This window comes from Toxotes jaculatrix, chromosome 6 (assembly GCF_017976425.1).
Source record: "Toxotes jaculatrix isolate fToxJac2 chromosome 6, fToxJac2.pri, whole genome shotgun sequence".
Classification (NCBI taxonomy): domain Eukaryota; kingdom Metazoa; phylum Chordata; class Actinopteri; family Toxotidae; genus Toxotes; species Toxotes jaculatrix.
This window is the reverse complement of record NC_054399.1, coordinates 6,236,303-6,369,940: the sequence shown is the minus strand read 5'-3', so window position 1 is coordinate 6,369,940 and position 133,638 is coordinate 6,236,303. Positions and strand designations below refer to the sequence as shown.

The following is a 133,638-nucleotide window of genomic DNA, read 5'->3' as shown; positions in this document are numbered from 1 at the left end:
TCATAGTATAGTAAGGCGTCAAAATCGGACAAAAAAAGTCAAAAATTTTTTTCACCTCCAAAAGTCATAAAAAACGTCATAGTATAGTAAGGCGTCAAAATCGTCGAAAAAAAGTCAAAATTTTTTTTGACCTCCAAAAGTCATAAAAAACGTCATAGTATAGTAAGGCGTCAAAATCTGACAAAAAAAGTCGAAATTTTTTTTCACCTCAAAATGTCATAAAAAACGTCATAGTATAGTAAGGCGTCAAAATCGTCGAAAAAAAGTCAACAATTTTTTTGACCTCAAAATGTCATAAAAAACGTCATAGTATAGTAAGGCGTCAAAATCTGACAAAAAAAGTCGAATTATTTTTTGACCTCAAAATGTCATAAAAAACGTCATAGTATAGTAAGGCGTCAAAATCGGACAAAAAAAGTCAAATTTTTTTTTCACCTCAAAATGTCGTAAAAAACGTCGTAGTATAGTAAGGAGTCAAAATCGGACAAAAAAAGTCAAAAAAATTTTTCACCTCAAAATGTCATAACAAACGTCATAGTATAGTAAGGCGTCAAAATCGGACAAAAAAAGTCAAAAAAAAATTTCACCTCCAAAAGTCATAAAAAACGTCATAGTATAGTAAGGCGTCAAAATCGGACAAATAAAGTCCAAAAATTTTTTGACCTCCAAAAGTCATAAAAAACGTCATAGTATAGTAAGGCGTCAAAATCGTCGAAAAAAAGTCCAAAAATTTTTTGACCTCAAAATGTCATAAAAAACGTCATAGTATAGTAAGGCGTCAAAATCGGACCAAAAAAGTCAAAATTTTTTTGGACCTCCAAAAGTCATAAAAAACGTCATAGTATAGTAAGGCGTCAAAATCGTCGAAAAAAGTCAAAAAAATTTTTCACCTCCAAAAGTCATAAAAAACGTCATAGTATAGTAAGGCGTCAAAATCGGACAAAAAAAGTCAAAATTTGTTTTGACCTCCAAAAGTCATAAAAAACGTCATAGTATAGTAAGGCGTCAAAATCGTCGAAAAAACGTCAAAATTTTTTTTCACCTCCAAAAGTCATAAAAAACGTCATAGTATAGTAAGGCGTCAAAATCGGACAAAAAAAGTCAAAAAAAATTTTCACCTCAAAATGTCATAAAAAACGTCATAGTATAGTAAGCCGTCAAAATCGGACAAAAAAAGTCAAAATTTTTTTTCACCTCAAAATGTCATAAAAAACATCATAGTATAGTAAGGCGTCAAAATCGGACAAAAAAAGTCGTTTCACCTCAAAATGTCATAAAAAACGTCATAGTATAGTAAGGCGTCAAAATCGGACAAAAAAAGTCAAAATTTTTTTTCATGTCAAAATGTCATAAAAAACGTCATAGTATAGTAAGGCGTCAAAATCGGACAAAAAAAGTCAAAAAAAATTTTCACCTCAAAATGTCATAAAAAACGTCATAGTATAGTAAGGCGTCAAAATCGGAAAAAAAAAGTCAAAAAAAATTTTCACCTCCAAAAGTCATAAAAAAACGTCATAGTATAGTAAGGCGTCAAAATCGGACAAAAAAAGTCAAAAAAATTTTTCACCTCAAAATGTCATAAAAAACGTCATAGTATAGTAAGGCGTCAAAATCGGACAAAAAAAGTCAAAAAAAATTTTCACCTCCAGAAGTCATAAAAAACGTCATAGTATAGTAAGGCGTCAAAATCGTCGAAAAAAAGTCAAAAAATTTTTTCACCTCAAAATGTCATAAAAAACGTCATAGTATAGTAAGGCGTCAAAATCGGACAAAAAAAGTCAAAAATTTTTTTCACCTCAAAATGTCATAAAAAACGTCATAGTATAGTAAGGCGTCAAAATCGGACAAAAAAAGTCGAAATTTTTTTTCACCTCAAAATGTCATAAAAAACGTCATAGTATAGTAAGGCGTCAAAATCGGACAGAAAAAGTCGAAATTTTTTTTGACCTCAAAATGTCATAAAAAACGTCATAGTATAGTAAGGCGTCAAAATCGTCGAAAAAAAATCAAAAAATTTTTTCATCTCAAAATGTCATAACAAACGTCATAGTATAGTAAGGCGTCAAAATCGGACAAAAAAAGTCAAAAAAAAATTTCACCTCCAAAAGTCATAAAAAACGTCATAGTATAGTAAGGCGTCAAAATCGGACAAATAAAGTCGAAATATTTTTTGATCTCAAAATGTCATAAAAAATTTCATAGTATAGTAAGGCGTCAAAATCGTCGAAAAAAGTCAAAAAAAATTTTCACCTCAATATGTCATAAAAAACATCATAGTATAGTAAGGCGTCAAAATCGGACAAAAAAAGTCAAAAAAATTTTTCACCTCAAAATGTCATAAAAAACGTCATAGTATAGTAAGGCGTCAAAATCGGACAAAAAAAGTCGAAATTTTTTTTCACCTCAAAATGTCATAAAAAACGTCATAGTATAGTAAGGCGTCAAAATCGGACAAAAAAAGTCGAAATTTTTTTTCACCTCAAAATGTCATAAAAAACGTCATAGTATAGTAAGGCGTCAAAATCGGACAAAAAAAGTCGAAATTTTTTTTGACCTCAAAATGTCATAAAAAACGTCATAGTATAGTAAGGCGTCAAAATCGGACAAAAAAAGTCGAAATTTTTTTTCACCTCAAAATGTCATCAAAAACGTCATAGTATAGTAAGGCGTCAAAATCGGACAAAAAAAGTCACAATTTTTTTTCACCTCCAAAAGTCATAAAAAACGTCATAGTATAGTAAGGCGTCAAAATCGGACAAAAAAAGTCAAAATTTTTTTTGACCTCAAAATGTCATAAAAAACGTCATAGTATAGTAAGGCGTCAAAATCGTCGAAAAAAAGTCAACAATTTTTTTGAACTCAAAATGTCATAAAAAATGTCATAGTATAGTAAGGCGTCAAAATCGGACAAAAAAAGTCAAAATTTGTTTTGACCTCCAAAAGTCATAAAAAACGTCATAGTATAGTAAGGCGTCAAAATCGTCGAAAAAACGTCAAAATTTTTTTTCACCTCCAAAAGTCATAAAAAACGTCATAGTATAGTAAGGCGTCAAAATCGGACAAAAAAAGTCAAAAAAAAATTTTCACCTCAAAATGTCATAAAAAACGTCATAGTATAGTAAGCCGTCAAAATCGGACAAAAAAAGTCAAAATTTTTTTTCACCTCAAAATGTCATAAAAAACATCATAGTATAGTAAGGCGTCAAAATCGGACAAAAAAAGTCGTTTCACCTCAAAATGTCATAAAAAACGTCATAGTATAGTAAGGCGTCAAAATCGGACAAAAAAAGTCGAAATTTTTTTTCATGTCAAAATGTCATAAAAAACGTCATAGTATAGTAAGGCGTCAAAATCGGACAAAAAAAGTCAAAAAAATTTTTCACCTCAAAATGTCATAAAAAACGTCATAGTATAGTAAGGCGTCAAAATCGGAAAAAAAAAGTCAAAAAAAATTTTCACCTCCAAAAGTCATAAAAAACGTCATAGTATAGTAAGGCGTCAAAATCGGACAAAAAAAGTCAAAAAAATTTTTCACCTCAAAATGTCATAAAAAACGTCATAGTATAGTAAGGCGTCAAAATCGGACAAAAAAAGTCAAAAAAAATTTTCACCTCCAGAAGTCATAAAAAACGTCATAGTATAGTAAGGCGTCAAAATCGTCGAAAAAAAGTCAAAAAATTTTTTCACCTCAAAATGTCATAAAAAACGTCATAGTATAGTAAGGCGTCAAAATCGGACAAAAAAAGTCAAAAATTTTTTTCACCTCAAAATGTCATAAAAAACGTCATAGTATAGTAAGGCGTCAAAATCGGACAAAAAAAGTCGAAATATTTTTTCACCTCAAAATGTCATCAAAAACGTCATAGTATAGTAAGGCGTCAAAATCGGACAAAAAAAGTCACAATTTTTTTTCACCTCCAAAAGTCATAAAAAACGTCATAGTATAGTAAGGCGTCAAAATCGGACAAAAAAAGTCAAAATTTTTTTTGACCTCAAAATGTCATAAAAAACGTCATAGTATAGTAAGGCGTCAAAATCGTCGAAAAAAAGTCAACAATTTTTTTGAACTCAAAATGTCATAAAAAATGTCATAGTATAGTAAGGCGTCAAAATCGTTGAAAAAAGTCAAAAAAATTTTTCACCTCAAAATGTCATAAAATACGTCATAGTATAGTAAGGCGTCAAAATCGTCGAAAAAAAGTCAAAAAAATTTTTCACCTCAAAATGTCATAAAAAATGTCATAGTATAGTAAGGCGTCAAAATCGGACAAAAAAAGTCGAATTTTTTTTTCACCTCAAAATGTCATAAAAAACGTCATAGTATAGTAAGGCGTCAAAATCGGACAAAAAAAGCCGAAATATTTTTTGACCTCAAAATGTCATAAAAAACGTCATAGTATAGTAAGGCGTCAAAATCGGACAAAAAAAGTCGAAATATTTTTTCACCTCAAAATGTCATCAAAAACGTCATAGTATAGTAAGGCGTCAAAATCGGACAAAAAAAGTCGAATTATTTTTTGACCTCAGAATGTCATAAAAAACGTCATAGTATAGTAAGGCGTCAAAATCGGACAAAAAAAGTCAAAAAAAAATTTCACCTCCAAAAGTCATAAAAAACGTCATAGTATAGTAAGGCGTCAAAATCGGACAAAAAAAGTCGAAATTTTTTTTCACCTCAAAATGTCATAAAAAACGTCATAGTATAGTAAGGCGTCAAAATCTGACAAAAAAAGTCGAAATTTTTTTTCACCTCAAAATGTCAAAAAACGTCATAGTATAGTAAGGCGTCAAAATCGGACAAAAAAAGTCAAAAAAAATTTTCACCTCCAAAAGTCATTAAAAACGTCATAGTATAGTAAGGCGTCAAAATCGGACAAAAAAAGTCAAAAATTTTTTTCACCTCCAAAAGTCATTAAAAACGTCATAGTATAGTAAGGCGTCAAAATCGGACAAAAAAAGTCAAAAATTTTTTTCACCTCCAAAAGTCATAAAAAACGTCATAGTATAGTAAGGCGTCAAAATCGTCGAAAAAAAGTCAAAATTTTTTTTGACCTCCAAAAGTCATAAAAAACGTCATAGTATAGTAAGGCGTCAAAATCGGACAAAAAAAAGTCACAAATTTTTTTCACCTCAAAATGTCATAAAAAACGTCATAGTATAGTAAGGCGTCAAAATCGGACAAAAAAAGTCGAAATTTTTTTTCACCTCAAAATGTCATAAAAAACGTCATAGTATAGTAAGGCGTCAAAATCGGACAAAAAAAGTCAAAAAATTTTTTGACCTCAAAATGTCATAAAAAACGTCATAGTATAGTAAGGCGTCAAAATCGGACAAAAAAAGTCAAAAAAAATTTTCACCTCCAAAAGTCATAAAAAACGTCATAGTATAGTAAGGCGTCAAAATCGGACAAAAAAAGTCAAAAAAATTTTTCACCTCAAAATGTCATAAAAAACGTCATAGTATAGTAAGGCGTCAAAATCGGACAAAAAAAGTCGAAATTTTTTTTCACCTCAAAATGTCATAAAAAACGTCATAGTATAGTAAGGCGTCAAAATCGGACAAAAAAAGTCGAATTATTTTTTGACCTCAGAATGTCATAAAAAAACGTCATAGTATAGTAAGGCGTCAAAATCGGACAAAAAAAGTCAAAAAATTTTTTGACCTCCAAAAGTCATAAAAAACGTCATAGTATAGTAAGGCGTCAAAATCGGACAAAAAAAAGTCACAAATTTTTTTCACCTCAAAATGTCATAAAAAACGTCATAGTATAGTAAGGCGTCAAAATCGGACAAAAAAAGTCAAAAAATTTTTTGACCTCAAAATGTCATAAAAAACGTCATAGTATAGTAAGGCGTCAAAATCGGACAAAAAAAGTCAAAAAAAATTTTCACCTCCAAAAGTCATAAAAAACGTCATAGTATAGTAAGGCGTCAAAATCGGACAAAAAAAGTCAAAAAAATTTTTCACCTCAAAATGTCATAAAAAAACGTCATAGTATAGTAAGGCGTCAAAATCGGACAAAAAAAGCCGAAATATTTTTTGACCTCAAAATGTCATAAAAAACGTCATAGTATAGTAAGGCGTCAAAATCAGACAAAAAAAGTCGAAATATTTTTTCACCTCAAAATGTCATCAAAAACGTCATAGTATAGTAAGGCGTCAAAATCGGACAAAAAAAGTCACAATTTTTTTTCACCTCCAAAAGTCATAAAAAACGTCATAGTATAGTAAGGCGTCAAAATCGGACAAAAAAAGTCAAAATTTTTTTTGACCTCAAAATGTCATAAAAAACGTCATAGTATAGTAAGGCGTCAAAATCGTCGAAAAAAAGTCAAAAAAATTTTTCACCTCAAAATGTCATAAAAAACGTCATAGTATAGTAAGGCGTCAAAATCGGACAAAAAAAGTCGAAATTTTTTTTCACCTCAAAATTTCATAAAATACGTCATAGTATAGTAAGGCGTCAAAATCGTCGAAAAAAAGTCAAAAAAATTTTTCACCTCAAAATGTCATAAAAAACGTCATAGTATAGTAAGGCGTCAAAATCGGACAAAAAAAGTCGAAATTTTTTTTCATCTCAAAATGTCATAAAAAACGTCATAGTATAGTAAGGCGTCAAAATCGGACAAAAAAAGTCGAATTTTTTTTTCACCTCAAAATGTCATAAAAAACGTCATAGTATAGTAAGGCGTCAAAATCGGACAAAAAAAGTCAAAAAAAAATTTCACCTCCAAAAGTCATAAAAAACGTCATAGTATAGTAAGGCGTCAAAATCGGACAAAAAAAGTCGAAATTTTTTTTCACCTCAAAATGTCATAAAAAACGTCATAGTATAGTAAGGCGTCAAAATCTGACAAAAAAAGTCGAAATTTTTTTTCACCTCAAAATGTCAAAAAACGTCATAGTATAGTAAGGCGTCAAAATCGGACAAAAAAAGTCAAAAAAAATTTTCACCTCCAAAAGTCATTAAAAACGTCATAGTATAGTAAGGCGTCAAAATCGGACAAAAAAAGTCAAAAATTTTTTTCATCTCCAAAAGTCATTAAAAACGTCATAGTATAGTAAGGCGTCAAAATCGGACAAAAAAAGTCAAAAATTTTTTTCACCTCCAAAAGTCATAAAAAACGTCATAGTATAGTAAGGCGTCAAAATCGTCGAAAAAAAGTCAAAATTTTTTTTGACCTCCAAAAGTCATAAAAAACGTCATAGTATAGTAAGGCGTCAAAATCGGACAAAAAAAAGTCACAAATTTTTTTCACCTCAAAATGTCATAAAAAACGTCATAGTATAGTAAGGCGTCAAAATCGGACAAAAAAAGTCGAAATTTTTTTTCACCTCAAAATGTCATAAAAAACGTCATAGTATAGTAAGGCGTCAAAATCGGACAAAAAAAGTCAAAAAAATTTTTGACCTCAAAATGTCATAAAAAACGTCATAGTATAGTAAGGCGTCAAAATCGGACAAAAAAAGTCAAAAAAAATTTTCACCTCCAAAAGTCATAAAAAACGTCATAGTATAGTAAGGCGTCAAAATCGGACAAAAAAAGTCAAAAAAATTTTTCACCTCAAAATGTCATAAAAAACGTCATAGTATAGTAAGGCGTCAAAATCGGACAAAAAAAGTCGAAATTTTTTTTCACCTCAAAATGTCATAAAAAACGTCATAGTATAGTAAGGCGTCAAAATCGGACAAAAAAAGTCGAATTATTTTTTGACCTCAGAATGTCATAAAAAACGTCATAGTATAGTAAGGCGTCAAAATCGGACAAAAAAAGTCAAAAAATTTTTTGACCTCCAAAAGTCATAAAAAACGTCATAGTATAGTAAGGCGTCAAAATCGGACAAAAAAAAGTCACAAATTTTTTTCACCTCAAAATGTCATAAAAAACGTCATAGTATAGTAAGGCGTCAAAATCGGACAAAAAAAGTCAAAAAATTTTTTGACCTCAAAATGTCATAAAAAACGTCATAGTATAGTAAGGCGTCAAAATCGGACAAAAAAAGTCAAAAAAAATTTTCACCTCCAAAAGTCATAAAAAACGTCATAGTATAGTAAGGCGTCAAAATCGGACAAAAAAAGTCAAAAAAATTTTTCACCTCAAAATGTCATAAAAAAACGTCATAGTATAGTAAGGCGTCAAAATCGGACAAAAAAAGCCGAAATATTTTTTGACCTCAAAATGTCATAAAAAACGTCATAGTATAGTAAGGCGTCAAAATCAGACAAAAAAAGTCGAAATATTTTTTCACCTCAAAATGTCATCAAAAACGTCATAGTATAGTAAGGCGTCAAAATCGGACAAAAAAAGTCACAATTTTTTTTCACCTCCAAAAGTCATAAAAAACGTCATAGTATAGTAAGGCGTCAAAATCGGACAAAAAAAGTCAAAATTTTTTTTGACCTCAAAATGTCATAAAAAACGTCATAGTATAGTAAGGCGTCAAAATCGTCGAAAAAAAGTCAAAAAAATTTTTCACCTCAAAATGTCATAAAAAACGTCATAGTATAGTAAGGCGTCAAAATCGGACAAAAAAAGTCGAAATTTTTTTTCACCTCAAAATTTCATAAAATACGTCATAGTATAGTAAGGCGTCAAAATCGTCGAAAAAAAGTCAAAAAAATTTTTCACCTCAAAATGTCATAAAAAACGTCATAGTATAGTAAGGCGTCAAAATCGGACAAAAAAAGTCGAAATTTTTTTTCATCTCAAAATGTCATAAAAAACGTCATAGTATAGTAAGGCGTCAAAATCGGACAAAAAAAGTCGAATTTTTTTTTCACCTCAAAATGTCATAAAAAACGTCATAGTATAGTAAGGCGTCAAAATCGGACAAAAAAAGCCGAAATATTTTTTCACCTCAAAATGTCATAAAAAACGTCATAGTATAGTAAGGCGTCAAAATCGGACAAAAAAAGTCGAAATATTTTTTCACCTCAAAATGTCATCAAAAACGTCATAGTATAGTAAGGCGTCAAAATCGGACAAAAAAAGTCGAATTATTTTTTGACCTCAGAATGTCATAAAAAACGTCATAGTATAGTAAGGCGTCAAAATCGGACAAAAAAAGTCAAAAATTTTTTTGACCTCCAAAAGTCATAAAAAACGTCATAGTATAGTAAGGCGTCAAAATCGGACAAAAAAAGTCAAAAAAATTTTTCACCTCAAAATGTCATAAAAAAACGTCATAGTATAGTAAGGCGTCAAAATCGGACAAAAAAAGTCGAAATTTTTTTTCACCTCAAAATGTCATAAAAAACGTCATAGTATAGTAAGGCGTCAAAATCGGACAAAAAAAGCCGAAATATTTTTTGACCTCAAAATGTCATAAAAAACGTCATAGTATAGTAAGGCGTCAAAATCGGACAAAAAAAGTCGAAATATTTTTTCACCTCAAAATGTCATCAAAAACGTCATAGTATAGTAAGGCGTCAAAATCGGACAAAAAAAGTCACAATTTTTTTTCACCTCCAAAAGTCATAAAAAACGTCATAGTATAGTAAGGCGTCAAAATCGGACAAAAAAAGTCAAAATTTTTTTTGACCTCAAAATGTCATAAAAAACGTCATAGTATAGTAAGGCGTCAAAATCGTCGAAAAAAAGTCAAAAAAATTTTTCACCTCAAAATGTCATAAAAAACGTCATAGTATAGTAAGGCGTCAAAATCGGACAAAAAAAGTCGAAATTTTTTTTCACCTCAAAATGTCATAAAATACGTCATAGTATAGTAAGGCGTCAAAATCGTCGAAAAAAAGTCAAAAAAATTTTTCACCTCAAAATGTCATAAAAAACGTCATAGTATAGTAAGGCGTCAAAATCGGACAAAAAAAGTCGAAATTTTTTTTCATCTCAAAATGTCATAAAAAACGTCATAGTATAGTAAGGCGTCAAAATCGGACAAAAAAAGTCGAATTTTTTTTTCACCTCAAAATGTCATAAAAAACGTCATAGTATAGTAAGGCGTCAAAATCGGACAAAAAAAGCCGAAATATTTTTTCACCTCAAAATGTCATAAAAAACGTCATAGTATAGTAAGGCGTCAAAATCGGACAAAAAAAGTCAAAATTTTTTTTGACCTCCAAAAGTCATAAAAAACGTCATAGTATAGTAAGGCGTCAAAATCGGACAAAAAAAGTCGAAATTTTTTTTCACCTCAAAATGTCATAAAAAACGTCATAGTATAGTAAGGCGTCAAAATCGGACAAAAAAAGTCAAAATTTTTTTTGACCTCAAAATGTCATAAAAAACGTCATAGTATAGTAAGGCGTCAAAATCGTCAAAAAAAAGTCAAAAAAATTTTTCACCTCAAAATGTCATAAAAAACGTCATAGTATAGTAAGGCGTCAAAATCGGACAAAAAAAGTCGAAATTTTTTTTCATCTCAAAATGTCATAAAAAACGTCATAGTATAGTAAGGCGTCAAAATCGGACAAAAAAAGTCGAATTTTTTTTTCACCTCAAAATGTCATAAAAAACGTCATAGTATAGTAAGGCGTCAAAATCGGACAAAAAAAGCCGAAATATTTTTTGACCTCAAAATGTCATAAAAAACGTCATAGTATAGTAAGGCGTCAAAATCGGACAAAAAAAGTCGAAATATTTTTTCACCTCAAAATGTCATCAAAAACGTCATAGTATAGTAAGGCGTCAAAATCGGACAAAAAAAGTCGAATTATTTTTTGACCTCAAAATGTCATAAAAAACGTCATAGTATAGTAAGGCGTCAAAATCGGACAAAAAAAGTCAAAAAAAAATTTCACCTCCAAAAGTCATAAAAAACGTCATAGTATAGTAAGGCGTCAAAATCGGACAAAAAAAGTCGAAATTTTTTTTCACCTCAAAATGTCATAAAAAACGTCATAGTATAGTAAGGCGTCAAAATCTGACAAAAAAAGTCGAAATTTTTTTTCACCTCAAAATGTCATAAAAAACGTCATAGTATAGTAAGGCGTCAAAATCGGACAAAAAAAGTCAAAAAAAATTTTCACCTCCAAAAGTCATTAAAAACGTCATAGTATAGTAAGGCGTCAAAATCGGACAAAAAAAGTCAAAAAATTTTTTCACCTCCAAAAGTCATTAAAAACGTCATAGTATAGTAAGGCGTCAAAATCGGACAAAAAAAGTCAAAAATTTTTTTGACCTCCAAAAGTCATAAAAAACGTCATAGTATAGTAAGGCGTCAAAATCGGACAAAAAAAAGTCACAAATTTTTTTCACCTCAAAATGTCATAAAAAACGTCATAGTATAGTAAGGCGTCAAAATCGGACAAAAAAAGTCGAAATTTTTTTTCACCTCAAAATTTCATAAAATACGTCATAGTATAGTAAGGCGTCAAAATCGGACAAAAAAAGTCAAAAAATTTTTTGACCTCAAAATGTCATAAAAAACGTCATAGTATAGTAAGGCGTCAAAATCGGACAAAAAAAGTCAAAAAAAATTTTCACCTCCAAAAGTCATAAAAAACGTCATAGTATAGTAAGGCGTCAAAATCGGACAAAAAAAGTCAAAAAAATTTTTCACCTCAAAATGTCATAAAAAACGTCATAGTATAGTAAGGCGTCAAAATCGGACAAAAAAAGTCAACATTTTTTTTGACCTCCAAAAGTCATAAAAAACGTCATAGTATAGTAAGGCGTCAAAATCGGACAAAAAAAGTCAAAATTTTTTTTCACCTCAAAATGTCATAAAAAACGTCATAGTATAGTAAGGCGTCAAAATCGGACAAAAAAAGTCGAAATTTTTTTTCACCTCAAAATGTCATAAAAAACGTCATAGTATAGTAAGGCGTCAAAATCGGACAAAAAAAGTCAAAAAAAATTTTCACCTCCAAAAGTCATTAAAAACGTCATAGTATAGTAAGGCGTCAAAATCGGACAAAAAAAGTCAAAAAATTTTTTCACCTCCAAAAGTCATAAAAAACGTCATAGTATAGTAAGGCGTCAAAATCGGACAAAAAAAGTCAAAAAAATTTTTCACCTCAAAATGTCATAAAAAACGTCATAGTATAGTAAGGCGTCAAAATCGGACAAAAAAAGTCGAAATTTTTTTTCACCTCAAAATGTCATAAAAAACGTCATAGTATAGTAAGGCGTCAAAATCGGACAAAAAAAGTCAAAATTTTTTTTGACCTCCAAAAGTCATAAAAAACGTCATAGTATAGTAAGGCGTCAAAATCGGACAAAAAAAGTCGAAATTTTTTTTCACCTCAAAATGTCATAAAAAACGTCATAGTATAGTAAGGCTTCAAAATCGGACAAAAAAAAGTCACAATTTTTTTTTCACCTCCAAAAGTCATAAAAAACGTCATAGTATAGTAAGGCGTCAAAATCGGACAAAAAAAGTCAAAATTTTTTTTGACCTCAAAATGTCATAAAAAACGTCATAGTATAGTAAGGCGTCAAAATCGTCAAAAAAAAGTCAACAATTTTTTTGACCTCAAAATGTCATAAAAAATGTCATAGTATAGTAAGGCGTCAAAATCGGACAAAAAAAGTCAAAAAAAATTTTCACCTCAAAATGTCATAAAAAACGTCATAGTATAGTAAGGCGTCAAAATCGGACAAAAAAAGTCAAAATTTTTTTTGACCTCCAAAAGTCATAAAAAACGTCATAGTATAGTAAGGCGTCAAAATCGGACAAAAAAAGTCGAAATTTTTTTTCACCTCAAAATGTCATAAAAAACGTCATAGTATAGTAAGGCATCAAAATCGGACAAAAAAAAGTCACAATTTTTTTTCACCTCCAAAAGTCATAAAAAACGTCATAGTATAGTAAGGCGTCAAAATCGGACAAAAAAAGTCGAAATTTTTTTTCACCTCAAAATGTCATAAAAACGTCATAGTATAGTAAGGCGTCAAAATCTGACAAAAAAAAGTCGAAATTTTTTTTCACCTCAAAATGTCATAAAAAACGTCATAGTATAGTAAGAGCGTCAAAATCGGACAAAAAAAGTCAAAAAAAATTTTCACCTCCAAAAGTCATTAAAAACGTCATAGTATAGTAAGGCGTCAAAATCGGACAAAAAAAGTCAAAAATTTTTTTCTCCTCCAAAAGTCATAAAAAACGTCATAGTATAGTAAGGCGTCAAAATCGGACAAAAAAAGTCAAAAAAAATTTTTCACCTCAAAATGTCATAAAAAAACGTCATAGTATAGTAAGGCGTCAAAATCGGACAAAAAAAGTCGAAATTTTTTTTCACCTCAAAATGTCATAAAAAACGTCATAGTATAGTAAGGCGTCAAAATCGGACAAAAAAAAGTCAAAATTTTTTTTGACCTCCAAAAGTCATAAAAAACGTCATAGTATAGTAAGGCGTCAAATTCGGACAAAAAAAGTCGAAATTTTTTTTCACCTCAAAATGTCATAAAAAACGTCATAGTATAGTAAGGCGTCAAAATCGTCGAAAAAAAGTCAACAATTTTTTTGACCTCAAAATGTCATAAAAAATGTCATAGTATAGTAAGGCGTCAAAATCGTTGAAAAAAGTCAAAAAATTTTTCACCTCAAAATGTCATAAAATACGTCATAGTATAGTAAGGCGTCAAAATCGTCGAAAAAAAGTCAAAAAAATTTTTCACCTCAAAATGTCATAAAAAACGTCATAGTATAGTAAGGCGTCAAAATCGGACAAAAAAAGTCGAAATTTTTTTTCACCTCAAAATGTCATAAAAAACGTCATAGTATAGTAAGGCGTCAAAATCGGACAAAAAAAGTCGAAATTTTTTTTCACCTCAAAATGTCATAAAAAACGTCATAGTATAGTAAGGCATCAAAATCGGACAAAAAAAGTCACAATTTTTTTTCACCTCCAAAAGTCATAAAAACGTCATAGTATAGTAAGGCGTCAAAATCGGACAAAAAAAGTCGAAATTTTTTTTCACCTCAAAATGTCATAAAAAACGTCATAGTATAGTAAGGCGTCAAAATCTGACAAAAAAAGTCGAAATTTTTTTTCACCTCAAAATGTCATAAAAAACGTCATAGTATAGTAAGGCGTCAAATCGGACAAAAAAAGTCAAAAAAAATTTTCACCTCCAAAAGTCATTAAAAACGTCATAGTATAGTAAGGCGTCAAAATCGACAAAAAAAGTCAAAAAAATTTTTCACCTCCAAAAGTCATAAAAAACGTCATAGTATAGTAAGGCGTCAAAATCGGACAAAAAAAAGTCAAAAAAATTTTTCACCTCAAAATGTCATAAAAAACGTCATAGTATAGTAAGGCGTCAAAATCGGACAAAAAAAGTCGAAATTTTTTTTCACCTCAAAATGTCATAAAAAACGTCATAGTATAGTAAGGCGTCAAAATCGGACAAAAAAAGTCGAAATTTTTTTTCACCTCAAAATGTCATAAAAAACGTCATAGTATAGTAAGGCGTCAAAATCGGACAAAAAAAGTCACAATTTTTTTTCACCTCCAAAAGTCATAAAAAACGTCATAGTATAGTAAGGCGTCAAAATCGGACAAAAAAAGTCGAAATTTTTTTTCACCTCAAAATGTCATAAAAAACGTCATAGTATAGTAAGGCGTCAAAATCTGACAAAAAAAGTCGAAATTTTTTTTCACCTCAAAATGTCATAAAAAACGTCATAGTATAGTAAGGCGTCAAAATCGGACAAAAAAAGTCGAAATTTTTTTTCACCTCAAAATGTCATAAAAAACGTCATAGTATAGTAAGGCGTCAAAATCGGACAAAAAAAGTCAAAATTTTTTTTGACCTCCAAAAGTCATAAAAAACGTCATAGTATAGTAAGGCGTCAAAATCGGACAAAAAAAGTCGAAATTTTTTTTCACCTCAAAATGTCATAAAAAACGTCATAGTATAGTAAGGCGTCAAAATCGGACAAAAAAAAGTCACAATTTTTTTTCACCTCCAAAAGTCATAAAAAACGTCATAGTATAGTAAGGCGTCAAAATCGGACAAAAAAAGTCGAAATTTTTTTTTTCACCTCAAAATGTCATAAAAAACGTCATAGTATAGTAAGGCGTCAAAATCGGACAAAAAAAGTCAAAATTTTTTTTGACCTCCAAAAGTCATAAAAAACGTCATAGTATAGTAAGGCGTCAAAATCGGACAAAAAAAGTCGAAATTTTTTTTCACCTCAAAATGTCATAAAAAACGTCATAGTATAGTAAGGCGTCAAAATCGGACAAAAAAAGTCACAATTTTTTTTCACCTCCAAAAGTCATAAAAAACGTCATAGTATAGTAAGGCGTCAAAATCGGACAAAAAAAGTCGAAATTTTTTTTCACCTCAAAATGTCATAAAAAACGTCATAGTATAGTAAGGCGTCAAAATCTGACAAAAAAAGTCGAAATTTTTTTTCACCTCAAAATGTCATAAAAAACGTCATAGTATAGTAAGGCGTCAAAATCGGACAAAAAAAGTCAAAAAAAATTTTCACCTCCAAAAGTCATTAAAAACGTCATAGTATAGTAAGGCGTCAAAATCGGACAAAAAAAGTCGAAAAATTTTTTCACCTCCAAAAGTCATTAAAAACGTCATAGTATAGTAAGGCGTCAAAATCGGACAAAAAAAGTCAAAAATTTTTTTGACCTCCAAAAGTCATAAAAAACGTCATAGTATAGTAAGGCGTCAAAATCGGACAAAAAAAAGTCACAAATTTTTTTCACCTCAAAATGTCATAAAAAACGTCATAGTATAGTAAGGCGTCAAAATCGGACAAAAAAAGTCGAAATTTGTTTTCACCTCAAAATTTCATAAAATACGTCATAGTATAGTAAGGCGTCAAAATCGGACAAAAAAAGTCAAAAAATTTTTTGACCTCAAAATGTCATAAAAAACGTCATAGTATAGTAAGGCGTCAAAATCGGACAAAAAAAGTAAAAAAAAATTTTCACCTCCAAAAGTCATAAAAAACGTCATAGTATAGTAAGGCGTCAAAATCGGACAAAAAAAGTCAAAAAAATTTTTCACCTCAAAATGTCATAAAAAACGTCATAGTATAGTAAGGCGTCAAAATCGGACAAAAAAAGTCGAAATTTTTTTTCACCTCAAAATGTCATAAAAAACGTCATAGTATAGTAAGGCGTCAAAATCGGACAAAAAAAGTCAACATTTTTTTTCACCTCCAAAAGTCATAAAAAACGTCATAGTATAGTAAGGCGTCAAAATCGGACAAAAAAAGTCGAAATTTTTTTTCACCTCAAAATGTCATAAAAAACGTCATAGTATAGTAAGGCGTCAAAATCGGACAAAAAAAGTCGAAATTTTTTTTCACCTCAAAATGTCATAAAAAACGTCATAGTATAGTAAGGCGTCAAAATCGGACAAAAAAAGTCAAAAAAAATTTTCACCTCCAAAAGTCATTAAAAACGTCATAGTATAGTAAGGCGTCAAAATCGGACAAAAAAAGTCAAAAATTTTTTTCACCTCCAAAAGTCATAAAAAACGTCATAGTATAGTAAGGCGTCAAAATCGGACAAAAAAAAGTCAAAAAAATTTTTCACCTCAAAATGTCATAAAAAACGTCATAGTATAGTAAGGCGTCAAAATCGGACAAAAAAAGTCGAAATTTTTTTTCACCTCAAAATGTCATAAAAAACGTCATAGTATAGTAAGGCGTCAAAATCGGACAAAAAAAGTCAAAATTTTTTTTGACCTCCAAAAGTCATAAAAAACGTCATAGTATAGTAAGGCGTCAAAATCGGACAAAAAAAGTCGAAATTTTTTTTCACCTCAAAATGTCATAAAAAACGTCATAGTATAGTAAGGCTTCAAAATCGGACAAAAAAAAGTCACAATTTTTTTTCACCTCCAAAAGTCATAAAAAACGTCATAGTATAGTAAGGCGTCAAAATCGGACAAAAAAAGTCAAAAAATTTTTTCACCTCCAAAAGTCATAAAAAACGTCATAGTATAGTAAGGCGTCAAAATCGGACAAAAAAAGTCAAAAAAATTTTTCACCTCAAAATGTCATAAAAAACGTCATAGTATAGTAAGGCGTCAAAATCGGACAAAAAAAGTCACAATTTTTTTTCACCTCCAAAAGTCATAAAAAACGTCATAGTATAGTAAGGCGTCAAAATCGGACAAAAAAAGTCAAAATTTTTTTTGACCTCAAAATGTCATAAAAAACGTCATAGTATAGTAAGGCGTCAAAATCGTCGAAAAAAAGTCAAAAAAATTTTTCACCTCAAAATGTCATAAAAAACGTCATAGTATAGTAAGGCGTCAAAATCGGACAAAAAAAGTCGAAATTTTTTTTCACCTCAAAATTTCATAAAATACGTCATAGTATAGTAAGGCGTCAAAATCGTCGAAAAAAAGTCAAAAAAATTTTTCACCTCAAAATGTCATAAAAAACGTCATAGTATAGTAAGGCGTCAAAATCGGACAAAAAAAGTCGAAATTTTTTTTCATCTCAAAATGTCATAAAAAACGTCATAGTATAGTAAGGCGTCAAAATCGGACAAAAAAAGTCGAATTTTTTTTTCACCTCAAAATGTCATAAAAAACGTCATAGTATAGTAAGGCGTCAAAATCGGACAAAAAAAGCCGAAATATTTTTTCACCTCAAAATGTCATAAAAAACGTCATAGTATAGTAAGGCGTCAAAATCGGACAAAAAAAGTCGAAATTTTTTTTCACCTCAAAATGTCATAAAAAACGTCATAGTATAGTAAGGCGTCAAAATCGGACAAAAAAAGTCGAATTATTTTTTGACCTCAGAATGTCATAAAAAACGTCATAGTATAGTAAGGCGTCAAAATCGGACAAAAAAAGTCAAAAATTTTTTTGACCTCCAAAAGTCATAAAAAACGTCATAGTATAGTAAGGCGTCAAAATCGGACAAAAAAAGTCGAAATTTTTTTTCACCTCAAAATTTCATAAAATACGTCATAGTATAGTAAGGCGTCAAAATCGTCGAAAAAAAGTCAAAAAAATTTTTCACCTCAAAATGTCATAAAAAACGTCATAGTATAGTAAGGCGTCAAAATCGGACAAAAAAAGTCGAAATTTTTTTTCATCTCAAAATGTCATAAAAAACGTCATAGTATAGTAAGGCGTCAAAATCGGACAAAAAAAGTCGAATTTTTTTTTCACCTCAAAATGTCATAAAAAACGTCATAGTATAGTAAGGCGTCAAAATCGGACAAAAAAAGCCGAAATATTTTTTCACCTCAAAATGTCATAAAAAACGTCATAGTATAGTAAGGCGTCAAAATCGGACAAAAAAAGTCGAAATTTTTTTTCACCTCAAAATGTCATAAAAAACGTCATAGTATAGTAAGGCGTCAAAATCGGACAAAAAAAGTCGAATTATTTTTTGACCTCAGAATGTCATAAAAAACGTCATAGTATAGTAAGGCGTCAAAATCTGACAAAAAAAAGTCGAAATTTTTTTTCACCTCAAAATGTCATAAAAAACGTCATAGTATAGTAAGGCGTCAAAATCGGACAAAAAAAGTCAAAAAAAAATTTCACCTCCAAAAGTCATTAAAAACGTCATAGTATAGTAAGGCGTCAAAATCGGACAAAAAAAGTCAAAAATTTTTTTCACCTCCAAAAGTCATAAAAAACGTCATAGTATAGTAAGGCGTCAAAATCGGACAAAAAAAGTCAAAAAAATTTTTCACCTCAAAATGTCATAAAAAACGTCATAGTATAGTAAGGCGTCAAAATCGGACAAAAAAAGTCACAATTTTTTTTCACCTCCAAAAGTCATAAAAAACGTCATAGTATAGTAAGGCGTCAAAATCGGACAAAAAAAGTCAAAATTTTTTTTGACCTCAAAATGTCATAAAAAACGTCATAGTATAGTAAGGCGTCAAAATCGGACAAAAAAAGTCAAAAAAATTTTTCACCTCAAAATGTCATAAAAAACGTCATAGTATAGTAAGGCGTCAAAATCGGACAAAAAAAGTCGAAATTTTTTTTCACCTCAAAATTTCATAAAATACGTCATAGTATAGTAAGGCGTCAAAATCGTCGAAAAAAAGTCAAAAAAATTTTTCACCTCAAAATGTCATAAAAAACGTCATAGTATAGTAAGGCGTCAAAATCGGACAAAAAAAGTCGAAATTTTTTTTCATCTCAAAATGTCATAAAAAACGTCATAGTATAGTAAGGCGTCAAAATCGGACAAAAAAAGTCGAATTTTTTTTTCACCTCAAAATGTCATAAAAAACGTCATAGTATAGTAAGGCGTCAAAATCGGACAAAAAAAGCCGAAATATTTTTTCACCTCAAAATGTCATAAAAAACGTCATAGTATAGTAAGGCGTCAAAATCGGACAAAAAAAGTCGAAATTTTTTTTCACCTCAAAATGTCATAAAAAACGTCATAGTATAGTAAGGCGTCAAAATCGGACAAAAAAAGTCGAATTATTTTTTGACCTCAGAATGTCATAAAAAACGTCATAGTATAGTAAGGCGTCAAAATCGGACAAAAAAAGTCAAAAATTTTTTTGACCTCCAAAAGTCATAAAAAACGTCATAGTATAGTAAGGCGTCAAAATCGGACAAAAAAAGTCACAATTTTTTTTCACCTCAAAATGTCATAAAAAACGTCATAGTATAGTAAGGCGTCAAAATCGGACAAAAAAAGCCGAAATATTTTTTGACCTCAAAATGTCATAAAAAACGTCATAGTATAGTAAGGCGTCAAAATCGGACAAAAAAAGTCGAAATATTTTTTCACCTCAAAATGTCATCAAAAACGTCATAGTATAGTAAGGCGTCAAAATCGGACAAAAAAAGTCACAATTTTTTTTCACCTCCAAAAGTCATAAAAAACGTCATAGTATAGTAAGGCGTCAAAATCGGACAAAAAAAGTCAAAATTTTTTTTGACCTCAAAATGTCATAAAAAACGTCATAGTATAGTAAGGCGTCAAAATCGTCGAAAAAAAGTCAAAAAAAATTTTCACCTCAAAATGTCATAAAAAACGTCATAGTATAGTAAGGCGTCAAAATCGGACAAAAAAAGTCGAAATTTTTTTTCACCTCAAAATTTCATAAAATACGTCATAGTATAGTAAGGCGTCAAAATCGTCGAAAAAAAGTCAAAAAAATTTTTCACCTCAAAATGTCATAAAAAACGTCATAGTATAGTAAGGCGTCAAAATCGGACAAAAAAAGTCAAAAAAATTTTTCACCTCCAAAAGTCATTAAAAACGTCATAGTATAGTAAGGCGTCAAAATCGGACAAAAAAAGTCAAAAATTTTTTTCACCTCCAAAAGTCATAAAAAACGTCATAGTATAGTAAGGCGTCAAAATCGGACAAAAAAAGTCAAAAAAATTTTTCACCTCAAAATGTCATAAAAAACGTCATAGTATAGTAAGGCGTCAAAATCGGACAAAAAAAGTCGAAATTTTTTTTCACCTCAAAATGTCATAAAAAACGTCATAGTATAGTAAGGCGTCAAAATCGGACAAAAAAAGTCAACATTTTTTTTGACCTCCAAAAGTCATAAAAAACGTCATAGTATAGTAAGGCGTCAAAATCGGACAAAAAAAGTCAAATTTTTTTTTCACCTCAAAATGTCGTAAAAAACGTCATAGTATAGTAAGGCGTCAAAATCGGACAAAAAAAGTCAAAAAAATTTTTCACCTCAAAATGTCATAAAAAACGTCATAGTATAGTAAGGCGTCAAAATCGTCGAAAAAAAGTCAACAATTTTTTTCACCTCAAAATGTCATAAAAAATGTCATAGTATAGTAAGGCGTCAAAATCGTTGAAAAAAGTCAAAAAAATTTTTCACCTCAAAATGTCATAAAATACGTCATAGTATAGTAAGGCGTCAAAATCGTCGAAAAAAAGTCAAAAAAATTTTTCACCTCAAAATGTCATAAAAAACGTCATAGTATAGTAAGGCGTCAAAATCGGACAAAAAAAGTCGAAATTTTTTTTCACCTCAAAATGTCATAAAAAACGTCATAGTATAGTAAGGCATCAAAATCGGACAAAAAAAGTCACAATTTTTTTTCACCTCCAAAAGTCATAAAAAACGTCATAGTATAGTAAGGCGTCAAAATCGGACAAAAAAAGTCGAAATTTTTTTTCACCTCAAAATGTCATAAAAAACGTCATAGTATAGTAAGGCGTCAAAATCTGACAAAAAAAGTCGAAATTTTTTTTCACCTCAAAATGTCATAAAAAACGTCATAGTATAGTAAGGCGTCAAAATCGGACAAAAAAAGTCAAAAAAAATTTTCACCTCCAAAAGTCATTAAAAACGTCATAGTATAGTAAGGCGTCAAAATCGGACAAAAAAAGTCAAAAATTTTTTTCACCTCCAAAAGTCATAAAAAACGTCATAGTATAGTAAGGCGTCAAAATCGGACAAAAAAAGTCAAAAAAATTTTTCACCTCAAAATGTCATAAAAAACGTCATAGTATAGTAAGGCGTCAAAATCGGACAAAAAAAGTCGAAATTTTTTTTCACCTCAAAATGTCATAAAAAACGTCATAGTATAGTAAGGCGTCAAAATCGGACAAAAAAAGTCAAAATTTTTTTTGACCTCCAAAAGTCATAAAAAACGTCATAGTATAGTAAGGCGTCAAAATCGGACAAAAAAAGTCGAAATTTTTTTTCACCTCAAAATGTCATAAAAAACGTCATAGTATAGTAAGGCATCAAAATCGGACAAAAAAAAGTCACAATTTTTTTTCACCTCCAAAAGTCATAAAAAACGTCATAGTATAGTAAGGCGTCAAAATCGGACAAAAAAAGTCGAAATTTTTTTTCACCTCAAAATGTCATAAAAAACGTCATAGTATAGTAAGGCGTCAAAATCTGACAAAAAAAAGTCGAAATTTTTTTTCACCTCAAAATGTCATAAAAAACGTCATAGTATAGTAAGGCGTCAAAATCGGACAAAAAAAGTCAAAAAAAATTTTCACCTCCAAAAGTCATTAAAAACGTCATAGTATAGTAAGGCGTCAAAATCGGACAAAAAAAGTCAAAAATTTTTTTCACCTCCAAAAGTCATAAAAAACGTCATACTATAGTAAGGCGTCAAAATCGGACAAAAAAAGTCAAAAAAATTTTTCACCTCAAAATGTCATAAAAAACGTCATAGTATAGTAAGGCGTCAAAATCGGACAAAAAAAGTCGAAATTTTTTTTCACCTCAAAATGTCATAAAAAACGTCATAGTATAGTAAGGCGTCAAAATCGGACAAAAAAAGTCAAATTTTTTTTTGACCTCCAAAAGTCATAAAAAACGTCATAGTATAGTAAGGCGTCAAAATCGGACAAAAAAAGTCGAAATTTTTTTTCACCTCAAAATTTCATAAAATACGTCATAGTATAGTAAGGCGTCAAAATCGGACAAAAAAAGTCGAAATTTTTTTTCACCTCAAAATGTCATAAAAAACGTCATAGTATAGTAAGGCGTCAAAATCGGACAAAAAAAGTCAAGATTTTTTTTCACCTCCAAAAGTCATAAAAAACGTCATAGTATAGTAAGGCGTCAAAATCGGACAAATAAAGTCAAAAATTTTTTTCACCTCCAAAAGTCATAAAAAACGTCATAGTATAGTAAGGCGTCAAAATCGGACAAATAAAGTCAAAAATTTTTTTGACCTCAAAATGTCATAAAAAACGTCATAGTATAGTAAGGCGTCAAAATCGGACAAAAAAAGTCAAATTTTTTTTTCACCTCAAAATGTCGTAAAAAACGTCATAGTATAGTAAGGCGTCAAAATCGGACAAAAAAAGTCAAAAAAATTTTTCACCTCAAAATGTCATAAAAAACGTCATAGTATAGTAAGGCGTCAAAATCTGACAAAAAAAGTCAAAAATTTTTTTCACCTCAAAATGTCATGAAAAACGTCATAGTATAGTATGTCGTCAAAATCGGACAAAAAAAGTCAAAAAAATTTTTCACCTCAAAATGTCATAAAAAACGTCATAGTATAGTAAGGCGTCAAAATCGTCGAAAAAAAGTCAAAAATTTTTTTCACCTCAAAATTTCATGAAAAACGTCATAGTATAGTAAGGCGTCAAAATTGGACAAAAAAAGTCAAAAAAATTTTTGACCTCAAAATGTCATAAAAAACGTCATAGTATAGTAAGGCGTCAAAATCGGACAAAAAAAGTCAAAAAAAAATTTCACCTCCAAAAGTCATAAAAAACGTCATAGTATAGTAAGGCGTCAAAATCGGACAAATAAAGTCAAAATTTTTTTTGACCTCCAAAAGTCATAAAAAACGTCATAGTATAGTAAGGCGTCAAAATCTGACAAAAAAAGTCAAAATTTTTTTTGACCTCAAAATGTCATAAAAAACGTCATAGTATAGTAAGGCGTCAAAATCGGACAAAAAAAGTCAAAAATTTTTTTGACCTCAAAATTTCATAAAAAATGTCATAGTATAGTAAGGCATCAAAATCGTCGAATAAAAGTCAAAAAAATTTTTCACCTCAAAATGTCATAAAAAACGTCGTAGTATAGTAAGGCGTCAAAATCGGACAAAAAAAGTCAAAAAATTTTTTCACCTCAAAATGTCATAAAAAACGTCATAGTATAGTAAGGTGTCAAAATCGGACAAAAAAAGTCAAAAAATTTTTTCACCTCAAAATGTCATAAAAAACGTCATAGTATAGTAAGGCGTCAAAATCGGACAAAAAAAGTCAAAAAAAATTTTCACCTCAAAATGTCATAAAAAAACGTCATAGTATAGTAAGGCGTCAAAATCTGACAAAAAAGTCAAATTTTTTTTTGACCTCAAAATGTCATAAAAAACGTCATAGTATAGTAAGGCGTCAAAATCGTCGAAAAAAAGTCAAAAAAAATTTTCACCTCAAAATGTCATAAAAAACGTCATAGTATAGTAAGCCGTCAAAATCTTCGAAAAAAAGTCAAAAAATTTTTTCACCTCAAAATGTCATGAAAAACGTCATAGTATAGTAAGGCGTCAAAATCGGACAAAAAAAGTCAAAAAAATTTTTCACCTCAAAATGTCATAAAAAACGTCATAGTATAGTAAGGCGTCAAAATCGGACAAAAAAAGTCAAAAAAAAATTTCACCTCCAAAAGTCATAAAAAACGTCATAGTATAGTAAGGCGTCAAAATCGGACAAAAAAAGTCAAAAAAAATTTTCACCTCAAAATGTCATAAAAAAACGTCATAGTATAGTAAGGCGTCAAAATCTGACAAAAAAGTCAAATTTTTTTTTGACCTCAAAATGTCATAAAAAACGTCATAGTATAGTAAGGCGTCAAAATCGTCGAAAAAAAGTCAAAAAAAATTTTCACCTCAAAATGTCATAAAAAACGTCATAGTATAGTAAGCCGTCAAAATCTTCGAAAAAAAGTCAAAAAATTTTTTCACCTCAAAATGTCATGAAAAACGTCATAGTATAGTAAGGCGTCAAAATCGGACAAAAAAAGTCAAAAAAATTTTTCACCTCAAAATGTCATAAAAAACGTCATAGTATAGTAAGGCGTCAAAATCGGACAAAAAAAGTCAAAAAAAAATTTCACCTCCAAAAGTCATAAAAAACGTCATAGTATAGTAAAGCGTCATAAATTACTGTATAAAGATAACCAGTTGCATTCTAATTTATTAACAACAGAACATAATAATCTATTGCTGTATTTGAAAAGGTATTATCTAGTTTTGAGAAACAGACAGATAATCAATACCGAACAGTAAACAGCAAAGCGGTCATTGTAACTTTGACACATGTACAACATCATGATTAACAGAAGGCAGAGGCATTCACCATCACATGCCTGTATTGCATTAAGAAGTTTGGCTTCTACGAAGAATAAGCACACTCATTAAATGGTAAAATTTGTGCTTTTCCAACACGCTAAGCAATAATGAATGACCTAAACATGAAGCAGTGGAATCATCACTGTATCCAAACACAGTTTATTGGTTTTCTGTTTTTTTTGTGTTTTTTTTTTTACATGTATTTCAGTGGGATATAACTGACAGTGATGTTTGCATTGTGAAGAGCTTGCATTTTATTTTTACAGCCACACACACATAGAATATAGTACATGTATGTGGAGACTACAATATATGCTAGGCACTAGGTATGCACAGTACATGATAATGGGATGTGACAACTGTAGAGTGGCTCAATAAAAGAAAATCAGGTCCCTGACACAGAAACGCTCGCACTGCACTGTAAGTGTCTGATTTGACAGGGAGTGACCGCCTGAGATCGTGTATTTGCTTCAAAGGAACTCGTGGTTATTGGTGAACAGTACATGTACAGTGTGCCTTAGCTGACCTACATTTGTCTCTAGTGTTAAGGTACTGATTGGTTTTGGTACTGGCTTCGTCCTCAGTCTGTATTACTGAATGATATTACTTGCACTAACAAGTCGGGGATCTAAAAAGAACAGAAGGAATTGGTCAACAAAAAGCAGGGGTGTGGAGGAAATAAATGCTGTCTGATTGCTGTTTGATATTGAAACATAATGTATCCTGAAAATACAGAAACAGCTAGTATAAAAAGTGCATTATATATTGTTTTAGTGTTGGTGTAGTCATTGTTGGCCAATAAGAGAGAAAAAAATCATTAGCAGAAATATACATTTGTGACAAAGTTAGAGACAAAATCACATCCTCGCTCAATTCAAATGAACAGCCCTTGTAAGTAAAAATTTGAAACACTCTGAATCTCCATGCTTTACTGTCACTGAATCCAAAGATACATTTGAATAAAACTTGGAATGGGAAATAGTGTTGACTCTGGAGGAGCTGTAGCATTGAAGACAGGAAAAAAAAATGAAGAAGATAGTCTTGTGAAAACAGCATTTTAAAAGCACATAACTTGGCAAATATATACGCTTGTGTTGATGCTGCTGCTGCTGTCACTGCTGTGTGTGTGTGGCACAGATGCCATTCCTATCAAAGTCTGGAGGGTGTACTGAAAAAGTTGAACATCTGTAACATTTACATAACACTGAACATGTTTGTAAAGTTGCAAAAATGAGGGAAAAGTGCATTTACAGAGTTCTGGGGCAACATGCTATTTAGGTAGCATAGCTAATAGCATAGAAAGAAAAATTAAATCAGAAAGCAGCATTTTTCAAAGGTACAGGATTTGCAAATGGGCTGGGATGTGAGATTATAAAAAAAATAATTAAACAAAGCATACACAAGAGAAGAAACCATGCAGGCCTCACAGCAGCTGGCACAGGATTATATACAAACTGTGGGTGGTACTGTGAGCGACTGCAGAAAAAGAAGTGATACATCTTCTGTAATGCAAATAGTTTTGTTCTGCTTTAATTATCATATTCAAGTAATATCTGCTCATACCGGATAGTAATATGCATTTTGTCAAAGATTAAAAAGATGTTCCTTTTTCAAACTTTTTTTTTTGTATGTCTACACTTACAGTTATCTAGGCTAAATAAATTAGTAGTCTGGTTTACATGATGCACATTATGTTTATACACAGAAATAACAACCATGTCAATCAAGTCACTGTCACTGAAGAGTATGTTTTAAAACTGTGTTCTTCCAAAAACAGACTTTAAACAAATTCTCATTAAAGTTTGGGAAATCAGTCTAAGACATGAAGTATTGCGTCATCCATTAACACCTCAAGGATACAACAGAACATCATTTGCATATAGTGACCAAACACTCTTTCAAACAGTTATTGCTTTGTATGCTAAACTTCCCTTTCAGAAAAGTCAAGACTGAATGAGTTTCATGTGTTATTCTCCGATTTTTCTCAGAATGAATGATTCAGTCTGTTCTTATCTTAACCATTTGCATACCAAAAAAAATCCCATGCCTTGAAACTTTGGTTTCTTTCTGTTCATTATTCAGCTTTTATTACAATTTTGGGGTTGACTTTGTGTAATCAATCTTGAGTTACTATTATGTGATTGTGATTTGAGCTCAACCTTTGACTTGTTTCTTCTTTCACTTTCTCCCTGTCTTCCTCTCCTGTGCTTTCAAAAAAAAAAAGTCTATAAACTCATTTTGTCACTAAATGCATTTCCTGCCCTGAGACAGTGTCTCCAGGACACAATGTGAAGTTCAGTAGAACACTATTCTCATAACAAGCCCCTATGTTAATTATTTTTTAGCATCCAAATAGGTTCCACAGGGCATAATATGGGCAGAGAACAAAAAGCACAGCAGACCTCAAAGACCTTCAACTCTGTCCCATCCGGAACTCTCCAGGTGGAGGATAACAACGCAGGAACTCAACAAAATGAAAATGCAAAATGATTATAGGAGAGGAACTCATCATTGGTACTATATAATGAAATCCAGTCGAAGGAGAATAGTAACAGTCCCAAACAGACCCGAGGGATTCCAATTTCCACTCTCATTACCCAGTAATGGTTCAGGCATTAGTGAAATGAGGTGAAAAGAATGTCAGGTCCGGGAGAAAAGGTTCCCTTCTTAATGCTTTTGGACACAAATCAGCGGCATCCGATGAACTCTTATTGAGGCATTAATGACAGAGGCACACTGCAATATACATCCTGCAAAGTATCTGCACTGTCCTTGGCTGTTGATCAAAACTGTAGCGTTTACAGTAGGGTTGAGCTTCGCAGGAGTTTCATTATCTCTATGAATTGACTTTGGCATAGTGACACATTGGCCAAACTGCTGCTGCAAGAAATGGGAGATTCAGGGTTAGAAAAGGATGGATTTACATTTTGATTGCGTGAGTTCGAACGATTTTACATTTTGACTGGTATAAAATTCCTTGTAATTAACTGGCAGTGAATTATAATTTCTAAGATACAATAGAACCCTTTAATAAGTGTGGGATATTACTACTCACATGACGACAGACTATAAACCTTCAGAAAAATTACTTCAGAAATCAAATCTGCCGTTAAGCGGAAGTATCGTTTACTCGGGTGTATTTTTTTTTTATTAGATCATGTTTACTCATGAATTTTAAAGCTGCATTAATCTAATTTTGCCCACTTGAAGGCATAACAAGCAAACAGACACAAAGCTCTAACAAATATCACCTTGAAAGTCATCTTCAAAAACTCCACACCCAACAGACATGAGCAACATTATCATCCCACCACAGTAAGCTTTCTCTTGTTGCTATCTTTGTCTTTCTGCTGTGCTAATGAGCGCTGAACGGTACCATCTTTTGTGTACCACAACGGTGGGGCTAAAAATGGAGTGATCATTCTCTGTGAGTTTATTGTTCCCTTCACATGGCCCTTTGTCATTTGACTCACTGTTACTAAAAAAATATTGATTAATGCAGCTTTTAAATTAAACAAACATGCAGACATTTCCCGTAGAAATCGATGGCTTGGCTGGAACAAGACAATTTGTCCCACGGCTGTAATTTCAGTTTGAAGGATATTCAACGTCTGTGATCTACAGATCCCGGGACCCATCACATATTTATCTGTGGGGACTATCAGAAGACTTACAAAAGAGGCCAGCTATATTCTGACAATGCCAGTTTGATTTATAAATATACTTTATACTTTATATCCATTCATCTCAATAGTCTGGGGAAAATATGGCTTAAAACACTGGAGTAAAGGTAGTCAAAGGAGAGTGCTTCTTTATGTTGTCAAATGTTGTGCTTACAAATTTGATCTAATGATCTATTTTAAAGGTTATTTGGAAAACACAGGGAAAACATCCCAATTTTAATGTTCAAACCTTTTATGACTTTTTACAAAACCACAATTATTATATCTTGGTGAGGAGTTTTTTACAGCCAGCCAAATGACAAAATGTGGTAGGTACAGTAGTTAAACCCCAATAAAGTGCCAACTTCTGATATCTGAAGCAGGTCCCTGATTTTTTTTAAAGTCCCATCTGAGCCCAAGTTTGCATTAAATGAGTTGAACGAAAGGGGAAGTGAAGCAGATATGCTTGTATGATGTTGACTATGTTGTGAAATACAATAAATAATGGAGGGGGAGATGGGCAGGTGTTTCTTTACCACGACTGTTCAGTGCATCTACTGGGTCTGTGAGTAGAAACATCTTGATGCTGCAGATTCACCATACAGACTTAGTTATTTTAGAACAGTGTCCTCTCAGATTCTCCTTGCTGCCATTCACTCAACATTCATACATTCGTATAGTCAAACTGGAGTGGGTAGAGAGAAGAGTAACTGCAGGAGGGTGAACAGAAATCCTCCCACGTTCATGCAGTCACGCCCCTCGTTGAGTCCCTCCCCTCAAGAGTTTAATTAAGATCACAAGTTTGAGGACAGCCTGGATCTGACTTTGATGTGGTCTGTTTCAGGAAGGCTCACTATAGAGTCCTTCTTGGGTAGTCCCGAGTCGCCCAGACCTGCTGCCACACCCCCTACTGCCATTCCTGGACTAGCCCCAAAACCCTGCAAAGAACTGGGCAGGGATGCTACAGGGAAGGCCCCCACAGACATTTGGTGGGGCAGTACCACCCTGTGTGGTATAGCGCTCCGAATGCCTGTGTGACCTGATGGGGTCTGAGGGGGTCCAATGGAGGTGGAGGAGACTCGTGTAGACTGGGGTGGACTAGGGGCACCTGGTTGTGCCCCCTCATGAGGCAGTGAGGGCTGAGAGGCTGACAGTGCCCTGCCGTCTTGGCTCAGACTGCCCATTTGCAAGGAATGGGTGCTCTTGTGTGTGCTGAGTCGGTGCGCAGGGCTGGCTATGTGCTGCTGGACTAGAGAAAGCTGGGAGCCTGAGGTGAGACCAGCCAGGGCACTGGACCCATACTGGAATGATCGTCCTCCCACTGCCAGCGGGCTCTGGACAGGGGGGCTGGACAGGACCGGAGCAAAGGCACCAGAAGCAAGGAGCTGAGACTGCAGGGGGGAGGCTGAGACGGGGCTGGATACACTTTGCATCACCTGGAATCTCCTCACCATCCTGGGGGACTGCAGGTTCCCCGCTCCCACTGAGTTCCCTTGCATGGGGGGACAAAAGTTCATGGCTACGGCCTGCTGCAGAGTGGCAATTGCTGAATTCTGAGGCTGAGTGGAGGAACATTGAGGAGTAAAGATCCCACCGTGTAGAGGAGGTGTCATGGACATGGCTCGCGGTCGTGGTACATCCACCTGTTGAACCATCTCCCGGTCGTATTTCACTATCTCCTGAATCATCTCATTCTCCCGGTTGTTGAAAACGCCTGAGTTCAGATCATGCTGAACTTTGTGCATCAGGATGGAGTTCTTCTTGCCTACAATGACACAGAGACAGACAGGAGCATTGTTGCTTAAGTAAATGCTAATGGCGCCAAGAAACGGTTTTAGCTGTACAAGTAAAATTTGGTTCCCTTTTCCTGCCTTATTTTTAATCCTTTTTGACTTAACATATAAATAACGACCTTATCATTTGCCCTTATTCTTTTTTTATTCTGTTCGCTGCCATCTGGGATAGTGCCCTAATCATAAACATACATTTTTGTGCACATACAATATCCATCACTAGCAAACACATGCACACTTAGAGACAGATGCAGAGAGCATCTTATCTCTTGCACTGAATCCCTGTCGTGGGGATGGGCAGCTAGTGTTTTTGCAGAGTCACCTTAGTTTTGACAGTGTGACAGAGAGCATGTCTGTCATCAAAGCATTTGCATCTAACAGGCCTCACTTTTGCTTAACCCCCAACTTCAGAAGCATTTGGGCAGCTGACATGAGGCAGAACAGAGACATCACCATCTCCACCTTGACCGTGGTTAACCACACGCTTGATCTGTTGCTGTATTTGGAGTTGATGTTCAAACCCAGGCTTGTGATGTACCAGATTACTGGCATCATGTGGGCCTCCATTTCCTGTTGTGAAGGCGCAAGGATCAGCCAGTTTTCCATCAGTGTCCTCATGTGAAATATGACCAAAGAAGAGAGGGGGCATACTCAAAAATAAGAAGAGAAATGCAATAATATGCACCCTGATGCAACAAGAAAAGGTCAAACCTGCAACATCCATCAAGGAAATTCAAGAACCCCTGAGCAGGCACAACACTCAAATAAATTTTTTTTTTAAAACTCTACCGGTCTGGACTCAGCACTCTGTGCCATCCTGGTATCCTCTCCCAAGCATTTGCACACCAGTTCACACTTTATTCAGGTGACTCTGATGACTCACGTCATAGCCACGTCACCTTAACAACTCACACATGAGCTCAACAAACTCACATGTTGAATCAAGCTGTGAATGACTCAGAGATTTAAATTACTGTGACTTCTCACCAGTAAATAAAATTGATGAAGCCTATTAGAAGGACATACTTGAGGCTAAAATAGCAAATCCCAGTTTCCCTCTGACTTTCTGCTAGACTGGAGAAGGAGGTTTGTAGAATGCCCCTGAATGCAGATGACTGGTGATTGAATTGCAGCATGCTGCTTAGCCAAGTGGAAAGAAGGGTGCACGGCCATAGCCAGGCAGATTGAGGCTCTGAAAGCAGGTGCACAGAGCAAAGAGTTTGGGGCCACCCACAGTTTCACTACTGCTACAGAGAGCAAACAGAAGGAAAACTCCCAAGAAAGGGCATAACCACAAGCAGTAAAACACACTGCTTCGCTTCTTGAAAACATTGACCACTTAGGCATGCTGGGGACATCGTAGCAAGCGAGAGCTTGAGAGAGTCGTCACATCTGTCCTCACATGATTTATTGCTGACCAAGGCTGTGCCAGCAGGAGAAAGTGGTGTGTGCCTCACAGAGTGCTGAGATTCAAACTCACCGGGCTCCCACTGCTGTCAGGGAAGTAAGATGAGTTTGTTAGAGACTGTTGTGTCTGAAACCTGCTGAGAGGTGAATTTACAAGTTCCAGCTCACTGACATAATGAGCAAGAACAGTGATGGAGGAGGTAAATTTCTCTTCTTGATGAAGAGAGATAGGGCAAGCCTATTTGGGAACCAGTTTGGTCTAACCAGTGAATTACTTGCTTTGATATGTGAAAAAAGGTAACTCATGGCAAAGGTAGAGAAAGCCTCATCATGCAGCTGTTTTTTTATTAAGTTAAAGAGAAAAGTAGAACATCCAAACCAGATGGGGTGGCTCTTGGTGTTAGACACATGCAAAAATCCTGCTACTTAATCAGGCTGAGGTTGAGCTGATGAAGCAGGAGAATATGTTGGAATATGTGGAGCAGTCAGCTGTTGATGATGATGATGATGATGATGCTAAAGGCCAGTCACAGGACCACTTTCTGCTCAACAAATGCTGCCAGAGAAGATGTTTGGGACCAAAGACGAGATTTCCACAGCATCCAGATGACGCAACATCTGTTGTACCTTGGGGACAAGGTAGGACTCACAGGAGATGGACATGAAGGGAAGTGCGCATGTGCCTGTGGACAGTTGAAGTAGTGCATATAGCTCTTCTGCACTACTGTCACTGGCAGTTAGCTTGGTTCTCCATTGTGCCATCTAGAGAGCTGGCAAGAAAGCTAGGTTATTAGTCAGCACAACAGCCTGAGTGATACCACACAACAAAGCGGTCAAAAAGTCTGGTTCTAAACTTGTTCCCCTCTAACACATTCAGCCTCCTCGCCAGAAGGAGAGGGGTGGGAGGAGGCAGATGCTGAATGTGGTGACTCTTGTGCCCTCCGAACATGTTACATGGATTCCATCTGTAGACCAAAAACACAGAGACAATTTGGCAGTCTAGGCCTGGTGACGAAATCCTCTCTCAGGGTTTGGAGGGAGGAGACAGAAGAATTCCCATTTGAAGTGTTAAAGCGTAGAAAAGCCCGGGTGTAACATTGAGAGTGTTTTTCCTTGAGGAGCGCCACTAGGTGTATATTTCCTGGAGAATCATCAAGGGAAAAGCAACAACCAGATAGGGAGACAGGAACACAGGTTGTCTCAGGTGCCAATGTGGAGCTTCACTGGGGGTTACGAAGCCCTTTAAAGGTCAGAGCACATGAGAAATTGAAGCAGTTGATAAGCTGAAGCTGCCTCTGTCGCAAAACCAACACAAGCACCCACAGATATTACACATCCGCTATGATTACCAAATAACATCTCCTTCCTTAAATCACAGCTATACCAATTCCCCTGCTGATCTTAGGTGACGCTGTGTTTACAAGCACATTTGTCCTCATTCCTCTTCTTTTCAACAGGTGACGTATTAAGGGTATGAGGACAGTGGGTGAGGGATTAGCCGCTGTCTGTGAAGGAATGGCTCACTGGTCGGTGAAGACTGTTTTTAAGAAAATGTATGGATGTCTGACGTAGCAGGCCTGGTTCCATCAATAATGTGAGTGTTTATGGTCTGTCAGTCTGAACAGATCCAAAATAAGCTCTCCTGGTCAAAGATCTTCAACAAAAAAATCCTTTCAAATCTGACATGGGATGTGACATTCTCTAGATTTTGTCTTTTGTTTAGATTTTTTAAGCATTGGATTGCACTGAATGTTTAAATGAGAATCTCATCAAAATGCATCGAAGTTGCACATTTCATATTTTTAACACAGCTTCCCATAGCCCTCTGTGTGTTTGATCCAGATGATTTTTTTTTCTGATAAAGCCAAACAAAAGAACAGATTATTAGTGATTAATATTTATCAAGTGCACATGGAGTCCAGTGGGAATATCTGGTTGGTGGTTAAGTCTTGAAGCAGACAGGTCAGTCTTCCTCCAAATACATGAGCTGACTGACTGAAGGCTGCTCATGTGTGGAATCTGGCTGCTATGGCAACAGCTGGCAGATGGCGGATGCAGGGCCTTTGTAAACATGTGAAGTGTGGTCATGTGACGGGGGATGTGACATCAGCAGTACTGGTGACCTTGGGGGCATGATGGCAGGCGAAAGTTGTTTGCATTGTGAAGGAAAATAACACACTTCTGTATATTCGCTAACAATGAGCCCCCAAGGCTCCGGTAAGATAAAGCAGTCTCCATGCATGTTTGTTGTATGCGTGTGTGTGTCTGGGTTTCTGCATTCAAACCAAGGATGTTCAGACAGGGTCACTGCCAAGCAATCATTTGAACAAACCAGTAATTTAATCTAGGGAGAGAACAGAGGTACAAAAACCCAAGTGACCTTGCTCAGCAGATTATATTTATATTTCAAGTGTCACGTGCAGTATGTTAAATAACTGTTTTCCACAATGGCAGATATCCACAGGGAGCATCCAATGCCTGTTACACAAATGTACTCAAGAAAGGACTTAATCAATGATTCACAGCCGTGAATGCATTTTCACCCTCGATTCCTTTTCCCCCACCCCACACATCATCCCTTTAGCACCATTCACACGCAACATCACAGCTGTCACATAGCGTAGTGTTTTGACAGAGATATCACGTTGATGAATGAATACATTTTCCTCTTCGTCTTGTGAATGACTCATATGCGTAAGACAACATACCTGTGGCTTGTATATGGGAGGTGTAAAGCTAATTATCCAAGACACATTTCATAAATATTCCTCTAAGCACACAATAAGGGACTTAAAAATAAAAGCCTCATGGACTCACGTGAGTGCATTGACTGAACAAAGATTTGATGACTTGCCATGCTGTGAAACTGTAACTAAACCTCTATGGTTTTATATGTATATAAATGTATTTGACATTATGTTGGATGGCCAAAAATAAAAATAAAATCAAGCAATGCTCATAATTGCTTGACATGACCGAGATCTGAGAATAATAATGTTGCTTAGTGGATACCCGAGTCTGAAAGATGTTCACCTCCGCCAAAATAAAAACAAAAACAAAAACAAAAACAAAAACAAAAACAAAAACAAAAAACAAGACCAAAGTAAATATCTGGGACAATTGATGTTGTTGAAGAGTTTAAAAATGTTCTTGGGGTTCTTACCTATCCTGTCCAATCTGTCAATGGCGACTGTCTCAAAGGCCCTCCTCATCATGGGGTACTCCTCCAGCACCTCGTTGAAATTGTCCACAGAGAGAGAGTACAAGCGACAGTAGGTGTCCGCTCGCACGCTGGCTGTCCGTCTGCCTCGGGTCAGCAGACAGATCTCTGGTGGTGTGAAAGAGAACCCAGACAAGAGGTTGGACAGATAAAAAAATGGCAAACTGACTGACTTCAAGTTGTGAGACTGAGACAGAGAAACGAACAAAGCTTCTATAAATAAGGAGAGATTTGTTGAGCTGTCTGAAATTGATACCCAGCCACAACACGGCCACAAAATAAAACTTAGACGTTAAAATTTGTCTGGGTTTTGCAGAACTCTAGGCCTTGAGCAAATGTGTGATCAGAACAAAAGTGGTTTATGCATGCAGTTGCCGTGTGTTGTCGGTATGACCCACTGAGTATTTCCCCCAGCACTGGCACAGCACTGACAGCTATGTGAAGGAAATATGCTATATATTTGGAGATGTGCAGCTAAGCTTCATTTCATTCAGTTGTTCCCTTTCCTTTCCTCTAGTATCTGCTTTTCTCTAGCTTTCTTCTTCTATGGGCTGGGGCTGACTGTTGTCTTGACAACTATATGCCCTCCTTTCCCCCCCAACACCTAAAAGGTCGACCTCCTCTGACTCTCTGCGGGAAAGGGAGAAAAATAACAGAACGCGTAGAGACTCCATTAAGAACATGCACAGGAGCACGACACTGGAATCGACTGCAAATGTCTGTTCATGACTGTGGTGTCTCTGGCACCAGATGGGGCTTCAGAGTAAAACTGCAAACACACAAGCCTAAAAGTCATTAAAAAGCACAAACATTACAAGCATTAGAGGAATAGTTGGACATTTTGGAAAATATGCTTATTCGCTTTTTTTGCCAAGAGTTAGAAGTGGAGATTGACGCCACTCCAGCGACTGTCTGTTCAATATGGAGCTACTGCCACAAGACTGTTAGCTTAGCTCAAAGACTGGAAACAGAAGGAAATAGCTGGTCAAGCTCGAAAAAGGCCTGAGTCCACAAAAAAGTGAATGAGTGTCTTTTTCAAAATGTCAAACTGTTCTTTTTATTAAAAAAAATAAATAAATAATAGTACGATTAGACAAACTGATAGGATCCAGTCCATGGCTGCCAGACATGTTCCTTTGCATTTAAACACATACACTGTCACACAATAGATGAATACTGTGCATACATTCTAAATACATTCACCCACTATGAGTCAGGACACAGTAGCTTTTTATTTAGAGGTTATTGTACAACCACGAGTCTGACCATGTTTTCTGTCTGTCTGATAAACGATTCATATTTCCTCAGTAGATTAATGATTAATAGCCTACACAGATAGACACCACTCTGCTTACTGTACGGTAGTGGTCAGGCTCCTCATGGTCAACTGCTGTAGTGGAAGTAAAAGCTATAGGACATACTGTCCAAAGTCCTTCAGACAGAACTATGCCATTCAAGCATGGTTTCACTTTGTCTGTTGATGAACGATTTGGTAATTCACTGCATGTAATCTGGTCAAAACAGCTTAATTGTCAGTGATAAGATGTCTTTACTGAAAACAACTTTATGAAGTTAAATTCTGTCCAGTCATGAGTCATTGAAAAAATGAAGGTTAACATTTCAGATGCTCCAGTTGTGAGAGGGAAAAAAAAAAAAAAACACTCTCCACAAAATGCCACAGACATCCTTTCATAAGTGTCTCTTGGGATCTTTCTGGTTATACATAACACAAGCATTTACATATTTCTAGCATCATTAGTGTGCAGTGGTAAGTGCTGGGAGAGGATAATAATTTTAATGACATCACCGGGGCTGAATTAAAAAGCTGTTCAGTACCACTGGGTAACCATTTGTAGTTTGTGGATAGGGCAATTGTCATCATTAAATAGAATGATGACAATTGCCCTATCCACAAACTACAAATGGATAGGGCAATTGTCATCATTCTATTTAATGAGGGCAATTGTCATCATTAAATAGAATGAAAAATACAGAGAAATCCTAGATGGGTAAAGTGAATTATTTATGTTATTTGAATATTCCTAGCACTACTTGGGTTCATGACTGCTTTAACCTTTTCTTTGCACCATTTCCTGTTCCCATTAGTTCAATATAAAATGTTAAATAATCTTCTTTTACAGGTTTATTGCCTGATTTGTTCCCAGAGAAGCTCCTTCTGTTTTCACTCCCCATGTAGACACTTTCCTTTATCCTCTTCTTGAAGATTCTGAAGACTTTTGCCAATCCACTGATGATGAGTTAAAAGAGGAACTCCACCATTTGCATACATGGGAAGGAGTTTTCTCATCCTGGGGAGTAAAACTCAGATTGTTGGAGTGCCCCTTTAACTTCCTAAGGCCTTCCATCTGTATTTCCATCCACCATAAACTGTTTCACTAACAAGAACCAAAAGTGGCTCTCGGGCAACGTATTGTGAAGCTTTGACAGTTCAGCAAAGTTACAAGGGCTTCATCACAAACCTATTCAGACAGAATATGCAACTCTACAAAATTTTGCAATATTTTCAACACATCCAATTTAGGATTAGACAATTATTCAATGAGAAATGCTAAGTAATGTGATGGCAGTGGCAGGACAAGTGGTGCATTGTTCTGCCAAACAGAGTTTGAAAAAAATGGGCAAAGGCTAAGCTGCAGACTCAGCTGCATCCACAGCCATATAAAAAAAATGCTCTGTCCTTCTCTAAATGTATTAATATAATAATAGAGCCAATATCCAGGTTTGCCAGGGAGAAATGTGCACAAAAATGTGCAATGACATGACAATAATTTGGGCCAGGAAATGTAAACGATGGGAGAAAATGTCTGCTGAACAGTAATTAATGTAACTCCAACTAACGGGAAATACTGATGTTAGTGTGTAGCATGTGTCAAACCTGTGATCCTGTGTCTCCAACCACTAACCTAAAAACACCTAAATCCCACAAAAAGATAAGTCAAGTCAAGTGTTTGGTTTGACTTCACTACCCACTTGCTGCTACTAACTAATTCAGAGATTTTACCACAGATACACACTCCAGTAGTTACACTATGTTGTCCCTCTAATCCAAGTCTACTGCTAGTTTTATGTATGAGGAGAGACCTATGATTTCCTCCCTGGTGGCACGAATGGCTTCGAACAGTCCATTCTTGACCTTACAAATGGCTCCGTCACCACCGTTGCGCTGTGCTAATTAGCTGTTATTAATTGGATGTGTGTATGTGTGGTGTGATGTGTGTGCCGTGCATCGGTGCCACTCCAACAGTGCCCTGGGCTGCTGGCACATCAAAATTACTGCCAGTGAACTCTGGTCTGCTGCAGAGGGCACCGGATGTTAAAAACGCAGGCCAAACCATCAACCCACGAGACTTAAAAAAAAAAAAAAAGAAAACGTGTGCATTGGCGTGTGTGTTTGTGCACGCCTGTGTGGGTTTATGGGTGGTGATGGTGGCAGACACACCACATGTTTCTAAACAGCCACAGAGGCACAACAGCCTGGGAAAGTGGGACAGAAGTAGCTGTAAGGCAAGACTGCACAAGAAGTCCAAGTAAAATGTCAGGGTGCTGTTTTTTTTTTTCATTGTGAGCTTGTTGCTGTGATTCTTATTTGAATAGTAAACACAATCTGTGATATTTCTGTGGTGGCTTCTATTGGTTTTTGTAGGGTAAATAACACTTGCCTGGAAGTATAGAATAGAAGAGGAAAGACTAGTGGGATTAAAATAAACAAAACAGAATAGAACAGAAAAGTAACTGTCGATGTGGCAGTGACGGAGACAGTGACAAACCTCCAAAGTAGGAGCCGTCCATCAGCTTCATGCCGATGTTTCCTTTGGTCAGGACGCTGACCACCCCGTGCTGGATGAAGTACATCTTCTTGCCGATGGTGCCTTCTCTGATGATGTAGTCTCCGGGCTGGAATACTTCAAATCTCAGTTTGGTCAGCATGGCGGTCACAAAGTTGGGATCAGCATTGGCAAACAGCGGCATGGACGCCACCAGCTTACGACAGTTGAAGTTGACGATTTCCTAAACGGTGACAACAGATGGGATTTGACTTGGTTTGGGGATTTTCACATTGGCATTTGACGAAGCATAGCTAATGATACAACTATTGATAATGTGGGAGTTTATTACTGTTATTATTTAAAATAAAGTTATTTACCAGTTTATTTTTAATATTTTAGAAAAGTTGAAAATACAGTGATAAAAGCACATTTTCAGAGCAAGCACTTTGCAGGTGAGATTTTTATTTATTTATTTACCTTAAGAGACCCTAGCACAGCTTATTTGAAGATTCTCCCAAGCTTTGTTTTTACATTCTTGACTTTCTATGCTTTCTGTGCATCCTTGAAGCAAGAAGACACTGTTTACTGTAAACAGTGGGCAGCAGGAAAAACTTTTTGGGTGTGTGGGTGCATAAAGCCCATGTGTAAATTACTTTAAAACCATAGGCTGCTTTCTTTTAAAATGTAGTTATTTTTCAATGAAGACTGGTACAAACTTGATTTTACTGATGGCCTTGGAAGTAAGTAAATTAAGAACAGTTAATATGTACATTTTAACTACTTTCTTTTATTCATAAGAAAAGTCCTTAGCTAAGCTTTATGATGGATTTATTCTAGTCCACTTACTAAGCAGAGAGCTGACAGATGTGAGTGACTGAATTCATCATAGTGGACACTTCATACCTCACGCAAAGGTTCATTAAGCTCCTCCAGGATGCTCTCTTCATCAAACATCTTGCCCTGGTACCTGTGCTCGTAGTAGTCGTGGATTTTCTGTCGGAAGTCGGCCGGTAGTTTGTGGAAGGACATGTACTGCTCCACTTGTTTGTACTAAAATATGGAGAAAGCCGCAAGAGAAAATGGTGAGGAAGAACAGAAGCTCCAGGAAAACAGGATTCAGGGGCTGTTTTGTTAATTGTGACAGGAAGAGGTTTTAGTGGCAACAATTTCACAGCATCATGGTTTCACTTGACGACCCGAGATAAACACTTTAACCACGTGATTACTAAAGCATCAAGGTGAATTTACTAAGGTACTGCGGCTCTGGAGACTCCACGCACTTCTCATTTCTACTCAAGCTGACTTTTCCTCAGGCTGTCTTTTCACTGACTCTTAACCAGCTACAGTTAAAGTTCACATATGCAGTTGGTGAGTTGTACACTGATGTGCAAACATGAAGATCCTGTGACCCATTTATACCTTGTAGCTATGGGAGCAAAACTGTGATGAAGCTGTTAAGGAAACACGGGAGCTCTGTAAAGCCCAGGAGGATTCATCATGCTCTACTGTGTTTAGAGAAGAAAGAGGCTGCTATTGTACTCATAACCACAACCAGTCTCTCTTTATATATACAGAAAAAAAATAATCAGGCTTTTCACAGGGAAACACATCTGTCTTATCATTTTTCATGAGAGAAATATATGAAACAACTCTTCCATGATCTGTGAAGACACAGGTAAATAATTAAATGGAACCAGTGGGCATTTGTGTACTCGAGTTACTATTCTGAGAAAGGAAGACGTTTGTTATTTATGTTGGAATTGATAAATATGTAACTACATGGCTAGATAAAAAAAAGAGCTGAGAGTAGAGGTTGGCTGCAGCACGTTTGTTCACTGGAGGACACATCACATATTCACCACTGTTACGTTTATCTACATCAAATGCAGCCTGAATGTCCACTTTGCTCTACTCATTATGACGCTCCATAACACATTTCATGCCTGGATTCCCTGTGAAAATAGAAGCGGCTGGATCTACTGTGTAGCGTCTCCTGTAAGATGGAATATCACGGCACGCTGTCAATTGCCGAATAAATCTTGCTATTATTTCCTTTTCACTGTACACAAATGGCTTTTGGGTTTGCTTTATTTATGCTAGGAAGATGGGGCATTCTGTGTGGTTTCACACATCACCACCTTCCTGTAAACAAAAAAAAAAAAAAAAAAAGGAAACAGTCAATAACACTGCACACAATAACACCCTGAGGGTGAGAAAGTACAACAAGCCAACAAGGTGACCCCCTAAACTAGTTAGGAAGAGCTGTTCACTTCTTGTTACACTGGCAACCAACAAGTGAACACTCCAAAGATGTGTAAAGAAGCAACATCACTAGAAGTCAAAATCCCTTGTAGTATTAAGATCGGCCTCATTAGATTAAACAAAACTCATAAGAGCAGGAATAATATGAATGAATCGGCTTCTCACGCACACAGACACAGAAAAACTGTTTCAAAACAATGACCTAAACTGTGCAGGAAGTGTAAGGAATCCACGTTGGAGTTACTTTAAAATGTTACATAAGGCCTCGCTCTCTACCAAGAGTGTGTGTTTGTGTGTGTAAGCAGTGTGAGTCATCCCTCGGTGGAATAAACTGTCAATTGCATGAGTAGTAGAATTTCAAGCTGAAGGTCAAAGGGAACCTCCCCTGTCCAACACCACACTTGAAAAATACAACTGAATGTATTTCAAATCTTCGACACAGAGTTAAAATATGACGGTGAGTGTCCAACAGCCGTGAGTAATAAACAGTTTAAATGTTGGTGTGTGTACCAGTGACTGGCAGTGAAATAATTGATTGCACCTTGTGAAGCAAAGCTGTCATTGTTTACAGCCTTACCTGTGGGGTTTTGCAATGTCTGTATTAATCAGCAGAGTTGTAATTCTCTTGACTTTGATCTGTGGAGAAGTTAGAGCTGTCGTGGCTGTCAGTTTTCATTGTTTTGACTTCAACTCCGGAAATCACATGGTGGAAAGAAATGAATAGGAAAAAATGTGAACTTTACTCCTTATGACACTTAAGCTGATTAAACCCTTTCAAATTCAATCTTCATGGATAAACTCACAAATAATGGTCAAGGTAACAACAAAGGTATAGTTCTCATCCCTTGAAACACACTCAGTTGGCATTTCAGTATCATCTTGATATATCTGATGTGTAGCTGGGGGGCAAATTAAAGAAAGAACCTGAATAAATTAGTGTAGAAGCATTGGAAAATGCTGACGATTTCTTACAAAGCACTACAGCTCACTGAATGGTTGGATGAGTATCAAAATGATGCTAAGGCTAGGACTGGCCAATATTAATTACTCAGCCTATATTGTGACAGGAGTCTCTTTTTGACTAATTCAGCAACAAAATACTTAAAAGAAAAATCAAGGCTAAAACACTCAAGGATGAGTATTAAAGCAACATTATGCAACTATTTTACCTACAATTTTACCATGGTGCCTCATTTCTCTTTCTTTCATACTGTGCATATGTAATCAAACCATAACCGACCCAAGTACCCAGGTATGCTGCCTCCACTACCTTAACCGTTCGGACTCGGAACCCAACAGAATTTAATGCGCCAGCATCCTGTAATTACCACTTGTGGCTGCAGAGAGCGATGTTGCCGTTGCTCAGCAAAAGTTACATAGTGTTGCGTCAAGTGTATGACAAAATCTATGATGCCTGGCAAATTGATTTTGCCTTACGATATATATCATGATATCACCTATCCCTAACTTTGGCATTAAAAGCCACTAGATCACAACCCATTTGAACAAATATGGGAGACTTTACAGGACATGCCAGAAAGCACTCTCCACAACAAACATCAAACCACCATACCAGAAGATAATCGGAAATTGTAGCCGTTCTGGAGGCTTGTGGTGGCCTGACACCTACTAAGGCATTTTATATAGTTTTCAAATTTGTTACCTGTCTTAATCTTATTAACAGACTGGATAGCCAATAGAAAGACTGGAAAGTTATCAGTTATGGGGTGGAAACACTGAAGTGATATTCAGCTGCTTGCGTGTGTGAATAAATCCGGGGAATACAATGCTTTAATGCATCCAGAGTACCGATATCTTCCTGCTTACGAGTCCATGTCTTGACCAGACAAACCTGATTTATAAGGACACGGCATGTATGGAGGAACAGCGAGGGCGCTGACAATGACCTTGCTTGTAACAGCTGATGACACACACCCGGGATAGGATGGCACGATGTCCGGGAAATTACATTTTGTCACACTGTAAGGTGACATATGGGTTAGAGAAGAAAATGGAGGCTTGACTCTAACAGCTTGGGTGACACGGCAAATCAAAATATCCCTAATACAGCACATATGGGCTGTCATGGTAGGACGTCATTAATTTTGTTTCTCTACAGGAGGATTTTCTCTCCATATATAAATCAGTGAGCATTTCTGACGAAAGGGAAAAACTTGGGTTTATGTAAGACTTGCAACGTTGATGGAAGAGAGTGACATTAGTCCCAATTTTCAGGAACACAATAAAACTTTACAGGCTTTCAGTTGACGTTAATTTAGTAATTTCCGTTTTGACTACTATTAATCCAATCCTTCTCCTTCTCCTATAATCTCTTTCTGGTTTTTATACCAAAAATTTCCTCACATACTTTCTTTCCCTTCTAGTCAATTCTGCCCAATTACTGTCTAGTCGCAGACTGTTCTCCAGTCCTGCTGAAATGAATCCTACATACACAGACACACTGCACAGCATGACCTTATGCATGACAAAATGATAATCAGACCGGATCACTTACTTTAATGAACCACATAATGAAATTGCATCTGCAAAAACAATTTACTGCATCCTTTTCTTTCTTACGTAAACCAATTTTAATCCCAGTCTCATTCAGTCTTAATTAATTGCCTTGGGTCATGGTTCATTTAGCATGAAAATCCATGGTAGCACTGAACGAAAATCTCCCAGGATGTCTTCCTCAGCCATCTTTTCAGATTTCTAACTGTTTCAAATTATAAAGATATATTTGTTGAGGACATATGAGGGTGTTCCCCAAAATTGTAGCACCTAACAAACCCAATAAAACAAGGAAAAAAGGATTGAAACGCTCTCAAACACTCTTAAACATTTGCTGTGTCAGTGACAATAAAGATGCAGTCGACTTCCAGAGTATCCGGCTCATTCAATCAAGCATGGGGATAAACTGGGAGCCTCCTATTAAGTGTTTCCTGCCTCAGGATTCAGTGTGTGACAGTCTCAATTAAACTGAAATGACAACTCCCTCTCACTCTCTCTCCCTCGTTCTCCCGCTTCTTTTAAAAGTGGTTGTTGAAGGGGCTGAGTTTTATTGACTTTCTGATTTTCTGGGCATTAGACTTAGATTATGGCCATGTCACTCAAAAGTCAGTGGAATGGGACTGACACTCAACATTGCCTTGCGCTTCCAAAGCAAAATAATCTGCTCACTTCTTAACAACTAAATTTGAAGTGAGACACAGTTGTCACGTCTAAGATTATGTTTTGGAAATCCATAGTGCACTCTGTGTTACCAAATGGTTGATGTTTGAGAAGAAAACTAAAGATGTGAGAGATGCTCTGACTCACACAGGATAACACACACACAAACACACTTAAAGAACCGTATATATAAAGAAATTCTTGTGTATAGCCAGATACTGTATATTTAAGATGCAAATTTTCAATCTAAGATGGTGGGTTTTCAGAAACTTTCAGAAAATTCAAAATATTCTCCAGATTTCATTTATTTTGTTTTACAGTACCAACAGAAGCAAATCTGTTCATGTCTGGTACAGACATCCTCCTAACTTATATTAATAATGGAGTGTCCACCTCATAAAATCAAACTTTATGGCCAGAGATAAGGCTGGACTTAGATCCTCCTGCTGTACTTGTTTAAAACTAACAAATACATTACATTTCTGAAATCCAATCTCTTCTTCTCAGCCAGTGGACTTAATGGGGGCACCAAAACAGCACAGAGGGGTTTTTTTTATGGGACATAAAGCCCCTAGTTGGTGGCTTGTACACATGATGCATGGCTGTCACTGTAAGCTGCCACGGAGGGAAGGCAGAAATTGAATTGGCCCTCCTATTAATGGGCCATGTCAGGATGTGACAAGTCTTATGCTGTATCTGTGTGTGTGTGTGTGTGTGTGTGTGTTCATGTGGAATGTATAAACCCGAGTTAACTTCAGCAGTATCTTTTAGTTCACTGACTGAAGAGCAGAGACGGAAGTAAGAAACACACACAAACAAATATGCAATGACACAGTCACGGCATGCTGCCTGACACGTGCATTAAAAAAGGCATGGAGGAACAGGAGATAAAGTCGGAATGGTTCACACCAGCAAACACAGTATTTTATGTCCTATATTAAATAATGTAGTACTACAACAGCAGAGACAAGGAAGGTTCACATTGTGATTGTTGTAAAACGCATGATGTAAATCAGCCTTTTTAACTTCCTGATCCTGATGTCTTTATGATTCAACAACATCAACATATAGTTCTAATCTTAGAAACCCTTCGACCCTTGCACGTGCATGTGACATGAATCCAGGTAAAAGCCATTGTCACACACTGATTTCTCAATTGCATCTGAACCTAAAATAAAGGAGAAAATGTGGTCCGGGACAGAAGTGTCTGTGTATAGTTAACGTTAACATTTCATAATCTCACAATGTTTCTTCTAGACTTGTAGGTAGACAGCTGTTACTGCTAACGTTGGCTATGTAGTGAAGGTGCAAATACATATTGCTCCTTCATACCTTCATACTGGGGTGCAGATGGACATGGGAAGAGTGTTGTGGAGAAACACGGTATGAGGGCACCAGTCACCTCAACATGAGGGGTGGGTGACAAAGGCATGGTGAGCAAAATCAATGGAAAAACGTGAAATAGTTCAAATCAATGGCTAAACAGTTGAAACAAGGTTAACGTACTAATGGATAAATGGGTGAAATAGTTAGAAAAAAGTAAAGGAGGAAAAATAATTTTCTAAAAATAATGGCTAACCAGATGAAATGAAAAGTAGATAAATCGCTGAAACAGTAAAAAGTAATGGATAAATGACTGAAATAGTAAGCAAGCAAGTAAGTAACAAATGAAGGAATATCAGATAATATAAGCAAAAGTATCAGGTAATTTGTTGAGTTAACTAAAAGTAATAGATAAACAGGTGAAATATTAGCTAAAAATAATCAATGGATGGTTCAAATGTCTAGCAAACCCAACCTAAACAATGAGAAAGAAAGAAAAAATATAACAATCTCCACTTTTTTTTAACTCTTACTTAACATCCACAAATGGGTTGAAATGAACACATCTGGAAAATGATGGGTGATGTCGATGAACTTGAGTTAATCCGACAGGGATACATGAGAGGTAGGGAACCACCGCTCTACAGTGTTTCTCATTAACATGCAGCATCCCCCTCTAATCTCACATTTACTGTGTGTGTGTGTGTGTGTGTCTATTTATATTCTTGTCCCTAGACCTGCTAAACACACAGCTAACCAAACAACGTGCCAATTCTGATAAAGCCGAAAAAATACCAGCATGCTTTGTCTAACTCTTGAACCCACGGTAAACAGTTTGAATCCATATTTCTCTTTGGGCAGTGGGGACTTTGCGTGGCCTCCCTGGAGAAGATGCTTAGTGGCAGAGCTATTATGACATATCTGTCTCAACACTGAGCGCAATGCTAACTGTTTACTCTGTGTTATGTCAATATAAGTTCATGCTGTCGCAGGCATTTGGACTATCTTATACAAAGAATCTGTTTTGTTAGTGAGGCAAGTTCCAGGCCATAGCTCTGTCTCCAGTCTGTTATCAAATGGACTTATTGCAGACTGAAGTGCTGCATGGTCCAATTCATTGGTTAATGATGAACAAACCGTCATGGGGTACTGGAGAGGGATGGGATGTTGGATGTGTCGTTTTAGTCAAGCCTAGCAGGGCGTTGCCACTCTGTTCATTATTTCACTGCTGTGCATCATGGAAGCAAAGGAGAATGAGAGCAACGGCAGGAACTGATTGCTCCAGACGTCACATCACTGACAAAGTACAGCTACATGTAACTGACACAAAACAGAGACTCCAGCAGAGTCCGCGGTTCATTTTCCCTTTGTCTCGGTTTTTCACTTTAGTCTCCCTTTGAAGCAGAGCTATGAGCTGTGCTTGTTGCAAGACAATGGCTTTTAGACTTATGGCATTAATGCTGCATACCAAATTTACTGAAGACTGGATGACATTTGTAAGAGGAGTGGTTGAAGAAAGCCAAAAGGGTGGAAAATTGGTTAGGCAGAAATGGACGTGGTCTTGACTGATCAATTTGGCTTGAACCAAAAAATGCTAGAAACAATAAGTATTCTTCTGTGCCTTATGGTTTTGAGTTAAGAGGCAAAATATATGTGCTTTATAAATGGCGGATTGCTATTGGATCCAAACCCATCACATATTCTTGGACCTAGATCTCACTTTCTACCAAATACTATTTTCATCTACTGATATATTTTTGTGATATATCTGCTGACTAACAGACCAATAACCACAAGTAGGACTCATAACCTTTTCCCAGGTAATAAGACAATAACAATGAGAAATACTGAAAGTAGCACGTAATCAAACACAGTTCTCTACAGGCAAGCTTAAGAACAAGGATAAAAAATAATAAAAGACAAATTAATAAAGAATAAAAGCCAACGAAGACATAAAAATAGAAAGCATGATCAAAAGAAAAGTAACTGTACAATTAAATTAAATTTTAAAAAATGCATGAGGAAACAGCACAAGGTCAAAAGTTGGCAAGATCAAAAGGCAATTACATAAAAAGCAAGTCTATGAGAGTGTATTTTGAGAAGTGGATTTAAAAGATGGTACTGAATTAGTGAGTCTGAGTTCTTTGGGCAGGACAGTCTACAGATCCAAGGTCACTGAATGAAAAAAAAAAAACATCTCTGGATTGGAGGACAACAGGACACTCAAGTGGGTGTCAGTAAAGTCAGTTAAACTCATGTTTAAAAAAACTATTCATAAATGGGTTTTTTGCAAAGTAGAACTAAAGAAGTGAATGAAAATGACATTCACCTAAAAAAATGAAATTCACCTAATCCATCCACCTGCTTTTCACACTGTGTGTGTGTGTGTGTGTGTGGGATATATCCTGTTGGGGACTGACTGCACACTAACCCATGGAGACTCGTGTCACTGTGGGGACAAAAATTTAAGTCCTCACGGGTAGAGACTGCCTTTTGAGCAATGACCCCTTGTTGTGTGTATATCTGTATGCTTGGTGATTATGGATGGTATACCCCAGATCCATTGATAATGTATCCATTCCCTGCTGTGTTTACCATTCTCATAGATCTGACATATACATACAGCAGCTTCATTATAGTTTAAAGACCATCGCAACCCTTCGCACAGGAGATCTGGTCTGCTATAAACTAACCTAGAAACTGACCTAGAAAATATAGAAGGATGATTATCAGTCAGAAAACAAACTACACGATTGTTATGACTCAGAAAGAGAGAAGAAAACCTGATCAGCCTTTGTTCTAAACATTACCCAGAGGCTTCAACTAGACAACAAAGCTTGACTAATCACTCTCATGTGTACGTGCAGGTCTGCATGCGTGTGTAAGTGTGATGGATAGCCTAAGACATCTCCACATCACCCAGGATCTAAGAAAGCTAACAAGACACAGAGCACCGATGACACCGTGGCCTTATAAAGCAGGAGCATGCTCCCCTTCCTGGCTCGCAGACACCCAAAGCTTTGATCTGCTGTTGTTCGGAGACGACAGACGGGCTGAGGCTCAGCAAACTGCAGCCATGAATATCGAAGTAATAGAACAGATGTCGCTCCTATCAAAGTGTGTTGGAATCAAATGAGAAAACCCCCTCTGTTCACATCAGATGTGATAACCTCATCCACAGCGTTGTAAAGGACACTGTAGATTTCAATCTACTTGTGGAGTCTCCTTGTGGCATCAAGCTATGCTGTAGACAGTAAGGCCATCTAGGTACAGGAAAGATAATCCTAACTCTCAGCAAATAAGGAAAAAAGCCAATTTCCTAAAAATGTTAAACTATTAAATTACGTTAAATGAATTTTTTCAATATTCTGAAAGCCACAAACAAAAGTCTGTTCAACATCATTATATTGGGGTGGCTGATGAAATCTCAAATATACACAGACATACTAAAACTGACAAATTAAACCACAGCTGTCTGCTTGTCTAGATTACGCAGGGGTAACTGAGAAAAACAAAACAAAACAAATCTTGACCTTTTCCTGGTATTGCCGTCTAGATGAGTCCAGAGACTGGATAAGTGCAGTCGCATGGCCAATGAACATGGCGTAGCAGGTGGCTCCAACGATCATACTGAGCATGGTCAGCCAGATGTCAGACATACTCTCCGGGGCTTGTCTTCCATATCCAATGCACAGCATGTGGCTCATGGCCTTAAAGAGGGCGAAGGAGTAGAGCTCGCTCCATGAGTCATTCTGTAGGAAGAGAGATGGAGGGAGAGCAAGGAATGAGAGACAGTTGGAGAAAAAAAGTTTGAGAAAACAAAATATAAGGAAGGAGGAAGAGGCGATAGAGAAAGAAGAAAAACTGACATTATTTTCTTCTCCCAGAATAGCTCCTTACTTTTATGACACAGTGGTTTTGACCTGATGACCCGAGTCTGTCATTTCTGCCAAAGGCATTCTGTTGAGGCACACTGCAGTGAAAATGTATACAAGTTGGAGTGGGACAGAAGTGGGGATGGAAAGAACGAATTAAAGAATGAGAGGGTTAAAGAGTAAGACATTCCTGATAAGAATATGGCACTCTGTCTGGTGATTGTTGCAGGTTTGGTGGAGAGCCTAGTCATCATCGATGAGCGGCCTCTCCTTCTCTTGGCCAAGCAGAAGGAGTTGAGGAAAAAACTGAGCGTTAATGAGGAGCCTGTACATCTGCCTGCTCCAGTCTGCCTTTGATTGGTCCTCACACACTCAATCAACTCTAATTCTCCCATGTTGGATTCATTAGAAAGCCCTCCACAGGCACCGCAGAACCTCACATCCTCCCCTCAAACAGCTGTGGCTCACACACTGTCCGTAGTTTGCCGCTGTATGTGTGTGTGAGTGTTTCTTCTGGGACGAGTGGTGTCCTCAGCCACTGATTGACTGGGTGGATTCTTATCTGATTTGTTTTTTTTCCAGGGTCATTTGCATTTCATTTGAGATTCAAATTTGGTTGGTTTTGCAAGAGGTGAAAGAGGATGAACTGGCAAGGGGCTGCCATCAGGTGTTTGAAAATTAGTGATTAGAGAGGTGATGTGAAGAACCACACAGAAAGAAGATGAGATTTTACAGGCACTTAGCCTTCGAGCAGCAGAATGACCAGAAACTCAGCCCAGGCTGTGTGAGGCTATGAGCCTGGCTCCAGCCGGGAGCATGGCTCAAAGTTTCATATCTGTTTTGAGCTGTCAGCTGGATCAGTTGTTTGGATTTGTTTGAGGAGGTAAAATCAGCCTTCTTATTTTAGATAAAAAGCAGAGAAACCAACAAGAAGCTTTAAGCGCCATTATCATATTTGTTATTTCAATATGATGCAGCCTCGCAACTGCAGTTCTTGTCTCAGTTATCCACAGTCTTTAAGCTCATTATAATGAGGAATATTTCCCATAAACCATGACAGATCATTTAAACACTCCAGCCTCAGTCTAAGCATCACCCCCGCCCCCCGCCCCGGGTGGTGAACAGACCCGCAGCTGAATCCCTCCAGTCAGCCATCAACATGCTGGCCACATTGCTGATGGATAAACAGCAGGAGGAGCAAGCCCTAACCAAGAGTCAGAGCACAGAAATAAACACCTTTTTACACATGGCTACATCTGCCAGGCTCTGATTGTAGCTTGCTCTCTCTCACACACACACCACACAGATAAATATACAGTACATATACTCTTTTAGACAGGGCATCAGAGAATATCCTTTCTGTGCTAAACACAGAAAAATAAAACAGAAAATGGTAATGAATTAAAACATTAGCTCGAATAAATTCATTCATTCATACTCCTGGGGTTGATCAGGTCATGACCACACCCTTGATAAAATCAAGAAATAGCCCTTAGCTTGTCTGTTTGTGATCTATACAGCTACTCCAGACACTAAAATAAGCTATCTACTACTGTCACATGCTACTGTGGCATTTAGAAGACACCATTACTGTAAATCTGTGGCGACCTGCCAGTGGACTTCTGACTGTCTTGGCACAAATACAGGAGGAGATAGTGTAGCTCATCTATGGCTTGCATTACTCTCAGTCTGTCTGTATGACTGTGAGTGTTGGTGAAATCACTTCACCCCCCACTTCATTGGATAAATTGGGGATGAACTGGATATAACGTAAATTGTAATAACACACACCAAGATGACAAAACCCCAGGAAACAATGTGATGTAATGTGATAATTAGTGAGTTTTGGAGGTGCTGGTAGGTGGATTTCGTTACCCTTGGACAGAGCCAGGCTAGCTGTTTCCCACCGTTCCCAGTCTTTATGCTAAGCTATGCTAACCGGCTGCTGGCCAAAGCTTAATATTTAACGGACAGACATGTGAGTGGTATTGTTCTTCTTACTAGCTGTCTGCCTGTACGCAAGAAAGCGAATAAGTGTATCTCTACAAAATGTTGGGCTGTTTTCTTGCATTTGACCCACAATGACCAGCTGTAACCAGTATGTATGTCTTGAGATATGTCTCTTGAGATAATAGCTGATTAAAACTGACAAGGTGTACAGCTGTCTCATATTATTGAAAATTACAACGTTCATAGTCACACAATAAACAAATTCTACAGAGATACCACCCTAAGGGAGGGGTGGGGAGAGAAAGAGGAAACAAATGAAATTAGCTGTTGTGTTCATTTTATTTGCCATCGGTCTTCACTGAGCAGTGTGGATGATAGCTAATTGGACATAATACATTTAGGGAGGAAAACAAAGGGAGTATGGGACATCTATGATGCATGATGGCATAATTATAGAATAGTGAGCGTCCGTGCATGCTGGCACACCCGTCTGGGTGTACATGCTGTTTGACTCTTGTGTCTGAGGGTGTGTGTGTGTGTGTGTGTGTGTGTGTGTGTTTTTGAGCTGTGCCAGTCATGCTGCTCAGCATCTCTCTGACAGGGTGCAGTGCCTCTCTGACGGTCTAAAACTGAGTTCGGTTCGTTTGAAAGGAGTGACATTTAGATCACACTGACATTTAGAGTGTTAATATGTAATCTGCCATAAAAGACCTTGTTAGCAGTGTTAAGATTCATTATTCAGAGCCAGTGGGTTTGTGTTTGTATTCATTATTTAAAGCCAAATGAGTACGGAAAGTGGCAAGATCATTTTGGTGTCAGCTGGAATTACTTAACAATGTTAATGACGAATGCAGACTTTCTCGGAAAAAAAAAAATTCTCTCCATAGAAAAGGTGTGTTAAAGCAGAATAATGGACTGATGAGTGAAATAGCAGGGCATCAGGGTGGTTTCAGTCTGTCAGAGCGGTGAGCCAACCACCAACTCTGTTATCCCCTGACTGCTAGCATGGCTAAAACATTAGCAGGAGAACTTGTGTTCTAAATGTTAATAATATGAGTCCTTTATTCCAGTCTGGTTTGAGGGAGCCTTACTCCACTGACTATGTATTCTTAATTGGCTTCATCAGATGTGAAGTGGATGCTTGGAAATATGTGTCAGGATTGCAAGAAGAATTTGACTCTGTGGATCGCAGCTTGCTGCTCAATAATGTTATTATTGGGTTTCAGTTCATTAGTTTTTAATTGGTATTTCTCCTCTGACAGATATCAAGAGGAATACGTTCAGCATCATGTGCCCTTGGAACTACTTCCACATAATGCAACAGATTAGATGAAATTATCTGTTTACTTGTTGGTTATACTAACAACATTTAATGTCTCCTATTAGTTGGATATGGAGCCTCAACAATCACATTATTTATAGATCAATGAGCTGTTACATAAATAAGTTATGGCCAAAGGGAGGTTCATCTAAATTATGTGGACGAACAGGAGAAAAGAAAAATAGCGCCTGGTCATTTCAGTCCTCCCTCTTACTTCTGCCTGCTGCAAACACAAACTGCAAAGATCCAAGGAGATTTGCTGCCTTGTAAATTGCCACCACGCCCTTCCTAAAAATTACAGCTGGACTGCTGTAACTGGGTTTGTGAGAGGTGACTCCTTTTCTGGAGAGGAGCAGGTTCAGTGTGGCCTTCAGGTCCTGTGAGGGCTGCGCCATCATGGGCTGTGTCCTTCAGAGGATCCAGCGTCTGATCTGAGGCACAGCTGTAGCTTTCAGACTGCTGTTGGTGTGCAACCATGTGCATCAGGAGAATGCGTCTCACTGATGATGCAAGCTGTGGCCATATGACTGGAGCCCAAAGCATCTGTCCTGCTATGATCGTTACAAGTATGAGGAAGGTCTTTGTTGTAATATTGAACATCAAACATCTCTCTTACTTTTGCTTTTAATTCCACTAATGTTTCAAGATACGAAGACAAAACCTGTTTACAGAAAACTGCATTCGCTGCACACCACTGCATAGCTAAATATGACAAGACAACTTTACTTCTTAAAATGGGGTTGGTTTCAGAGGGGCAACTTGCCCCACAAAGACGGCAGCTCCAACCAGGCTGCAAGGCTATTTTTTTTAACTGGCTACCACATGATGTGACCCAGCACATGAAAAATAAGTTCAGATTGGAGCTAATCATCCTCTTTAACAAAAATGCATGTTTACGGATTTAAAATGCGTTTTAAGTCATGAAGAACACATGAAATGACCTCAGATTTCACGTCTGCAATGAATTACAGTGTAAAACATTCAGTCCATGTACTCAACCAGCCGAAATGTGAATGAGCAGTCTCTCGTAAAAGAGACACAAATATCCTGAGAGTACCTGAATAAATCAACGATTCTGTCAATTTCCACATGCCAGCTTCAAATCACACAGTGCTGAGCCACCCGCTTTCATTTTTCTTCTCTGAAAAATGAATTTAAGAATTGATGTTGTGTTTCTGGGATTGCTCTTTACTATATGTACAGAATCAGTACTGACAGAGGCTGTTGGATCATAAGACGCAGTTGCCAGTCACTCACTCACACACACACACACACACACACACACACACAGATCTCACACACAGTATTCTTATGTACGCAGACAGGCCTGCCTGCCAGTTGGATCACTTCAGTAATTGAATGAATGGAGGATATCCTTATTAACTTTCAAAGCGGGAGGGTTCCTTGCAGTGCATGTGTGTGTGTATGTGGTCTATACAGTGCACATGCATGGATAATCAAGCCACATAAATTGGTGTGCTACTGCGGTTACGACAACTATTCTTCTTTTCAGTTTCCCAGCAGCCTAAATATTAAAACACAGCCACTGAGCTCAGGCTGTAGCAGAGAGAAGTTGAGAGGAAGAGAGAGGCTTTTATTCTAATGCCACTGATCTAGCAAGTCAATCAGGCTGAGATAGATGGGACGAAACCACCTGTCATCCACGTAACAGAGAGTCACTTATATAACAGGCCGTGATGATCTGGTCTCTTGTGATCACTGTGCTGCAGGAGCCTGATTATTAGGCTTATGATAAACACCACTGTCTGCTGAGTGCACATCTTTTGCAAGTCACAGATATTGTTTTTGAGTGTTTGGATGCAGAGCTGAATCCATTACAGGAAGGAGAGAGTTGAAAGGAGGGCTTTGGTTATCTCGTATCAGACAAACAAAAACCGACACCCGTATACATAAGAAAGCAGGTATAAAAGTGCATATGACAGTGCCTCTGAGCTAGTGAATGAATCATTTGTTGTTTCTATACAAAGGCAACTTGGCTGTATTTCCATAGACTAAGTGCATGGTTGATGCAAAAAGGAAAATAGGGTGGGGTCCAGTTAATGTCCAGTGTAGGCAGACAGCCAGTTAAGCTGAAGCATGAGGATCAGGATCACTTAACGCTGCATCTCTTCTTCAAAGCCAGTCTGCAAAGGATCCCTGACCTTGATTACCCCAAGAAGACAGCGGCACAGCACACCAGGCTGCCACACCCACACCGGCGCACACTGGCACTGTGGCATCGAGCTTGGAAAATGGCACACAGGCATAAACAACATGCATCAATCTGAGGCATGAAAGAGGAAACTGAATGTAAACATGGTGAGGAGGAGGAGGAGGATGAGGGGGAGACAAGGAATGAAACAACTCAGGAAAGGAAGAGGGGACGGGAGGGATTCATGGATGAGAGCATAGAGAACAATATATTTTCTCTGCATTCATGCCCTTTGGCAATAATTAACATTACAGAAAAGAATGTCTCTGTGCTATATAGAAACTGCTTTTTCCCTGAGACTGGAAAACATCAACATCAACACCAAATGTCGCTTTGAATTGGAGTTCAATGCTAATAAGAGATTATCACCACATTTATATTTGCAACTGTGAACTGAGAAAACAACTCCAGGTGCCAAGGGAGTGGGCATGATTTTAAAAAAAGTGGGGGGGGGGGGCTGATGTTTCCTGCATCTACATCAGATGTGATGTATAGAATTGGCGCACAGCAGCGGGCTTCTCACTGGCCTGCACAGACATGCATGAGTGTAAAGAGAGGGCGAGTGCGAAAAAAACAAAGATGGCCAGAGATGAAACGAGAAATGAGAAAGGGAACAACAGAGAAGCAACAGTGATGTCCCCTAGGGTCAATGGGTGGGAGATCCATCTGTTCCTGGAGTTTACACACACACACACACAAAGGCACACACACACACAAAGGCACACACAGACACACTTTTGCACACAAGCACGTACACCAGTGTGTCACAGTACACCGTGGTACCAGAGGACTATTTTCAAGCCCTGAATGTCACAAATCTGTGTGCCAGAATTAGAAAGTTCATTCTCAGCATATGAAACATTTCTAAGCGACAGCAGCGTTAGACGACTCAGGAAACAGCCTGTGCCTGACAAAAGCATGAAGAAGGAATTATCCAGTCCGCTGAACTTCCTTAGACGCAACAAAGATGTGATGTGATGTTCCCTCCAAGAAATAGTTTAAGCAATCTCGCAAGCCAGTTAAAATTATTTGCACCTTCTGATCCTACAGCACTAAGGAGCAGTCAACCAATAACATCTCTGTCACACAGGTGGGCTGGTTTATAAGGCAGATGATGTTAATGTCAATCAGGAAAGCGTATGTTGCTCATTACAGGCAACAACTTCTCCACAGCTTCAATCAATTGGTTGATTCTTCCTGCAGTTATTCCCTCTCCTGTCAATGCAGCCTGTCCTCTCCTAGTCCTAAACCATTTACTGTAGGTCTCTGTTTCTCTGTGCTTACATCCAAGTCATTTCACCATTGTGTTAATTCCACTCTTTTCTCAAAGATATGCTCAAACTAACTCTCCAATCTGTCATCTCTAATACAGAATGACGAGTCAGGTAGAACGGAAGGGATTGAGTCCAAAATCAGCATGAAAACACGTAAACAGGGAAAAAATGTTACCTGAGGTTCTGCCTCATTTTGTGTTTTTCCTTAATATTTCACAAGTGTTCCTAATTTGTGATTAAAGACCCTGAGATAGTCGACAGTTTAGAAAACAGCCAGTGATTTCCAGATTATTCCGTTGATAGGAAACAGTGTGAGCATACTGTTTGTGCTGGCACTTGTTGTAATATTTCAGGGAAAGGTCCTAAGCCAAATGCAAAACACAGCAGAGGTGAAGAAGCACAACCCTCTGCATCACGGTAATGTGTTAGCTCCACAGAACCTAATTTTAAATTCGACCCAGTTCTGCGATAACTTGTCATCTAGAGTTTAACAATTTAATATGAGCATCATATACAATAGCTTCAACATAGTTTTGTAACAAGCCAATAAAGAACGGATACCCGCTAAATCCTACCTTCATGAAGTTTCTAATAGCTGAGAGGAACTGGGTCAACTTTTGGTCATTTTAGAGGCTTAAGTCTGTGATCCTGTTGAGTTGTATTAAATGAGATTTCTCATATTTAGTCTATTACTAAACCTAACCCTAATAAACTGTACAGTTGATGTGTTATATTATCATCTAATGTGATGTTTTAGGGCTCAAGAGGTTAGCTGAGCAAGCAATGCTCTTGTTTCGCAGAATCCTTGCTGGTTGACAAAGGTTGCGAGTCCAAAAAGAACACGCTTTTAATGCCGCTTATTCATTAATTATGTGGTTAGATATTTGTTTTTCACGCAGCTCGAACGTTGCCACCACTTGCTGTCCAGAGAAGTCTCCTTTCATGCCAACAACAATTTGGGAGAAAACCTAACCTAATGGTCTGTCTGTCAGCAGATGGCCAGCAACCTGCCAGCTAAAAGGAAGGAAGGAGAAATAAAGAAGAGAGAGAGAGAGATAAAGAAGAGAATGGCTAAGGAACAAACCACATGACATGCTGTGTGAGAACAGGCTCTTTTTTTCATCCTTCACTCCTGCTCTCTGTACACTGGCGTGTCTCCTGGGTTTAACTAGAGAGGGTTTAATTGAGGCCGGTGTTGTGTGTGTGTGTGTGTGTGTGTCTGTGCATGTGTGTAGACTCAGCTCTAAATAAATCCCATTTCCCCATCTGCCTGCAAATAACACACCCTTGGGCTCCATGGGCGATATGTTTTATGCTCAGGTTTTGCAGTCGTTCTGTGGAACACCTTCATTCATATGTCAACGAGATTGTCTGACTTACAAATACATCTTGCTTACCACCATCTTGTTGAGGGAGACCCAGCAGTCAGATGGAAAATCCTGCAGCATGGGGACAAGGAACTGGAGACAGCCGTCCCAGTGACACAGCAGCAGCATCATACCAATCAGGTTGAATATTCGCATCACAGCACTGGCCAGGTCATAGGTCATGTGGAAGATCTGTCAGGAGGAGAAAAGGCAGGGACAGATGTGTGAAGAGAATGACAAGATGACAGACTGAATAAATAAACAATCTGTTTTCACAAACAGTTCATCCAGCATATTGTTATACTCAGGACAGAATTTCAACCCCTTTCAGAATACAGGTAAAATGTCAACCTTTGGTTAATACCTAAATATGATTAGTGCAGTTTTAAGTACATGAGCAGCTTGGGAGGATGAGCTGAAGGCGTGGACATTTTTTAACAAACTAGTTTTTCAGTAGCGGTAAAAACAACAGGTTGGGTTTTTCTGAGACGTGATACATGTCATTCCTCCTCAGTTGGAGGGGAATAAGGTGTCAGGCTGAGGTACCAGATTATAACCAGGTAGGGAAAATGAACAAGCACAGAGTCTGTGGTCTGTACTCAGTCATGATAAAACCTCATCAGATGCTGATGAAGCTTTGATCAGCAGCCCAGTCCGGCCTCTCTCTGCTGTTTCTTAGCATTACTCGCCTCAGGTGTGAAGGCTCATTTGTGTGGAGCTGGTGTTGAGGTCACAGCCTTGTAAACACCAGTCACTGTGGCTTTGCTGGCCGTTGGCCAGGTCTTGTTACCACCCTGTTTGTGTGTGTGTGTATGTGTGTAGTTTTACATGCATGTGTGTGCACTTGTGTGAAATCCTTGCTTAGCTGAACCAAATGGATGCTTCGCTAAATCATAAGCTAAAGGATATATATCCCCACTAGGGACCAGAGAATTGTCCAACAGGGGAAGTAGGCCAGACGGTGTGTGTCTGCATATAATGTATGTATTTATGCATATTGGAAAGCCCTGTCAATTTGATGGTTTCTTATATCAAAAACATAGGCTCATTTCTCACTTGAGACAAGAGAATGGGGGAGGCCAGATACATGTAGTATATGGCCTACATGTGAAGTAGGCCAGATACTGTGTGTGTGTGTCTGTCTGGAGACATGAGAGAGCTGCCTCTGTTGTGATTTTTTAGTTTGGGAGCAGCCGGGTCAGGACAGTCGGTGACTCATCCCATCACCTCAGAGGCCTCGCTGCGCTCAACTCGCAGTTCGGTTGAATGTCAAAACCTGCTCTCCGACTAAACCCTGTGGTGCAAATGTCTCTTGTTAGTTACAATGCCAACATGAGAAGGCCAGCTAGTGTAACATCTTACCCCATCGCACTTGGCCAACACTTATATTCCACTTGCTAATGCCCTTGATTGTTGCTCATGCAGCTCTGCACCCACAATGAAACGTTTACTAAATCGCGTGAATTTCTTTGACTTTATTCAATGTGTAATTTGCACTTCAGGTGCATGAAAACAGTCTAGTAATATGTATCTTAGCTGTCTATGTGTTAAACATCTGCTTCATCATGCTTCAAACAGAATATCTACCTGTCGTCAACACGGGGTTCTTTGTTATTATTTGGTGGATTACATCATTTTTCATTAGACAGACAAAAATACCCCGGGTTTCATCTCTCCCCTTCACTTTGTCAGCTTTAGGGTTAAAAAAAAATGTAATTTAGCTACAGACCAAATGCCAAGACACTACTTTCTTTACTTTTTTTCCAGTACTGTATCTCCTATAACGCCTAATGGCCTTTGCTAATTTGGAAAAGGAGAAAGGGAAACACACTGTGAGGGCCTGCCCTGTGATTAGGAAGCATTCCCATCATGATTAATGAGGCTCCAGGACTAATGTTCCCCTCGACACTAGAACAGCACCTGGCCATGTGTCACTGTCAGACCACAAACTGGGTCAAGGCAAATCGCTGTGGCCACAACTCACAGCCTCTATTCTAAAATCTTGTCAAAAACACACACACACTTAACCAGCATCATTTTGAGTCTGGTTGTTGTCCAGTGTTCTCCACTCGGTAGACCTACAGCCAGGCTAAACAGTGAAATCATCACAATTCTAAGATTATCTTTTGAGCTGAGATAAGCTGAGCCGAGCTGAGCTGGGCAGCGGGGCGAACACCGCCAAACCACGGCTGGATCGAGCTGAGCGGCGCAGAGCTCAGCTCATCTAAGCTGATCAGGGCCAGGGCTCAGTCGAAGAAAAGGAGCCTTGGGTTGTGTGTGTTTGAGTCAGTAATTAGGGTTCTCATTGAGCTCAAATTACCACTCTGTAATCAGAAGAGCAGTGGTTATTTTCAGAGTGAGGGAACACGTACATTTGATTCATAGATGCGTGGTTGGGCCAAATAGAAATCCTTAGTTTAAGTACAGACAAAAAAAGCACAGACAGAGCAGACCAGGGTTGTGTTTATGTAGCAGCACAGATGTATATGATAGATGACAATGAATCTCTCTAATCAGAAGCTTGTGCTCCTGCATTTCCCACTCCGTCAGTATCCATTTAAAACCGTCTGATGCCTTCATTGTTTGAAATGCCACATTAAAACAATTATTAAATAGTGAAAAAGGTAGCTGTCGTCATAATAAAACATGAGGGAAAAAAAAGACAATTAGCGTCCCCAGTGGTTGTGTTCATGCCTCGGGAAATCCCTTTTCAGTTTCCCGCTGATAAGCACAAATTAATTTTTCATGACTTCTTAACTGCATCAGTACACTGGCTTATGATGAGCTATTATCCAGCTACCAGGCTGAGGGCTATACAACTTGGTAAAACCTTATTTTTTGTGTGTCAGGAAGTAATTATACGGAGGAGGATTGCTTACATAAACAAACAGAAGTGATCCCACCGCGCTGGAATCCAGTAATTGTATTATTAATGAGAGCACAGTCCGACTGTTTTATCTTTTCATTTTTTTCATTAGCAAACACAATTCAAAGTGATGAGGAAATACTTTGTCATAATACCCAAACTGCGTTTGGGTATTATGATTGCGATAATCAGTGCAGACCGGGTGGCAGACGTGGACATTTTATTACGAGCTGTACATTCCTTCATCAGGGTGAACCTGCATCCGGTTTGTCTTCAAGGTAACAAAGGACGACTCATGATGTAAAAGTAAAAGTTGAAGAAATGGCAGGAATATTGTGAGCAAAGGCAACAGACAGTATTTTAAACAGCCCAAATATACTAGCTTTTTGAAGCTTTTATTTGTTTGTTTTTTTGTTTTTAAAGAACTGTGACAAAGCAGGGCATTTTACAGTTGAAAAATCAACTTGCCAGTGCCTTCTGGTGGACAGTGTTTCAAAACTACCTCACATCTGCTTCAGCATTTTTTGTTGTTTTGTTAGTTTGTTGCAATTTCTTATCTGTTATCAAAATATGCACCAATGCAATTTAGCTGCAATTAACTTTTATCGGCCAATATATATTTATCTGTCTAGTTCTATTTATTATTATATCCAAAAAACAACAGGAAGATTCAAAGTGTTCATTTCATTTTCTGTTACATAATTTTTTTTGGTTTATTTTATGCAATAAAAGTAGTTTGTAATAATATAAAATAATAATTTTGTGAGATTTCAGTAAGATACTAAATCCAGGCAGAAATTATGAAAACAGATCAGTATATGAGTAAGTTAATATTACTGGCTGACACTGACTTGACAGACAGATAGATATAGGTATTCAACATAAATAATACAAAAAGTTAAAAATGCTTATATAAATTGGAGTGCATAAATGTTTTAAACAGTTGACCCAATTTTTGTGTGTAATATTATCCTATTTCAGTCACGTTACAAATATGGACGGCTGTGCAGGTGGCTTAGATTAGAACTCCCGCTTCACAAATACAGCACACAGCCTTAAAACAGAGGTCACTTGCGTATTGTGTTTATCATAGTCTAATTGCTAATTGGATTTTCTCATATTCATTAATGTGCTCTAGGCTCACGTGCATGTTTTATACCTTATCTAGCTGTAATCATCAAGACAGATTCATCAGTAATTGTCTAACCTAACTCTTATTTCCTTTATTGGTCAAAGTAAAGTAACCCCCAAACCCTCTCTCTTTCCTTGAGATTGTATAATAAATGTTGAAACTCAGCCTACCTCCTCCCACTGGTGGATGTAACGGATGAGTCTGGACAGCCTCAGCAGACGCAGCAGGCTGAGGATCTTGGTGAAGCGGACGATGCGGAGCGCCCGGGCAGTCTTGTACACCTCCGAGTCAATCCCTTTCTCCACGATGAGAAAGATATAATCCACAGGTATGGAGGAGACAAAGTCCACCACAAACCAGCTCTTCAGGTACTTCTTCTTAATCTTCTTGGGGTCGAGGATGATCTCAGTGTTGTCCTCAAATACGATACCCGTCCTGAAGTTGAGCACCAGGTCAATGAGGAAGAAGGTGTCGGAGACCACGTTGAAGATGATCCAGGGCGTGGTGGTCTCGTCCTTAAAGAAGGTGATGCCCACGGGGATGATGATCAGGTTGCCCACCATGAACATCAGCATAGTGAAGTCCCAGTAGAACCTGACAGGGTGGAGAAGGTGGTTAGAGACAGATCAAGGAGACTGTGAGAAATCAGATGCCAACACACTCTGAAATACACCGGGAAAAAACACATGAGACTGTTTCAGTGTGTACGAGCCAAGTCTAAAACTGAAATACTGGTGTCTAGACACTTACACTGTTGCTATTAGCTGTGCATATCACATGCCAGCAAAAATGCTGATTGTGCTTGATTTATGACAAGCGGCATTTCGAGCTTTCTCTGTATCATGAAGCAATGCACTCTCGAGGGCCACACACACACACACACAGAAAACAGCGCCGCCCCTAACCAAAGTGAGAAATGGCTGATCTTTTATGAAATGCCTGCTTTTTTTTTTTCCACCAAGTGCGCTGTATCTGCTCCTTGTGAGATAACCTATGTCATCTGACCAAGGACAAGGTCAAACCAAGGACAAGCAGAGAGACAAGAGTATTACAGGAAAGATGAGCCGGGAGCCGAGTTCATTTCAAATCAAAGAACAACAGATACTGAGCATATCTGAGCAGTCATGGCCGCAGTTTTACGCTCTGTCACAGATATGGTGTTACACAAAAGCCAATCATGCCACACAACTGACCCATGATTTGAACTTCAAAGCTCTGATTTATTAGAGTGACACCTATGTGTTCAGGGCCCATTTGCAGACCATTAGTCGATTAATTGATTAGTTCATCAACAGAAGTAATCAACAACAATTTTGATAATTGATCAATCATTAATTTGTCAAGCAAAAAAAAAAAAAAAAAAAAAAAGCACTCCAGTGCCAGCAGTGCTGAGGATTGTGTGAGGATTTTGCTGCTCTTCTTTATATTCTGTGACGGTAACCTGGATATCTTGAGGCTTTAGACCGTTGGTCAGACAAAACACTACGTGTGAAGACATCACAACTGCCTTTAGGAAACTGTGATTGTGGATTTATTTTTCACTATTTACTGACATTTTACAAACCAAACTATTAATTCAATAATAATTAAAGGTAGTGGGAGACTGATCGAAAGTAAAAATAATAATTAGTGGCAGCCCTGCATGTTTATTTCACTCTTGTTCAGAGCGCCTACGTTCCACTGCTGTCTGATCAGCTGGAAGTAAAGTGGGAGATTGCAAAGCAAAGGGAGGGACAGTATGAAGTGCGGTGCTGAGTCATGAATGTCCTGTTGCTAAGCTTTATCAGTTACTGGGCATTTATTTAAAAAAAAAACACAAATTAATATAATATTTTATAATACTTTGACTGAAAAATTCGAGCCAAGAGCTCAGATCGTTCGGGTTTATCCAAAGATCCGTTCTGTTTTACGCGGGAGATACCGGGAGGAGCTGCCCTTGGTGCTGAAACCCATGTTCCGACGCGTTCCGGCACAGAGACGCAACTTTTTCAACTTCGCGTCAAGATCATCTTTAAGACGAAAGGCATCAAAGGCAGCGTGTCTGAGGACAGTTGCATGTTACAAATACATAAATCATATTGTTCATATGATATATTTTTTTGCCAATAAAAGCAAGATTTGTCCGGAGACCCAATTGGTCTACTTTAACCAGATAGTGCAGCCTCGGCATTGATAACAGTTTTTCAGTGAGAATTTTTTTTTTTTTTTAAATCAGACCTTTAAAGATGTGGACAGTTACACATCCTCCTATCCTTTTTATTAACTGAGATCCAGACTGCGTGTATAAATTTGGACAAATGCGAATAAGCAATTAGTATTTAACTTTTATTTGTATTTATTTTTACCATTGTGTTCTCTGTCTCTCTCTCTCTCTCTCTATATATATATATATATATTAAGTTGTTTGATACGGAGAAGAGGTACCACAATATGTTACTCCTCTCCACAGAACCAAACAGACATCATATGATCTTTATTTTCCCTGCAGACCTATGAAGATGCACTTTTTATGAAACTAACTCAGATGGACCCATACCTGAAGTCGCTGTATGGGTGGATAATCCAGTTACCCGCTGACTTTACGCGCTCTTGCTCTTTTTCCACTGCCTTCTGGCTGCCAAACATGCGCAGGGAGAATTTGTTAACTCCGGGCTGAAGCATGGAACTAAACTGCCGCTGCATGTATGTCTGATTCCCCCTGGAGTCTCCATCGTCCGGCACTATCTGAGAGCCATCCTCCGCTTTGGTGAATGTAACAGAGTTTCTTGATTGTTGACTCGGGGTCTGTCCTTTACTAGTTGGGGCGTTGGAGAAGGAAACCCTGGAGTCCTTTTTCTCCATCGCCGCCGCTGTCTTGACCTCGGCCCCCGGCCCCTGTGTCAGGGACCCCGGTGAAGTGACAGAGCCGTCCATGCTCGCAGCCTGCCCCTTGCCGTCTTCTGCTGCTGCTACCACTCCATCTGCCTGCTTCTCCTGCCTAGAGATTAGAGAGGAGAGACTCCCTGAACTGGTCGGGTCCCTTCTACAATCTCCGTTTTTGTTGCATATCATACCGATGGCTCCCTCTCCTATCACGCCTGCCTCTGAGACTGTGTCCCCTCCACTCCTGTGGTCTGACTCTGAGCCGTCTCGACTGTCAGCAGCATGCCTCTGGCGTAACAGAGAGGAGGTTGTGCTGCCGCTGGCACTGACAGGTGCGGAGTCCTCGTCTTGCAAGAGCCAGAGCTCATTGCTGTTGGAGTTTTTGCGCGCAATGGACGCGGCTCCGCCTCCTGGCGTAAATTTCTTCATCTTGGTTCCTGCGCTGCTCCCATGATCCTCGAGTCCGGTCAAGCTGGCTACTTGGGGTGGTCGAGGCTGCTGGAATTTGGGCTCCTCCTCGCCGTCCTCCGCCTCGTCCATCACCGACAGACAAAGACAGACAGGCAGGCAGTCAGTCAGTCAGGAAGACACTCCCGTACCTTGAACCAGGCGAGACTGGGCGGCGGCGGCGGTGCAAGGCGTGAGGAGTTCAAGGCAGCAACAGCCCTCTGCCTCCCATTCACAACACTTTAGGATAACAGCGCACCGGTGGCGTTGCTATGGCTGCAACCTGGCTGCTGTTACTGTGTGTATGTGTGTTCGTGTGAGTGAGAGAAAAAGACAACAGCATTACTCTTGGGTTGCAACCATCTACAGGTCGTTTATATTGAACATTGAAGGAAATATGTGGAGGGGAAAAAAAAGCAGTTTCGTCAAACCAGGACACGCCCAGCGTCACAGTGTAATTAGAAAACAAACAAACGAAAACTCAGATAAATAAAGACAGAAATACATTAATTAAAAACACAAGTAAACTCACCTGATAGGAGCAAGGGACATCTGGACAAAGGTGACAAATGAAGGTCACAAGAAACCACCAAGTTCACCATCTTTTGCCATCCACTAGGCTGATCAGCCAACAATGTCTGCTGCCATGGTCGGGTGATCAATAACAAGCATACTACTATGTGTAGGCTTGGACTGGGCGCCTGTGTCAACAGCGTCTGCCTGTTGCTTTAGGTTGGTTGTTGTCTGCTCAAATGGTCGGCCCTCCTTTTTTTGGTTGACGGGCTCCACCTTGTGGAGAAATCTACACATTGCACTCTCTCAAAGCTTCCTGTGTAACCAGTGTTTCCTGCTGGGACTCAGAGCAGAGGTTTTACTAACACAAAGTACACAGCCTGGTGCCTCCAACAATGCTGGACTCTTAACTGACTGCAGATCAGCTCCTTAAAAGAAGAATTCATTGAGTTCCTCCACAGATCTGATTAAAATGTTTAACGTTTTTTTCTTCTACTTTTTAAGATTCGTTATTCTGGCGCAGCTTCTCATGTGGCTTAAACACATTCCACATAGGCGTTTAAACACCGAAGAGATAATCAGACCCATCCACAGTTTTACTGACTATAAATAAAAAAAAAGTCCACGTTTTTTTGTTTTTTAATCAGCGAAGCTTGATTGAAATCATGGCTCTGGACAGTTTCGGTTTTTACATTTACAGTCTTGTTTGTATTAACTGTGAATTTTCACAGTTTCTCTCTCGTTAACTGCAGAGGGCAGATGTTTTAGATTCTGAAAACTTTTTTCCCCCCCAAGTCTACTTTGAAACAGTAGTAAGGTAATCTTGTTCCCACTGCCCAGTAGGAGCCCTATTCCTATAGGGCCTTTCCATTGGAATTGGTGGTGATAAAGTCCACAGCCTTCCTGCTGTGTAACAACACAATTCTCTAGTTTATCTGAGGGTAATAATGAGGCTTCAGGAGTTTGAGTTAACTAAATATAGTGGATAGCTTCTACAGTTTGTCTTTTCAATATGAAATTCCCACTTTGTGTTACTATCCCACCACTGCAGCTCTACAAGGAGACACTGTCTGGGAAAACACAAAGAGGGAATATTGTACTAAAAAGACAAAGAGCTGTAACCCTAACTGGAGGACAACCCCATTTTAACTTCAGCACATCAGAACAGCAAGACATTTTTACACTGGGCTTCTTTGTCTTACTTGTAATACCCATGTCTTTATGTTTTTAATCAAGTTACTCCTTGATAAGTCAGAATCACATCTGAGTAAAAGTTGAGCAGGTAGACAGACATGTAAAATCGAACACCTTTATTCAGTTTGTGCAACTTGTACAACAGATGGTATTCAATGTACTTGGAAGGTACAGCAATTTACACAATTCTGGCTAGGTCTTTTTTTTTTATTTGTGTAACTCTGAAATGGTAACATCCAATCACAACACTACTCTGAACATATGGCTTCTGAATCATCTACACCGCGAAGGGAGTACAAACAACGGCCCTACAATCGCACAGAAAATGTTTTTCTTCTCAGATCACATGAAGTGAAATAGAAAAAAAACATCTCATTAAATGTTTATCTGTCACTGTGTAATATTTATGTTGCATTCAGAAAAGACAGATGTTACATCTCTTGCACTTGGTCCTTTGTAGAATTTTACTGTGGATGTGACATCGGCAACAAAAAAAACTTAAATTTAAAATATGTGAATATTAAAATGAAATCAAAGCATGATTTAAAGGGCAAAAGCTTTCCTACTAAAAACTGTAATTTCTTATGGCAACAAAACCTAGCAAACACTAAATCTTAGTCATTTCTGCATTTAATTTTAAGTGTCATATTTAAATCTTGTAACAGGTGACAAACTGCAAAAAAGACAAAAAAAAAAGAAATGGTGCTTAAGGCAAAGTTTAAAACTCTGCTAAAGGAGGTTTGTGGTGGTGTAGGGACAGATCAAACACGTGAATTCAAACGCACTCCAGTTGTTGCTATAAGAATGGCAGTGATTTACCAGGATCAAAAAAAAAGGCTTCAGATCCTCTAAACAGAATGTGTGCTGCTTTGTAAGTCACCATTCCAAATTGGAGAATATGAGGTTAGTGTGGGAAGCATCAGCATTAACAGAAAATAACCACGGACTATGCATTCCTCAAATGAACATTCTAATGATTTTACAACGAACACACACTTTTGCTAGAACAGCATTTAAACTCATGCAATATTTGCCCCAGGGCCTCAAGCAGAAATTATTTCACACCATGTTCTCTGGCTGCACAATGTGGAGAAGAATATAGAAGAAAACAAAACAAGAGGAAATCAAGTCAGTTCCTTAAAACATTAACACCCAAGCACAAAAAGGTACTTAAATTTGCAGGGTGCACAGTAATAATGTGCCACACAACAGCTGAATCTTGGACTGAAATCTTTCCATCTAGGAAGGAAAAAAGGGGGGCATGAGTGAGGTACAATGTTTTTAGCCTAGACAAAAACTTATTTTCACATGCAGGATGCAAAAATATGGAAACGAAATTTGATTTTATGATTTTTTTCCTCCTATTGTTCAAGAGCAGTTTTGCCTCTTTAAATTTAAATGTTAAAAACAACACAAATGCATATATGCCTCCTTGTAAATACACACCTTTTCAGCTTCTAGTTAGAATTCCTTTGCCTCACGTTCTTGTCTTTGTGGTTTGCAGTAGAATTGCTCTTCCTGGAAAAACAAACACGTTACAGATCAAACATGGGATCTGTAACAAAAGACAAAATCCAAAGAGAGGGTCAAGGTACAGAGCTACTTACAGAGGAGCAGATCCTGAGTCGTCATCTAGAAATGAAGGAAGGCAAACAAAAACAAGTCAGTTGACAGCAGGTTACATGTCTGTGACTGGTGTGAGTAATAACATGCCCCCTGCCCACAGATGATGGAAGCAAATGTCATAACATAACATCCTCTGCAACATGAGTCCAATGACGTTATGATCAAATCCAACTAAACATGAACTGAAGCATGCCCACCTGTTTCTGACAGTGAATGATTCAACAAAATCCTTAGGTTATTTATCAAGAACTCAATCACTGTTTGTGTGTCTTCTAAAAGACACATTACTAAATGTCACCATGTATGTTTCTTTAGTCAATCTGTACTATCGTTTTTTTGCAAATTGCCACTCATGAACATCTTTGTACACTGTCCAGAGTCACCCCTTAGCATCACATACGCTCATGCAACACAAGCAAAAGACACCAAAGGAACACTGCAGTGGCCATATTAAGTTACAAACAGTAAACACCTTTAAACTGGCCGAGCTAACACACAACCTGGCATGTATAGTAGCAGTAACACCAGAGCAAGAGCAAGTATTCATAAGGTAGTAGCCTATCTCTGTGGCCAAATGGTGAACGAGACAAATGGTAAATGGTACACTGGTCTTGAGAAGAGGGTTGCCTATCGTTTATCATGCATAAAGTACAAGATGCAGAAGGCATGCAGACAGAAGGCTGAAACCTCTCACTTTTCAACCTATCCAATTTCATGTCAAACCATTACACTAGTTTGAGTGTCTCATTTGACTCTTTCATTGGCTCAAACACCTGATTTTTTTTTTTTTTTTAAAACACCAAGAAATGAAGTGGAGAGAAAATAGTTGAAGCTTCAGATTGCAGGGCCAGTGAAAGAGTGACCAAATCTTTAGAGCACATTCCTCTTAGAAGTGGTGACTACGAAAGCAGTTCATTCAGGCTCCCATAGCTTTTTCCACGCGGCCATCTCAGCCCAACCACTTCAGTCTGACATGCAGTTTTGTTCACTTACCAAAATGCAAAATCAGCAGCGAACAGAGAAGTAAAAATGTAAATAATAAAAAATAATAGTTTCTATCACAGACTGTTTACAAAGAGGCGAAAGCTAATACCTGGTTTTTATTTTTAAAATGGAAATAATGGCAAAACCAAAGACAATAAAGGTTCATACTGAATGCATGCAACTACATTCCATACATCTCCACCTGAAAAGCAATACTTGGCCTTAATAGTCTCCAACTTGCTACGGGAGGGCACCAAATCTTGTCAACTCCCAACTCAGTCAACTAGGTCTACAGTTTTTATGTTTTATCCTATTAGAAATTAAATGACTTCAAATAGGCTTCTTTGCATTCTTTTGGCCACAAATTACACCAGGGAACAAGGCCTGCCCACAAAAGGTTTAGTGTAGCATGGGAAATGGCTACATCCAACTTAAAAAGGTTTATGTATTTGTTTACCTTCTGGTATTTTCATGGCCATTCTGGTAGATAGCGATTGTTGGTGTGGGGGTATTTTTTTTCCCTACTAAAACCTGTGTAAATAGTGAAACAGCAAAACGGCCCTTGGAATTTACCAACAGACGTGGCCAGTAGATAAATATAATTTTCAGCTCTAGGCGGCTGAAACCAAAAAACAGCACTGTGATTTAAAAAGTAATAGAATCAACAGAATTCATTGTACTATGAGACAAGATTGTAAGTTGTCACATCAGTAATACCTTCATCTTTTGTTTTGATGATTGAGTTAAACAGGTAAAGTGGCGGCGTTAAGGCCACTCTTCAAGTAAAGGAACATGGCGTTGCACGTGCTTGACTGGCCGAACCCTCTTGCAACCTCATATTGTCAATGCAGTAAGTTGTCACATCAGTAATTGAAATGAATGAGATGGCAGAATTTTAATCACTCAGTGCTGATGTTGGCCTGAAAACACAGCCTGACAATCTAATATGGTGGTGGAGGCAGCATGGTGTACATACCGTCATTAACCTCATCAGGCTTTCTCCTCTTCTCATAGATGAAGATGATGGTCACCAGGATGATGACCTCAGTCACAATGCCAAGAAAGGGCCACAGAGCAGCCAGGCGACTGCGCACGCGCAGGTGGATCCTGTCACTGTGACTGCCAACTTCGTTGGTTCCAGTGCATATGTAATCTCCAATGTCATTCTGGATGCTCAGATCATTCACGGTCAGTGTGGTCTTATTAGGGGTGCTCTTGATTTCGAATTTGTCACCAGTGCCGTTGCTGATTGCCTGATGATTGTGTTTCAGGAATGAGTTTGTTAGACAAATAAAAAGACAGATGGAACCACTCTGCATTTTCTTCTTTGAACAATCTGAGTACCGAACATGCATCATGTGCTCTGGGCTCTGACAAACCATCACAACATTAATAGTGTCTGAAAAATGAACAGTGTTTGAAACGTTCCCCGGCATAGATAAATTGTAAGTGATTTTAAGATAATTTTAAGATAATCAAAATGGTAAGCTTGAGACACATACCATGTTGACACCATCCACCTCTTTGTACCACATCCAGGTAGTGGGCAGTGGATAGCCATGGCTCATACAGGCCATCACACCTTTGTCCTTCTCATTGCCATGCTCAGAGTGCTTGTAGGTATAAACATGGGGAAGTGCTAGAGCAAGGAGAGAAACACATATTCACATGTTACGACATAAAAGTGTGTCACTTAAATAAACTGACCCAGGTATATGTTTGACATACAGGTAACCTAATCTGTGACTATAGGAAAAAAAGTAACCAGATTAGGTAAAAATCCAATGTAGACATGGACTTTAACTGTGAAATGACCAAACTTACTTTTGACTTCAATTGTCTGCTTCACCTCCGGTTCGGTCAGGAACACACATTCATACTTTCCACCTGAACTGTAGGTGATCTTGTCCAAACTACACATAGAAAAGAAATCAGGATTTGAGAAACCCCATCCAACAGTCATTCATAGATATCAGGTGTATTTTTTTTATATGCAGACCTGACAAACTCGCATGTAGCAGACAGTGAATTTTAACCAATTCTGCTGCAGACATTTTAATGACAGTGATTATTTTTTCCACTTAACTAAGCAGAAAATCTACAATAGAACCCTGTTTGTGCTCAAGAGCTGAGGGGTAAAAATAAACCTGCTTGTCCATGCAAAAAATATTTCAAATTTCCTCCAGTAATCACAATCATATTTTGTTTGGTGCTGCTGTCCTGTACGGTCCTGCCTGCTCTCTCTAATGGGGAATTAAGGTCAGGGCAAGTGAGCACACTGCTAGGGGCGCTTATCCCTGCTGCCAAGACTACTGGCAAAGCTGCACGTCTGCACGGTCCATCTCTGCTAATCAACGGCAGTGAATGCCTGAATGGCGCCCCTAGCTCTGCTGCTGATGGAAGCAGCCATGGAAGAAGGGAGGAAAGTGAGAGGGGGAGGGACGGCAAACAGGCAAAAGGAATAGAGCGAGGGAGAGAACATCGGAGGATAAAAATGGAAATATGGAAATATACTGTAGTAAGAGAGACAGAAATGGGCAGCCCAAGCATGAGAATAAATGAAGAAAGGAGGGAAATAATCAAGGCAGAAGAATGGTTAAACATCTTCTTTATCAATGATGTTCAGCCCATATATCCATCCATAGGTCATCAGTAAGCATTAAAGCCAATGGGGATTGTTTTCTCGCAAGGTTTATTGACTCAGTACTATCACTAAATTGCAACAGCCAAAAAACTAACTTCTGCCAGATTCAAGACAAAGGACAGTTACTATCAGAGGATGACAGCCTTTATTGTGCCATTGCAAGGGTGCAGCTACTTACTGGAATTCCATGAATGAACTGGAATCAGCAGACTTGGACTCTTCAATGACTTTGCCATTATGTGTCCAATGGGATCCCTTGATAGGAAGGTTGGACTCTGTCAAGTTGCAGCTGAGGACTGCGGAGGTCTGGTTGCTGACCTCTGCAGGTTCGGCAATGATGTTTGGGGCTTAAGATAAACAAAGAAAGGGAAAAATAAACAATTTATCATCCTTTTCTGAAATGCAAATTTTCAGCTTACTGGTATTTAACATAATTTCTGAAGGGTTAGACATAAATGTCTGTTTTAACAGCCTTATATTTAATTACTGATCTCAAGAAATCTTGAGAGATCTTGTCTTGAAATGTATCATCGTGAATGGGGGAATAGTTTTTAAGTCATAGTCTAATTTCCATTTTGTCTCATGGCACTCAACAGTTGTCTTCACAGAAAAAAATAACTTGATAGTCATAGTCAAACCATGTACATGATAGCTCTGTGCCCTATGCTCACACCTGCTGTAAAATGTAGGCAAGGTGGAAAAGGTCAACTACGAAATTACTGGATTTAACGGTTTCTCAGTTGTTGTTCTTACTGTTGCCAAGTTGTAAATAGGAGTTGGGAAACAACAAGGATTTTTTTTTTGTTGAGGCAATTGTTGAGTGGTCAAGCACAAAGAATGATCAACTTTGCATTCTCCCTCAAAGTTTGAGAAGGAAAACCTGAAGAAGGAAAATATGTTGTCACAAATCACACAAAGTAAACAGTGCAACACAAGAACAAGTTCTGTACTATGTCACAGAACTTGAAAGGTGGAGAGAGCTCCCCAAAAAAGGGCAGATCTGTCTCACCAACAGTAGAATGGAGGGAAGTATGGGAGTTGTACTGAAAGCTAATAGATACGATAATCTACAGAAGGTCATAGGGAAAAGATTATTTTCATAAATGCATGCAGAAGAAGCAACAAGACCAGGATAAAAAATTTATTGGCGGTTTCACTGCCAATCACAAGATAAAATATAATGATGAAGTATCTTTGCTTCAATCAGGTGAAGAAGCTGACCAATTCTTCAAAAGAGACAAAAAATAATACTGGACCACAAGGCAGAAAGATGCCCCATGGCTGAGAATCTGTCTTTAATAATAAGTTGCTATCTTCTGTGCCTACTGATCAGTAGGTCATGAGCCACAGGAATTCTCTACAAGCATAAACAAAAGGGGTATTGCCAGTGTTAGTATCAATTAAGGAAAAGGCTAGCAAAATGAATATCTACCAAGAAGCAATACTAATCAAGTAATCTGACACCCCTTTTTTCTTTAAATGATTATTCATATTCTGTTCATATACCATACTTTTCCTACAGAAGCCATTTGCAAATTTCCAACCTTATGACCAGTATTATATGCACCTAAACCCATCATAATGGCACCTAAGCCTTGAAGCGAGGCAAAAAAAAGGCATCAGATTGAAGACATATTCGAAGTCAGGGAACAAAGGATTAGAGGGTGGCCCAGCCACACTTTATGACCAGGTTCATACTGTTCTACAGGTCAACACTGGAGTTTCTGAGGAGAGGAGGGGGAGAGTGTATACTGGGGGAAGCAGGACTTAGAGGGTACTGGACTGGGAAGCACAGGAGTTGTGTAACAGGAGCTGAATGTCCAGGGTTTCACTAATGAGGAAATAACAGCCAAGCTACTTCGACAGGCATCTCCTCATGCATCCTCTGCCACTCACTTTCAATCACAATAATGTTTGCCTGCGAGCGGATCCACTTGATTTTTGGCGTCTTCTTCAGTTCATTGCGATCAGGGTCGTTGGAAGCGCGGCACTCATACGTGCCTGAGTCGTCAAGTGTGAGGCTAGTGAGGTGAATGGTGCTTGTGGCATGTGCTATATATGTGGCATTCATTTGCACACGGCCATCCCGTGCCCCATCAAAGAGCTGGGTGAAGGTCTCGTTGGGCTCTTCGCCCTCTACAAACCACCACTGCACCTCAGGGATGGGGTTCCCTATCACCTCGCAATGCAGCTCTGCGCTGTCATTGATCAGTTTCATCTGAGACAGGGGGGACTTGATAAACCCCGCTGAGCATCATTTAAAGCCAGCCCAGCAGGCAGAGATATTAAGAAATTTCAAATGTGGTAGGTTTAAAGCAAGCCAGGTGATTTCATGGATTGGTGATAAAAGGCGGCGATGGAAGAAAGACAAGCAAACAGAAAAAAGACAGAAAAAGAAACAAAGTTAATAAAGACACAAATGAAATGAAAATATGAAAGTAAGCACATAGAAAAGGTACAGATCAGAGCAATATTTTTACCCAATTACCTTGGGAAATGTTTAGATCGTTTCTGGTGCTCTGACCCATTAAAACAAAAAATAAGAAATGAAATATGAAAAGTTTTCAGGGATGATCCAAGTCTATCTCAGAGAGCAGAATCAAGTCATACACTCAGGTTCCAATTTATTAAGAACATCTAGCTGAAACAATTTAGTATGGCAGCCTTGTAATACATCCTACCTTCATGAAGGTTATAATGTTTAGTTTTTATTGAAGAAAGGTGTTGACTCAATGTTATGTTCACTTTGGATAGTGTATTTTGTGTGGCAGTGGAATTGTTTGCATTGATTAGGCTGTCAAATCCTGCCTGGAGGGATTTCTAATATTCTGTGTACCCCATTTATATAGTGCCGTTAAATTAGTTTGTTTGTTCCATGTAAAGGCTTACTTAATATTGGCAATTATTCAATTATAAATTTGTAGACAGTTGAGACTTATTGAGACATCCCTATAGATAGCTTTGGAAAAAAACAACAAAATCAAACATTAAAAGCATCCAATAGCATTCCCATGACATCAAAACAATGTGCAATGGATGAAAGAACATGAAAAGCTGATGTGGTTGAAATGAAACAAAAAAAAAAAAAAAACACATAATAAAATTAAATTAAAAATCCATGAAAGCCTTAGGACATGCACCAAGCATTTTAGGCTAATAGGCTTTTCTCTGCTGTGCCTACTGCACAACAGTGGTTAGTGTGTTGAGCTAGGCTAACTCACTAACACCCATTTTTCAGGACATCCCACTAATGATTTAATGGAGGCCATGCACGTGACATCAATGTACATGGAAGTCAAAACGATCACTCTCCAACTGGGTGGCAAATGCAAACTTTCAGCATCAGTGATCAATGCATTCACATGGGAAAAAACACTGTACTAAAGCAGTTTAGGAAAGGAATACATAATTTTTTTTTAACAAAACATTACATAATGAAAGCATTTTTACAAACCTATGGAAAGACAACAAGAATATCGTCTGATGTGCTGGAGATGTTTGATTAGTCTGTAAAAATCCTGATTGAGTGTGTGTAGGTAGCTGTGTCAGGAAGGCTGCATTTTAATGCTCACAAACCACTTGCTGTCTTTTACATCATATAATACGCTTTACTGAAGGATTTACTTCTTTAGATATTTGTTGCCTTCCAAGTATTGCTGCTCTCTGCATTCATAGCAGAGAGGATTTGTCCACTCAGTGGTGGCTGGGCATTATTCGCTTAGGTGGGTCCAGAGAAGAATAACATTCTCACACCACAGGCCAAAGCACAGCAAGCATGTCCCCCTCCTCTCAGAAATATTTTTTTAACCTCCAAAAACATGCACACCCTTTTACTACATTCCCTTCACGAAGATATGCTGCCTTTTGTGTCGGGGGTGATCAATTTTTTAACCACTTCCAATCAGAACTGTCAGCACAAATCAATTAAAAACAAAACAGACCGGTGAACCTGTAAACAAGAGCCTCAGTGACTCCATGTATATCAAGTAATGTTTCTAGCTTAGGATGGCTTCCCTACCACTACCAAAGGTCACCTTCATAGCACATGCCGTATGAAAGTTCAAAATTAAATATAGTCAAGGCCCCATTCCCTACTGTGATGCAAACTGCATGAATCCTGGTGGTGTAATTTACTACCTATAACCTTCTGCTCTATAACATGAGAACCGCCTCCATTTGTTCAGAGGCCCTTTGAAAAGAACAAATGTCATAGTCAGTATTCTACACTAGTATTTAAGCCTGAGCAATGCAAAAAAAAGGCATGGAAATAAATTATTTTACCATACATATAATAAAAAGATTACATATTTTATGCAATTCAGAGATAGCATGACAACTGTTAAGCACAAAAAAGCAGAGAAAAGCAAATAAACCCAAACTGTGGGGATACATGCTTTATCTCCTTCATAGAAGGTTTGTTTGCATTTTTTATTCAACTTGCTAGTTGAAAATTAACAACTCTGGAAAGAACTTGCTTGGTCTTTGGAAAGCAGAGAAGGTATACAAAAACTATAACACGTACTCCTCAGGTCACTTTCAACACTTCACCACGTAACAAAGTATATTGAAATTTTCACGCTGAACAGGAAAAGCTAGCACAATGTAACATCTTTGCTAACAGAACATGGATGCCAATGGTTCCAACTTGATCAAAGAAGTGAAACACTGGGAGACAGACACATTGTTTAAAAAGAGGCCATTTCAAGCTTTCATTTCAGCCCTGTATTAAACGGTCAAGGTCATTGTTTGGGAATAACTAGCTTCTGATGACAGCTTGTCACTCTCAGCCCACATAAATATTTTGGATGTGACCTGATCTTAAGTCCTTTTAGAGACTGTGGAGTGCACTAATTAACTAGCCCATTTTGTCCAATGTAATCATTCAGGCGTGGTGGACCAGCACAGATTTGTCACCACTATTGGAAGGAGCTCAACTCCCACACCCAAATAACAAAGAGTACTGTCGCTGCACTATTACTTTGACTGCAGGCTTAAAAGGATAATTTGAGTGAGAGCATGTTAAGCAGCTCGAGTCTCAAAATGATTGTCAATAACAAAATGGGCCTGTGGTCAACATCATTTACCAAATTGGGGAAAAAAGATCAAATTCTTAACATATGTGGAAAAAACTGGCCTTTCCTGTTTTTTTTTCTCACACCAAGTAGCCTTACCTACCTGTCTGCCTTGTAACCTACTTTTCATACCAAAGTTAAGCTGAAACTCTAGGGAAATCTAATTTTACTCCTGATCTACTCCAGAGCTGGGTTTACCAAAGCATGAAAGATCCAGTGGCATGGGGGATTCTTGTATGCATTTGGCTAATGTGAACATGCACATAACATTCATAAACAGTCACGTTGCTCGTGCCAACTCTCTGCAAAATTAAAGTTACACTACTTTAACCTATACTTTAGGAAAAAGATTAGAGTCCATAATTTTACAATGTGTTTTGTCAGTGCATGTACTTGCCCATTTGTCTCAACTGAACTGGGGTGATGAAATACTTCAGGGAAAATGACTCAGTTAGGGCATTTGTAAGTGTACTTGTATGACTGTGAGTAACTCTTTCACTGTTAAAACTCCAACTGTAAATAACGTTTGTTAAGTTAGTATTTTCAGAATTTTCCATATTAAACTAAAACACATAGGACAAAATGCTGACATGACTGCAAGGATGATGGAATCAGGAACCTATGTTTAAAATTTCTACAATGTTTCAACTATTTTAAGATTTACAAGCTCATTCAGTTGCCCACTCTCAGAGAGTAACTGTCAAGAAGCTTAATAATAACACAGAAAATCCTCCGCCACTTATAATACACAAAGAAAGAAAATAAGTCATTAAGGCGTCTCAGTGAATAGTGCTCCAACCATTTCAGTTGTCACCAATGAAATGTGCGTCCTTTGATCAGTTATTAACCATAAAAGCTGGCACTGCATTGTTGCCCTTGTTACACAACCAACCGACAATTGATTATGATCACTGTAACCAAGCAAAAAGCTATGTATGAATAAAATTTAGCTCTTTATCGAGTCACGTTAGTCAGAGGCGAACCAGGTCGACAAATCGACACGAGGCACAATGGCTAGCCTCAGGTCATTTATTAACAACTGGGCATGACAGAAAGCTCAAAACACCGTGATGTGATAGCTAATGTTCATGGGGCCTACTGGCTCACTGAATCAGAGCCACCCGATGACCGTTTCAACAGAACAAGCCACCAACTGTGGTGGGTGAAGCTGCTAATTCTACTGTTACCAGCCAGGGCTCCGGTTCCTAAAAGGCTGTAATGAAAGACGAACCAAAGGACTAAGATTGTGTTACCTATAAGATGGCTCTGAAAAACATGGCCTAGGACGGTGAAAACGACAGTTTACGTTTGCTAGTAATGGCTGGCTGCCTTTAGTAATTGCGATTTCGGTTGGCACGAACGCCACAACAAACAAACGTTACCGAACCACCATTTATTCTGGATTAACGCTTGAACTCACATGATCGATCACATTTTCTAATAACATGTGGCACACAAAGACAAAGAAAACACTTTCTGTAAAACACTGGCAGAGGAAAGAGATTCGAAAAAAAAAAATCACATTCGACGTTAATGCTGTTCAACTGTTGTCACGAAACGGCCCGCAAAGCGTTTGCGACTGAAAATTAGCTAAATGTGCTGCTAGCATAAACGTAACGCCTAATACAGCGAACGTTAGTGTATGACGGTTTCGAACTAACGCTGTATAAAAATTTCAGTGTTGTATTAATAACAACTGTAAAAAAAAAAACCACATTCGACATCGAAAAAAATACAACTGACATAACGTTAAAAGGAGTCTGAATAAACATTTTTAATGTTCGCAGGCAGGGCAAAGTCTACATGTTCGACCAACATGGCTGACACAAAATTCTTACCTGTGGACGCATTTGCTCTCCAACAGCTCAACAGAAGGGCACTGAGAGCCCACAGTAACTTCATGGTTGATGATTTAGAATTTACCAAATCGTTTAATAAATATAAGGTAAATACAGTGGACTGAATCTTCTTCCTCTTCCGCCTCTTCTTCCGAACGCCCGGCTGTGATGTAGGAGCTCAATGTCCGACACTGGAGCCGTTGCAGCTGGTCGTCCTCTACTTGCACCTCACGCACACGCCCTGTTCGGCACGTACACGTGACGTATGTTTTGGAGGCGTGGTCACGTCGAATGAGTTACGTTCGTCTTCCTATGAAGCCATTTAAACTCACTCAGTGCTCATGTTCTCACAGACAGTTTAATGTATTTAATGGCGTGGTAATTTAAAACAAACCAACTCGCTTAACGTGTTAACATGTTTTCAAGTGTTCTGTAAAATAACGAGTCTTACCAAATTTAGAATCAAAAATATAATGAGGTAATAAATAAATAAATATATAAAAATAGTCATGTCACCATTCAGTTGCGTTGCACATTTCAGATTATCCAAAAAGAAACACATTTATATTGCACATTCGCAGGCCTAACACGCATGTCAGCCGTCTCAATATTGTGTCTGAAGGAAAATCACAATCATCACAATTTGTCAGAGCACAAACAGCACAAACTTCCACTAAGTGTAGGGAAATGTCTGCAGTAAAAAACAGCTGAACCATGAGTTTCATCTCCTTGGGTAAAATTCTAATTTCTGTAGTGCTGAGTACTCACAACAATTTAAGTGTCATCCCTATAAAACTATGACAAAAACAGACAAAAACTCAGATTACACTCAGCACACCATTTAAGAACCTTAGGTTGTGGAAGAGTGATAAATAACCGCATGGATCACAATTGGAGTTTGGAGGAAAAGAAAAAAGCCTCATTAAGACGCAATTGAAATAGAACAATTAAAAATAAAACACATGAGACATATTTAAAGTATTAGTAGTACTAGGACAGCATAAAAGTCTTTGAGTTGCTGGACCTTGATGGCAATGGCGAATGAAAGACAAAAGGCAAAAATATAGGAGAAAACCAGTTAAGAACAGGATGTGCTAAGTCGACTGAAACATAAAGCCTCTGAATTAAAATGTCATGATCAACAGCATCAATTGCAGCAGTGAAATCAAGCAATATTAAAATTTAAGTTCTTTGTGAGTCACTCTTAATCGTAAGGTCACTGATTACTCTTGTGAGAGCTGTTTCTGTGATAAGATTGGCTCTGAGACCAACCTGACTGGTTATGTATCATACATGTTGGAAACTTGAAGATCCTCATCCAGTTGTTCTGTATACAATTGTTTTCAAGTATTTTGCTTTGAAAGGGAAGACTGGAAACTGGTCTGTACTTATTAATTACAGTTAGATCTAAATTGTTTTTCTTCAGCAGAGGTGAGATTACAACACTTGAGAAAAGCAGGAAAAATGGCAGTCTGCAGGGAGGTATTAATAACCTTTTCTGTATCATTCATATGTTATAAACATACAACATATATATAATGTCCACCATGGCATCATATGATGGAAAGATAAGGTAATGTACATGTGAACCTAGAAAATATATCAGTTGTATTACTGTAACATTTACTAATGAATCGATCAATATTTATCTGTTTAAAGGAGCATCTAGACCTAAATATTCAAAACTCAGGAAACTGCCTGAAGAAACAGACTTGCAGCTAAAAACAGCAACCATCTACCCTTCCTATTAGTCTGAGAGGAATGTACAAAATTATAGTTAGCAGGTGATGTTTCAGTCAGCTCTTTTTGACCAAGCCAGGTTTCTGTTATTAGTATATAGTCCAATTTCTGAATAGTAGTGATGTCATAAACTATCAACATCTTATTAGTTAGAGATCTAACATTAAGCTGTGCATGTAGTGCAAGGAGAAGAGTTAGCAGGGTGAGACAGTGAAGGCTTGATATGTTCAAGACAGCTAGTAGATCTGAGATTTTCTTACTTACTCGTTACTGGACTTTGGTCTATTGTTAATTATTGTGTTAACAGGAGATGTCGGTGTTGGACTCAGTTCAGTGGTTAATCCTATTTAAATTCTGAAGAATTTAGTTAAGATTACCATCTAGATTCTCCCTGGCAACTCTAAAGAGCTTGAGAAGATGTGTGAGAAAGTATATTAGAAAATCCCCAATCTATCTGTGCCATGCTAATAGAAGAGGTTTCCAAAAAGATAAAATGCTGCCAATCTGTTAAAAATTTATTTTTGTATATTTGATGTTTTCTCTGTCACAGGATATTTTTTCATAAATTCACAAAACCTAAAAACATTTTACCTTCAAGCTGCAGCACTCACAAAAAATCTTCTCATCTACATATTCACAATTTCAAAGAGCGAAAATGGTAGCTCTAGATTCTGATATGTAGTAACTAAATAATAAAACAGCTTGTTATTTTCCAAGCTGCATAGTTAAAGAGGGCACAAATACTTTGTACTTGCACAAAGTTGACAATAAACTATGAATATGAGGCAGCTATTTCACATTGTAAAGTCTAACTCATAGGCACAAGTCAAGTGTTTCCATTTGTCTTTCACCTAAAACCAATGGACAAAATGTCCACAACAACAATCCCCCACATTAAAGGCCTTTGAACTTAAATTCCAGAGGCAAGTAGAGGTACAATGTGGAGGAAATACACCCATATGGCTAAACAATAAAAGGAAGTTGAATTTATTGGCTTATTGAAAATATTTAGCAGACAAGCAGCCCATTAAAGGATTTAGTATAGACTGTGTTTACTATCTGCATCCCTTCAGACCAGACCTTACTTTGAAAGTACAAAACAATCTCAAAACCGTATTATGCATTGAAATCACTTCCAGCAGTGTTTGCTGATGATGTTATTGTTACCTGCTTGGTTGTTCTAAGAGCCTGCAAGACAACACTTGAGGAACAAATAATTTATACTGGGAAACACAGAACAGCACAGCTCATAACTCACCTGTATGCCAAAATATGTTTACCATACTACTATTTTGTTTATTTGGTATTAGGACAAACATGTCACTATTTTTTGTTCAATTTTAGTGTATCTGCTGTAACAGTGAACAGGTTTTGGAAAATTTCTTGCACTCCCATTTAGTGCATACCCACAGCAGCACACAATGAGTACAGCAAAGAAAACTCTCCCTCAGTGTTTACACAAAATAAAAACAGTTTGTAGTTACTGTCAGTTCTTGAAAGAAGAGCTTAATTTTTACCATGGAATGTCTCCAGGTCCATTTTAAGACTTGAGTCGCTCATGATTAGACCTTCAAAGAATATCATACATACACAGACTGAAAATGTTTTACATGAATTTTGAGAGGTAGCACCCAAACATCTTTATTTTCATTTCATTTTTTTTCTTTTTTTTTGTACACTGTCAAGACTGCAAGTCAATCATTTTTCAACTGGCAACTTTAGAAAATATTTAATTTACCTTTAAGTTAAAATGCACAGATGCACTGAAATATCTCTAAGTGTATAATGTGAAAAGCTGATCCACATTTTAGACTTGTAGATTTAAAAAAAAAAACAAAAAAAAAATCCCTGTTACTGCAATTTGACACATCGTTTCATGTGCAAACAATGGTACCTGTGTGGTGTCAGATAATCTTAAAACTGTAAGAAGATCCTGACTATAAAATAATTCCATAAATTATTGTCATTTTCTTTTGAGAATTACAGGAATCAAATGTAATATCTTTCCAAACCATGAAGAATCTTGAGTGCACACTTAAACAGTGCACTACAGTGCACTTTGGGTCATTTTATCTGTGAGATATGTATAGTAATTATAAAAGGAATAACTGTAACTTTCTTTTTGGTTCATTGGCAAAAGTGGATCATTTTAAATCACACAAGTGTGGCGATAAAAAAACAAACAAACAAAAACAAAACATCAACTGTCTTATTGTCCAGACTCCTTTACTGTTGGATTTCTTTTTTTTCTCTTCCCTGCATGAGGTGATTCAGGCAGATCGAGCCCCTTTAAGTTTCCGTGCTCCTCTACATCCTCTCTGACAGAAGCTGCACTGCAGGGCCTCTGCCCTTCCTTTGCTCAGATTCCTGATGAGGGTGGGGGCAACAGGTTGGACCTCATGTATCACTTACCCCTGAGTCAGGCTTGAGTGCTCCTGGTGAGATGCACTCAGGTCTCTACCCTAGGACAGGAAGAGACTGGAGGTCACCGCTCTGAAGTAAAGCAGCCTAGGAGCTATAAACAGCTCACAGGGTGATAAGGACAAATGTGTCTCTAGGAGTTATCAGTGGAGTTTTCATTGCTGGTCGAACTTGAGGACTGAGGGGTAGAAGAGGAGGAGGATGAAGAGGAGGAAGAGGAGGAGGTAAAGTTCATCTCGGATAGTTCTGGAGGGTTCGTTGCTGTGTTCTGTCCACTCAGGCTTTTCCTGCACACTGGACAAGTGTCATGCTGGGGGAAAAAGGGGGCAAAAACATGAGGCTGTTTTAGTCTTATTGCTGATGTTTCCCCATAGTTCCAGATAGCAACAAGGGAATATTTAAGTAGAAAGAGCACTAAGTAGGTGATACCTGTTCCAGCCAGGGTACTATGCAGTCATTGTGGAACATGTGATTGCATGGAAGCTGCCTCACATTCTCTCCAACACTGTAATCTTCTTTACACACTGGACATTCCAGACCTGAAGCTGAATAACAGAAAATCATAACAATATAACACTTAAAATATATTCTCTCAAGTGAACAGATAAAACAGTGAATTACATTCTGGACAACCGATAGAATAAAGCATAGTCTGATTATCTAGTAATTTCTTTCATGGCCAACCTCCTGGTTTACAAAACTCAGAATGAGATTTTGGAAATCATAGTGATTGTTATCACCACAAGGTAAGATTTAAAATCAGTTTAACAGGTCTTTTCCCACCGCTTCCACATGGTCAACAGGTGGAACATGCCCCTGCGCTACCATACAAAGGAAGACAACAGGAACTATTACATACACTGAGAAAATTTTTTTTTTAAATTAGCTTAACCACACTTCATCATCGCTAATTAACCAAACTGTAAATACAAGAGCCTAAGGCTGATATGGCAGTTACTCCTACTCAAAACTAGACTTAGCTTATTTTTTTTCGCAGCAGAACCAGATTAGATGTTTTTACTCTCCATGGCAGGATCGAACTGCTGCCGTCTTTGTATCGGATATCAAACTAAATTACCAAGGCATTAATGCCATCGAAATTGATATACTTCAATTTCAGGAAACAGTATGTCTCCTGCTAGGTAAATGGTACTTCATTATACTAAAATGTAGTAAAAACTAACAACAATCTATTTAGAAGAAAATTATACTGCTTAACAACCCTGCATAATAAAATTATTACAGCAGCTGACTACTATTTATTTTAACTTACCAACATGTTCTTCTGTAATTTGTACTGTAGGAAGACTTTTTATTTTATCTCTATCAGCAGGCGGAGGTCCTGTGTTTTCAAACTGGTTTAATAACTAAAGGAAAGAAAAAAACATAAAAGAAATTGTGGCATATATTTTTCATTATATGTACCACTTATACACAATTTCCTAAATATGTAATTCAAAGTTAAAAATACAAATCTAAAAAAAAGAGCCTTTAAAAAAAAAAAAAAAAAAAAAAAGTTCAGAAACCACTTGAGGGTCTTAAAAGTACCTGTGTTATAATTGCATCTAGTCCATTAGCACCCCAGGCATAATCCATGGGATTCGAATGAAGAACACCCCTTTAAAATAAATAAACAAACAATAAAACATTAGACCAACAAGAAGAAACCAAGTGCATATTACTGAGTAATTGTTTTCTGGTTTATTAAAGCTCTGTTGCAAAGACTCACCAGGGTCCAACACCAATATTTGGCATTGCAGTTGGTGCAATTATTCCATTCACTAGCTGCTGAATGATTCTACAAAACAGAACACACAGATAACACAGATATTGCAAAAGAGAAATTACACTACATATGAAGACATGAAGGAAGAGTCAAACGAAGCTCAGAGAAAGATTGACTAGAGACAAACGCCATAAATCAAGCACAAGTGGGAGGTCCATCCCACAAGTCAGAGTATATTTCTTACCCCTCTAAAGTGGGAACTCCCTCATGCCGCCCTGCTTGTCGTCTTGAACCATGACGACTCCTCGGTTGCCTAGCACCATATCGTTGCCTTGATGCCGTTTCCCTTTCCCTCCTGTTTTCAGCATCCCTGTTGTCCTCTGTTCCCAGTCCGGCCCCAAAGTCAAAACTGTCATCGAAGACGCCCAGGGCAAACTGACCATAGCCCGAAGGGAATGTAAACAAGTGCTGGTCCACATTCTGGGAGAAGCATATACAAAAAAAAAAAAAAAAAAAAAAGACAGTCTAACTCAGAGGTGTCCAAACTGTTCCACAAAGGGCCATGTAGCTGCAGGTTTTCGTTCCAACCAATCAAGAGGACACAGTTTGACCAATCAACTGTCTGAAGAGTGAGATCAGCTGATTAAATGAATCTGGTGTGCTGCTGCTTGGTTGGAACAAAAACTTACAGCCACACGGCCCTTTGTGGAACAGTTTGGACACCTCTGGTCTAACTTAAGTGTTGTAACCTTGATGGCAGAAATCAGCACATCCTCAAGCTAACAGGAACTATTTATAGTCAATACAACACGCCTGACTTGATTATCAGGTCAAATTTCACCCCAATGGAAATATTATAGAATGCCTGCCTCCCATTTTTATTATTTATTATTATATAGGGAAATTGTATTATATTTTGCAGTAAAATGTCTCCTCACAGCGTCAACATAAATTACATATCAAGCTAAGAATGGAAACTTTGACTGGGCAAAGTTAAAGCGGCCAAATTACCCAACACAATATTTCTGTTCAAGAGCAAGACTATAGCTGAAAAAGCAGAAGAGGAAACCTTAAAATGACTTCCATCATGTCCAGTGTCAGATCAGCAAAAAAAATCAATGGTAACAATTTTAATAAATGCTGACTCTATTATGCAACAGGGCAGGAGAGCAGAGGAAGGTTACGTGACAGAGAGAAAGAGAGAGAGAGAGAGAGAGAGAGAGAGAGAGAGAGAGAGAGAGAGAGAGAGAGAGAGTGTCTGAGTAAAATGAGCTAGAAACCTCAAATGGTTGCTGGTTCTGGGGCCCGCTGGAGATGGTAGACATGGAGCCATTGTCAGCACTAAACAGGGAACAGATTGTTGACAGGTTATGTGTAGACTTAGTAACAATTAAAAAAGAACTATTTTTTTTCCCACCACGTGTCAGTTACCATCATTCTTAACAATTATGATAACATGTTTTCCTGAGTCCTATTTCTTCCCCTCATCCTCGCTGTCCCACGTTTTGTTTCCCATTTGAAATGTAGTGGTTGTGTTTCCAACTTTAAGTGTAATACCATGTAATACCAATAAAATACAAAGTCTATGCTGGGAGTCCCCGCAGGTGCTGATATAAACCTGAGTTTTGCGGAGTGGTTCTGTCCTAAATGTGGTTAGTGAGTGAGGTAACTGTTAGGAATGATGGCCAAACGTATAAAGATAAGACCACAGTAAATGTTGGCAGTCTCTTAAACATGCAGTATAAGCCTCAGACATTGTTAAAAAAAAATAAATCAACAAAGGCTCCCTTTGATGTGGTAAATTATGGCCAATTTGCACACCTTCTCTCCTCCAGCAGCTCCTCAATAAACCCCGACTCACATCTTGGGCATGTATACTCCTGTAAACAAACAATACAAAAGAAATACAAGAACAAACAGTAGCTTAGCCAGACAGAGGGATAAAGAAGACAGATGATGGTTATCCTTTTTGTTTGGCTCTGACCTAGAAAAAGCACAGTAAAGCAGCAGTCCAGAAGTAAAAGCTGTGTGAATTTGACATTGAATTTTGTTGATTTAAACTCTTTTGGCAGAAACCAGCCTGACTAAATACAGGTTATTTTCAGTCCAGGAGTCTGACATAAGTTTGTCTGGCTAACAGACCTTCCTATCTTCCTCTCTCAGGCAAGCTTTAAGATAAGAAGGTATGCCCCAATTATTGTGGTACTAAAACACAAGACCTCTTGGAGTGCACATGACTGATGATCTCTCACGGTCCTTTAACATAACCATTCTGGACAAGAGGGCTCAAGAGCGGATGCACTGCCAGAGAAGACTTTCCCACCCCCCACCTAACCACCTTCTTTTGGAACTGTTGAAAGTGTCCTGACCAGCTGTGTCACTATCTGGTCTAGGAACTGTAGTCTGCACACCCATGAGACCCTTTAGCAAATGTTTCCAAAAAAAAAAAATCTTGAGGACCCTAAAGGACTCTTTCTACCTATTTACAGACAAGATCGGCCCAACCTGCCAAAATGAACAACAGCATCTTCTCCCAGGCTTAAAGCAACCTACAATTCGACACACTTCTTAGATAATACAAACACACACACACACATCATTTTTATGTGGTTATATAAATATTTTTGTTTACATTTTGGTTTTTTTAACACCCTGATCCCTTAGGAAACAATGTCGTTCAGCTGCATTTATGTAGCTGAAATGACAAAATAAACTAATACACTGGCTACTCTAATCAATAAAACCAGCGGTTGCACAGTTGTTTGAGGCGTTATGCGACCACAGGTTATTGCCAGCACCCTACAGAAACCTGTGGCTGATCTTTCACATTGTGAAGGGCACATGTACACTTCTATGACAGATCATTCTAGCCTGTAACAGGCAGGCCACTTGTGTACCTTACTGAATAGCAAAACAAGAAAAGGACGCAGTAGCATTGTTGCCGCTGAATCATTCACATAAGTGATTAACAGTCTAGTGAACAAAGTCTTGAGGGAAACTAGTGTTAACAGCGTTTCATTTAAAAATGTCTTAAGTCGACAATTAACGTTAGATGCGATGAAAGTGTTACAGTTAACGTTAGTGCTAGGGAATACAGCTAACCGTTAGGCTAGTAAGCCTCGTAAACCCACATTAATTAACAAAAGATTCCGAGAAAGCCTGTGACAAATTATTCAAGGAAGGTAGCAGTACTCTGTGTGTAATGACTGAGCAGTTCGTGTTTACATACACGCTGATCCACTACTTTGATAACAAGCTAACTAACACTGAGTAACGTTAGCGAGATAAACGGGAGCTCGCAGGAGCCAGCTAATACTGTTAGCATGCTAACAGCTGACGCCGCTGCTACAACGATTTCTAGTAAAGTAACAACAAGACAACCTCGTTTCTCATTTGTCCAACTGTCCCTGCCTTTACTTTCTGTCTGTGGTACTTACGGGAAGCCGAGGACTGATCTCTGCAGAGCATCTGTGACAGAAGAACCGACTGGGCCATGGAGGAGCTTCAGCCATCTTTAGCTACTAAACAGGTAGAGAGGGGGAAGGACTACGGAGCACCGAATAGGACAATGTTCGCCTCCTAGAAAATACGACAAACATGTGATTTCAACGGCTGCATTACATCATAAATAATATTTAAATCTAGTAAATGAGTAAAAATAATGTCGACTTCAGTAGAAAAATAAAAGTGGAACATTACTGGATGAATGATACAAAAGCTCTCCAATCACAGACTAAAATCGATGTAAAAATTTAACATGGATATTATTAAATTAACTGTAATAGTGTAAATATAAGTAAACAAACAAAGAAAAATCGTTTATTTCACTGTAAAGAACAGAAACATTAATTTGTATTCATGTGACAACCACTAACAATGAAATAAAAAATATTGCCACATGGTGGTGCTTTTGTGTATCAAGTGCTGAAGAGTGTCACTGTATTTCACATTGAGGCCAGTAGCCAGAGTGTATAGTAAAAATTCACTACACTCTTGGTAAGTTTCCCATGGAGTCTTTTGGAAACTCTAGTCAGGTTGTCATGTGTTGGGAACAGGTTAAGTTGTCTCTTATCCATGTGCACATGCCAATGCAAAAGCTCCAGGAAAGTAAAGAACTGGAGACCTGAATAATGTGATACCCCCAACAAATCAGTATCACGTACCACCACACTGTGTCTCCACTGAACTTGGGTCTTATCCCTGCAGGTTCAGCCCCCCTGCCCTGTTCTCTCTGTTTGCATGAAAACCAGAGGTGTGTTTTTGCAATTCGGCATAGCGTTAGATTTATTTTGACACATAACTTTTCCATTGGATTCCTGTCAACCACCTCTTGAGCCCAACGGGCTTAAACTATAAGTGTTTAAAAGTTGTGTAGCATCTGTTTTTGAGCATCACATCTTGTCAAGAGTGGATTTGTATTTTGTCCTTGATTATTTGACAGGAGTTGTTGGAAGCATTTTATCAAGTGTCAAATCGGAGACAGAAAACGGTAAATAAGTAGCCTCTCACACGGGAAAGACATTGTCTCGTTTTATGTGAACACAACCAAGTTGTCGCTGGAGGCTATCTGGCGGCACTGAGATAGCAGTGAAGGTCTCAGAGATTACTTGGTTACATAAGATCTGGGGTGGAGGGGGCGATGATTAATTTTATTTTGTTTCCAATTTTGTTTTTATTTTCAAAGTTGTAAATTAAAAAATCCTCAATTTTTTTTTCACAGGTATTCTTAATGAGATTACCATAACTCCAGATTGACAGCTATAAACATGTCACACAAGTCTGGAGTACCTCCAGTGCTTGGCACAACATGTGGAGAGTAAGTAGGAGTTCCCACCCGACTGCCCGCCAGCCAATCACATCTCTCAAACCGTCTGGCCTGATCTTTATGAACGAATGTCCAGTTTCAGAGAGTATCTCTGGATGCAACCAGCTCCTGTGGTGTTTTATGGGTGTACTGTTTTGATAGAAAAACATGTGGAAATAGCCATACAACTACGTTGTATCCAATATCAGCCATACAGCCAACACACTGCTCCATATCAGTATTATGCAGAACACTTTTTTTCTGTTTCATGTGTAGTAAACAACTGCAAAATTTCAGAGAACCAATGGCTTAATTTTCCAACCTGCAACGCACAAGATGGATATGATTAGTTACAATCAGACTGGATGTTTCTGCACAGCAGAGCTCACAATGTAACCTAGTTAGGTCCTAATGTCCTAATGTGTTGTGTCTGATGTGACCATGTGGGAGCAGGAAAGACACGGCTGTCCCATGGGCTGAGATTAGAGAGGGTCTGATAGCACTGAGGTTTGCTATGTCTGCCTGGCTGAGGTAAGCTATTGTCTCTCTGTGCCCAGTGCGTCAACGCCATCGCAGTCGAATGCTCATTGTAGCAATGCAGTCTGGGGAGTGAGTGACTGTGGGTCAGAGACAGGTCATGTGAGCAGCAGAAAACCACTCTACCCAAACCGAGTGACCTTCCACGTCATGTAGTTTTAGGTCACTACTAGTCTGGATTTAGGCTATGCTGACCAAAAAACACATTATTCTGCAAGTGACCTGCACTGCATGTAAGGAAGTGCAAATATATTGGGTGTTTTCATTCTGTGGATTGAAAAACCGATCACGTGCTGTAGAACACTGCAAGTGGTGGAAGCAACTAACTGTATTTCTTCCTGCCTTTGTATATTAGCAGTTTTTAAACCGCACATGCGTGTTTATGCACATGCACGAATACATCCATGTACAGTGGCTTAGCCAATAGGATAAGTGCTGTTTTCTAAGCCTACTTTTTACAGTTTAATTTCTATTACGCTCTAAGAGGCAATAAAGTGTTGCAGCCAAGGCAGCAGACAGATATGCTGCAAGGGACACTGCTGCTTTTGTCACTCCATAGAGTTTTTCCAGACACTCCAGCCGGGATTGCCCCACACAGTCCCTTTGGGCCCCCGAATCACACTCACATACACACATAAACACTCACATAGACACACACTCAGCAATAACAGCCGCCTGCTGGAACTTCCTGGGCCTCTTAGTCATGCGTCACTTGTTTTCAGTCCCACCCATCGAAGACTCTGTCTCCTCCAGACACACTCTGTCTGACGCCATGTGTCACAAGACCTGTGCATCAGACACACTCCCACACACACACACACACACACACACACACACACACACACATCGTAAGATCCCTGGACAAACAGCAAGAAGGCTGTGAAGATCAACATTAGTGATGGACAAAGCTGTCTTTAAAAAAATAAACCTAACACATCCGTGAACATGTATATGTTCATATCTGAACACAGCAGGTATCCCTTCTGTTCTGTGCTGTGTTTTTCCGCTCTGCTTGTGTTCCAGAACAAAATCCCTCGGTACTGCATTGGTACACAAGTGTTTGAGATTACATCACTGAGCAGCTAACAAAATATAGATGTTGCTAGAGGAACATATGTGCACAATTAGCCGCCTAGTTTAAACCATCTTTGTTGTAGAGGAGTGTTTGTGGTCACTCACTGCAGATGTTTCAGCAGTTCAGTTTGACTTTATCTATTTTTATTGAACCATTGTTTCATTAAATTGTGGTAATATGTCCTGATCATGTTCACTCTATCAGTGCCTCTTTGTGTTTACTAAGCTTACATGGTGATTTTTAGTCCTAAATACTTTTTAACCATGCCAACAATGATGCTCTAGGAATGACAACTTCCGCCACTTTTGTTTGGACTGAAATATCTTGACAACTATTGAATAGACTGGCACACAATTTTGTACAGACATTCATGGTCCCCACAGGATGAAACCTACTGACTTAGTTGGTTCCCTGACTTTTCCTCTAGCACCACTGTGAGATTTACTTTGGCTTTTTTTTTTAAATAAAATGTCTCAAAAACTAATGGATGGACTATCATAAAATTTGCTACAGATATTTGTGTTCCTCATAGGAAGAATCGTAAAAGGTCTGGTAACCCCTCAACTTTTCATCCAAAGGCCATCATCGGATCAACAATTTAATTTATCTAATACTGGTTTATGACCAAATACCTTCACCTTCATGGAGCCCCTGGCATGACTTTGAGTCTTTTCAAGTGATAAACACTCACTGGTTAGATAAACGTAATTTTGAAGAAAATTTCTGAATGGCCCGAAATTTGTGCATTGTATAAATACAGTATAATTAACAATCAGTCACTAAAACAGAATGATACAATATAGCATGCAGTCAAAGAAAAAACAAGCACTTAAAGTACAAGACACAAATGATAGTATGCTGTTATCTGTTCTACCCAGCAGATTTTATTTAGAAACACCACCCACAAAGCTACACAGGGGACAAGGAGAACTCCCAATGAAAAGAACAAAGCCTATATCATTTCAACAAGAAATTCCCTAGCAGGTGGCTGAGTGTGAAATGAGGACAAAAAGAGACAATTACCAAGTGTTTGTGTGTGTGAGTGGACTGTGTATAAAATTCCCTACTGGAGTATCTGGAGTATTGTTTTTGGCACACACTTTATATTTGTGTATGTGTCAATGGGTGTCTGTTTGTGTGTATGAGAGTATGGGTGTAGATATGTCAGTAGTCCCTCTGTGTGGGTTTCCAGGGTGTGTTGTTGTGTGCATACAGTACGTGCAAGTATCTGCATGTTTGTCTGCATGCATGTTTATGTATGTTCACATGCAGTTGTACGGTGAATCTAGTGGCATCCACAGTCCACACAAAACAACACTGGGGCTTCTAACATTATGCATGGGTGCAGTTACTCCTCTAATCTGAAACTGACCATCAGTCTGTTTATACGATGTGCAGCTCTGTAGTCTGGGGGAATAGATACCATATGGGCCTCTTGAGTTCATTTGTGGTACACTGTCTTACTTCAACAAGCAGAGGATCTCCTAACAGATGATTTAATTAAGTGTGTCCTAATGTCTATTGTAGCTGTTCAACTAAAAGAAGCTGTTGACAATGAGCGGACAAAATCGGATGAAATCTGAACCGTGGAAACTTTTCCACTCTCATCTTTGCTGAATTTGCATGGCATACCTTAACGCATGACAGCAAATTAAATGGTCAACCAACTTTCCATGATAAACAAGCAGGTATCTGGGCCAAGGCTTATAAAAAAGGTATTGCTGTCTTGTTTCTATGTAAGAGCCACCTGAAAAGCTGATGTGAAATTATGGTCATGGCCTGGTAATCTTCCAAGCCTCAAATTGCACAATTGGACTCAATTTGAGTCACTTTTAGGGACTAAATGCAGCACAATTATCACACTTCATTGAGTTTTCAGTTATGTGGCTTGATATTTCAACATGAACTCAAACCGAAGTTAATTCAATGATAATGTCAGTGCCAAGTCCAGGAGGCAGCAATCTCATATATTATTCTTGACTCAAGCACACGTGTTCCCAAACACTTAGAAACCCTCAAGGAGTCTCAGACTGTACCTAAGTGCTCATTGAATACCATAACAAAGTGAATTCATCACAGATTACAATCAATATTTGGTATGTACATATATTTTAACATATTTTACAAAGTTTGCAGTATATTTTGTTGTATTCCCAGTACATTTTGCTTCTGTAAGACCTAGAACATGTGGACCGGACCACACACAGAGCGGAGAAGCCATCCCAGAGGTCACAATGAGGAAGTAAAACAATTCACCAAGAATAATTTGGGACAATTAGCATTTGCACAACTTCCTAGCTCTGCTGATTTGTTGCTGATGATCTGATCCCGACCAGATCACTGACAAACACTGCTCACGTGTAGCAAACCTGCTTGGATTTTCAGTTGTTGCTTAAGGTAGCAATGAGGTAAGATTACTTAGTGGGCTCAGATTTCCACTGCAAAGTTTCTTTGAGCAAATTAACATTTAGTTTTGTTGCCAGGTACAAGTGATGGACCTTCTTCTTAAAGCAGTGTCCTTTTCCTGACATCCACCCTGAGGCTCTGAAAGCATGAACATTACCTTTAATAGTTTAATAGTTTCATTTTCCTCTATTAAAAACCAACATCCGGTTGGTCGTGTGTTTCGTCTCAATAAAATGTACATTATATTAGACAAGAGATTGTAAAATGCAAAAAAGTGTTTCCGAGAAATCCATAAAACGTCATCTGTAATGGTATAAATGGCAAGACCGGAGTGTGGGCTCTTGTGTCAGTATAATGATCAATTGTCAGAAGTTAAATATCATGCACATGTGGAAAATTTAAAGACTTGCTGTGCCGCAAAGCAAGTCTGGGAAATAATGTCTGAGGCAGATATATTCTGATGGAGTGATGGATCTGATATCTATTGGTTTCAGCTGTGGGACGGAGCTGTTTACAATCCAGTGGCGCGATCCAGAGAGTGGGTGGTCTCTGAAAACACTCCACAGTGCCTGGTTTCATCACAACATCATTTCAGATCTAAATGTTGGCTGTTAACTTACTGGAAGTAGTATGGCAAGTTGGCGGAAATGATACCATGTGTATGTCGTTGAGAAAGACGCTGGACATTTCAGAGCCGGATGATTACGCATCCCTGAAATGTCAGTGTGGGCGTCACATTATGGCCCCATGTGTTTGAAAGGATATAAACAACTCAGCCAGAGGTTGTGATGTAATGTGCGCGGCTGATCCCATGCTTATTACAGGTGAGCTCTAGCAGGAGAGATGCACCCACCTTCACACCCACACACTCAAACACACAGACAAACACACAGCCACGTTCCAGTGGAAGTGAGGCTCATTGGCAATACCACAAACCATAACTATAGAAAAAAAAAACGATGAAACATGGAGTAAAGTGGGCAGAGAATTCCAGAGCTCTCGTGTTGAGTGTAATTAGAATAGCTCTGAAATGGCTCATAGGTTTACTCCGTGGTCATGTCATTACCACCGTTGGTGTGACAGAGACCCATCTTATCCGACATCAGTCAGAGGGCTGTGCGGTAATGATATACAGCTTGTTTCTGGTGAATGTATTACACAGTCATAATGACAAGAGCAAATGGGATTTTATTTGTCTTCAACAAACACGCACCTCTTGGGACAGTTTGTCCAGATACATGTACCAAAACTGCTGCCTCAACTCATTTTTCACTTGTGTATTTTACTGGAAGACCACAGCCATTTCAACATATGTACCCGAAAATGTGGCAAATGCTTTAATTTAGTGGCTGTTCATTGCAAATTCCTGCGGGGTTGCCACTTACTAAACTATGGCAAGACTATTGGTGAGTTTATTCTGTGGGTCACAGGGGAATTTACAGATGGCTTGCACTCGTAAAGGTATGGGAGTATTTGGCTTAACATACCTCTTACATAATGAGGTGTTTATTAGACAGTAAAGGTTTTTAAGGATTTTCTATGCATTAATCCCAAAAATGAAAAACTAAACTGGGTTGAGTGCCTCATCAGACCAGAGGCTTCCGCTGCCCAGACGAGTCCAGTTGGCCACACTGAGCTCATGTCTGCATGCCTGATGACAAAATCTGACCAACACGTTTGTGTCACAGCACTGGCGTCAAAGTTTCTCAACAAATGTCTTTGGATCATATCAGTCGTACATGATTTTATACACAATATACAGAAAACATTAAAAGATAAATTCAGGAAACAAGCCAAAATTCGGTGTGTTTTATGTGTGGGCACAGCAACAGACCTTCAGTGGCATTGTTATTTGCCTTGTTCGAACTAACAAAACATCTAATTCCATTCCCAGTGTAATAAAAGGGCACTTGGACAGGAATATAAACATCTCCCTAAAGTTGAACCAGATGCTGCTACATGGCGGAGCGCAGGATTTGGAGACGGGAGAGAGAAAGGCAGAAAAACAAGGGAGGTACTTTACACAGGAAAGTGAGTCAGTACCCAGGCCTCAGCACTTCGAAACATTCATTCCTGGGCTCCTTTGCCCTCCATCCCCTTAACCCCTCCCACCCAATTCAGAACAGGGGGATATCCCTGAGGAGACAGGAGAGAAAAGCTGCCCGGCCTGGATTCGATTCTCCAGTGCTTTTCACATGGACCCTTGAGGGGCCTGTCAGAAAGGCGACTCAGCCACCGCACGCACAGGAGAGAAGGTCTAACCACTGCACGGATAGACTGAGTGCCTGGCTGGCTACTGGAACCTGACCCATCATCCTAAAAACCAGCATGAGAGGAACTCTGTCCAGATCCCTTAAGGGTGCAAGTATGATTTTCACTGGAAGTGGCTATGAGTAAGACTGTGACACAGTTTAGAAAAATCCAAATATTATAAAAAGCTTGTCAGACTCAGTTTCACAGTTGAGAATTGTGCGTATTTTTATTAAATGTACTGTATTATATTTCAACCAACATGTGGAGGTGAGCTGAGATATAATCGGAAAAGCAGATTGCAAATCATACTCTATGGCCAAGAATCAACTGTGCTACTCTTCTAAAAGAATGAGGACACACTGTGACAAATATTAAACTTTATGTTGTTTTGAAGTGGCAGTACAAAAATACAAAAATATGTTGATGCATTTATCATTCAGATTTCACAGTAGGTACACAGGTAGGTACACATGAGACTGTTATTTACAGGAGAGTCATTAAAATGTTCCATAATACACTATAAAGATTATTAAAAGTATCCAGACATCTGCTTTGAGTTTAAAGATTAAATCCAATCACTTGGCCATTTGCATTGATGTCTACCAAGTTTACCAGTGTCAACACCGGACAAATTGACTCATCTCGGATGGCAGTATAATCAGGTATGTTCAGTTGGCCTAAATTGCAGTCCTTTCCCAGACAAATTAAATTTTCCTTTCAATCAGACGATGCTAATTACATTTGTCTGTCCAGTAAGTTCTTTCAAAAAAAAAAAAAAAAAAATCCAATCAATTCAAAGCAGCAAAACAGCATTGGAATGAACTAGCATGACCTACAAAAATGCATTTACAAAACAAAGCCAAGTGTTCAACAGAGGAGGTATTGTAGGGGCCTTGGGGTTGTACCAACAGTCTTCTGAGACTACCACAAACACAACCAAACTGTTAATTTTAGTGATCAGCGGGTGGCTGAGAGTTTGGATCAGGATCCAGAGTAAACATGTGGGAGGCGAGAAAGGGAGAGAGACTATACAGGTTTGTTTAGGCTGAACCCCTTCCTCACGTCCCAGACAAAAGCTAGAGTACATACAGTACAGCTGTAGTTGTCTTGTTCTTGTCTGTGGTGGATTGAAATGTCACTGGCAGGCTATGAAGTGGTATCAACTTTCCAAACAAATTAGCGTTGCTTTCCATCAGCTTAAGAGGGAAAACTGTTTGTTTGTGGGAAATGGAGACTGTAAAAACTGTAAAAAGTTGTAAAATGCCAATGCCAGTGGCCGCTATTGTACATATACAATAAACAAAACACAATAAATACATTTTTTTCCATCAGCTTTCCCAAGGATATATGGAGTTGTTACTAAGATAAAAACATAAATAGAGTTTGATACCTTCTCCAATAAATAGTAGTGGTATTCTATTTACAATATGCACACATCTCCCAAAGAGCTCATGAGACATTTCTGTCTCGAGACACATGCTCTCCTCTGCCTCTACCCTCCAAACTAACACAAGATCAACACAAACTGCTCACAGGGGTTTTTGCTGCTCTTTTTGAGGCAGTTACGCCAAAGTGTGTCTTCCAGCCGAGGTCTTCCATGTTAAATGTATCGTCGTTCTGTGTACAAGGGGGAGGGGAAGTGATTGTCAAAAGAAGAGGTCATCACGGGAAGCTAGTGGTGTGACATTTGGAAACCAACTCATCTCTTGAAAAGGGCTGCGTCAGGAATCGCCCGCCTAGACTGCGTTTTCCTCACTGCCTTCGAAATTGTGAGCTTTCCGAGGGGGATCTGTACGAATGACAGACAGCAAAAAAGTACCTGCATCATCATGATTGTTTATATCAGTACAGGTGAAACCAGGTGAAGAAGGAGGTGATGGGTATTTTTGTAGCCTTACTGTTGCAGTGGCCGTAGTGGCGGACTCCTATGGAGCGGCCGAGGAAGCAGGTGGCCCGGCGGAGGTGGCAGGCGCTGGGGTAAGTGATGTTGTCGTTGCCACAGATCGGTTGCTCAGACGGCATGGGTATTGGGCAAGGTGTCGTGCGGCACATGACACAGTGAGCACTGTTGGTCTGGTCGGTCACGCAGGTGTGAGTTCCTGGACACACCACGTTGGAGCATGACTCTGTGCAAGGCACAAAGAAAATAAGATCGTCAGTTAAAGACAATGCCATTATTTAGATTTTGTCCAGAACAGCTCAGTGTGGGAATCTGACAAACTAGATGAATGCATGAACTGTGCTTACTTTTGCACTCTCCTTGGTACATGACCTCCAGGTCTGGGTGTCCCATGCAGCGGGCCATCAGCAGAGTACACTCATCCTTATATGTCTTTCCATCGCTGCCACACACAGCATGCTTCCGGGAAATATGAGAGCAGTCTGGAGAGCACACACACTGAGGCCTTCCCGTCTTCATCTTGCAAACCTTCCCGGGACTGCATCTGACTCCCTCACAAGTCTCTACAAAAGCACAGCGAGTGGTTTCAAATGTGCGTGACCACTGCACAGTGTCAGTGTTATGTTACTGTATTAACAAGTCTGCAGACATCAGGTGACCCACAGGCATTTTCATACAAAACAAGCTTGAAATCTGGGGCTTTCCCAGACAGTAACACGATTTTCACCTTGCACAATATTTACAATAATCACATCTCTTTATTGACCATTACACACAGGGGTGCCTCATCTGGTGGAATGTGAGGCTGATGTGTTTTCATAACAGATCAATGTGTACGGCTGCACCACAGAATGTGCTAAGCTCCTGTAGAGGGATGGAAGGACTCCGAGGTAGACGGAGTTCAAATTGCTGTCAGAGAAGTTTACCAGCTGAGAAACGAGGAAGCCCTGGGCTCTTCTGACACCCCATAATGTCAGAGCTCAGGAGGAACTGTAATCCTACACAATGCCAAGTCAACAGTAGACCATACATACAGGTCTCTTCCCAGGAGTCTTTAGAGATGATGCCTGATCAGCTTTGAGTCCAGAGGATTCTGTAAACAACCACAGACTTATTTCCTGCCTCTACCAGTGCTTCAATATCCTGTTTTATTCCATAGCTCTCCTGGTCTATCTGCTGCTTTCTATCAGTGGCTCTCTTTTTTTTTCTCTAGCAATATGTGGGACATCTGAAAACAAACCTGCAGTCTTAGGATGATATTGGTGTCTTTCTCTGAATTGACAAGCCTTTATTTACGTGACATACCATCATTTTCTTCCCGCAGAATACCAAATGATCAAGATAGTGTTGCACATTATGAGTCCCAGACATTTGGGCATGTGGCAGGCATTTATTCCAGCCTGCAGGAATGTTTTTTTTTTTTTTTTTACTTTTGTTCATGGGAGCAAACAGGGCTCCTTTTTTTAAATAGCTTTGGAAAAAGTTAAAACATAATGAAAGAAGAGAAGACGGAGGAAAAAGGATGGAGGTTCTGATTCTACCAACTTTTGGAAAACTCTTTTTCCATGTGATACAGCTGTTTAGCTTTATGTGAGAATCATTTTTATAAAACTGTAGACTACCTTTGACTGTGGTCTCTCAGCTTATTTCAAGTTTATCTAGATACAACCCACATCTTTGTGTCTCTTAAACCATGTGATGAGGCCAGAAGAAAACCCCGGGCTATGGTTGGGTGTGTTTTCCTAAAAATGACAGTACCTAGATTTTTACTGGAACTTATCAGCATGGAGAAAATCACATATTTGGCCTATGATCACGTAGCGCAAGTGAAAAGAGAATTTATCTGCAAGTGAACCTGAATGAACCTTGCAGAGATTCCAGGGGAGGAAGCGTCTCAGGACAGCCGGGTGGAGTTATGTGGAACGCCTCTCCTCAATCCACGTCTGCATTTTGTTAGTTAGCTACATCAGGAACTCATTGTCTAAATATCTTGATTCACAAATGAAATGGTTCAAATTAACTTTCACTGACTCTCCAGGAGCTACAAGAGTTATTTTCTGTAAAGGAATAGCCAATTTATTCATTATAACTCTGAAATCTTCTGTTTTAAGTTTGTAAATGAAGTCTAAGGAGTGATTAAAACTCCCTGTACTTACCTGAAAAATACCCTCTGACTGTAAGCAACCTGAGTCCAGTCAAATTTTTCAAGTTTATCTGGAATGTTATTGTGGGTTTAAATGTGGGTTTAAAGCATTTTAATACAGCATTTAACTTTAGATGCAGTGACTAATACTATGCCCCGCAGAGATAAATCAAAGCAATGCACAAGAAACCTATTCTTTCAACTTGAGGCACTTGGCCGATTCAACTAATTAGCTTTTTAAATGTTTGTTTGTTTACCTTTGCATGGTTTACAGGAGACAATTCCCAGGAAGCCCAGCAGGCTGACCTCATTCATGGGCAAGCTGGTGTTGGACCACGCTGTGTCCAGGCGGTCCCCGGCACAGCACTCCTCTCTGGTCACCCCTCTCATCAGCACCATGTCGCACCTTTGGTCTTGACTCTGTTGCAGCCAGCACATTCCAGCTAGAAGTAGTGGAATAAATACACACGAAAAACAATTAAATTAACTCTAACTCATATAAAATATATATGTAAAGACATAAAAAGTGTATTAGATATTTCTGAATCGCTGCCTATTGGCCTAACCCTGACATCAGTCAGATTTACCACAACCAGCTAATTCTGAAATAACAGTATTGGGTTTTTTTTTCTATTATAAAAATGCTGATATGTAGCACCTGTCTGCTCGGATGTTTTCACAAGTAGTAAAATTGCATATACATATTTATATGGCTATAGATACAAAGAACATACAAGAGAACAGATAACTAACTTTTTTAGAAAACATTTTTTTAAACAGAGTCAGAAGGCTCAGACGAGGCTGTGGAAACGGTAGAATATAAAAATGAATGCTGGAAAAAAGTCCCTGACTATGATAACCACAAGAAGATTCATGACACTATTTCAAAAGCATGACACACTGTGGTCAAACCTTTTCAAAAAAAACAAAAAAAGTCCACTCACCACTGGCCGGAGTACTCCCGATCTGATACAAAGTGAGAATCACCCCAAAAACAAAAATCAAAAAGCTCATTGTGAACTCTGGTTAGTACAAAACCTTCTTCTGAAAACTTGTCTGAGCAAATATCAGCAAGGCGAAGTGATGTTCCTCTGGCAAACAGAGTGGATCACTCTAACTCAGCTCTGGAAGTAGCCCTCCCTTATGTGAATGAATGTGTTGTGGGTAAGTGATGTCGTTCCCCCTCTGTATAAATATTTAGCCCAGATGGAATTATGCTGCTGGGATGGGCGATCCTCTCAGCCAGTAATAAGCCAGGGCAGGACACAGTTTGACTCTGACTCAATTTTCAGAGTCGGGAAATGATCCATGCCCTCCAGCGCCAGACACCGGGCACTTATATGACCTCACACAACATTTTCACACCTTATTAGACTAATTAAAAGTTAACTAAGTCCTGGAAAAGGACATTTATATTAATTTGTAAATTTATAAAGTTTTAAATTTAAATTATAAGTTTTTTTTCCACAGTCAGTAGTGTTTCTTCATGCAACTTGAATTAATTGCCTGAATTTCCGCTTTGCTTCGTTGTTCAAGTATTTGGGAAAATACTTTATTGCATAATAATCTTTAAATGTGACCTTATGAGAAGCAGTTCAAATCATTTTTTAAAAAATGTGTCTGTTGGGTCTAGGATGTTTTGTATGTGCCGTCTCATCTCCCTCTTTAATGCGGCATAGCTCAGAAGTATTTATTCTCCTCACTATTCATATACTGTTTGATCATGGCAGTTTTCCGTCTATGATTTGATCTACATGGTTTGGGAGGAAGAAGTGGCCTATAGTAGGTACATGCTTATTTCTTATCACTCTATTGTTTTAAAATAATAATCTTTTCAAGTGATGCTATGCAGAAGTAGGAGAGCACAAATGCGACAAAGTGGTTAACTTCTAAGGTTTTTCTAGCCATATTGTGCAAAATCAAATTAACGTCAAGTGCCTAAAAATATCCACGACTCCAACGCTTGAATAAATGAGATCATTTGCCTCTCCAACGTTGTCATACCTCGTTCTGTTGACTGTCTGGGCTTATCAATGAATATTTCACTCTGCAGCTGCATATTTTTGGGCAGTACTGAGAGATGAGGGGAAGAGAGGTTGTGAAGGTGGTCTGCCCTTGAGCAACATATCAAGTTCAATAAACAACACTGTGTTAGAGCTTATCAAGAACATTCATGTCTGCCCCCTCATTTTCAGTCTTTGATCAAACACAGACAGCCACAGCAAGCGAGACTGAAAACACTGAAATACTGTGGATATATATACAGTATCTGTCGACTGTAGGGACAGGCATGTTTGCTTAACACCATCCAGTCTTTAAAAACAACTCACTGGAGGTGACTAAAGGCTAATCTGTATTATCATCCTGGGTGATCAGAACATCTGCACTGCTCTTCCCTTTCCCTGCACTCACTCACCCCCTGACACTGAGAGGTATGCACTAATGCCAGAGTAATGTGAGTCTGACCATCTGTCTGTCACAGGTTTTGTATTTTATGTTCCCTTTTGATCGCCGGGGGTGGGGGTGGGGGCTGGTAGGAGGGTGAAGGTAGCATATGCTGTAGTATCTGAGTCTTTGTTAATGATGTTGCCTTCTTCAACGTAGATCCCCAGGGCACCGAAGGAATGCTGCCTGACCTAGGAGGGAAGGAAAGACAAAAAAGGAGAGCAGTGAGCGATGGCTGTGGGTGGCCTGCCTCTTCACTGGGTCTCTGCAGATCCACTCAGCTCCTCATATGGTTTGGATCACCACTGCCGAGCCATACAAATGAATACAGCATGGTGGGGACTTTGGAGCGCCCACAAATGTATGATCTTTATTAGTGCGCAGCTTACTGTGTCCCATCTTACTGAAATATCGGTCTCTTTCAAGTGGCTGGGGTCTGTGGGGTAGCATGAAATTGAAGAAGCCCAGGGTGGACTGTCTAAAGTGAAACAGAGTGAGTGTACCTCTGACAGGGCAGGTGTGGAGCTCAGTCTGTCACACTGTACATGTGGATGTTAACATAGCAGGAAAGGCAGAAACACCACTGCCATCTAGTGGACGAAGTTGGTACATGTAAATATATGAAGTCATTAATAAAGCAGGATGCTAGGTTTGAACTGACCTTGTTAAAAAAGTAGCAACATAACATCAGCTGATTTAACATTACCTAAATCAGCAGGGTGGTTAAGTTAACTAAAACTTGTAACCTGAAAGATTAACCTAGTTTATAAATAAAGATAATGGGCAGATACAGTACAATTTGGTGGTGGTTTTAAAGAGAAATGGTTCATTGTTGTGTCCGTTATGTCCGTGTAATTTACATCACATGCTGGTGTTCATACACATATAACTTATTTTAGCATAGCCGTTGAATTAGGACTACTCCATACAGCACTCACCTTCTGGGAGTCAATGCTCTGTAGCTGCAATTAGCTGAATTTACCAGACGAGGGCGTCCCTCACCCGGCTTTCAATCCTCCATCCTTTCCTTTCCTTTCCTTTCTTTAACCAGTGTTTGTTACATCTCTACAGCCTCCTTAAGTCAACACACGCCCTCACTTCATAAAAAAGGTCATCAGCCTTTAATTTTGGCCATCAAACCAGTCCTAAATTTAATTTGTTCTTGTTATCTCCCAGATATATTTGTCATCCATAAGTGATGTCTGTCACAGTGCCTGCCCCGAGGAATGACAGCTGACATTTCAGTGTCAGTGAATATTAGGAGCTGAACCGGTTAAAACATGACCCTTAGACCTTGAGGATAAGTCACATGGCTTTTCTGTCGGGTTGCCAAGTCACACCAACATGTGTTTTTCCCCCCCATTTCTTGGAAGATGCACAACTATTTCCCCATCAATAACGTTATTCTGTATCCTTCGTGCGAACTTGCAATTTGTGACTGATTGAAAATATTAAATCTATATCTCCTTGTGAGCATGAAAGAAAGAACTTGTTTTATTGCTTACCATTACAGATATGAAGTCAGTTGAAGAAGGAAGAAAATAAAAATAAAAACACCCCCACCCCATTTCTGTCCACCCACTGCTCTATCTTAAGTCATATAGTGTTGGTTTGTACGTCACACAGCTAAACAGGGCTCAGCGGTGGTAATTGCTCTGTGTGCCCCAGACTGGCTGAAAGCAGCTGCATCATCTATCCACTCAATTTACTCCTAATGTGTGTTACTGATTGAACCGGCAATGAGGGCAGGAAAAGTGACGAGGCCGGATAGAATCACCCCCTCTGTCCCTCTGCACACAGCTTTCCCCCTCCTTCCTCCTCTTCCACCTCACCCTCACCCTCTCTTTCCCTGCTTCCTTCCTGTGTTTTAGCGTTGCCCATGTGAAGTCCCTCCAGCAGTTCATTAATGAGGAAGGTAATGTTGGCGCACACGCTGCTCATACAAACGGCACTCGCCCCTTCTTCACCTTTCTCCCTCCCTCTCTACCACCCGTCCTCCTCTGCTCCCATGTCATCTTTTCCACTCTCTCGAGCCCTCTCTTTCCTCTCTCACTTTGCAACCAGGGCAGGACACCAACGCGGTCGTGACTAAGGGTCTCCCTCGGTATTGGATTGACTGTCATTTGGCTCTGTCTGTGTGCTGCTCCGGATCTCTCTGCTCTTCCCCCAGTGGGCTGGTATAAACCCGTGTGTTCACCTCCTCTGTAGATGCTTCATGCTCCTGCATTCATGAAAACTTGTAAAAAGCTCTCAAGTGTTTTTATTCAACTCGAATTACAGTCTATCATGACCCTGATGTCGCCAGACTTTACACATAGATATATAATAAAATATACAAATACACTTTTTTTTGGGCAAAATTTCTCAGCTGAATGTCAAGGCAAGATATGGAGTTTATTAAAAGTTACACTTTCCAATTATGTATACGGGCTAATGTTTCCGTTGAGGCTGCTATTTATTCAGCATTTTAACATCCATATATCGAACATATTGGACAACAAATATAATCTGTATCAAATTATTGTCAAATGGGGAGATGAAAGCATCTAATTTGCCTTTTTACAGCTGATGACTGGAACTGACATGGCCTCAGTCAATAATTTTGGCAGGCTCTTTGCAAAGTGTTAACTGGTAATTTCCTTAACTGCGTTATGTGGTGATGGACTATTGAGTGTGGGGGTTGCAGGAAATTCCAGATATTTTCCCTGAGAAAAAGTTTCCTGTGTATCGAGTTCCTCGTGTATAATTACTTTATTAGTGCATACCCATAATTGCCAAAGTATTTTCATTATACAAGTGCTGTAAACAACATGAGCGCTCAGTTGAAAGACCCAAGCTGTGTCTCTGTTTGTTAGCTATTTCTGCAAGTTGCTCAATTGTTGGCAATACTTGCTCAGTGAGGGCAGCAATCACAGACAAATCGAGCTGAGCAATCTGTCTGTGATCACAGACAGATTGCTCAAAATGTCTGACTTGGGTGTTGCAGAAGTCAGTATTATGTCAGGAGAAGGTATTGACCTTGATTGGTATTGATCTCTGATTTTGAAGTGGTTTGCAGCTGTCTTGCTGACGAGCATCTTCAGTTTTATGAACTGAACTGTCTCAGCTAAACTTTAAGTCTGATTTGTTATTTTGCACGATACAACAGCGGTTCTACTGTCTAATAATCCAAGGCAAAATGTAATTAAAATCTAACAAAGTTTTTTTTTATTCATGGGAGTTTTGTCTGACGTAATGCATAATAGTGGAGCACAGTTTATTTCATGAAGCATCAATTTGATTAGATTGCACCGTATCACTCAGTCCTACTGCCTTAAATAACTTTAAAAATAAATCAAATCAAAGACTCAAAAGCAACATTCAGAATTTCACATGAAGAAATTCTCTTTTCTCAGTTTTTTTCCGTACAGATGGCCTGTGTCCCGCGCACAATCGGTGATACCACAGCCATATTGTCTACATACTCTTCTCTGTCTTGTGATTGCTACTGATGTGCCAGCAACCATCTGCTGTCTTTACACTTCAAGTTGGCTTATGTGGCCTTGAGAACTCACTTATACAGTGTTTGTCAGACTCATTTAAAGCTGCCACATTCTGTACTGTTAATTGGTATTCAATGGCTTGTGACTCACGTACTGTAGGCAGAAAGCCACAAAGCCACTACTTACTGTAGTCGCTTGCTGGCGCATCAGTCACAGACACTGCAAAATTATGTAATGTGTCAGGGGGAAAAGTCTCAGAAGTCACCATGATGTATAACCAAAACAGAAAGTGTTTTAGAAAAGAAGAACATGGATCACAAACAGACTGTCTTGCTCTTTCCCAGCACCCACTGAAGGACTCTTCACAAGATGTTTGCTCAACAACAAAACAAACTTTCTGTTTGAATGAACACCACAGACAACTGAAAACTTTTTCCAGCTTTTTGAGACATTTATGTAATTTTGTTCACTCCTTGCAAAAGTGAGACATTACTTTTAACAAAATACATGAGATGGGACCAACTTATGAGGTGTTTGTCTGCTATTTTTAACAGTGAAATAATCTGTGTGCTGTGTTTCTTTCAGACCCATCACAATGACCCTCCTAAAGCTTTACCATTCGCAACCTCCATGAGGAAATTGGTAAAGGTGAATACAGCAACCCCAAGGAGAGGAGTGTAGGTCTGAAATGCTGTAAAGTGGAGTTATCTCTTTGATTTTCTTAACATCCTCCTTTTAAATCCATTCTTGGTGATCAAACAGAAATCAGGTGTAAACATGTCCATGTTTTTAAGATGATTACTTCCGGAGGTAGCCAGGAAAAAAATGAAGCACAAATAACTTTTATGGTTGGGTGTCAGGCTTGGCAGTGAGCATTTAGGTGAGAAAAAGTAATCAAATTTCAGCACATATCCAGAGTGTATTTTCATTCCGGTTGTGAATGTAGTCTAGCAGTGTCACCCCGAGGTGCAATCAGGATATGAGTCATAGGTGTAAAACAAGGGTCTGCCAATCTTTCTTGTGTGAAGGCTTCATTCTCACTTATGTTGGATGATTTTACCACTAAAGGCTTAAATATCAGTACATTTTCAGATACATTTTCCCCTCAAGTATGCAGCAGGTATAATAGAAAACAGAATTACTGGTTACTTTACAAAAACAAATAGAAGAGGTAATGCGATCCTTTACAAAACACGGGTGTTTGAATATTGCTGAAAAACACTGTCTGATGGAAAATATTTGACCGAATTTTTGTGGTTTGTCATTACATTAATACCAAAAAGTGTCCCTTTTCCATTGGTCCAGGTTGCTTGATTTGACCCTGCAGAGAGGTTCTTGATACAACAGACCACACAGCATAAGTGAGTAATCTGTCTCCCATCTGCCTCTGAATGAGCAACTCACCTTCGCACAGGCCCGAGAGAAAGTGCTCCAAAAAATGTGCAGATGACATTTCAGCTGAAAAGCAACAATGCCTTTAGTATTTATTTATTTTTGTTAATGGGGAACATAATTAATAGTGTGTGTGTGTGTGTGTGTACGAAAACAAGCTTTTGTTTTGTCATTTGCATTAAGCCTTGTGTTTTGGGTTCCTTTTTTGTACCCTGTATTGTGTTGAAGTGTATTTGTTTCGAGCCTTTCATCTTATGTGTTTGTCTCGCTTGTTTTGTCTAAAATCGTTTCATTGGCAGCACAGACCCATTTGCTGTCACAGACCTGAGATGACACCCTGCAGATCACATAGCTCAAACATAAAGGAAAATATGTACTATGTTGACGACTGCCGAAAATACACATTTTTTTTCATGAAACTTCCATTGAGGATTTGCATGCTTATTAAACAATGACAAAGGGCTGGTAAGAAATAAACAGGAATAACAGGTTTCATTATAGCTTGTACATGCATATAAATACGTTTTCAGATGCAGCGGTGGAACATCAGCTGTCTCAATAATAACAGGTGCTTCAGCAAGTTCACACGGAACAGAGACATTCATATTTGTTGTCATTTGTTATCTCTATGCTGTCCAACCTCCTGCAATTTCCCTGCCTGTCTCTCTGCGAGCTAGCCCTTTAAAGACTCTTGACTGCATAAGAGCTGATGCTCATGGTGGCAGCAGTTACCATGGCAACAAATGACTGAAGTGTATCTGTTGCCACTGTTACACTGAAAGCTGTCAGAAAGCAGATAAATAAAACGAAACAGAGGAGGGAAAGTTTTGATTCTGTCTTTCAGAATTGAGCGCCATGTGACAGCTCTGAAGCCATGTGACTTTGATTCACCGCATTCAGGCTAAAAGTGGATCAGTCATGGACATGGAAACAAGCATATTCATGTGTCAAGTACGCAAAGACTGATGCTACTATTGATTACTGTCAGTGCCACCATGGTTTTACATTGCCACTCTTGATATTTGCAGCTGTTTTTCTGGTTGCAGAATAATGTTTGACACGCTGATTAATGAGCTTCCTTTGCCTACCTCTCTCTGGCCATCAGCAATGATGAATTATTCCAGAGCATTAAATCAATCTCTCTGCCGTATATGGTAGCTGTTTCCGTACAGCGCCAGGCAAAACAGGCGACAGTGGACGGGAATAAATGGTAACTGAAAAAAGACTGACTGCTGTATAAATATTTAAACAAGCGAAAGGGCAGATGGGTCTTTAGAATTAATTACCCCGCTCAGTTTGAATATGAACATTAGAGGCGACTTACAATGAGTGGAGGCACCATGCTGAAGTCTATGCAATATTAATGAGCGACAGCAAAAGGCTCCTCACCTCTTAAAGTGGAATATGCTCACTGGACTACAGATGCAAGCTTTCTGGGGTTACTGTTGCTCTTAGAAGAAATGCCACTTTAATCTAAAGCACTCTCAGTGAAGTAAGAACTTAAATATTGGTTTATAGATTTGCCATTTCACCAGTGTTCATCATGCTTGTGTTTAGGGTCCCATGTGAAGTTGGTTCAGGCATCTATCAGATAGGGTTGCAGAACATTTCTAGAACTAATACTAGATATTGGTATTAAAATCAACAAGGGTCTGCTAGATAGACAAGGGTAAGCTAGATGCTAAATACACCCTTATCAGATTAAAATTTGCAAAAATCAGTAGAAATGTGTCAGGTTACACCTACAGCATGACATAAGTCTAAAAATCACTCTGCTAAAAACATTTTCTATTCATTGTTGAACTCGCAGAAAGTCACACATAATTGCCCCTTTTAATGTTTTTTATATAACTGCAATGGTGGAGGTGGCGCAGTAAGATGAGATGTTTAATGCTGGAGAATGGGAGTGGGTAGAAGAGCTCTTAGTCGCAGGAAAAGGGAAGAAAAAGTCATTTCTGGTAATAATGGATATTGGCGATTGCAGGAAGAAATAAAGCGTGGAACGATAACGACGTAAGCAAACATGTACTGTACATGTGACAATAGCACAAAGAAAGCAATATTTCCCAGAGTGTGTGTGTGCCTACAATCCATGAAGGCACACACATGCACCTCCCACGCATCACACACTCTTCACTACACTCACACCCTCCACACTGCCCACAAATACACACATACTACTTCACGCGGCGAGGTTATAAAAATGCTCTCTCTCCACACACACACACACACACACACACACACACACACACACACACACACACACACACACACACACACACACACACACACACACACACACACACACTCAGTCACTCACAGCTACCTACCTCATGCCCCTGTGGCTCAGCTGGCATCACTCATGCTCTGTGAGCTGTTACAAAACAAAAGGTCTTCATCCTTCCATCGCTGAACATTACTCACTGCTCTCACAGAGAGGATGCTGTGTGTTGCATGTGGTGGGCCGCTCTATTCAGTATTTCTGGCATTAGGAAAGACATGTGGGCCATTTTGTTTCCTGGACGATATGTAGACTTAACATAAGAAAGCCACCTACTGAGGACACATTGAGTACAATAGTGACAGTGAATACAACTATTGTAAAACCCTCTATTATAAACTCTCCCTCTTCCTTTTGTGTGAACCCTTGCCTTTTTTCTCCTGTTGGCTGAATGCCATGTGAAAGCCAAGCTGGTTTTTTTTTTCATTCTTTATAATATAACATGTTTCTTTGTTTTGTCACAGGTAGATCAGTTGCATTGTATTTTGCATTTTTTTGTGGGTGAAAGTTAACTATTCATCAGCTCCTGTATGTGCTGAAAATTGTCAAAATGTCATTTTGTGTCCATCGTATTGTATAGAAGTAATTTGTGAAGTAGGGAGTGAAGGTCTAACTATACAGTAAAAGTGCAGTCCACCATTACTCTGAATTTAAAATGCATTTTGATAAACTTACTATTCATACTAATGGGGAGGGTACATCTTTCCACCAGGTCCTAATTAAGACCACAGAAGCTCCATTACTTTGTGTGTGTGTGTGTGTGTGCGTGTGATGAGTGGACTGATTGAAATGTGTGAAAGAGAAAGGGCACACTCCATAATGAGATGACACTAGTCACGACCCCATTTAAATTTTTTCTTCTGGTCACAATACACTCACACACACACACACACACACACACACACACACACACACACACACACACACACACACACACACACACACACACACACACACACACTCATACACACCTTTGTCCCATGTTTGTCAGTATGTCCTTTGTAGATCTGTGAGTTTGTTTCTTATCTGCTAACAAGCTGTCAGAATGTTGATGTATTGCCTTTGTCCCTGCTGCTGAGCGGTTGTTTTCAAAAAAAAATTATATAATGTCAGGAGAACACTTTATTCTGGAGAGTGTGAAGAAATTTTATTTGCGGAAAATCAAGTAGTATGTGGCTAAACTTTAAAATAACTCAGTTATCAGACTAAGATTTTCTTTATCTTTTTTTGTGCTTTCATCAAAATGTTTACAGTGTTGTGAGGAGGAAGAGGAAGAGGAAGATGAGCCCATCTCCGGAGAGAATGATGTCCTTTACTCCCAGGTAAGCATGTGCTATATAAAGCCAAGCCCTGGAGAGTAATGAGAGGAAAAGGGCAGAGGGCTGGCTGAAAGACCTGCATAGATACAACAGATTCTGGTATGTGGCTGAAAATAAACACCGCTGGCAAATTATTAACAGACCTATTTATCAAAGTCAGAAAAACAATTGTTATAAATACATTTGTGCATAATAACCTTTCATCACCTATTGTGACATGCAATTGCATATTCGTGATTTCTCTTGGACGCAAACGAAATCTGTTATACAAAAAAAGATGGCTCTATGTGCATCCATTTAAATAAAATAATTGCAGTCTGACACTATGATTAACAAAATGATTTCTTCATTTCACAGCATCCCTTTGGGAAATGCCACTTAGTCTGACATTGATTAGAATATGTTAAAAAATGTAAAACATAAATGCTGAGGGAATATTTGGGAGCAGTTCACAAGGAAATGGGATGTATTAAATGTTAACACAATATCAAAAGCGACTGTTACATAACATGACCTTATTTTTGCTGAATGCTGTCTAGACCTGCTGTTTGTGAATGTTTCAGGGATGAATACAGCAAATTAAGTCTCCCACTCCAAGTGTGTGTTTGCCCACCCTTATTCAACCCCCTCATTCATCTTTCACTCACCTGTCACATACACAGCAACCCCAAATCCTCAGTCCTTTTTCAGTCTTGCCTGACTCCTCTGCTCGTTTTCATTGCTCTTTACTTTGATCTTTTACTCTCTTCCACTTCCTCTGCCCCTCTGATTTTGCCAACTTTTGTCCTCGTCACAGACTCCTTTAGGAAAATGGCTTTTCTTCCCATGTGATGAGGCACGCCATCATGGCAGGGTTGGGTGATACAGGATGATGATTAGCCGCGTAATGAGGGTCTGTTCCATTTATAAGCATTAGAGAACTTCAGTTTTCTGCATTTTCCTTTACTACAGTATTTTTGTGCTTAATTTGATGTTTGCATATTGGCTTCTGTAATATTTTATTTGAGTAATTTAATAATAATAATAATAATAATAATAATAATAAAAATACATTTCCTAATTATTAGAATTTCATTGAAAGAACTGCTCATTTGTTATTCCTGTAATATTGGAAACTTACTCTTCATATATGTTGATATGTTTGCTCATATGTTGTTTTTGCGCATTCAGCAGACCTTGTATGTTCCGACTAATAGACTCACACTAGTGAGAATGAATTTGAATCAACTGATTAGCAGTGTATCAGCTGAACACTGTCTCCACTTTCCCTGTAATTAGAACCAAATGACATACTTCTTTCTTAAGAATTAAGAATATGGAATTACAGACCAACAAAGGAAGTCATTACATGGTATCATCGCATGCATTATGTTGAACTTTAAATAATAAGAGATAGAACTTTGTTCTGTTGCAGTGTGACCTGCTACAACATGAAACAGTGTGTGACGCTGTCGAGGATGATACTGTAGTTGTGTCAGCAGCTATGGCCTGAGGAGGGATTTGCAGGCTGACTAACAGAAGGTGCTAGCAGCGCTCAATATGTCATTGTCTCCTGTTTGGCTAATTGCAGCATGGTGCCAGTGTCAGCCCTCTGGCTAGCCAACATACAAAGACACACACACTTAAGTGCACATTCATACGCAGATATCCACATTTACACACGCATCACACTGATCATTCAGACTGAATGCAGAATCAAATTGCATGATCTCACATTAATTTGTGTGGGCTAAGATTGTAATGCATCTATGGAGGTTTAGTCACTTCCAGTGACAGTAAAATGTAGAATTATCTTTTGCATAGTTTGCGTAAGCTTCAACCCAACAAGGTTTGTATAGGATTTTATGCAAACTGTTGTCAAAAACCTTTGTAAAGCAGGATCTTCACCAAGCCCTTCTCTACTGGCTTTTCAGTATTTTCAGTTGCCTCTTCTCATTGCGGTCACTTATTGGTGAGTCAAACATGGTGACAAAAGGCTACAGTTGTGGCAGCCTCCTCAGAGCTGTTTATAATCAAGCCTCCACAATCACAGACTCTAGCACCATGCTCCTGGAGCAGGCAGTCTGATGTTAAGATTAGTCTTTTTATTGTCTCTGATTACATGTTGGTCTGATTGCTGTACAGTATAGGGTCTACTTTTCTTGAAGTCAGACATGTCTCTGGGGTCACAGGGGAAATTATGTGTATTTATTTATTAGCCTATCTTGTTTTATTGTGTTAGTCTGTGAATTGGAACATTTATTTTTCCATAGTGGAGCTTAATGAGCTCCCTGGAACTGTGACTGTGTCCACAAAGGACCCAATTAAATTAAACATGAGGACCATCATTCTTCTCTCCCCTTGCTTGTGTGTTTTGTGATTCTCCCACCTCCAGAATGGTAGGACGTGGAAAGGGGAATGGTCTGATTCATTTTCTGTTGCCAATTAATTGTAATTTAAGCATGTCAGACCAGACTCTTGTTTGTGTGTGGTTGGAAATTTGATTACTTCCTTGTCTACCTGATCCGAGGACACATATTGTTTCATACACAACTTAGGGATTGTACACAAATTATTTGTGGGGAGGGGAGGTTAGAAAATCGTGAGGGTCGTGTATTTTTTCTTTTTGCTGATGGCACAGCAGTGAGACTTGTTTTTTTGGAAGAAAACATTTTAACATCCTAGATTTATATTTCAGCATGTTCTGGTGAGATTAATGAAATAAACAAATAGTCTTAAATTATGTTTCTGCAAACAACGATGCACTTTGAGATAGACAGAGGACAACAATCCTGTCTCTCTTTTAGGGATTTATATCACACTTTATATCACCATCTTAAAATCTTTATACTACACATTCCTCTTTTTTGTGATCAAAGGTGGAAGGAGTTATACCAGCCAAGTTCTATATTTTGAGATATTCAGTGGAGAATACTTTTTTCTAAGTCAAGCCTAAGGCCTAAATAAAATATTAATAATGCTTTGAAGGATCTTGTAATATAAAAAACAGAATCTCCCTCCCCACTCTAGTAACTTTTGTACAGTCAATGACTCCATCTATTGTCCAATATTCATTATTATCACTATTTCAAAATTCACTGTTCTATTATTCATATTAAGAGGGGGAGTTCCTGACATCCTCGCATTACTTTTACTATCAGTTAAATGGATTTCGTGTTTATTTCTGTCATTATTTTGTGGTATTTTTTACTGGAAATGTAGCATAGGTAGTTACATATCACAGGAAGACCGTATGAATAACCGGAACAATCAAAACTTTGGCTTGTACTGAATTCTAAAGCAGTTTTAGTTTTGTGGTGGGAGGCCAGACTTTATCCTACATTGCTTTTACTTACCAAGGGCATTCGACTTTAACACCCACATACATCAGTCCACTACAGTGGAGAAGGAGAAGCCGCTGGGTTTCATACCGCAGTGCTGAGACACACAGAGAGGGGGGGAGAGATAGAGAGAGAGAGGGAGAGGTGTGGTTGTAGCTGAGTATTTTCTCTGTTTTTGTTAATACCTCTTGCAATTTTGTTTTTTGTTTTTTGTTTTTTTTTTAATATGGAGGCTTTTATGCTCACCATGTGCTCACCCATTCACTGCCCTCAACGACCCCTGTTCCCTCAGTGATTTCCGGAAATGTACGTTTTCTCCCCGTTAGCCGCCAACTCCACCAGCAGCTGAAATCGCACATTAGAGGAGAGCGTGTCTTTAGGTTGCCATAGCAACAGGGTGAGTCATTCTGCTGCAGTCAGTTTAGTCACACTCGCACTGACTGTATGTTTCCCTCTCTTCGCTCTTCTTTTTCTTTTTTTTCCTTCCATCTCACTGTCCCTCCACCTTCCCGCCCTTCACACACACACACATACACACAAACACACACAGAGTTCTGTTTGTCAGTTATCCCCGGTTATTCTCAAACACAGCATAAAGAGGGGGTAAAAGGCGATCTAAAAAAAGGTACCGTGTGTGTGTGCATTTGTGATGTGAGTGAGCGATGGAGCAGGCTGATAATAAGGGCGAGCGGAATGTCGCTGCTCTCGCTTTGATTACTTATTTATGGATCAGGCTAATCAGTAAACCCACAGCTGAGAAGCACACTTTGAAGGAGGCGGGTGGTGTGAGAGGAGATGAAGGAGGCAAAAGGAGGAAGTGGGCACCTACGACTCATTTTCTTCCAAAAACATTTGTTTGCTCTGATTAAATGAGCGCAATTTGCAGAAAGTGGATTTTTTTTTTCTTTTTTTTTTTGTTTTGTTGTTTGATTGCCATTATGGGAAGTTGTTTCCTGTTTTTCTGTAATAAGACTTTGCAAGTGCACAGCGGCGTCTCCCAACATTAGCAATTCGAACCTGCTTTAGAAATGAATCATCAAACACCTCCTTGTCTGCTGATACGGAAATAAAAATCAAACTATGGATGAGTCACATTAGCCAGCGACCATAGTTCAATGTAAATAAATCCTAATTGAAAGGATATGGCTTAATATGTTCAATGAACAGTATTTTAATCCTCACACGACCGACTATATAATTATACAAAGTTGTCGATGTGAATGCATCATGAAGTTGCTCACATGGGGATTTTTCCTCATCTCTACCATTCATATCACAGCAAAGACCCATGTTTTCACAGTAACAATCAGCAACACCTGCTGACCAGAGGTACGAAGAAAAAAAAGACCAAAACATTACTTCAAATTCAAATGATTGATGAAATCAAATGATTTGCTGACAATATTGTAGAATTAGCAATGAGAAGAAAACTACCAACCGGTTGTAGATAGATAGATAGAACTTTATTGTCACTTGCACAGAAGTACAGGCGAAAATAATTAAGGAGTATAGCCACACTGCTGTATGTAAACATACAGCAGTGCTAAAATTGTGCGTAAACCTGAGCGTGACATGCTAGCAGAGGTACTGAGCCTCTGGTGCTTTGAGCTAACATGCTAACATCCTCATGTCAGTGGCGGTGCTAACAGGCCTATGTTTGTCACAACTGAGCAAGGATTGAACCCAAAAGCACGACTCAACAATGGAGTTCAAAAAAGGACAGTCTTTATTTAAGAAATAAAAATCGCTCGTGGCGAGGCAAATAGGCAACAAAAAATAAAAGACCACAAAAACACAAAATCACTCTTAGCGAGGAAAAATACTTGACTATGAAATAAACCAAACAAAGTAGCAACAAAACAACACAAAAGATGAAAGAGCAAACTGTGAACAAGACCTGACAGGATGAGGGATACACTGGTTCTACTATCCACAGACAGGACAAACTGGACCAGAACAAAGGGAGACGCAGACAATATATAGACACTATAGGTAATAGGGAACAGGTGGAAACAATCAGGACGGGGAAGACGATCAGACTAGCAAGAACACAAGAGGAAGGGCAAGCTACCTGAAACACAAGGGGAGAACAGATTACAAAACAAAAGTGGAAATCACAAGACAAAAATAAGCACAGGACAAAACATAACAGGACATTATTTCCTCACTGTGACAATGTTTAGCAGTTACGGTGTTTACCACGTTCGTCATCTTTGTTTAGCATGATAACACGCAAACATTTACTACTTGGAACTAGACACAAAGTACAACTAAGGCTGATGGGAACGTTGTTAGCTTCGTAGGTGTCTGATCATGAGTCAAAGTATTGGGACATAAGTTATGATAGGGCTAGATGAAAAGTTAAGCGTTTACCAAACTACTTACAATCCATCCTGGGGGGGGGCATTCATAGCAATGCATCCAGTTGCTATTAAGATATTTCAGTCTGGACCAAAGTGGTGGACTTACTGACCAACAAGCTGCCATTAATCCTTATCAGCTGCTGTTTGTTTGTCTGTCTGTATTTCACACACATGAACCTGATCTCCAGATCTCATTTGAGCCTAGTTCAGACCCATGTGCAGTACCTCTTAAAGCAGAGCTCAGATCTCAGCTATTTCACCATGTTTCTCCTTCATCTTAGTTGTTACCCTTCTCTGCTTTGGTTACTGGTTTGCATTGTTTCTATCAGCCCAGTGATAAGAAGGGAAATGTAAATTACAACAGAAGAAAAGTTTATTTCTAGTTGGCTAATTTCTTCGGCAACTTTACTTGTCTCCTTCAGTTCCTAAAGCCCCGAGTGACCTGGACAAGTATTGGTATTTAGATGAGGAGGATAATTTGAGTCACAACCCTCCAGGCACGTTTCTGTGGTAGTGCTGTCACCAATGTTGATGTTTTGGATTGCATGTCTCAAGACGCAGTGAGTCACTCTTGTCTTTAATTTACGTCAGTGTTGACCCACGTCTCTCCCTAGGTTGTCTTAAGGAGGATTGGAGAGATCACCGGGGTTGTGTAAACACTGGATGGGCACTCAGGAGTCTGTGTGTGACAGGTTAACAAGAGGGAGATGGAGAATGTCTCCATCTGCAGAATCACAGAAAGGTCTGGAAAAAAATCGAGTGAAAAGAGTTTCCACATTCAGTAGGCACAGTAACCACACAGTGGACAAGTGAGGAAACCTCCAACAAAACATTCAAACTGTTTTATACAAATATGTATCACCTCTAATATTGATTCTAAAAGATTGTTTCTGTCTGTCTGTTTAATGCATTTAACAAAAAAATGAAAATGAAATCCTTGAGCATGTAAAAGCCTGGGCGAGATCTTTCACCAGGCTTTAATGAAACACATCACTACAGTTAAAGGGGTTTTGCAGGCTAGCTGATAAATAAATGATAACTCTCTGGTGTGTGGAATAATGTCTGGATGTGTGTGGGTGTGTTTTTGTCCTTCAACCCATCAAGAAGCATAGCCACTGTAACAAATACCCCAAAAGCTTTAGTCTGCATGTAATAACAAAGCTAAGCAGTGGAGAGTTCTCCTACGTCCCCAGAGAGGTGGGAGGTGGGTGGGGGCGCACACACAATGAAAGTGCTGGATGACGCAGCCGAGAAAGGAAAGGCAGGCAGGGAGGAATGGATAGAGCAGAATCCTGAACAAGGAGAAGAGGAAGAGGAGGAGGAGGATGAGGAAGAGGAGAGAAGGGAGCGTAGGCAGACTGCGTGGGAAGGAGATGCTGCATAATCAGCTTTCTAGGGTTTTCTCTTGCTCTCTTTTTCTCTTTACTTTCTTTTGAGATCTTTTTTTTTTCTTTTTTCTGAGTGATATCAGCCCATTCATCTCTGTCAGCCCTATATGTGTCTGCCTCGCTGTCTTGCTTTCCTCGTCTTTTCGTCTTTGTCTCTGTGGCTATCTTAAGTTTCACTCTTTTCTTTCTTTCCCTCCTTTTCTCTATGACTCATTTAGTAGCACACGTTAAGGCACTTTAATGGACTCCACTTTTTTCATAAAAGAATGAAAAATCATCTTATGAATATCTGCAATCAGACACTACATATTTAAAGGAGGACACTAGTATTATTGCCATTATTTTTGCTTGTATTTTGCACAAGTGGACAAATACAAAAAGTGTTGTAGTATTTAATTCACAAAATGACACTGTAGTACACTAAGGCTACAAAACTAAGGCCTACTGAGTCAACATTACTTCACACTCATCAGCTTTTAGCATCACATTTGTTTAGTCGAGTATAATAAGTGAGAAACAGAATATCTGTGAAATCGTGAGCAAAGAGGAGCCCAGTGAGTCACTGGCATCTCTCGCATGTTCGAACGGCACCTGGAGCTGCTCTTTTAAAAGGCAATCTGGTGAGAGAGAGAGAGAGAGTGAGAGAAAGAGAGAGAGGCGGGGGAGGAGGAGAATGCGTGGGCGGAGGGGGAACAGAGGAGCAGGTGGTGGTGGTGGTGGTGAAGGGAGGAAGGGATGGGATTTTCCTCTCAGAAACATCCCTGAATACTGAGCACCTCCCTGACAGTCGTCTCATGTTGGAGGCAGAGGAGGAGGGGAGGTGAGGGAGAGGTGCAGGGGATTGCTGAGGCAAATATGTGTTCATTCATGTGTGTAAGGTAGACCTTAAATGTGCAATGTGTGGGCGGGTGTGTGAAGCAAGGGCTACAAAAAAACAGGGAACACCATCGCCATCACTATTTGTGGTTCTAGACGGTATGAGTAACACTTAAGTTGTGAATGGAGCAGCCTGAATAAGTTACAGTGTTTATGTAGAGGAGGGAAGCAAGTGCACCGAACTGACTAACAAACCATGACAGCTGAGGCATTTCAAAACGTCTGCATTCATGTGATTTTGTCTTTTTGTGGATTGTCTGTCTGTCTGCAAGACTTCAGTTTTTGTGTAAAAACAAAATCCAGTAGCGCAGATACAAAGCAGAAAAACTGAATAAGAAGTGGCAGGGTTGGATATGGATTAAACAGAGCATCCTGTACACACAAGGTCACAAGTTCAATACCCATAGCAGGAGGCATGTAGAAAACTGAAGTCCTGATGTTGCATCCAGGCCAGCCTCTGTTCCTCTAACTTCTGTAACTCACAGCAATCTCTCACTAAGCTTTACTTTCATCTCTCAACATGTCCCTGTGCTTTACTTTCCATATTATAAGAAAAACTGGGCTCCACTACAATGGTCATGGAGCTTTTAGGAAATTGTGCAGTTTATTAATATGAAAGTTTAGTGAGCAGCAATATTAGATAGTTTTTGTTTAAATTACCACTTTAATTAAACAAATCAAAATGTGAATGCAGCCTTTATCTTAATGTAATGTCTGAAAGGATGCATGGAGATTTCCATTCACCTCTGCATTGGTATTTTGACAGAGACTTGAACGTGGATGTGTAAACAGCCTCTAAGGATTTTTCGCTGGATTTGCCACACTGCACAGACGATGACGTAGCCTCACATACTGAAGGAAACCCCCTCTGCAATCTCCCAACTGGCTGACTGTAGAGGTGTCTGGCTCCGTGATTGGCTGACAGACAATAAAGAGTGATGGGGGTAAGGCTCAGGATGATGCAAAAGAGTGAAACACAGTGGAGAAAGGCAGACTGAAACCACGGCTGTCGCCCTCTCTTTCAGAGTAACTCAATGTCAGATTCCCCAAAGCCCCGACACCACCCTAGGCTGAATAAATGTAACCTGCTCAGACTGCACTGTTCACCCTGCAGTTTGTCAGTATGAAGTGCAGAGTGATGTGTATTAAATCAGTAGACAGCGAGTATTTCACAGAGCACAAAATGAAAATTGTATTTTTCAAAGTGAACAAATGACATGAGATGGCACAGCTTGAGGCAGTGAAACACAGGCTGCAACTCCCAAGTTAGAATGTCTTAGTTTGTTTTTATAGAAGCCATTTTCTAATGACTTCTCTGGGTATTTTCATCTTCATTGATTTTAAGGTGTATTTAATTATCATTCATTGACTATTCTAATTAAAAACATTTTTTAATCTATCACTACTACAATATTTTGGAATAAGGAAAGGAATAAGATTATAATGCGTTCCTATGTAGCTCTGACTTGTTACATGCATGTCATGTGTGTTCGTGACTTTCGTGTCTGCGTCAGGAGCAGCAGTCCCTGCTCTCCACCCTGCAGTCTCCTTCATTTCCTCCGCCGGCACTCTGCAGTTTGCCTCACCTTGATTTTCATGTATCATTTTGATAGGTGGGCTGGTTTTATCACAGGCTTCGATTATTTGATGATCTGTTGCTTCTACTGTGACAAGCCTGTTCCTGTACAAGAAGAGTGAGGCTTTGCATTAATCTGGATCAATCTGTTTTCATCACTTCCTGTCCATCTCAGTTAGACAGGGACGTGTTTTCCATTGATGCGAAGGAGTCTTCTTTTACCATACAAAGTGCTCAAACCCACGCATTTATTCACAGCTGTGCCTCCAGTAGTTCTTGCATTAGTCACTGCATCCTTTGTTAGGTGTTACATCTTGTTGATTATAAGTCAGAATCAAATTCTTCTTGTTTTCTTCTTGTTGATAAATGTTTGAGGTAGTTTAGGAAGAGTTTAGGAAGAGATGTCACTCTTCTTTCACCTGTGTTTGATTTAGAGTTAAGGGGGCACTACACTGCATCAGAATTGCTTTGCAGATACCTGGAAACCGCCTGTCCTCCTTCTTTCTGATGTCAAATTGATGGATTTCTGTAATTTTCCATGCATGCCATGATTGGCCAGCTGTATGGGAGAGAGAAAGGGTTTGAACATCTGTCTGTCTTCGTTCTTTACACAACTATTTCTATCATCTCTGATGTGAACAACCAATTACAACATAGCAAATGTCGTCCAGGGGAGACTGTCTGAAAATGTGTGTCGTCATCCCATAGTTAAACGATATCACGTCTCTGCTGTCTCTATGACGGCAGGCTTTTCACTCCACGCTCTGGTGTGGCCATTCAGAACAACTATAAACACTTGATTTCTGATGTCGAACAACAGGTCTCGTAAACTTATTATGTTCGAGCACAGCCCAACCTTAGCTATTAGCTCACAGTGTGAACTGTGTTAAATTTCGAGCTCTAATATCGAAACAAGCGCCTAGCTGGATAACGCAGTGTCAAAGTATGGCTGTATTTCACTGCCGGCTGTATTCAAAACTTTGGCATGGATCAACTAAAGGCATGGATCAACAGGATAGATTATCAAATGCGAAGAGGAAGGCAGACATTTGAGATGCTCCCTTTGTAGATCACAGGCTGGATTTAGCTTTTCTCTCCAATTAATTTGGAGGACGTGATAAGGAGAGGCAAAAAATCAATACGAGCCTAAGCAACAGAGAAAAATGAAATCGGATTCAAGAGAGGGAACCTTACCTGTTTTCTGTTCCCATGCCTTCAATAGCAAACATTCCCTTGGAATAAAGAAACTTAGAACCGTTTGTTTTTTCTGGTTCATTCATTTATTCACAGATTGAAAAACAACCCTAAAATAACACTTTTTTTTATGATTTGGTCCCTCAAGGCTCAATAGATTTGGATCAACAAAAGCAAAGTTGTTAAGAAAGCTCGCCTTTTTTTTTTTTCTTTGAGAAATTAAGCAGTTTACTAACAAGCAAGGAATACAGAAATACTTCTACTTTCAAAGAGATAAATCTCACAAAATCTCGTCGGTTACAGCATCCTAGCATGACTCTTAAAAGTGGATTCCATAAAATACAAAATCTCTAGTCATACCAATGTTTAGACTTCCTCTTTTAACAAATGAGCATTGACTATGGACTTGATTGTTTTGTTCCGTAAGTCTGAGAAAACATGAAGATTTGTACTAAAATGTTAACTCTCATGCAGACCTACACATAGCTATGCATCAATGCATTTGACAGGCTACTGGTTAGTATACAAACACCATTTACCACAGCGTCCCCAGTTACACAGTATCTGTCTAAACCTAATGAAGGACATTGATTTAGTCTACCTCCTGTGACATTGTGCTTGTACACACAGCAAAGTTGAATCTTTGTACAGATGTACTGATTGATAATCAACCTTTATGGCCATTTTCTTTGAATTGTTGTGGTTGCTGTACTGTTGTCATCTCGTGCTGACTCAGCTCGGAGACATTTTGACTCTTGATCTGTGGGAAATGCAGCTGCCTTCCTCTTTTCCCAGAACTGTCAGAATTTGCTGAGTAATTATTATCATAGAGGAAGTGTCACTTCCATCATAACCGAGAGGGGGATTACTGTTATTATATTTCTATGTGGCTGATTAGCGCCATCATAAAAAGAATCTGATTGCACAAAACTGTGTCAGTGTACGGTGTGTTTCGTCATGGTGACATAATGGTTCAGTGTGTATCTGAGGGAGCTACATGAAAAAAAATGAATCACTATCCTCTTTACTCCTTATTTGACTTCACCTCTTTTCATCTCAGCCGTTGTTCCTCTAATGAGGAAAGCAGCTCCTGCCTCAGAGTCCACTTAGCTACAAGAGGAGACTCCTGCCACGCAGCAGAGAAAGATCTAATCTGGGCAGACTGGAAAGGAGCATCTTCCTCGCATACAAACAGAGGAAGAGAATGTTTTTTCCTCTTGATTTTAAATTCACTCCTTTCAATTTACTTCACGGTAACAGCCTCAAAGAACGAGGAATGGGAAACGGGATGAAAAGAGGGCTTCCCTTTTTCTTGTTATGATTAATATTCAACACCATCTTCTGCAGTGGCTCCCCGCACTGCACAAGGGAGAGGCGGAAAAGCCCGATAGCCCCTCTGAGAATAAGATTTCATGAACAAAACTGGGTTACAATCAACCTCCTGCCACTGCTGAAGATGTTCTTCCCCCACTGGATGTATTCTGCTGATGTGGTTTCATTTGAATGGCAGTAACGTTTTGTTTTAATCGCACAGCGGAAGCCAAATAAGAGAAAAAAAAATAAAGTGGACTTAACTACAAATAGAGTCTTTGTTCAGTTTGGTTTTATAAGCTGGCAGGAAGTGAAGTCCTCGGCCCCCGAGGGAGGCATCTACTGCACTGTCAACTTTCTCAGGAGAAGAGAGGAAGGGGAGGGAAAAACAAGAATGTCAGATGTGGACAAATAAAGCCTGTTCTGGGAGCCCCATGCACGAGAAAGCATGCCTTTAGTATAAATTTAATAAACACCAAAGGTTTGTGAGGGCAGCCATCCTGTCTAATAGCTTTAATGTAACTGCCCTCCCCATGGCCATAGACTCAGACTGAGCTTGTTCCAGTGTCAGTGATGCCCAGAGCTTCTCTTAGAGTAAAAATGCTCTGAGAGTAGCTTATGGAGTTGCAGATTATTGTCATATCTGTGACTGATAAAGAGTCATCCTACCAGAGCGCCAGTGGCTGTCTGGTTTGCTAGTTCTGTCTTTTGGCGAAGAAACGTCCTTTTCAAACCTGCCACACTGTCAGTTTTCATTGCCATTCAAGCAATGCAGACGTACAAAAATATATTACAACTCACCAAACAAACCAATAAAAAATAAACAAGACATTTGTCACATAGCTGAGAAGCAGTTTCTGTCAAAAACAGCAAGCATCATGACCTGTCAGACACTTGGTGAGGAGAATCAAAAGATATCTTCAGTTTCAAAATAAGTCATTCTGGGAGGAACTTTCTGGCCTTTCTTAGTCTTGTCCATCATTCTAAACCAGTGATTCCCAACCTTTTTGGCTTGTGATCCCTTAAAATGAAGAAACGTTTGCTTGTGACCCCTAATAACTTGCCTGGTCTCAGATGTTTACGCTTGAAACAACTGACCAATCCAAACATAATTTTCTGTCAAATTATTACAGTTGTCCTCAGATCTTTCCTGCAGCCCACGCAGGTTTGGAACCACTGATCTAAACAACCAGGCTGAACAACTCTATGTTCGTAACCTTTTCCATATTTGGGAATTGAGCCTTAGTCACACATTTTTAGAAGATCTAGATAATCCCAGAATAGAATAAATACACTGCTGCCCATAAAGTTGGAATAAAATAGATTTTGCCTCTTCTCATGAAATGATTGGGACAATGTGATTTATTCTAGACAGATGAAGTGTATATCTTCTCAAAACTTTATTGATCAATCTCTTCCAATGTGATTACTGATATCTATAAATAGGAATAAAAAAAAGAATGTGTCTGAAAAAATTATTCCAACTTTATGGGCAACAGATCATGATATTGTGAGTAACCTTTTAAGCTCATAAGTATGAGAGAACTACTTATTTTCCAGTAATGTATGATCACAGGGCTGGCAGGTATCTGTTGTGTCCAGATCTATAGCTTTCTTGTTGTCTAATAGCACCTGGTTTCACAGTGGATCAACAAGTACAGAGGCCAAACTGGCCCTCGGCTTCACTTATCCTCACTGGAAAGCAGAGACAGGAATGACAGCAGCAGAGACATGAAAACAGAGACTAAATAGACTACGGACACAGAAAAAAAACAATGGACAAACACTTATTTCTATAATCATTATTTCTGATATGTTAGCTCTGTTAATCTGTTACTTTGATTTCTATTATTGTTCTTCAATGAAGTGTAAAATGATGATATTGAACAGTTTTGTAATGCTAACAGGCATAAAGCGAGACTGGATGCATTTCTAGCGAATCAACTGTATCTAACATTATCTGAGCATAAGTGTTTAATTGTGGACTGATGTAGATTTAAAGCATACTTTCCATTGTTTCTTTATGGGCCTGGATCACACCATTCAAGCTGTACACAAAGAGACATTTAAACCGAGGCAAGACAAAACAAACAAAAAAAACAAGTGTGTAACAGCAGGAGTGAGGCTGACGAGGAGGACGACTGGAGCCCTGCTACACTGGGCTGTGGTCTGGAGAAGTGTGTGTGGCTGTCACTGTCACACACTCAGTGGCTGTGTCCCTGGTCCTGCGAAGGCCCATGTACAGCCTCTCATCCAGGTTAGCAGTCAGTTTGTCTGTGAGCTCTGCTGTGATGGTTTGTGGGCCGTAGCCCGAGGAGTCGGGCGGCAGAGGGGGTGAGCGCTCGTCTGGAGGCTCAGGGGGGACGCTTGACTGTTTGTTGTCCTCCTGAGGGTCAGGGTGCTCACTCAGCCCTCTATCTTTCTCTGACATGCAGGGATGAGGAGGTGGAGGAGAAGAGGAGGTGTGGTCCTCAGTGTCTCTGACAGCAATGCCTTGCTCCCTGTCCTTGCCCCCATCCTCAGTGGTCGTAGGCTCTACCTTCGGAGTGTCAGGAGCGCTGCCGGTCCCGTCGCTGGTCTCCTCATCAGGAGCACTGACGATGCGGGGCAGGGTGCTGTGGTAGCTTGTGTCCAGTGGGTAGTTTACACTATCACCCCTCCGTAGCGGGGTCCGCTGTCTCTCAAAGGAGGACTGGAAGTGCCTGACACCAGGATCGCTCCACTGCTTGTGCCGCTGCCACTGCTTGCGGATATGGATTCGTGACCGGTGTTTCCTTAGCGGTGACTCCTGCTGATCAAACTGAGGGTCGTGGCGGAGAAACTCGTGGAATAGCGCGTCTGTCTTCTCATCTATGCTGTAGTCTCGTCGGTGCAGGGTTGGTGGTTGAGGTGAAGGTTGCGCGGCCTCATGAGGTTTAAGCATCTGACCATATGGGAACCAGCTCAGTGGACCAGAACCTGTTTCTAGCGAAACTCCTCCACTGGCACCCAACAACAACTCATCTTCTGGCTCCTCCTCAAAGAGATGAGACTCAAAGCTGTCACCAATAGTGCCACTTCGCCCTGCGTTGGTGAAGTGGTGCCTTTTCTCGTGGGCTGTCCTGTCCTTTAGGCTGCCACTGATGCTGCTGCTCCCAAACAGTCGCAGGTCTTCTGGACCTCGAGATGGAGCCTCTATAGATGCATAGCCACTGTCCATCTGCAGCAGTTTACGAGTCCCTGTTTCTCCATCGCTGCCCCCTCGCTCTGATTCTGTGCTTTCCTGCTTCCTCTTTTTTCCCTCCTTCATTCCCAACCTCTCATCCGTATACATCAGAAAGTCCTTGTCGTCCTCTCCACCCTCTGCCTCATCCCCTAAATCCTGGGACGGGAAGCTGGGGAGCCCTCCTCTTTCTGTCTCTGTGCGTCCACCCAGCGAACACACGCTGTCAGCATCACTGCAGACGGAGTTCCTGTCATTGTTGCTGCTCTGATCAGAGGCGGCGTACTGTTCCAGTGTTGCACGAAGGGTCCAGATGTCTGTGTAAAGGGACTGGGGGTCCTGGGGATCAAGGGGGTCCGAGGGTTCAGCACCTTCCTTTTTTGTGAGGTTCAGTGCTTCCTCTTGGGGATCAGGGGATAGGCCAATCACCCCTGGTCCTCCATGGCTGCAGCGGGGCTCCACCATCACCTCTACCTCTACCCTGTAGTGTGCACACGGATCGAGAGACGAGATAAAATGAAGGAAATAAGGAGAGAAGGAAAAGGAGAAACACGCAAAACAAGTGTCAGTGTCAGAGCATTTACCTAAATAACACATTCATCCGAGACATGGCTGTGTTCACAGTGCACAGAATGATTTTCATGACTGGCAATGGCTGCTGTTGCATGTCCTTAAAACTGAACTTTGAATAATGAAAACAAGTGTGCAAGAAAATACTCAGATATTCCCTGTTTTAACTCAGGGCAGGACAGGAAATTTGGGGAATGCATACTGCATGGAACATGAACACTGAAGTGATATCAGTAGCAATAAACTGTGAATAAGCGCAAGGATTGTCAAATTTCTTAGCTCTCGGAAAACTTCCCAGAAATTGCTTAATTTTCAAAAACAAACATCTGCAAACATGCACAGGAAATACTGATTTTATGTAATCTAATATTCAGAGAAAGAAAATAAATAGTTATATAAGAAGATACTTGGGGGGGTAGTTTTGTTGCATAACCTAATTTTCTGCAAAATCTGCATTACTGTAATTACAAACTTAAAATAACAAAATCGCAGTGACCCTTGGACTTCTGCGGACATCATGACATTATCAGACCATGTCAGCGATGGAATGGTTTCCTATGCCAGATATAAACCTAAAGTTCCAATCCTCCACTCCACTCTCCTAAAAAAAAAAAAAAAAAACTCTGGGAATCCCCTACATCTGGCTTCAAATCATGAAATTAGTTTTGAAAGAACGCATGTTTAAATGGATGTCATTACATACAAATAAGACTGTGGTTAAATAGTAGTTACAGTTAGTCAGCATGGATGGATTTAATGTAATTAAATGTCATAGCAGAACAATTAGTCTAAAAACAATGGAGTTGGATTTACTTGACAGTGACATATCTCATTTGATTGTCCCATATCCCTGCTCAGCTGGCATGGTAAAACAAAGCAGGTTGTAGGTTATAAAAGCAAACTTTCATGTTAAGGTAAAGTGGTGGAGAATTGTATCCTACTTGTATATCATTACTACATGTCTTCTAGCTGTTTTAAAGAAATGAGTGCAAGGCAGCAAAGCAGTGGACAGGATGAATGGCAAGGGAATTAAAGATACCTGCCAAGGGAGGGGGGTGGTGTAGAAGGGGGCGAGAGGAGGCGTGTAGTGGGCTGGCTGGGACAGTAGGTGATGTCCTGGGTGCGGGCGATGTACTGGATGAGGTCTATGTGGTGCGCATCATTGTCGTCCTGGTCCATGCTCTCGCTGGCGGCTCGCTGACGCTGGAACTGCCTCCTCTTTGGAGAGCCTATCTCACACCAAACATGGGGAGAGAGCAGTGAGTTATAAAGGTTGTGTAACAGCAGGCAGCAATGAAGTGACACTTAATTCAGGAGAAATCTTCCATCAACTGCTGGGGTCTTTAGTGGGATTTTGTGATTTTTTTTTTTTTTTTTTTTCTGTCCGTTGGCATTATGGAGAACTTGAGCCTGGGGAAGAACATGGAGAAGTATGTGTATATAGGATGAAGGAGATCGGCAGGGAGGATTCACTCAGGGGCTCAAATTGACTTGGAACGACCAATCTTTGCGTCACTGAGCCATCTGTCTTGTACGTGTGTGCGTCTGTGTGTATATCTGCCTCTTTGCAACCAAGAGGAGTCTCACAGTTGGTTGCTGGAGCCCCGTACTTATCCATTGTCTCTTTACCTCGGGAGAATATTGCCAAAAGTACTAAACACACAAGTAAATAGAAAAAAATACAGCTAAGAAACTACGAACAGTATAACTTTATTTTCCCAGTTATGATTATGACAAAGAGCCACAAAGAATTGCTTCAGTACTTTGCTGTGCTGGCACAGATTGTTTCTAAAAATAATATAACAGAGACACACTTTACACCATCAAGGATCCATTACCTCTGGTGTCCAGGCTTGAGGCTCTCTGGCTGCTGTCCAGCTTCCATTTCTTAATCTTGAAGTAGGGACTGGCCCCCTCCAGACTAGCATGGCGCCGCAGTTTAGTGAAGAACTGCAGCACGGGCCCCTGGCTTCCTGCACCGCCACCAGCAGGAGGGGCACTGCTGCCCACCACAGCCCCTTCTCCAACACTGACACTGCTGCCTCTGCCCCGAGGCCCAGCTCCCATCATCTCGATCTAAGCAGAGGGAGAAACGTGGTCAGAAAGAAACCCTGCCAAGACTAGCGGTCTGTGTATAATGCTCTCTGACAGTGATGTTTCACACGGGCTTCCTTGTTTACCCATCAACCATCACTCTTGTTGGTCCTCCCTCAGGCTCCGTGACCCTCTAATGTCCATGTGGATGACTCATTGGTTGGCTGACTGGTTGGTGTACTGACTGACTGACTTAAGAAAATTTATCACTTTACAAATGATTAACTCCACAAACTTCATGTCGACTTAGATACTACTCTTGTGTAGTGGTATCTAGGTCAACACGAAGCCCTTACAGGTAATTTGTATGCACACTCACTACTTACTGAGGTATTTGCACTCATGTTTATTTCATGTGTGGCTTTTCAGCAAGAAAATCACTGCTTGATATGCCGTAATTTGTTTACCATACTTGTGAAAATTAGTTATTACCTGATATGAAATATTGTTTATTTTACAGTAATTGGAGGTAACTTACAGAGCTGGCGCTTGGCTCTTTAGTGCTGAGTGCTATAGTGTTCTCGCTGAAGCTGGTGTCCACCACAGAGTTGAGAGCATCTCCAGGGAGGGCACAGCTGGGATTGACACTCAGGCTGGTCAAGGCTGTTTGTGGAAGTGGGCACAGCATTGGCTGTAGGACAGAACACACAAAGGTACACTTGTACCCCTTTTGAATTCTTTTTTTAAATTATTTTTCTACTCTACTGCAAATAAGTTGCTACACTTCTAAAGAATGTTTTCATTTTTAGGTAAAGTATTAAGGTAAGTTTTCTAGTCCCGACTCTCTTCCCAGCTGACAGCCCAATACCAGTGATTAAATAGCCTCACCTAAATGGGAAATCAATGCGCAGGGCCTGTTGAAATGAGCAAGCAAAGAGATCCATGATCACTGTGTTTGGGTACATTAGGCAGATATCTTTTCTTGCTCTAACCTGAGTGACTGATGTTGTAATTGGCCCCGATCAAGACTAATGATGCATCAGGACTAATAGCAGGTCAAGCCTGTCACCTGGAAGATGGAAAGCGCTGACTTAGTGACAGGGCGTGTTGTCATGGTGATGGTGTTCTCGGCCGAGTCGCACTCGTGGATGGTGACTATCTTGAGGGCCGGGGGAGGGATGTGGAGGTGTGTGAGGCGGGCGTTCTTCAGGTGGTGAAAGTCACCTTCAGTCAGAGTGTACCTGGGGTGCAAAACACAAAGTCCAATGAAGATCTATAAAATCTATCCAAGATAGAGAGACAAACAGCCAAGGGGATATGTCCCTCTTCAAACCTAACCTGTATTCTGCATTTAGCCCTATAGCGTAATTCCTTTTGTAGAATTTGCATATCAGGCTCACGGCTTTGGCAGAAAAGTAGGGCAGTGAAATAATGAATTAATTCATAACCCTAAACCAACATACATGTGAGATGGACGCAGTCAAATAGATGGATATCCTTTGACCTCAGCAAGCAGTAAAGCTGGAGTGTATGGACATTAATGAGAGCTGAACACTGGCAAAAAATCAAGAGATTTGTAAATGTAGGCTGCTGTGTATGAGTTGGCTTTCTGACCTGCGGCCCTTCTCCTGAGCCTTCTTGCCATGATCGAAGAGCGCAGCCTCATTGAAAGAGACACGACGGCCTGTGGTGCCCGTGGAGAGGAAGCGCTCTGTCTCTTGGTCGTGAGAGCTGGCCATTGACAGGCAGTCTGACTCATCCACCCTGATGGTGATTTCTACGGAGAGAAACAAGGGGGAAAAAAAAAGAAACAGAAGAGACGGATAATTAAGTGGACAGATGGATGAAGGAAGAGCAAGAGGTGGTGGCAAAGAAGGACTGAAGTGCACTTAGAGCTTATTTGTTGTTCAATGAAAATAACTTATTTAAAGTGAGTCAGAGCAGTCAGACTCTTTAACTCTTAGGATGTCAAAATTGGTCTGTGGGTTGGTTTGTCTTGAATCTCAACAACAGTCATGGTCCCCATGGGGATGAATCCAACTGACTTTGTTAAGATCCTAACTTTTCATCAATCATCTCCAGTAGGTTCAAAGTTTTCACTTAACCAGGGCTAGGCTGATGTACCTCACTCTCCTCCAGCCTCCTCTCCTCATAATGAAATTTGATAACTTTGGTGATCCTCTGACTTCTTTTTTATTTTCTCAAATACCCACAAAGCTAATGACATTCTCACCAGCCCCAGCAACAGTCTGAATATATATGTATATAGTTTGTTAGACATTCAGACTTACTATTATAGCACTATTGTTATTTGTTTTTTTAGGGTTAGAATTTTTATAGTTTTCTGAACTGCTTGAGAGCTAAGTAAACCGGGGTAAGAGATTGAGTCTCGTGCTCTACCAACTGAGCTAACTGGTGGCTACTTCATAACTGTTTCTATTCATTTCCTGTGCACTAAAGACATAAAATACCCAAAAAATATATTTTAAAAAAAGTCTGTTCGAAGTCAACCCACATATTCTGTATTGTATAACACAGTCTGTATAACTGAAGTCCAGTGTTCAGACACCTTTGTGGAGGATGAGTATGGTAATATTGCAAACTGCTTACTGGAAAAAAAAAAAGCCTTTAAAAAGCAGCTGGACTCCAAACTGATGCTGAAGTTTAACAAATATGTTTCACTGGAGACAGAGTGTATTCACTAGTCCCCAAAATGTCAAAATGTGTTCCAGGAATCGCACAGCCACTTAAACTAATTGGGTCGAGATCACAATATTTTAATGGAACAGACATTACACATTTGTGCTGATGCTATAAAAATATACCCTGCTTCATCAATCCAATCCCTCCATCTCCCAGCCTCTCTGTCTCCATTACTCCCTCCCTCTCTCAGTTACTCAGCTCTTTATCTGTTCTTCTATCCCTGCATCTCTTTCTCTTTTGTCCATTTTGCTCTTACCATGGGTGGGCTGAGATTCCTCCATGTAGGTGGTGTTGGTTTTCTCAGGGTCATCGCTGGCCCTGGGGCACACAGAAACATTCAGATCAATGCAATGACATGATTACCCCTGAAGTCTGTCTTTCATCTGTCGGATCCCGCTGATGTGAGCAGCGACACAGGCAGCCACAGTGATCAGCTGCACTACTATCTGACCTTTCTGTTCGGCAGGAGTTTACATACACATACAGATCAACCGTTTAAAAATCACACTATAAGACAACCAAAAGAACATAATGTCCACTGTTCTGTTTGTCTAAATAGCTGCCTTTCTGGCCATATAATCAGTGACCGCGTAAATTTCTGCCAGTAACCTGATAACCTACAGGTCCAGGGGACCTCTTGAACGGATAAAGCATGGCGCTTTATCGGATTGCATGTTTCCACTCATCTTTAAGGGCACAGAGAAAATACACAATAAAGGTCAGATTGTTTAGGGGATGGAGTATATGTTATTCGTTTACTATATTTTTTTCTGTAAACCCTCCTGTTTTAACATCTTTAATAGATCTTAATACTCCATAGTGCTTCAGTTCCCATGCCCGGGACTTACTTGATGAGGCAGAGAAAAGAAACTGAAAGCTCTTTCCAGTCATTTTTCTCCATCTGATTTCTTTGTGCAGGGATATGAGTATTAGGTGTGTGCGTATGTGTGTGTGTGCATGCGTGTGGGTGTGAAGTGACTTGAGGGATTTTTCCGTCCACCCAGATCTGTGCTGCTTCTTGTCTTTCATTTCCTCTGTGGCTCCCGCTTCCCCATACCTTATATGTGAGTTTGAGTGTGTGTGAAAGTGTGTGTGTGTGGGAGTGTGAGTGTGTGTATTCGCCGTGTGCACACAGGGCTGGGTTGAGACGCGAGATTAATCACTGCCGATGGCTGCTATGAAATCTCATTACACTCATCATTTGTACCAGTCTGCCCGATTCTCCTGCTGCTCTCCCCCGGCAAGCCTCGCCTTTTCACAGCTCAGCCTCTGTGCTATCTGTTTTTCTGCATCTTGCTGGTGCGCTGTCATACATTCAAGTGTATGTGCTGATGCGTGCTGCTTCAGGAGAGGGACAAAGCGACTCGAGGGTCGCCATGCTACTGCTGAATGAACACAGACGAATCACAAATAAATGAGCATGAATATTGATATGCTTCCACCAAGGTGTTTTCTTAACAGCCCCACAGGGGGTCCTGACACACAAACAGCAGACACTTTTAATGAGTGAATGCACTGTGTTGTGCTGCCTTTATGTGCTTACATGAGTAGGGTTACATTTATTTCCTTAACACGTACTCCAATATAGCTTTCCTTCTTTCTAATTGTAAAGACACTTTAATTTATTTAATGGATCACTCTATTGTCTGGCAGTGGAATCATACAAAGACGGGCTTGGGATTCACTTGGGTGGAGTAAACAGGAAGTAGTTAGCCTCATTTGCAACTGCAATGAGCCTTATCAATTATGTAAGTGTACACATTTAAATTCAGTACTGGCGTGTCTTTAAATAGCTGTTGTGTTTGAGTGCAGGAAGAGTAGTATCTGTCTGTCAACAAACAGTGTATACTCGAGTGTGCCTGTGCACACGTGCCTTCATGCAGCACCTGTGCACCTGGATCTGCAAACTAAACCACCTTTGTGAAGCAAAACGTTTTCAGTGTTTGTTGAGCCTGCATAGGAGTGGTGTTAATTTAAGTTTGTGGGAATTTTCCAAGATGAAGAGTTTGGTTTTATTGTGTTGAACTGCTTCAGTGGAGGTTTGGGGGATTGAATAACAGGGTCACCAGGCAATACAATGCAGCATATTAGAACAAAAAACAATGCAATATGCCATCACATTTATTACACGGCTCTTGTTGTACTGTACGCCCCTCATATCAGTCCTAACTGTTGGTTCCTTATAGTGTTTTGGAGTTAATGTACTGCTAGACTACTTGCAATACATAAATGCAAATGTAATACATGTCATTTTTGCATCGCACCTGTCACAGCATTGCCCTCCTCGACAGCAGCGACGGCAGGCGATGAGGAGGACAGAGATGAAGATCAGCGTTCCTACCAGGAAGATGGAGAGGATCACCAAGAGGAGCACATAGCCATCTTGCTGCTCCTCGGCCTCGAATGGGATCTCCAGAGGTAAAACAGAGGGCAAAAATAAAATGCAAATTAGATAGATAGATAGATAGATAGATTGCAATACTTAAAAATGCATTACAAATCTGTGAGTAGGCAGTGAAGGCAGTAAAGTAGATAACAGGAAGAGAGGCAGATGTCTTCCTTTGCTGAGTTTGGACAATAAGTATGCTGGTTTAAAAGTAACAGAGCATAAGAAAAAGCTTCCCACACAAACATCAAAGCACCGAAACCACTTACTGATGGTTAATGCAGCACCTTTCTGAGCTCA

The 133,638-nt window shown here is 39.0% G+C and overlaps 5 protein-coding genes across 8 annotated transcripts in view; all 5 read right to left on the bottom strand.

Moving 5' to 3' along the window:
• Nucleotides 1-29,141: 29,141 nt before the first annotated feature.
• On the bottom strand, nt 29,142-64,617 carry hcn2b (hyperpolarization activated cyclic nucleotide-gated potassium channel 2b). Its single transcript, XM_041040440.1, has 8 exons — nt 63,848-64,617; nt 61,482-61,905; nt 57,344-57,505; nt 48,848-49,066; nt 39,459-39,605; nt 38,556-38,796; nt 34,711-34,875; nt 29,142-30,112 (listed from the first exon to the last, which is right to left on the bottom strand). Exons 1-8 carry the CDS (start codon nt 64,600-64,602, stop codon nt 29,142-29,144), a joined length of 3,084 nt encoding a protein of 1,027 aa, XP_040896374.1. The 5' UTR covers nt 64,603-64,617.
• Nucleotides 64,618-66,428: 1,811 nt separating this feature from the next.
• Nucleotides 66,429-78,721, bottom strand: bsg (basigin). Of its 2 annotated transcripts, none has more exons than XM_041039646.1 (8): nt 78,492-78,721; nt 71,760-71,928; nt 70,762-70,850; nt 70,440-70,576; nt 69,914-70,190; nt 67,935-67,947; nt 67,774-67,845; nt 66,429-67,566 (listed from the first exon to the last, which is right to left on the bottom strand). In XM_041039646.1, exons 1-7 carry the CDS (start codon nt 78,553-78,555, stop codon nt 67,785-67,787), a joined length of 810 nt encoding a protein of 269 aa, XP_040895580.1. In that variant the 5' UTR covers nt 78,556-78,721; the 3' UTR covers nt 66,429-67,566; nt 67,774-67,784. The 2 variants fall into 2 exon arrangements, with proteins under 2 accessions (XP_040895580.1, XP_040895579.1); XM_041039645.1 differs by having other exon boundaries at nt 67,935-67,959; nt 78,492-78,720.
• A 2,071-nt stretch (nt 78,722-80,792) lies between these two features.
• On the bottom strand, nt 80,793-87,928 carry LOC121182952 (E3 ubiquitin-protein ligase RNF126-like). The gene is made up of 9 exons (XM_041039643.1): nt 87,816-87,928; nt 86,200-86,258; nt 85,659-85,719; nt 84,623-84,858; nt 84,382-84,450; nt 84,201-84,270; nt 83,926-84,019; nt 83,082-83,197; nt 80,793-82,962 (listed from the first exon to the last, which is right to left on the bottom strand). Exons 1-9 carry the CDS (start codon nt 87,888-87,890, stop codon nt 82,786-82,788), a joined length of 957 nt encoding a protein of 318 aa, XP_040895577.1. The 5' UTR covers nt 87,891-87,928; the 3' UTR covers nt 80,793-82,785.
• Nucleotides 87,929-95,815: 7,887 nt separating this feature from the next.
• On the bottom strand, nt 95,816-100,648 carry fstl3 (follistatin-like 3 (secreted glycoprotein)). 2 transcript variants are annotated; one of them, XM_041040843.1, is made up of 5 exons: nt 100,441-100,648; nt 99,754-99,939; nt 97,701-97,916; nt 97,352-97,579; nt 95,816-97,272 (listed from the first exon to the last, which is right to left on the bottom strand). In XM_041040843.1, the coding sequence occupies exons 1-5, from the start codon at nt 100,508-100,510 to the stop codon at nt 97,190-97,192; spliced, it is 783 nt and encodes a 260-aa protein (XP_040896777.1). In that variant the 5' UTR covers nt 100,511-100,648; the 3' UTR covers nt 95,816-97,189. The 2 variants fall into 2 exon arrangements, with proteins under 2 accessions (XP_040896777.1, XP_040896778.1); XM_041040844.1 differs by having other exon boundaries at nt 95,816-97,242.
• Nucleotides 100,649-123,864: 23,216 nt separating this feature from the next.
• The window catches only part of cbarpb (CACN subunit beta associated regulatory protein b), a 12,553-nt gene continuing 2,779 nt past the window's right edge, over nt 123,865-133,638 (bottom strand). For both annotated transcript variants that reach the window (XM_041040560.1, XM_041040561.1), the window contains exons 3-10: nt 133,217-133,362; nt 131,209-131,270; nt 129,864-130,026; nt 129,319-129,490; nt 128,788-128,940; nt 128,054-128,291; nt 127,255-127,444; nt 123,865-126,126 (exon numbers count right to left, since the gene is read on the bottom strand). In XM_041040560.1, the coding sequence (XP_040896494.1) occupies nt 124,596-126,126; nt 127,255-127,444; nt 128,054-128,291; nt 128,788-128,940; nt 129,319-129,490; nt 129,864-130,026; nt 131,209-131,270; nt 133,217-133,362 (2,655 nt within the window). In that variant the 3' untranslated portion in view covers nt 123,865-124,595. The remainder of the gene's footprint in view (nt 126,127-127,254; nt 127,445-128,053; nt 128,292-128,787; nt 128,941-129,318; nt 129,491-129,863; nt 130,027-131,208; nt 131,271-133,216; nt 133,363-133,638) is intronic.

What these genes read in the sequence shown, in the direction of transcription:
- bsg (XM_041039645.1), bottom strand. Translation starts at nt 78,555, where the DNA reads ATGAAGTTACTGTGGGCTCTCAGTGCCCTTCTGTTGAGCTGTTGGAGA. An exon ending in AGTTCATTCATGGAATTCCA is followed by an intron (nt 70,851 to 71,759) that starts GTAAGTAGCTGC and finishes TTCTATGTGTAG; the next exon opens with TTTGGACAAGATCACCTACA. An exon ending in GCCTGATGAGGTTAATGACG is followed by an intron (nt 67,960 to 69,913) that starts GTATGTACACCA and finishes CTTCATTTCTAG; the next exon opens with ATGACGACTCAGGATCTGCT.
- fstl3 (XM_041040843.1), bottom strand. Translation starts at nt 100,510, where the DNA reads ATGAGCTTTTTGATTTTTGTTTTTGGGGTGATTCTCACTTTGTATCAG. An exon ending in CGGGAGTACTCCGGCCAGTG is followed by an intron (nt 99,940 to 100,440) that starts GTGAGTGGACTT and finishes CACTACTTCTAG; the next exon opens with CTGGAATGTGCTGGCTGCAA. An exon ending in GTACCAAGGAGAGTGCAAAA is followed by an intron (nt 97,580 to 97,700) that starts GTAAGCACAGTT and finishes TGCCTTGCACAG; the next exon opens with AGTCATGCTCCAACGTGGTG.
- hcn2b (XM_041040440.1), bottom strand. Translation starts at nt 64,602, where the DNA reads ATGAAGAAATTTACGCCAGGAGGCGGAGCCGCGTCCATTGCGCGCAAA. An exon ending in GACGGCAATACCAGGAAAAG is followed by an intron (nt 39,606 to 48,847) that starts GTCAAGATTTGT and finishes TCCATATTTTAG; the next exon opens with TACAAACAAGTGGAGCAGTA. An exon ending in TGACAGATTGGACAGGATAG is followed by an intron (nt 30,113 to 34,710) that starts GTAAGAACCCCA and finishes GTGTCATTGTAG; the next exon opens with GCAAGAAGAACTCCATCCTG.
- LOC121182952 (XM_041039643.1), bottom strand. Translation starts at nt 87,890, where the DNA reads ATGGCTGAAGCTCCTCCATGGCCCAGTCGGTTCTTCTGTCACAGATGC. An exon ending in AGAACCAGCAACCATTTGAG is followed by an intron (nt 84,859 to 85,658) that starts GTTTCTAGCTCA and finishes TGCTTCTCCCAG; the next exon opens with AATGTGGACCAGCACTTGTT. An exon ending in TAGATGCAATTATAACACAG is followed by an intron (nt 84,020 to 84,200) that starts GTACTTTTAAGA and finishes TCTTTCCTTTAG; the next exon opens with TTATTAAACCAGTTTGAAAA.